Raw genomic sequence first — 128794 nt, forward strand, 5'->3', positions numbered from 1 at the left:
CCCTTTTTCTTTAATTATATGGAAGCAGCATTCCTGAGAAACTCAATATACATACAAAAAAAATAGTCTGTGTTCATGAGGAGAACAGATTTAGGCTCTAGGTTGAGGTAAATAATAAACGTTTTTCACCAAATGAATGTCTGATAGGATATTTTAAAATCATGTGGAGTGTGAAACAATTTCTGTTGTGCAGGATTGTGCTGTGCATTGTAAGATGCCTGAGAGCTCTGGTCCCACCCTCTGAACCTGGTGGTGCTCCCCACCCTAATTACCATGACATCATCCTCCACCCTCAAAGTGTTCCAGCATATTCCCAGCATTTCCTCTAGTGGGTGGATCATTGTGGTGGGAAGTGTTGGCCCATGTGATCTCCTTTGGTCCCATGGGTTTTAATGCACTGGCATCTTCCAAGTGATTCATTCAGTCTCATTCTCTGTCCTGAATACACACTTGTAGATTCAATTTCCTTTGGTGTCTCTATTTATATCACTAACAGAAATCTCTGAATTTACATGTCAAAATCAAAACCTTGAATCTACTCCCAAACATGGGCACCCCCCAACCCAACCTTTCTCCTCTTCCAGATTTACTTCAGTTTAGTAAGTGGCAATTTAATTTTTCTGGTTGTTCAGGCCAAAAATGTTAGAATCATAGCTGACACCTCTTTTTCTCGTGCTCTGCATCTGATCCATCAGTCAATTCAGTTGGCTCTACCTTCGTAATACATTCCAGTCTGATCACTTTTAACCCACCACCATCACCATCACCACCACTCTGGTCCAAGCCATTATCATCTCCCTAGACTGTTAGAACAGCTTCCAGAACAGTCTCCTGCTTCCTCCCTGGTCTCTACTTTCTATCTGCAACATAGCAGCCTAGGTGACTATTTTTTAAATTGTGGGTTAGATAGCTTACGCATCTACTCAAAACCCTGTATGGTTGTAAGTGAAATGGGGGCCTCTGGTATCTCTGTGTGTTCAAATTTCCTCTTCTTATAAGGATACCAGTCAGATTGGGTTAGAGTTCACCCTGACAGCCTCATTTTAACTTAATCATCTCTTTAAAGGCTCTGTCTCCAAAGGCAGTCACGTTCTGAGGTCCTGGGAGTTGAACTTCAACATACGAATTTTGGGGGAACCAAATTCAGCCTGTAAAAACACTTTATATTAGGGATTGTTGCGTCATGTTACAGGGAACATTAATGGGGTTTGACAGTTAAATGTAGATAGAAGAATGTATATTTCACCGATGAGCCGAAGGGGTAGACCATACCAGATTGTTGGCTTCTTAGTACCATTCTCACTTCCTTCTATGATTTTCCATAAATTTTGGGGGCTGGAAGCCTCAAAACTACATCTACCAGATTCTCTGGACAGCAAGGATTCTAGGCTGTATTCTTCAAATGAGAGGTGCTCGTGTGAGATTTGGAAGGCAGAAGGAAAAGAGAAGCCATTATTACTCCTTCTGGGGCACACAGGCTTAAGGTTTTGGTAGACAGTGGGTAGAGGCTTGGGGTGCAGCTTCAGGCATCCTCCTGGGAATCACTCACTGAGCGTCTCTGGCAGCTGAAATCATTGGTGTCGGCTCCTTGTGATTTTGGCCCTTCCTGATTTCCTAAGCAGTAGCAGCATATTTGGGGCAGCAGAATTCTTTGCAAAATACTTCTCAGAATCTTACATTATCATAACTAAGCCCTCTTCCTCTTCCTCAATTGTACAGGCATGGAAGCCTAGCCAGGCAGGCCAAGCTGGATGGCCTGCCTCACCAGCCCGCAGCAGAGGCAAGGAGCAGCTTTCTTATCAGCTTTCGTGACACCCTAAGTGCTTGGGTTCTAGCATTCTCCCCAAGGAAACTCAGCAACAGGTGGTGGAATTAAAAGTGATGGACAAACACTGGACTCAGGATTGGAAGCCTTTAGTTCTAGGCCCTGTCTTCTTTTGCAACTGCTGCGTAGCCTTGGGCACAACACTTGACTTCTTGGGTTTTAATTTCCCTGAGTATAAAATAGGAGAAAGGAGGAGGAAACAAATCTGAATAATAACAAACATTTACATACTGCTTACTATGTCCCATTCTTCTGTGGATTTTTCATATATCTACTCCTTGAAACATCACAAAAATCATATGAGAAAAATATTATTCCTGTCTTACAACTGGGGCAACCTTGCCCAAGGGTCAGCCAGGAAATCTGTGTCCTTGCTGGGGTTTTTAGCCATTAGGCCTCTTACTGTATGAAAATGTATGATAAATGGAAATTGATTTATAGCTTGGAAACGGCTGATTTGGGATATAAAGCCGTCTGTCCCAAGTTGTTTTGGGCTCCCCAAAGTAGGAATTCACTGGACCCAGAAACCAAAGACATCAGGAACCTCTTTCTCAATCTTCCACTCACATGTCATTTTTCTCTCTGCACACCATTGCTCAGCTTTCTGTTGTACATGGCAGGTAGAAGATGGCTGATCCACAGCTCTCACGCTTACTTCTCTGGTCAAGTGACCTTCCCAGATTGAATCAGATACTCCTGATTCTAATTACAGATTTCTATTTGCCCAGCTAAGATTAGGAAGCCATTGCTGGTCCAGTCAACTGGCCTCAAAGGGCAGATTTGTGTAGCACAAACTTGGTATATAGGTTGCCCACTTGGGGGTCAGGTGGGCAGATATCACAGGAGGTAGTATTTAGCTCTCTTGGCTGTAGAGATTTTTAGTTCCTACAAGGTATTTTCACCAGCTGAGGGACAGTAGTAATATCTCTCTTTCCTTACGGGAAAACCTCTTTGCATTCCAAGCCTGGCAGCAAGCCTCAAACTCCCAGGGTTCAGCTATAGTGGAAAGAGCCCTATAGCCCACCTGGAGTCCTGGGATGGGATCTACCTCCAGTTCACCACTTAGTAGCTGTGTGACTTTCGGCAAGTTATATAACCTCCCTGAGCCTCTGTGTATTCATTTCAGAAAAATCAGAAAGTGCAAACAATTGTAACTAGAAAAAGAAAACCACACTCTCTGTCCTCTTCCTCCTTTCACCAGCCATCTTTTTATGCCAGGAGCACACTGCTGGAGGAGCCTAAGGGCTTAGTTTCAAAGCTGTGGCAGGGCCTTTGTGACAGTGCAGGAGAGGGAGCCATTAAAAGGCACCTGGCTTTCCAATTGGCCTGCTCCTTATCCCCAGCAGGCCTGAGAGAACACAGTTTGGAAGGCCAAGGATCAAAGAAATAAGACTATTCTACTTTGCAAATAGAAGTCCTAACTGCATTGCAAGAGAGGCAGTTTTGCAAATAATGCAAACCTCCAGGAGAAGATAGGTGAGGAGGTGTCCTATAGGACAGGTAGAGGAGGGGTAGGTTTCCTCTTCCTGTTCCGACACAGCCAGTGTCAGCAGGGCCACCTCTATCCTACAAAGCTCCTTAGAAGAAGTTAGTCAAGGTGCCCTGTCTCTAAGCAGATGCAGCTCTGTGCCAGGGTGCTTGGTTTGGTGAGTGGAGTGCAGGCTGGGCACTTTATTTGATGCAAGATTTCCAAGGTTATGCTCAGTGACCCTGAGTACCAGCTTTTATAGTAGACTAGTGGGCTGCAAGCAATATCCACCAATGGGAACGGACCCAAATGGAGACAGAACAATGGAGATGCCCAAGATTCTCCCCCTCTCGAGACGCATCTTGACCATCCATGACTTAGCCAGAAAACAAAGCAAAAGGTCTAATTTCTAGGTAAGTTAATAAATTGGAGAGTCTCCTGTGTTCCCAAGAAGTTCAAATATATCCTACCCAGACTTCAGTAACTCTCAGCTCCTATCTTAGATGGTAGAGAGGAAGGCCAAGTGGAACTACCTGCTACAAACTGGTCTCTCACTGTTCTATGTAGAAGGGATAATCAAGCTGACATACAGTCTTGTAATTAAGATATTTAGGATCATCTTTTTCAATGATTTCACAGACATCGACACAACTGGCCATCTGCCATGATTCTTGGCAAGAACAAAAAGCAGTGATTGCTGAGTTAAGGGTGTGGATGTTGAGTGACTTGGAATGGTTAGGCAGAAGGTTTCTCAGCAAAATGGAAGGTCCCAGAACACAGCATTTGCTGCTCTTTCCTCAGCTCCACATGTTATCAACATCCTGAATCTCCTTTTCCTGGTAGCTGTTGCAAAACCTGGGAAGAGGGGTTGTCAAGTTGGCTGCAAACAGGTAGGATCCATTTTAAGAAAAAGAATACATAAATATGAATACAAAATTGGATACAGGGCCTTGGCAGGGTCTCATGCAAGGAAGGAGTCTTAAATCTTAAGCATCATTAGCTTCATGATTTCTGCCATTTTGAAAACTTTTTTCCACTCACTGTATTTCCAGCCATTGGTCCTTCTGGAAGGCATCGTGGAAAAGGATCAAAACCCACCATATTCGTTTCTGTTAAGTGATGGCATAACATCAGAGCAGCAACTCCAGGTCACCACAGGAACCAGCCTTTCACTAGCTCATCAAAGGTCAACTTTATAATGAGAGAACAAAGAGAACAGCAGGAACCTATCTGGAAAATATCAGGTTATTCTGCTGTTTTTCTAGCATTTGATGCTGCTTGCTAAGAGGTTATTTGCTCTGGCTGCACGAGGAAGTGTGGGGAAGAGCCAAGGTGATCAGGCAAAGTTCTACTATTTATCAATTCCCACAGCAGCACCTCCCTCCCTCCTTTTTTTTTTTTCAATTTGCTAGGAATGGAACATAACATAGTTTTTATGAAATGGCCCCTGGCTTCCTACGGTGTGGCCAGAAATGACACAGGAGGCTGTGTTTTCCAGTTGCCTTTTAAATTGGCCTATGACTGTATATCCAATATGATCTGATTTATATTTGGAAAAGTTCCTCTGGCCTGTTGTGTGGAGAACTGAGAGGACAAGAGTGAAAACAGGCAGATGAGTAGGAGGCCATCCCAGCAGGCTAGGCAAGAGATGATGGGAGGTTAGAAGTGGTAGGCAGGACTTCAGAGAAGAGGTTGGATTCTGGGTATCTTTTGAAAGGCGAGTTAACAGGATTGCTAAAGAATTGGATGTGGGTTGAGGGCTCAGGGATGGGAAGAAAAAGAGGATTCATGGTTGCTTCCTAGGGTTTTGGCCTGAATACTAGATAAAATTTCAGAAAAGAGGAAGATGGGGGCAAGTTCAGGTTTAGAAAAGGAATCAAGAATTCTCTTTTCAAATTTACCAAGTCACACTCCACAAACTATGGGACACCTATTCTAAACAATGCAGATTTTTAAGTCAGTCACTAAAATATCCATCCATTAAAGAACAAGCTCTATAAATATCAATGCAAATAATATATTTATATAAATAAATTTTGTTCCTTTAACCCTGACATGGAGAAGTCCATGTCCTGTCAGTGTTATAACTAGGTTAGCATAACTAAATTCCACTTCCCATGTAAACATTCAGGGTTTAAAAAAAAGTAATTATAAGCAGTAAAATTCAAATGACCACCATATTTGCATGCCAGGCAATATACCTAAAAGGCAAGTCTCCAGGTTTAATTATCAGCAATGGACAATTCTGAAAGAGGATCTTGTTGAATGGGAGAAAGTCATCCAAGTGCCTTGTATGTGATTAATTGATTAATGTTATAGTCTTCCATTCCCAAAAACAAAAATGCACTCAACTCCTTCCAAAGGGACACAACCCATGTCCAGGTATGGCATCCACTCCTTCTGTGGTTACATTCACTCATTAACAGGCATGTAATGAAGGTGTATTATAAATCAGGCACAGTGCTTGATTATGGGAACATAATTATGAACACAATATCTTCCTTATCCCCATGGGGCTTGTAGTTCAGTTGGGGAGATGGAAAAGTAAACACATGGATACTTCCAACTTCATCAATCTAGAACACTAGATCACCCCAAAACCTTCTAATGATGAACACTTATAAACGCTGGCTAAAATTTAAGGAAATGCATAACTGAAGTGGTAAAAGAAAATCCCTGGAGTCCAAAGTGAAGAAAGAGCTGTGGTAAGCAGGAGTATTCAGAGAAGAGGTATAACTTTTTGAGATAGTAAAAAAATACATATATTGGTCTCTGCTTCCAGTTCTTGGCACAAAGCTCCTAAAACCCTTGTAATTTCCTAAGTGATAAGAGCACTAGGAACATCTTTTATTCTGATATTTGGTCTTTGACCCCAGGTCCTGACACAGAGTTCTTATACCCCTTAGGATTTCCTGGGTAATAGCAATGTCTTTTGTTCTAATGAGGTGGCTCTGGGTGGGCTCCTGGAGGGGGTAGTCATCAGAGAGATGAAGCCGTGATTGGAAGCTTGGAAGTTTCAGCCTCATCCCCCATTCTTCAGAGAGAGGAGAGTGAAGTTAATAATTGATCATGTTTATAGGATGAGGCCTCCATAAAAATCCTTTAGAATGGGATTGGAGAGTCTCCAGGCTGGTGAACACATGGAGGTGCAGGGAGAATGGGGCACCCAGAAAGGGCATGGAAGCCCCATGCCCTGTCCTACATACATAGCCCTAAGCGTCTCTTCCATCTGGATGTTCATCTGTGTCCTTTATCACACCTTCTGTAATAAACTGGTGAATGATAAGTAAACGGTCTCTGAGGCTTGTGAGCTGCTCTTGCAAATTAATTGAACCTGAGGAGGGGGTTATAGGAATCTCTTGATTTGTAGCAAATTTGTCAGAAGCAAAGGCTTTTCAAATGACATCTAAAGTGTGGCGGCAGTGGGTGGGGGGAATTCTTGTAGGACTACCTACTCCAGGTAGATAGTGTCAGAATTGAGTTAAATTGTAGGACACTCAGCTAGAGTGGCAGAGAATTGCTTTTTTGTGGGAAAAGCCCCACACATCTGGTGTCAGAAGTGTGGTGCATGTGGTAGTGGTGTTGATAAGGAAAATATTCAACACAGCCGTCAAGGTCAGCAAACCGCTTTTTTCCTCCAGTTGGCAAAGCCCTCCCAGCTCCCTCCTCCCCTCCTCCAGGCTCCTCTTTTGCCCTGCACATGCTGAAATGCCACGTATCAAAATAATATAAATTGCTCCCCTTGCTTGTGCTCAGGGCTCAGACCTTGGGAGATTACTCCCCTCTGAGCCCGCCAGTGTGAAATAAACCTCAATACTCCAAGACCTCTGAGTGCTGCTTGGTTCTTCCATCAGTGATCCAGTCCAGGTTTTTTTCAGTATTTTCCATAGCATTTGGTTCCCTGACTGGGAAACCCTACCGCTGGCCCATTGTTGCCACCAGTTTGGGACAATGGCGGGGCGGTGATGGAACAGGAGATTGCAATGGAGAAGGCACGCCCTGCCTGATCTCTCAGCAGTCTCCCACCTGGTCGCCCTGGGCCAACCCAGCTCCGCTGTTCCCGCCGGACTCAAGGAGGCTTGGCAGGTGAGGATCTGGTTCCGATGTCAAATCTGGTAAGGCCCAGGGGCCCCTGACCCAGCCAGTCCCACCCATTGGGCTGGAAGGGGAGCCTGATCACCTCCCGGAGACTTCTTAGAAGTCTCACAGGTAGACATTCCCAGGGGGGGAATGTTTAAACTCTGGTCTGAGTGTGTGTGAGTGAGTGTGCAAGGCAGCTGAAGTCATTCAGTCTGCACTGAATCTGTGATTCCACGGCTTGCGCTACGGAATCTGAGTGGGTCCTCATCTGCATTTGCGGTCAGCCGCCATGACATAACGGTGATTCAGCTTTGGCTGACCTGGCCCGGGACGTATACTGGTGCACCTTAGTCAAGGCTGACAAAGTCTCCCAGAAGAGCGCGAACGGATGGGCATCTGACTGGTCTCCTCTCTAGAGGAGACACCCCTCCCTCATCTGTTGTTGCGGCACCATACATGGACATGTCATGGGGTCAGGGCACAGTAAACCCACAGTTCTTGACACTATAATCAAGAATTTCAGGAAGGGATTTTCAGAAAACTACAGAGTAAAATTAACTCCTGGCAGGTTGAAAACCCTGTGTGAATCTGTATTGCCCACCCTTTAGTGTAGTGTGGCCTCCAGAAGGAAGGCTAGATGTCCCAACAATCCACTGAGTCTGGTGGGTCATCCCTAGAGATCCAGGTCATCCTAATTAGTCCCCATACTTTAACTCCTGGTTAGTAGTTGCCCAGACTCTTCCCCCTTGGGTGCAATTCACTTGCAACAGGCAAGGACAGGGTAGGGTCTTAGTTGCCTCAACAAAGAAGCCTGCAAAGAATCAACAGAAGCCTGAGCCTCCGCAAATTCTCGCTGGTGACCCAGAGGAAGAGCCAATATTGCCCCTACCTTATGCACCCCCAAGCTTGGCAGCCCCCAGCCCCCCTGGTACCAGACACCCTGCTGCCGTCAGCCTCCCTGCCAACTCCAGAACCAGTGGACCCACTCTCCCCTGGACCAGCAGCCAGACTGTGCCCTCGGCTGGAAACAGGCACCCTTCAGATGCTGGTGCAAGAGACATGGGAGCCTGAAAGGCATAATAAAGACAGGACCATCCAGTCCCACTGGTCCCTGCTTTACTATCAACCCTTCTCCACGAAAAACCTCCTCAATTAAAAACACAACACCTTGTCATAAAAGCCACAAGCCCTGGTTGATCTCATGAAATCCCTCTTCAAACCCACTGGCCAACCTGGAAAGACTGCCAACAGCTTATCTACACCCTGTTCACAATGGAAGAGAGGAGGCAGCCAGGGTTCTTGATTGGGGTACCTAGGCTGAAATCGCTGTCCCTGAGGAACATTCCGAGTGGGACTTCACCACCCCTGAGGGACAGCACCAGATCTTCCGATATCAGGATCCCCTCCTCCAGGGGATCAAAGCCAGGTCCAAAAAGCCTATGAACATGACCAAAGTATCTTCAGTCACTCAACAACCAGGAGAGTTTCCTGAGGATTATTATGAAAGACTGTGTGAAGCTTATCGCATTGACACCCCCTTCAATCCTGAGTCACCAGGGAGCCAATAAATGGTCAACACCTCATTAGTAGCTCAAGCTGCCCCAGATATCAGACAAAAGCTCCAAAAACGAAGGCTTTGCCAGGATAAATATCACTCAACTGATTAAAATTGCCAACAAACTATATCTAAACAGAGAAGTTCAGGCCGACAGAGAGACTGAAAGAAAAATGAAGAAAAAGGCTAGCTTCCTGGCAGCTGCCCTAAAAGAAAGAGAGATGACCAAAAGGCAGAGGAAAGCCAGCCACCAAGAGGGGGGATGCCTAGGACACCCATAGCCAGGGACCAGGGTGCTTACTGTGAAGAGAAGGGGCATTGGAAGAATAAATGCCCCAACTGAGGCAAAGCCCCGAAGCCTGGTCACTGCTGGGAGGAGCCTCACGGGGAAAGGCTCACTGGCCTGGCAGGGACAGACTCAGATTGACAAGGACCGGGCTCTTTCAGGCTCGGCTCCCATGAGCCCATGGTCAAAATGAAAGTGGGGGGACAACAGATGACTTTTATGGTTGGCACAGGGGCAGAACACTCTGTGGTCACCCTCCCTGTAACTCCCTTCAGTAAAAAGACTGCAACTATTCTCGGAGCCACTGGGACATAAGCAGTCCAGCAACACCTTTGCCAAGCCCGCCAATGTGAACTTGGAAGCCACAAAGCCTGACATAAGTTTCTCTACCTGCCCAAGTGCCCGGTTCCCCTCTTCAGCCAAGAGATACTCTCAAAGCTTGGAGCCCAAATAACTTTTGAACCAACTGGATGCACCAGCCTCAAACTAAACCCAGGCCAAGAAGAGCCAGAGTCCCTTGTACCGGCAATAACCACACCTAGGGAAGAGGAGTGGAGGCTGTACTGTGCCCAGACCCTCTCAAGTAGCCCACCTGAATTCAGTATGGGCTGAAGACAACCCACCTGGACTTGCTCATAACTGAGGCCTGTCATTGTAAAATTGACTCTGGGTGCCCAGCCACAAAGACAGCAGCAGTACCCCCTCTCACAAGAGGCAAGGGCAGGCATCCAGGAACACCTGATCAGACTCAAAGAGGCAGGCATTCTAACCAAGTGTCAGTCACCCTGGAACACCCTGCTTCTACCAGTCAAAAGGCCGGGAGGAGGGCACCAGCCTGTTGAAGACCTGTGAGCCATTAACAGAGTGACTGTTTCTTTACACCCGGTGGTCCCAAATCTGTATATCCTCCTCAGCCGGATCCTAGGGTCTGCCAAATGGTTCACTTGCCTAGACTTAAAAGATGCCTTTTTCTGCCTCATACTGGACCCCCAAAGCCAGCTCTTGTTTGCCTTCGAATGGACTGAACCAGATGCAGTTAACATGGACGCGGCTTCTGCAAGAGTTCAAGAACTCAGGCGCTCTCTTTGGAGAGGCATTGGCTGCAGACCTTACCAGCCTTCCGAAAAAGCCACACACTGTGCCCTCCTGTAGTACATAGATGACCTCCTCCTTGCCAGTGACACCCAAGAAAATTGTGCAAAAGACACAACGGCCCTCCTGCAACTCCTGTCAGACTCAGGATACCGAGCCTCATAAAAAAAGGGCACAAATCTGCCAGCAGCAAGTCTGGTACTTGGGCTTCCTCCTCACCTAGAGAAAAAGGGCAGTAGGGCTGAAGAAGAAAAAGGTCATTAACTCCTTACCCCAACCCCAGATGAAGAAAGGCATACGAAAGTTCCTGGGGGCCACCGGGTTCTGCAAAATCTGGATTCCCAGATTCTCAGCAATGGCAAAACCCCTCTGCAGCCTCCTGGGGGAGTCATACCGAGAACCCCCTGTCTAGACAAAAGAGGCAAGAGCCACCTTCCTGGAAATAAAGGCTGCTTCAGAACAGGCACCAGCCCTAGGCCTGCCAGATGCAAAAAAAACCCTTCAGTCTCTTCATACATGAAAAAAAAGTAGCCCTCAAAGTTCTCACATAAACTGTTAGGCCCTGGCAGCGGCCACTTGCATACCTGTCAGAAAAAAAAAGAAAAAACTAAACCCGATTGAGGCAGGATGGTCACCCTGCCTCAGGACACTAGCAGCCACAGTTCTATTCATTAAAAAAGCAGATAAACTTACTCTGGGACAGAAAAATAAATGTCAAGGTCCCCCACACTGTTGTGTCCCTCTTAAACACACAGGGACACCGATTCCTCTCCACCTCTCACCTGGCACAATACTAAAACTCCTCAAGGCTGTCTGGCTCCCAGAAAAAGTAGCAATTCTGCATTGCAAAGAACACTAAAAAGAAAACAACCCTACAACACAGGGGAATCAGCTGGCAGATAAGGCAGCTAAAACAGCGGCCAATAAAAACAGATAAAGCTCCTTCCCTCACCATGGCCCAAATGCCCCCAGTGGAGGCCCCTCCACTCAAATACACTGAAAAGAGAAAGACTGGGCCATGGCTGAAGGAGCCACCCTAACTTAAAAAAAAAAAAAAGATAGTTGCTGCCTGACAGACACATCTTTGTCCCAACTGCAACCGGAAAGCATCTAGTCAGCAAACACCATCAGCTCACCCACCTAAGAAAAACTGCACTAGAAGCCCTCCTCAAAAAGCAATATTAACCTGCCTTTGTAGCAGATGCAGTACAGATTTTAACTAAATCTCTCAACATTACCTGGAAACTCCACACTGCATATAGGCCACAAAGTTCAGGGAAAGTGGACCGAATAAATTGCACCCTCAAAGGAACCCTAGCTAAGTTTTGCCAAGAAACTGCCTCTGGGGGCCAGACCTACTGTCCCTGGCTCTCCTGCATGCTCGCTGCACACCTGGGACTCAAGGCTTTCCCCCTTTTGAATTAGTATATGGACACCCTCCCCCGTGTCTAGGAAGCCTCCCAGGGAACCTACACCAGATAGAAAATAAGAGAGTAATAGAACAGCTCCAAGCCTCAAGAGCCATCCTAAATAAGCTGCAGCAAGAGCCCTGATCGCCTTAGGGAACCCAGTACATTCCTTCCAGGCTGGGGACTCAGTCTGAGTCAAAAATTGAAAAAGAGACACCCTCAAACCTCAGTAGACTGGGCCCCACATTGTTGTTCTAACTATTCCTACTGCCCTCAAAGTTACAGGCATGACTCCGGGGGTCTATCGTTCCAGAGTGAGAAGAGCCCATACTCCAGACAAAGAAATACATCAGTAGAAAGCCCAGCCAGACCTCCAGATCCTCTCTGCCTCCACATCCGACGATTACACTCTGACTATGAACATCTGCACGCCGTGGGTCCTGGCCCTCGCCAGAATGGAATCGCTCATCCTGGGCATTAAACTCTCTGCTGCTGCACCCTCTGACTAAACTGTTCCTCAAAAAGTTGCCCTTTCTAACATTGACTGTAATGGGGTATGTGGGGGGGACTTGATAATAGGGGGAGACTAGTAACCATAATGTTGTTCAAGTAATTGTACATTAATGATATAAAAAAAAGTTGCCCTTTCTATTGTCTATTACGTAATCATTAAGTTGTTTTGCTGTGCTTACCTGTCTCTCCTAGCTGAACTCAAGTCTCAGCCTGCATTTCTAAAGTACCTCTCTATAGTATTTAACTGTACAAAAGTTATAAAGTGCATAGTCATCACCCAAGGGAGCTGCCCTCAGTGGCCCTACACCTTTAGCACCTGTCCTCTCACACTCAAATAAGCCAGCCTGAGTGTAATGCTCACCTGCATAAAAATTAATTAAGACTGAGAAAAACTGGGTATTTTTTGTTAAGCACAGGCTTATCAAGAGTCTGAAGGACTCATTTCAACTTGTACACACAAAGCCTATACAGACAAATGCATAAAAACATAATCATTTGTGTTCTTCACAAAGTACTCAGGACTTCAACGAAAAAGTCACAAGGAAAAAATCCTAGCTCAAAGCAATTAAAAGTATAAATACAAGCCATTATAACCCTATCATAAACCAAAAAAATGATGCCCCCTAAAACGAAGTGTTTAAAGGGGAATCAGAGGGGGGAGTGATAAGGAAAATATTCAACACAGCCGTCAAGGTCAGCAAACCGCTTTTTTCCTCCAGTTGGCAAAGCACTCCCATCTCCCTCCTCCAGGCTCCTCTTGTGCCCTGCGCATGCCAAAATGCCACATATCAAAATAATATAAATTGCTCCCCTTGCTTGTGCTCAGGGCTCGGACCTTAGGAGATTACTCCCCTCTGAGCCCGCCGGTGTGAAATAAACTCCAAGACCTCCGAGTGCCACTTGGTTCTTCCATCAGGTACCCAGTCCAGGTTTTCCAGTATTTTCCGTAACTGTGAGAGTAAAGGAGAAACATGGAGGAAGATGGTTTTTTCTTCTCACACTTACATACAGTGATTCACAGAATGTCAGATATATTTAAAAAGTAATTCTTATTCTCTTTCCTTTTCGCTTCCCCAAGAATTGTGTTTGGTGTGGGTTGGTGATGGTTAAATTTGTCATTTTGTCCACAGGTTGCAAAATATGGAGGGGGATCATGATGGAACTAGGGAAGGAATGGATGCCATAACTGGACATGGGCTGTCTCCTTTTGGAAGGAGTTGAGTGTATTTTTTTTGTTTGCATGTGAGATAATCACATTATGTTGGGCAGAGGTGTTTAAAAAATTGTATATGATATGAAAAAAGGTGGGAGGATGTTGCTTGGCAACCCATGGTTGGAATATAGAGGACATCTGTCGTTTTTCTCCATCAGCATTCTATCTCTATTGGAGAATGCCTCCTCCCCCACTGCATACTGCCTTGTTGGGTTGTCAATCATGGTTCTCTGCCTTTCCCTAGGCAGAGGATGGCATCCAGTACCAGCTAGCCACTTGGAAGTGCCCTCTCTGGAAGCATATTTTAGTGGGAACCCAGAGAACAGAAAACTCTTGAAGCTGATTCATTCTGGGGCAGCATCCTGAAGAGGTTTTCTATTCATTTCTGTTATCTACATACCCAGAACTGCCCTGATTCCTAAGTATCTTGATATTTGGTTGCTCAGATTATCTTCTGATTTTGTGAATTTTCACAGTTTCTTTCAATAAATTCCTTTATGTTCTCCCTTAAGCTAACAGGTTGGTTTCTGTTGCTTTGTAACCAAAGGACTTTTATTAGTAGTTGGTCCCTTAGCATTAAACTCAATTAGGAGGGTCCCATAGCAAAAGGACCCTAAACTCAGAAAGAACTACAGATAACAAAGAGGACCTGCGTATGAGATATTTAGTGGTAACAGATTTTCATCAAATGCAGATAGCAGTTTTCTCCCCAGACATGCTTCCATAGTGCCTAGATTGGAAAGGTTTCAGGAAAGATGTCAGCAGTTGCTGATACATTGTGCTGAGAACCACTACCTAGGGTATGGCCTTACACGGTTTGCACTCCAAAAACTCCAGGGAGTGCCTTTCACATGAATTATGATGTGAATGGTGCCCTTGGTGTTGCACAGTGCAGGGACCTATTACTCCTGTCAGAGTCCCTGTTGCTGGATTTGGTTTTTTGTGCGAGCCTCATGCATCACCCCCCTTATTCTGAATTTTCCCTTAGGTGCACTGTTGAGCTACCCTGTAATCAGTCAGGACCATACCAAACCATCAGATGGGTTTGTATGTGTCTGAATCAAATAGTGGACAGAGATCAAGACTTTTCAGGACATTCCTGGGATGTCGATCCACTGGTGTTTATGTCCTCCCCACCCCCCACTCCTGCCCCCAATTCACATGTTGAAGCCCCAACCTCGCAGTGTGGCTGTATTTGGGGATGGAGTCTCTAAGGAAGTAAATAAGGTTGAATAAGGTCATGAGTATGGACCCCTCATCTAACAAGATTAGTGTCCCTATAAGAGACACCAGAGAACTCTTATCCCCTCCTCTCCCTGGCACTCCTGCCACAAACAAGCAGGCACTGAGCAAATTCTCTGTGAGGACATAGTGAGGAGGCAGCTGTGGGCAGGCCAAGAAGAGATACCCCGGCAAAAAACAAATCAGCCAGCACCTTGACCTTAGACTTTCCAGCCTCCACAACTGTGAGAAAACTGTTTTTTGAACCACCCAGTCTGTGCTATTTTGTTACGGCAGTCTGAACTAAGATTTAAATAGATATGTGGAGGTGGAGAGAAGTATATTGATGAATTTCACTCATCAGAAGCATAACTCTCAAACTGCAACCCATCTAGCCATTTTGCTACATAAGGAAGTTAAAATGAGTTCTGTGCTTTTGTTTGTTGTGGGGGAGGACAGGTGAATGAAAAATGTGGGAGACAATATAACCAACTCTTTCTGTATTTTGTTTTCTTCAACATATAATCCATAAATACCTTGTCACTATAGCAAAGTAGTTATCACACCACCACCCCCCACACATAATGTGCACATGCTCGCACAAACATTAAAACCGAAATGATATTAATTAAGAAAGTAAAAATTGAAACCACAATGAAATAGCACTTCATACCCACTAGCACTGCTATAACCAAAAAGACAGACAATAACAAGTGTTAGGATGTTGAATAATTGGAGCCCTGATACATTGGTGGTGGGAAAGTAAAATTGTGCTGCTATTGTGGAGAATAGTTTAGCAGTTACTCAAAAAGTTAAACAGTGTTGTCTTATGACCCAGCAATTTTACTCCTAAGAATAGACCCAAGAAAATTGAAAACAAATGTTTCAAACAAAAACTTGCATACAGGTGTTGATAGCAACATTATGCATAATAAGACAAAAGGTGGAAACAACCCAAATGTCCATCAACTGATAAATGAATAAACAAAATGTGGTGTATCAGTAAATGAAATAATACTTAGCCATAAAAAATTAAGTACTGATATATTCTATAACATGGGTAAACCCTGAAAAAATTCTTAGTGAAAGAAGCCAGACACAAAAGACCATGTGTAGTACAATTCCATTTATATGAAATGCACAGAAAGGGCAAGTTCATAGACAGAAAGTAGATAAGTGGTTGCCAGATGCTGGGTGGGGACATGGGAATGACTGCTAATGGGCATGGGGCTTCTTTTTCGGGTGATAGAAATGTTCTGGAATTACACAGTGGTGATGGTTGAAAGACCTCATAAATAAACTAAAAGCTACTGAATTGTATATTTAGAAGTGTGAATTTTATGGTATGTGAATTATATCTCAAAGACAGTTACAAATGATAGCAAACTGACTTCTATACTTGATATAAATCTTGGACAGTGAGTTCTTTGGTGGCACCATCCAATTTTGCATTTTCCACCAAAATGTTAAGTACGAAGGAATTACTTGGAGAACAAGGAGAGAGTTGGTTATACAGTATGAAACAGTAATTTTTAAAAAACTATATTGTGGGTCAGACCTATCTGCAAGGGAGGCTGAGAAATGTAAGCTAATGAGCACTTGCAAGGAAGAGGAAAGAGATTTGCTGAATTGTTGACCAGGCTCTGTCACGCTCACCCTGGATAATTCTGTCAACAGTTTAGAGCAAAGTCCAACTTTTTTGGTATGCACATATGTATTAATATATATTAGTACTTTTTAATTAAAATGGAATCATATTGTGCATATTGGGTACTATGCATGCATGGGTAGGCTGATTCAGATATAACCCATACTTATCTGTCATTTATGTACATTCAGAATTAAGATTACACGGATTTAAACCTTAGTAAACTCAAGCAGACATTACACAGTTATTCAGGTGTTTGTCATGCTGACTCAGCTTCTACCTAGCATACTCTATTACATGCTAGCCTGTGTGGATGGCTAGCTAATCCTAAATAAGAAGAATTTGATGGGGGTTCACAGCTCTGCAGAGGTTCATCCTCCTATAGAATTACCTTCTTTACTCCTTCAAAAGAAAAATTGATATTCTCTGGCTTTTTAATATTACCTGTTATTCTTATTTTAACCTCAGATGCAGTTAATCATTTTCCTCATTTCATGGCACATTATCATCACTGGTCCATGCAGTGTTCCTCATATATATTTATATACCCTTTCATTCCATAACCCACTTCCTTTCCCACCCTGTAGACAACCACTGTAATGTGTTTAACTCACATATTTGTGTTTGTGTCCTTGCAAAACATTTATTATTTTGTGACTATGTATTTTAAATTGGCATAAGTGGACTTGTGTGAGAATTTCATTGAGATTCAGCCTCAGAAGCAAATCTGTTGGGTCACTAGGTATACATATTGACTATTTGCTATATGCCACTGTGTTGCACTCTGGAATAGTTGCACCAGTTTTATTCCCATCATGAAGAGATCCAGTTTCCCCAACAAAGCTCACCATGATCTCTCTAATGTTTGCTATGTGATTAGATGTAAAGCAGAATCTCATTGTTAATTTATATTCTTCTGATTATAATTTAGTTTAGCATCCCTTCATATGCTTATTAACCTTCTGAGTTTCCTCTTCTGTTTATTGCCTATTCATATCCCTTAATGTTTTTTTAAACTGGAGTTGCTATATTTTTCTTGTTGATATATAGGACTTTCTTGTCTTTTCTAGATCAGGGATCAGCAAATTATGGCCCACAGACCATATATGGCCCACCTCCAGTTTTTTTAAATTAAGTTTTATTAGAACACAGTCATACCAATTCACTTACTTGCTGCCTCTGACTGCTTTCCTGCTACAACAGTGGAGCTGAACAGTTGTCCCAAAGGATATCTAGTCTACAAAGCTGGCCTAAAATATTCGCTGTTCAGTCCTTTACAGAAAGAGTTTGGCAAACTCTGCTCTAGAAAATAATCTTTTATTGGCATTAGACTTCTTTTCCTATTTTTTCATTTGTCTCTTGGTCCAGACGGTCCTTCATTGAACTAAAAATCTTGATTTTAATATAATCAAATATAATATAACAAAAAAACTTACCTCAATTAAATATTTTTGTAGTAAAAAAAATTTCTTTCCTGCCGCTAGGTTACAAAAATGTCTTTCTACTTTTTCCCTATTAAATTCATAGTTTTACTTTAATGTTTAGGTCTTTAAGCTATTTGGAGCTCACCTTTACATGTGGTTTTAGATAGAGATATAGTATTATTTTTCTCTACATAATGAGATAATAATAAAACACTATCTACTAAACAATTCGATCAGCTTTTGTGCCAGTCTTCCACGTATTGCCTCACAGTTCCAAATCTACCCTTCAAACTCAGCTAAAATTAAGATGATCTCTTTAAATAGTTCTCCCTTGCCATCTGGCATGATGTAAGTTTCGTCAGTAGAGGGCGCTACAGGGACGTTGGAAGAAAAGGAGAATTTTCCTCCTGATTCAGCCTCTCAGGCTCTGGCAGTTGCAGTTCTGTGGCTCTGGACTTGGAGCACATACCTCCGTCAGCACCTGGCTCCTATAGTGCGCAGTGGTCTGCAGTATCCAGCAGCTTCCCCTGCCACCCTCTTGGGTAGATTTCTAGCAAACTTCACTTACATGGCACCTTAGCAATTTCTCTACCATCCAGTGAAGAGGCCACTCCCACCCATTCCAGGTCTCTAGCCCAAGGGTAAATGACACTCTTCTCTGGGCATTTTATCTTGGCCTGGACGTAAGGGCTGTTCTGTACATCTGATAGTCTTGTTTTCCTTAGAGCTCTCTTTATTTCTTACCACCCAAACTCCTGTTATTTTCATCTCCTGTTACAGTTAGCAGTTTTTTATATTAAACTTTTCCTGTCAGATTACTGTGTGGTTTCTCTTGGTTGGACCCTGACTGATATGGTCATCTTCTCATATTGATTTGTGCTACCCTTTTATCATATATTAAATTCCCATATTTATAGACAGGTCTATCTCTGAGTTTGCTATTTTGTTTTTTGGCCTTTGCCTTTGGTCGACTTTAATATAAAGTGAGATAATAGGTGCAAATTACCTAGCCATTACCTAGCACATAGTAACAGTATGCTTTTATGGTCATGGAAGAATTAAATGGTAGCTATATTGGCCATGGAAGAGACTATCCATCTTTACCCTTACAGAGTATTTGCCAAAGAACAATAATATGCCTTTGGTTTAATTTTATGGGCTGGGAGAAGGAAGTTAAGGGCAAACAGGGAAAGAGGCCTTTCTTAGTTTAATAAACTTATGAATATAAAAATCCAGAAATTGCTGAATTTATCTGACTTTAAGCTCTGCTTTAGCATTATTTATCATCATAATTTACATTCAAGCAGACATTCATTTCTACAATGCTTCTGATAGGCGTATTCTATAATTTTAAAATTTTATTGGACAAAATAAATAATCATAAATATGTACAATGCAGCCTCATATAGGAATGCTAGTGAATGTTCCAATTATGAATGGTACTTTTCTTTTACATTCTTGTTCCAAAAGGGAAGTTCTCTCACCCATGAAATATAACAAAATCTAAACAAAGAGGAAAAATCTCTTATTCTTGGAAGGGAGGATTTAGAATGTCCAGTCTATCAACAGGAATACATTTAATACAATTCTAATTATAAACTTAACAACTTTTTTGAAATGGACAAAGTAATCTTTAAGTTGATTTTGTAGATAGTCTCCAGAGATGAACATGATGAATTCTTTCCCTCTGTGATGTGGACTTAGGCCTCCCCTTAAACCTAGACTGGGCTTAATGACTCACTTAATCAATAGAATGCAGAGGAAGGATAGTTCTGAGACTTCCTCTGCTCATAAGAAACACTGCAGCTTTCATCTGGATCTCTTGGAATGACTTTTCTGAAGATACTCCCTTTTAGAACCCAGGCACCACGCATGGTGTGAGAATTCCAAGCCATATGGATAGGCCACCTGTAGGTACTCTGACAGCCCCATCTAAGCTCCCAACAGAGAGCCCGTATCCACTTCCAGTTATGTGAATGATCCATCTTGGATATCCAGCCAAGCCGAGCCTTCTGATGGCTCCAGTCCCAGCCATCATTTGACAGTAATCACATGACAGACCCCAAGTGAGGATTGCCCAGCTGAGCTCAGTCAACCCACTGGAGCATGAGAAAATAATAAGACTAGAAACAGACTGAGTTCGGACATAAATCTCCACATACATGGGAATTTTAGTAATGACAAGAGGGCATTTTAATTCAGGGGAAAGGTATGGTTGATTGGAACCATTAGCCATACACCAGAAAGAAAATAAGGTTGGGCTTCGAAACTCACTACACACAGAAATAAATTCAAGATGCATTAAAGCTTAAAGGAAAGAAAATTAAAATTTTAGAATAATATTTTGGAGTCTAACCATATAATTTAAGATTTAGAAAGATCTTTTTAACAAGAAAAAGACTCAGAAGATCAAGAAAAAGTTAGGTTTACTTGACCTCATAAAAATCCATGTTTTTAATAAGGGAAAGGATTAAAAAAGCCAAAAGACAGATTGGAAAAAATGTTTGCAATGCATGGAATTGAAAAGGGATTCCTACCTGTAACATGCCATCAGAGTCTAACAATTAACTTAAAAAAAGACAACTCGACCATCTGCAATAAGTGGGGCTATAGTTCATCCATTAACCTCCCTCTTCTAAGTTTCTCCTCAGGAAGAGAGGCCTTTGAGAACATAGAACTGCTCTCCAGAGATGTGAAGATGATTGGATCTCCAAGCAGCACAAGGGATGGACTGTGTGCATGACTTCTTTGATTTACCTTCAAAAGGAGAACTTCTGTGAGAAGTGTATATAACTAACATCTTCCCACTGACATACCATTGGGATTTGCCACAGTATTCATGCCAAGGAACACTCTCCCTGGATCAGTCTCAGCCAATGACTGAGGCTAGGGGGCATACCAGAGTGGGGCTATTTCTGCCTCATGTGCCTCTAATTTTATATGTTTACCTGCATATTCAGGTAATCTCACAGGTACCCCTAACTGAACATGCCCCTAACAGAACTCATTACCTTTCCCCATCAAACTTACTCTTCCTCCAGAGTCCTCAGTCTATAAGGAGACACCATCTACTCAGCTGTTGAAGCCAGAAAACTGTTAGTCTACTTGCTACTTATCTTCTCTTACACACACACCCATAGACAATTAATCACTAGCTCTGGTAATTTCTGCCTCTTAGATCATTCACTCTCAAATCTGTCCAATTCTTTTCATCTACTGCTGCCACTACAGTCCAAGCAATCATGGGCCCTTGCCTAGACTTTCGCATCAGCCGCCCCCAACCTCTGTCCTGCTGGTCACCTTGCATCCATTTTGGCTCTCCATACTATGGCCAGCATGCTCTTGTTCAAACACAAACAGGACTGTGCACTTCCTCAGTTTAAAGCCTTTCAATGATCTCCTGTACCCTTTGGATATATTACAAAACCCTTAATATATTCATATGAGTTTGTGTGGTCTGGACCCTGCTATCTCTTTTACTTCAATATCGTATCACTTCACTTTATTTTCTTTGGCCATTCATACTGATCTTTTCTCAATCCCTTGAATTTGCCAAGATTGTCTCACCTTTGGGCCTGCACACATTTTCTCTGCTCAGTTCTCTGTTCTTTTTGTCTGGCTATTACTCATCCTTCAAATCTCAGATTAGGTCCTTGAGGCAGCGTGTCCCAATGCCTCCGGATTAAGCCAACTCACTGTTGTATGTTTCCTTAACCTTCTGAACTACTGTTTGGCAGAACTTTGCTTGTGATTCTTGTAATTACTTAGTGGATTATCTGTTTCATGACTGTCTTCCCCACAAGACTATTAGATCTAAGACAAACTGTGCCTATCTTATGAACCATTGTATCCACAATATCAGACATTTAGTTAGATACTAAATTTTTCTGTACTAGTTGACAATCAGGGAAGGCCCAGGTAACACTGGCCTTTGAGCACAGACTATAATTGCCTGAGGCTACACTTCCTTGCCCTTTCCTCCCTTAACGGAAGTTGTCAGGGCCAGGAGAAATGCAAGTACTCAATGACTTCATGCACTGTCTAGTACAATATTTAATACTATTACTTAAGATTCTTAAAAGTATTGTGTAATATATTTAACCCTTATTTTTCAAATAGAACCTGGCATGGGGCCTAATATATAAAATGCTTTAAAACAGGGCTATTCTAGTTGAATGGGAGGTGGGGCAGAGCTTACTCTCATAGCCTCCTCATTTTTCTCTTTCTCTTCCCCTCCCCATTTTTCATGTATCTCCTGCACCAAGTCTTGAAAGCTTTCCAGTTTCTGGCTCTGTTCTCTCTTTTAAGCCAGAGCATTGTTTCTTTTTAAGTTTCCTTGAGGCACTCTGTGGGTAAAATTACAATATTTCCAGAATCACACGCATCCTCTTATCAGTAGGTGTTTTCAAGAGGTGGAGAGAAGTAGTCCATCTCCATATCAATAGGTGGCTACAAGGGGGGGTAGTGGAGAGCAAGCCCATGCCTGGACCCGAGAGGTTTGGTGGGATCTTCACAGCCAGGTCACAAGAGACATGGGTGAGCAGGAGTAGACAACTGCTTGTAAGCAATAAACAGGTTTCTCTCACTGTATTTCTCCCTTTGACTGATTTTGGTTTCAAAGGCTTGTTTGCCCCAGGCTGGGAACACATTTTCTCCCCTGGAGTTACAGCTGGCATAGTTGGCAGAATCTCTAAACCCAAAATCTGTCTTCATGGGTGTGATGCTTGGGTGGGCTGCCCCTAGAAATGCTGGGGAGATACCCAGAAATCCCCCTGTGGATGGCGGGGAGGCCCTGGTGACTGCTGCGGTGGGGGGTGATGACTCACTTTTCCCTCTAGCAGCAGTGGATGGTGCAGCTTCACCATGGATTACAGGGAATTGAATAAAAGCACACCCCCTTTGCATTCTGCAGTTCCCTCTATAGCAGCCCTTATGGACACCCTCAGTTATGAACTAGGGATGTATCATTATGCTGTGGACCTTGCTAATGCTTTCTTCTCTATTGACATAGCACAGGAAAGTCAGGAACAGTTTGCCTTCAAGTGGAAAGGATGGCAGTGGACATTCTCTGTCCTTCCACTGGGATACCTCCACAGTCCCACCATTTGTCATGGACTTGTAGCCTAGGACTTGGCCACATGGAAGAAATCGCAAATGGTGTGGCTGTATTACTGTATTGATGATATTATGCTCACTTCGAATTCTCTTGCAGATTTAGAAGGGGCAGTTCCTAGACTACTGCATCATCTACGGGAGAAAGGATGTGATGTGCACAGCACCAAGGTTCAGGGACCTGGTTTGTCCACAAATTTCTTGTGGGTTGTCTGGTCAGGTAAAACTAAAGTTATCCCAGAATCAGTAGTAAATAAGGTTCAGGCTTTCTCTACCCCTACCACTGTGGCAGTATTACAAGAGTTTTGGGGGTATTTTGGGCTACTGGAGAATGTTTATCCTGCACTTGGCACAAGTTCTGAAGCCCTTATATCAGTTGGTAAGAAAGGACATCAGGTGGGACTGGGATGAAACATGTGCAGCTGCTTTAAAGTCATACCGGCCTTAAATGTAATGGACTCATCAAGGCCCTGTGATCTAGATATTCATGTAACCAAAGATGGTTATGGATGGGGCCTTTGGCAGTGGCTTGAATGGACCCACCAACCTATTGGATTCTGGTTGCAACTATGGAAAGGAGCAGAGGTTCAGTACACCTTGATAGTAAAGCAACTGTCTGCTATGTACCATGCCTTGGGGGCTATGGAGCCCATCACCAGAACAGCTCTGAACAAGGTAATAACCACCTATCCCATCATGGCGTGGGTGTGAGACTCAACCCAAAGGCTATGGAGCAGCATGGCACAGACGCCTACACTGGCCAAATGGGGCGCATATTTACAGCAGTGCAGCACCCTCTCTACTAGCACCTTCAGTGGAGAACTCCAACTCTTATTGGGGCTAGTGACATATACCAGTGGAAAGCAGGAAAAACTTGCTTTTGAGCCACTGGTAGCTGAGAGTCCTTATCAAAAGGGAATAACCTCTCTACCTGAAGATGCTTGGTATACAGATGGCTCCAGTAGTGGGCAGCCCCCAAAGTGGAGAGATGTGGCTTTCTAACCTAAGACTGAGACAATATGGATGGAGAATGGAGAGGGGAAATGCAGTCAATGGGCTGAGTTGGGGATAGTATGGCTCCTGATCACCCAGGAGCCCTCCCCTATAGTTGTTTGCACTGACAGCTGGGCTGTTTATTGGGGCCTGACCCTGTGGCTACCGACATGGTACCAGGATAACTGGATGGTTGGTCACCAGCTCCTTTGGGGGCAAGAGTTGTGGCAAGACCTACGGGCCTCATCAGGCTAAGACTGTTATCATATATCATGTGACCAGCTATTTGCCTTTGGCATCCCCAGGGAATGATGAAGCAGACACACTGGCCCAGGTGCACTGGCTAGAAGGAAAGCCTGCCTCTGATGTAGCTCCATGATTACATCAGTATTTGTTGCACGTGGGGCAAAAGACAATGTGGGCTGTAGCCCATCGGTGGGGCTTACCATTGACCTTTGAAGAAGTCAGCAGAGCCTGGAAGGAGGCCTTGTGTGTTCTAAGAGGGACTTACACCTAGTCCCGCAGCAACATGGGACAATAGTAAAGGGGCTGATAACCCTTGTCAGGTGGCAGATAGACTATATTGGGTCTCTGCCCATATCAGAAGGGTATCTGTATGCCATGACTTGTGTGGACACAGCTACTGGACTGTTGGTTGCTTTCCTGCATGTCATACAGATCAGCAAAACACCAAAAGGGGTCTAGAGCACCTCTTTGCAGTCTATGGCCAGCCACAGGTGATTGAGAGTGATTAAGGCACCCAACTTTACTGGACATGGGTAACAAGGATAGGTGCAGCAATTAGGAATAAAGTGGAAGTTTCATGTATCATATAACCCTACTGGGGCAGGCATGATAGAGAGGTACAATGGTTTGTTGAAATCTGGCCTGAAGTCAGACACCAATAGTCTGCGGGGCTGGTCAGTTCATTTATGGACAGTGCTATGGTGTTTGAATGAGAGGCCCCAAAAAGGAGCCTTGAGCCCTGTGGACATGCTAACACACATTGCTGCCTCTCCTATACAACTGCATGTGCAAACCAAAGAGGTGTTATTGAAGCCAGGACATGGCGCAGAGCAACATCCTGCTGCTAGTCCCAGTTGTGTTAAACTCTGGAGACTCTGTTGAGTGGATGTGGCCCCTGACATTTCAACACATGGGCCATCAGTAGCTGGCCCTTTTGGAACCTTGGGGAAAAGGACTGGAAGCTGGCCGCTTGTGTGTTCCTGGAGTAACCGCAGAGTGACTCCCAAAGTTCATGGTAGTGTACCCAAAACAGCTGGGAGGTAAGAGCATCTTACAGGGAAGTTTTGTTTTCTCTTTATGGCCAGTGCATATACCTCCCATAGCGCTTTATATTGACCCATCTGTAACTCCCACAGGGAGGGGAGTAAAGGTCGGGTATATTAGACCAGGAAGAAATCCTGTTCCTGCCACTGTCCTATCACAGGACCACTCTCTTGCATGCATCCTACCTGATGGACAAGATTTGCCTATGCTGGTGTCATTAAAACATGTATCTTATCACCCTTAGGGTTATTTTCTTCTACAGTCCCTGTGGCCTGGATCCAGCCCCTGGCTGCAACTGCTGCATGATGAGTACACTGAACTCCCTACCGGTTCAGCTACTGGCCTCCTGTGGAAGGGGCGAGCTATGGACTTAATGTGAATATGAATTTGATCCTAGCTGTATCCTCTGGTTTGAGAAGTATCATGATTTTATTGCTGTTGTTATTGTATATTGTTAGTCTGGTTACAGTGCTCTGTCAGAGAAAGTGACAAAAAAATGACTGATGGAGAAGTGAACTAGTTTAGTGTAACACACTCAAGGCAGGGTGGACACATAGGGTCCATCTCCATATCAGTAGGTATTTCCAAGGGATGGAGAGTAGTCCATCTCCATACCAATAGGTGATTACAAAGGGGGTGGAGAGCCAGGGCTCACCTAGACTAGAGAGGTTTGGTGGGGCCTTCACAGCTGGGTCATGAGATATGGTCAAGCAGGAGCAGATGACTGCGTGTAAGCAATAAATGGGTTTCTCTCACTTTATTTCTCCCTTTAACTGATTTCGGCTTCAAAGGTTTATTTGCCCCAGGATGGGACCACATTTCCCCCCTGGAGTTACACACTCCCAAATGCTTTGTTGTGTTGTTGTTAAGCTGGCTCAAGTTGGTTTTCTGTTACTTGTAATTTAAAAAAACAAAACCAATCTGTTCTGTAATACTGTTGTAGCTTGAGATTCACTTATGCAATGGAAAGAGAATTGGGTTTGGAGTCAGGAAACTAGTTTCAAATCTTCTTGACAGATTAACCATTTTCAACTCAATTTTCTCATTTGCAAAGGGTATTATACTTTAATTTTGCAGATATGTAAAAACAAACAAACCCAGTATTAACATATTAAGAGACCCAGTATTGAGTAAGCTCTTAACAAATGTTAAGTCTTATTAGAAGTCATTTGAGCCTCTTCAACTTGGAGTGGACAACTGTATTAAGTGCAGCCCAAATTAGCAAAGCTGCCGTCTTGTGACTTACTGACATACTATCCAATGTCATTTAGCACAGTGGAAGCAAGATATTCAAGAACCTAAAGCTACATAAAAGGATGGCAAACACCAAGAGAGACACTGGAATGCAGATAATAACTAAAGACATGAAGAAACAGTAATTTATCATCAGAAGGAACAAGGAATACAAACTTCAAACTAAACTTTTGGGTACTGCAACCGAAGTCAGAGAAAGTGACAAAAAAAATGACTGAGGGAGAAGTAAACTAGTTTAGTGTAACACACTCAAGGTAGGGTTGACACATATATGTGGGTTGATAGCTAACCTGATCTTTTTTCTCCTCCAAGATTTCTGTAGCTCCAGGGGAAGGGGTGTTCCTGGCCCCGAGCGAATGAACCAGTAGAACAGAAATCAGTCAAGGGAAAGGCAGGTTGGGAGAAACCCTTTTATTGCTCACAATGAGGCCCGGCTCCATCCGCTGTATGCTCTCTCTTTTCCTTTCTCCCTGTCCCAGCTAGCAAAAGCCTGCTTGGTGCTCTCCATCTCTGTAGCCACAGCACAAGCTCACTTCCCCACCTGCCCCTACTTGAGGAACTCTGTGGGTGGATCCCTGGCTACTGACAGAAGCCGGACCAATTATGCACCAGGAATGGAGGGGAGGAGAGAATGGCTGTCCTTTCTCCACCCCTTCCCCCACTCCCCAGGATGCAGTAAATACCTACTGATATGTAAATAGACTAAGGTAAGGTGGAAGATTCTGGAAATTCTGTGCTTTACTCGACAACTTCAAAAGCCATTAACAAAAGCCAGCTGATACCATAATCCTTATAATACCATTGCTCAGGCCATTCGAATGCTACCTCTGCCTCTGAGGTCAATGCTTCACCTTCCTTGTATACCTTATTACAATATACCACTGGTAAGAGTTGCATTAATTATGAGGTTACTGCATGTCAAGGGTTATCACCATGCAACCTCCCACCAGGAATGGGGTACTCAGTGGTGTCCTGTTCCAGTTACAGAATCCATTCTTGGGAATCTGCTTTCTAGGATCACTTCTACCAAATCTTTTAGACTTAATTTCTTCCAAAAGCAGAGCCTGAGACAAGGGCTTGCAAACAGGTAGTTCATTTTCAGAAATGATCCCAAGGAACAGGAGTCAGAGACTAGGGTGAATAAAATGGGCAAAGCAGGAACGCCAACCCAAGGACAGTGATCCAAAAGGTCACTGCTTTGGGCACATGGGGCTCATATTCCCCTTGGAGATACTCTGAGGCAGTGTAGAATGTACCTCTTAATTGTCCAACCAGAGAAAGGAAGAGGGGATTATTTATTCACCAGCTTCTGTCCTTCACTGGCAAGGGTTTCCCAACCGCTGGTTAGCTCTCCTGCACTCTCAAGTTGGTATACTTTTAGGTTGACACAAGCCAAAATGTGCAAAGTCCCACAGGCATCCCATGAGGTGAACTCTATGGGAGACACCCTGGGGGCAGAAAGCAACATACTTGGAGAAAGCAGTTGAAGCTTTGGACTGTCAGGTCACACCTGCATGCATCTGGTAGCTACAGCAATGGCTGGAGTAGAAACGTGGGCCAAGAGGCACAAAAGTTGCCCAACATATTGCCATAAGAGACAACACCTTGCCAGACTGAAGTTCTATCCCACAGGATGTACTATAAGTTCTGAACCAGCAACCAATGTGTGGTAGCATTTATTTATAGCCGCAATAGATGGATCCCAGAAGAAAAGGGTAAACGTGGAATGGCAATTCTATTATACCTAATTGACTACTTTTAAATGTTTATCTTCCATGTTTCTGTGATTATGAGCATGGCTATTCATAATTTTATTACCCAAGGGAGAAATAGATTGGATTGAATGCATTGGATTGAAAACCAAGACTGCATTAGTCAGCTTGGGTTTCTCACGCCAGTAAGTGAACAGACCAAAAAGGAAAAAAAAGAGGTTAATTCAGTGATGTGCTAGAGAGCGCATACAGGCTTACAGAAGTTGACTGTGTAGGTCTATTAGTTTTCTATTATTGCTATAACAAATTACCACAAATTTAGTGATTTAAAATAACAAGTTTATTATAGATATGGAAATCAGAAATCAGAAATTTGTCTTTTAGGGCTAAAATCACGGTGTTAGAACAGCTCTGTTCCTTCTAGAGCATCTAGGGGGAAATCTGTCCCTTGCCTTTTCCAGTTTCAAGAAAGCGCCCACATTCTTGGTTGTATCACTAAGATTTTGTTTCATTCACATCTCTCTTTCTGACTCTTGACTATCCTATTTCCTTCTTTCCCTCATAAGAATCCATGTAATTGTACTGGATTTAGCTGGATAATCCAGAATAATCTCCTGTATCAATGTCCTTCGCTTAATCACGTCTGTAAAGCCCCCTTCACCATGTAAAAATAGCACATTCACAGGTCATGGATTAGGACGTGAACATCTTTGGAGGGTCGTTATTCTACATACTGCAGTGACTTCTTCTCAACTCTACAGTCAGTGCCATAACATTGGTAGTTTAAAACTGGCCATGATGGGAGTATTTACATGGAAACTGGAAAATGCTACAAATCAGACTTGTATCCCTGGAGAGCCTATTGTTAAACTTCACCTGCATGACTCTGATAGGACGGTGGGTTGAGGTGAATGAGCCTATTATCAAGGCAAAAGAGAATTATCACTATGCAACAAGGAAGAGAGGATTAGGGACATAATCCAGAGGATACCTAGGGCACCTATTCCTGCCATGTTTCGTGCAGAAAATTATGGGAATATTATACAGGCAGGAACACCAAGGTCTCCAATCCCTCAAGAGAGAGATGTGGGTCACCTTTAGAAAACTCCTTCATAGACTCAACTACAAACTATGTGGGTAAATTCTAGCTAATGCAGTGATAGTGGGAGTGATAGATGTTTCTTTTGGATTAAGGCCTTTAAGATGGCAGCATGCTTTCCTCATGCCCTCTTTTTTTCCCCATCATTATGACTCTGATGAAGTGAGATGCTAGTTGAAGACAGAACATGGAATGGGTAGTGGACATTGGAAGTCAAAACTATCAACTAAGGCCTTGTGATGAGGTACAGCAAGGTTTCTCGCCATGTCAGTCAAGTTATACATCTAATTTTCTTCTCCTTTTTCCTCCCCTTCCCCCACCATATATATATAAGGTGTCGTATGTTGTGGCAGTTGACTATAAAGTTCAGTCTATGAGCTAAGAAACATTGAGGAAGGATGATTATGAAACTGGAGGAAGATGAATATTATTCAGAGATCCTGGACTCGATGCTGGATGAAGTAACTGATGAGACTTTGGTTGGTTCCTTTTTTGGGCTTTGGTGGGGGTGAGCAATGACAACTTAGGTTATAAAAGGAGAGTTGTTTCAGTTAGAAGTTTTGTTTCATTTTATGAAGTGTAAGTAGAGGAAGAAGGGTGTATGTTGATGTTGGGCAGTCCCAGGGGTTTATTATAGAGGATATCTATCATTATTATTGGACATTCAGCATCTGCAACCCCTTCATATATTTGGGCAATATCCTAAAGACAGAGAACACCGTACACCATCAAAGCTGATGATGCCCACTGCTGCTTTCCTAGTGTCACAGACCCAGCCAATCCCATTCTTTTTAGTTTGGGTTCCCAGAGACAAGGTGAGTTGGAAAGGGAGAAAAGCCAATAAAGGGCTCACTAATGAGGGAGTTACTGCTTTGGGCAACTGGGGCTCAGCGTCTCTGGGGACCCACAGAAACACTGTGAAATGTGTACTTCGGAAGTGTCCCTCCAGGGACCAGGAAGCTGGAATATTTGTTGACTGTTGGCTCTGGCTATGACAGAAAGCAGGTATGCTTTGTGGAGTTCCTTAGAAAACTTCAGCTTTCCAGTTACAGATGCTGCACCCTCCCCTTCCTTTCTCCTCTTTCCCTAAACATGATGTGATGACTTGGGCAACAAGAGCCAACCTGCAGCTCTAAGGGTTTAAAGTGAAACTGAAGAGCAGATGTATCAGCTCTGACGTTACTGATCCAGTACAAGGGCCGATTTCCAATCTTCTTCCTGTAAGAATATAGTAATTTATCCTCCATTTGCCCCATGGTCCCAAGCACATAAACCGGTGAGAATTATGCCTGGGCCTGCCTGGGGCTTGCTGGGCTTACCCCGCCTTATCTCTAAACATCCCGACCCTCCCCCAAAGCAACAGGCCGAGCAGATCCGCCACAATAAAAGGCACCACGCAGCTGCCCTCTCTCTCTCTCTGTGTGTGTGTCTGTCTGTCTCGCTGCCCTCTCTCTTTCTCTGTCTCTCTGCTGCTCTCTCTCTCCCTCTCTCTCTGCTCTCTTCTCTCTCTGTACCGCTGCTCTCTCTGCTGCTCCCTCTCTCTCCCCTTTCACTTCCATGTGGGAAAACATTATTTGAAAAAAAGTCACTACAGTTAAGTTTTCTGTTATTTGCAGCTCCAAACAATCATATTCCTAACCGATTTACCTAGTCTTACTTGCAGCTGTAAGGGCACAGGTCTGGACTCTGGATCCAAAGGTAGTAATATATGTATAAAGATGCACACACTGTGGAGAATCTTCTTTCTGGTGATGGGGCAGTAGTGACAGTGGTTCTGGCAGGACCATTCAGTATGTTGACATTTCAGACCTTATTTTTCTTTCTGGTGGCCTTCAATACACAGGGACATAGACAATAGACTCTCTGTATTGAATAATTGTTACTACTCATGAATATTTACTGTGAGCCAAGTGTTTAACACATTTTCTCTCATAATCCTCCTATCAACCATTTAAGATGTGTATTTACATCCTTCTTTGAAGTTAACTGACTTGATCATGATCACAGTTAATAAGTGGCAGAGTTGGTTCAGTTTATAGTGACACCAAAGCCAGATCTTAATGACTACATTATGTAGCCAATATTTCTTTTGCCAATTTATAATTTTTGGACCTGAGACGCTAACTCAGGTTGGAGCCTGGGGCCCCATCCTAGGAGGGGAAGAAAGACGGTCTCAGATAGACGTTGTCTGTCATCAGCCCCTTCTGGGAGGGGGATATAGGATCTGCCCAAATGCAGACTGGCTCTGAGCCAGGCTGGGACACAATCCAGACAAACCGCCAGACTTCTGTGTCTGAAACCCTGAGAGATAAGGAAGAATCTTGGGTGTACCCTCAGACACAAAGCAATTCTGCAGGTTTAGAAAGTGCTGAAATTCAAGCAAAATGATAAAGTGGCAAAATACACAAAGAGGGAACATGTGTGAGAATCAATCAACTCTTTGTTGGCAATTCTTGTTTGTAACATGATTAACTACATCCTTTTCTCCCTTTCTCTTTCCAGGCTGCATTTTGAAGCCCGAGGCTCAAAACCTCAAAATCCTGATCCAGCCTTCCTCCCACCTTCCATTCACTAATGCTCCAAGTCTCAGAGCCACCTTGACCCCTCTCTTTTCATATAGTCAAAATTTTCCATAATTATCTATTGAGTATCAATTTTGTGCCAGAGGCAAGGACTCTATCTAAACTTAAGGAACTTAAAACATTATTTAATTAGGATTGTGATACCTGCCAAGAAGGAAAAGTGGTAGTCAATGGGAGTGTATTACTGGGGAACTAGATCTAGTCTAACTAGTCTAAGGTTCAGATTCAAATCATCCCCTTTCGATTTGTCTTCCTTCTCCTCACGATCCCCTTTATAAGAAGGGTGTCCTCAGTGTTGTCCCGTGCCATACCCTCATACCACAGCCTGGATTCAGACCCTCACTACATCTTTGTATCTGTCTTCTAACAGGTCTCCCTGCCTCTTTTCCACCCTCCCCCCCCGACTCAAGCCCACGCTCTATGCCACAGCAAGAGTTGTATTTCTAAAATGCAATCTGACCAGCTCCTCCTTGCTTTCACATTAAAGTTTTGCCTCTCTTGTCTGGCACTGCTTGTTCAGCTTCAGCCTTATCTCCTATTCCTTTCCTGTAGAAGCCTCTCACCTTAGCAGTCAGATTCACATCTTCACTACTATTTACTCCTGTTTGCCCTGCAATGTTCTACCTATCCAACTCAACTCAGAAAATAATTCTGAATTCAAGGCACTTACTGGAGATGGGCTTGATGACAGACCACCATGGACGAGGCAGTTAGCAAGATCAGTGAGGAGGAAAAAGCTGGAAGCTGGTGATAAGCACCATTTTCTGATGACTGCCCCAGATGGCAATGCCTATTTCCACAGCAGATTGTAAGCTCCATGAGGGCAGTGACAGAGTCTGAACTTGTCCACTGCTGGTATAAAGTAGCATACTGCCTAGCACAGTGGAAGAAAATTTTTTTTGTATGTATAAATAAATAAATAAATAAATAAATAAAAGCGATACAAACTACTTTCAACCTACCTCCCACTGGAGTTACAAGTGCATGTGTTTGGATTCCTTAAAAGATCAGGAGTTCCTTAGAGGCAGGGGTTGTGACTTACTCATGTGTGTACTCTTCAAAGAATCACTTCACAAAGTGTTCCCATGTACATTATTGCTTTTGTTTCTCATTTCAACCCCATGAACTATTATTCCCATTTTATAGATGGGTAAATTTCCTTCCTTTCTTGTTTCTCCTCATCCTGTACGATGCCTGTATAGTCTAGGTATTTCCTGTCTCTAACCCAGAAAGAAATTGAGGAGGGCTAAATTGTAGAGCTGATTAATTACAAGGTGGGCCAGGGAGGCTATTTGTCCTGGGATTCACATACATAAAGCATTCAAATATAACCTTTTGATGTTACGTACGTGTGTGTGAGAGACAGCATTCTTGTTAAATGTAAACATCTAAAATATACTACAATTTTGGAACCATATTTTGTCTTTTCTTTTAAACATACTGGGAGTCACACAACTGAGAAAAGGGCCAGGTTCAGCCAAGTTAGGTAACCTGACCAGTCTTAACTCCTAGAAAATGCCTAAACCAGAACTGGAACCCAGCATGTCTCTCCACCCAGAGGCATCACTGCCTCAAAGACTGCTGCTGCTGATTCCAGTATGATCTATACAGGGGTTAAACTCATGGGATTTAGAGTCAGATGTGTTCCCTTCAAAGTTCCAACAGTTACTTTGTGACATTGGCAAGTAATGCAGCTTCTTCATTTGAAAACTGGAGGCTATAATGGTACCTACCACAGAGAGTTCCTATTAGGATTAAATGAAAATGTTCTTGAAGCAGTCAGAACAGGCCTGGCTTGTAGTCAGCGCGCAGTAAATGGTAGCTGTTATTATAAGAACTCTATTTGCTGAATGACTGACTATGGCATATAACGCCTGCATTCAACTTGAAGCTTGGAGCTGTTATAATCGTTCAGCTGAAGGGGTGGCAACTGTAGCACTCGCCCATTTTTTTCTGGAAATAAATCTTTGTGGGAGGATAATCACCAGCTGGAAAGTGTGAGCCTTGAGGGAACAAAGCTCTGATCCCCAGACCCGAGGAGCACGGAAGTCAGATCTGCGGTCAGTAGCCACCGCGCAGAACCTCCCCCGGACTGAGTGGCAGTCTGCTGGACACGCCCAGGTCCGGGCAAGATATCTCCGAACCCGGGTTTTAGGGGAGCAGAGCAAGATCTTCTAATTCGGCTAATTTTATTCTTGGGGGCCACACCCTGTGAGCCGGGAGGAAGGACTTTAAAACCGCCGCGCGGACCCAAGCCTGACCATCTATGGTCACAGAACGCACCGAACAAACAGGAAGTGGGGAGAGCTTCCACCTTCTTAGCCCGGGGGCAGAGCGGGAGGGCGCGGCGGGCACGCCCGGAAACCGAAGGCTGGGTCCACCCGCCCTCACCGACTCCCACCCCACACCCAGCCTCCGCGGTCCTCCCAGAACACTGTCCAGATGGAAGGCCTTTCCTGGTCACAAACGGGGAAACGGAGGTACGCGCGCCCAAAGAGGAGCGGAGACTGCCGCCTGGGATTCCGCCCCTCAGAAAATCCTGCCCAGAGTCCCTCCAAGACTCCTTTTGGCCTGTTGTGATTGAGACCTAACTGATAAAAAAATCAGCCACTTATCTGCCCTCCTTCCCCGGAGGTGTTTAGGCAGCATCCTGCGATTTGGCTCCCTACCCTAGGCGGAGGGGCGTGGCCTAGCGTTGAGCATGCCCCCTGGGTCGCTTTCGCCTAGGGGCGGGGCTCTTTCCCGTGTGCCCTCCGGGCTAGCGAGGATTCGCTCTCTCGAGCGTGGCGAATAGGGGGCGGGGTCATGACGGAGGGCGACCAGGCTTCCTCCCGGGTCCCTTCTCTAGCTCGGTGTTTCAACCGGTCGTTCATTTCCGGTGGGGGTGCCGCGCCCAGTAAGGGCCCGGAAGTGGGTCGCGCGAGGATTGCTGGGCTGTTCTTGCCGGAAGTGGAGAGCGGCTGATCGGAGTCCTGAGGTAAGGCTGAACTCTGAGGTGAGTGTGCACGGCCCGGTAGGGACTAGGGTCCCTTCAGCGGCCCACCGGCCCCTGGCGTTGTTAATACCCTCTCCGGCTTATGCGCGTGTGGCGAGCCCTGCTGACGGGACCGGAGCCGAGGCTCTAAGGCCGACCCGGGATCCTGGGCGCGGTCTCTTGAGGTGGGGCCGGTGTGACCAGCTGAGCTGGGGATTCTCCTGGAGAGGCCCCTTCGCTGGATCTCGCAGTCCTGGCCATAAGCCTCAGCGCAGGCCTGATTCTTAAGGTGCCCCGGCTGAAAGGAATCTCCGAGACCTTGGGGACAGCCCTACCCTTCATCTCGCCCCCATTGCGTGGATGGGTAAATTGATCCCCAGAGAGAAGAGGCTGGTCTAAGGTCATTGAGCGAGCGAGGGAAACAGTCGGAATCAAGACCCCACTTCCTTAAATTATCAGCCCTAGGTCCTTCCCACGTTCATTTCTCGGGGACCTCTTTACCTTGGAGTGGTCTTCCGGTCGGTGTAGTCTAGCCGGCGGCAGCGAGTTAAAGGCCACCCGCTGTGTGGAACTTGCTTTGAATGCAACCTGTTTGGAATGCCTGGGGAGTTTTTAAAAAGGGGAGGGGAGGTCCTTTTGTAGTCAAATAGCCTCCCCTTCCTCCTAGTCAGTTGCTCTTATTCTGAAAAGTCGTTAACTGGAAGTGTTGCGTACTTGTGGAGCTGAAATCTGATGACTCAGGTTTGGTCTGGCCCCACTGCTAAGTGTCTGTAGCCAAAGATGCCTAATTTAACTTCATTAAGGCTTACTTTTTCATCTTTCAGTGGAGGTCTCTGCTCATCCCACAGAATTCAGCGTGACAAATTCTGCGTCAGGCACTCTCCCATATCCTGTGAATGAAGTTTTGAAACGAAACAAGCTAGACCCTGCCCTCATGGTGCTAACAATGTTTGCAGGGACGTTTAAGAAGTAATTGTGTGTGTGATGAGTGTTAGGAAAGAAGAATGGAGTGCTATGGAGGTATGGAACAAGCGGCTCAGGAAAATCCCTTCTGCAGAAGCAGAGTTTAAGATGAATTTTGAAGGATAAATAGAAATTAGCTTCATGAAGAAAGGATGAGACCCTTTGAAGGCAGCAACTGTGTGGGTTGAAGCTCTTTATAGGGATCCCTGTTCAGTAGAAAAACAGGACAGCTCAGCACATTCATCATTCTCTATTGAGCCCTTAACAAATACGTAACAAACATATTCAATGAGGCACTTGACCCTGGTGTTTAAGAATACAGTTGTGGAGTGGAGGAGGAGGCAGACAAATAATTCAGGGATAGCTTACTGTGTCATCATGCGCAGTGCTAAGAGAGAATAGAGGGGGAATACCTACACCAGGTTTCCAGGCTTGGAGGAAAAAACGAGAGATTATGTCTTGCAGGATTTATTTAGCCGTATGGTGAATCTGGAAAAGGCATTTCCAGGCAGAGAGTACAAGTGCAAGAACATTGGGATCTGGTCATGTACAGGACTAGTTCAGTGTGACTGAAATTCCAGTAATGCTTGGAGAAGTGGAGGACGCGGAAGTGGTGGGGTCAAATATGAAGGACCTTGTTAAACCATGCTAAGGAATTTGGATCTTGCCCTGAAAGATATGGAGAGGCTTTGAAGGGTTTTATGTAGGAAAGTGATCAGGTCAGATTCATGTTTTAGAAAGTTTAGTCTGTCAAGTGTGAATAGACATAATGGGGAAGTAGAGCAGTATTTGGGAGCTGTGGCCATGGTCAAAGCTTGAACTAAGTGACAGTGGGGAAGGAGAGGAAGGGATCAGATTTAAGCAGTACTAGAAAGATGGAATCCACAGAATTGAAAGCTGATTGTGGGAATGAATAGTAGTAGTAAGGACAATTGCCTGATTCTGGTTTAGCGAATTGGGTGGTACCATTCACCAAGATATGTGTCATGTGAATGAGAGGAGGGTTAAGTTGGAGAAGTGGCATGCATGGAAAGAAAATGAATTTTGCATATAGTTGGAGGCATTTGCCACATATCCAGCCAGGCAAGGATGTCTAAAAAGGTATCCCAACTAGAAGAAACAGCAGGAAGATGTGGAGACATGAGGGCTTATATTGTTCGGTGAAACACTGGGGCCTAGAATTTGGCAGAATATTAGACCAGGAAAAAAAGTAGATGGCTGCCAGATTGTGAAGGACTTTTGATGCCTTATTTGAATGCATTTGGATTTTATTCTGTGGTTGACAGTTGGCTTGAGTTGCTGTGGTCCAGCATAGAGAAATTTCTGTAGGAATTTCCCACCTTTTTCTTTCCCAGAAACACTTGAACAGTCAGATGTGCATAATTTATGTCTTAGGGGAGTTTAAATAAAATGGTAGCAGTGAAAGTACTTTATTAAAATCTCAATGAGTGTAATTTTGCCTTGAGGGGGTTAGCATAGTTTGTAAAATATTTTGTTTCTAATCCGAGAGCTGATCTTTTTTCTCATCCCTTTTCTTAGTTATACCTATATTTGTTTAGTTGCAGTTATTTTTTTTAACCAGGGAGTAAGCCTTTAAAAAGTGACTTCCTCTTAGTTTTCTGTGAGCCATTGTGAGTCAAAGATTCATTTTATTTAAACCAGCAAATGTAAAATGTCATTGAAAGTTGAGCCCTCTGGTTTGAAATTTCATCTTGAGATTTGAAATCTGAGGATCTTCAAGCCATATTTTACTAAATCCTAGTGATTATTCCTTTGAATTGTCATCAGTTTCTTTACTTTCTACTAACCTGGCTTTTATACCTATAATTTCTCTGACACAAAAAGACTAATCTTTTAAAAAGAACCATCTTCATCTTGTTACCCTTCATTGGCCTTATGCTCTCAAAGAATCGTTTTAAACTTGTCCAATTTACAAAATTCTCTGTTATCAGACCATCATCTTAATTAGTTTCTATTGGATGATAATAATTGACATACTAATTTACAAAGTCCTAAACTACAACATTAACATTTTATCTGTATGTCTTGCTCTTCTCTTTTACTCCTTACTACGTTAGAACAGGGTTTCTCAACCTTGGCATAACTGGTATTTTGGGCTGGATCATTCTTTGTGGGGTTGCCCTGTGCCTTAGAGGATTTTAATAGTATCCCTGGCCTCTATCCATTAGATGTCAGTAGAATTCTCTCAGTTGTGGCAACCTAAAACGTCTCCAGATGTTGCCGGATGCTTCCTGGAGGACAGAATTGCCCGTGATTGAGAACCGCTGCATTAGACTGTACCATAGCTGTCTGTGATCGTGCATTGTCTTATCTCCCCAACTAAATTCTCTGAGGGCAGACTCCATGGCCATGCTTAATTAGCACTATGTATAGCCCTGTGATAAGCAGTGGGTACTCTGCAATGAATGAATCGTGTTTCATTGAGGCATCAAGAATTATTGTTTATTCAAGGATTTCCTGGGTGGTCCTTAAAGGATTCGCCTATTGTTTTTTTCCTCAGAGGATGTGATCTTAATAGAGGAATGCCTCTGATTAGGCAGGCACTCACTAGAAGAAAGTTTTTTGTTAATAGTGCAGGTCAGCAGATTTATGTATTGGGCCATAAAAATTCCTGTCTTGTTCATATTGCCTGTTTTTAGACAGCTTGGGTTAGTGAACAGGGATTATCATTTGTTTTAAATTGCGTCTAGTTTATGATGTTGGTACCCAACATTTTGATTGATTAAATTATTAAAGTTTCATCATTAAATTAATGCAACTACAGCATTCACCATGAAACCGTTTCTTCTTGATTTATCATGAAGTTAACTTAATAAGAATCAAAGCTCTAAAAATATTTTGCAACTACAGTGCAGCTTTGCTTGTCCTTTATTACCAGACCTGTTCTGTCAAACTTTTCCATTTGATCAGAAAATAGTTACAGTTGAAATGTTTCATGGAAGGAGTGAACTTTCCTTTTTTTGTTTTTTGTTTTTTGTTTCTTTTTTCCTCCAGACGTCATTAAAATTCTTATACTTAATTATAGTCATTCACAGATGTTTTCATATCTCTAGTTGTAGCTGAATCATGGCTAGGGACAAATGGCATCTCTCATCTACCTTTACACGTAAGAATAGGAAATGCTGTTCTGTTTAAAGTAACTGGCCAACTGAAATCAGCCAATGCAGTTTTCCTTACTGAATGCTCCTATAAAGCTAGTCTTCATAGTATTTCATGAATGTAAGAGAGGGGAGCCCATGGCCACAAAGAGTTACTGTTCACAGAATTCAAGCAGATAGTTTCCAAGTTTGACTTCAGCTTGTACATGGTACACTGTTACTGGCTTTACTCACTTCTGGAGTTTCAGATAGAGGACCACGTTTAAGGAGGGAATAGGAGACAAGTGCTGATACTGAATTGGATTTTTTTCCTCCCTAGAAGATAAGCCTTTCTTTCTCTTTTAATCTGAACCTCAGGTGGCAGTGACTCGGGCACTAAATGTCATTGGTTTCATCAGTGAAACCAAATGCTTGGGGAAGAACAGTGGCTCCTGATTTGGGTTAGATTTTAGATGGCATCTGTACTGGGGCAAAGTGGTGTATGTTCTTTGGTTTCTGGGTTAAGACAACCGATTTGTAAATATCTATTAGCATGTCAAGGTTTTGCTTTCTGGTTATGTTAGAGCCTAGTGGTGAGAATTTCTATCTTAGAAGTAGACCTAATGTCTTACAGCTTAGTGGTGGCTTAGGAGAGATGTCCAAGTGGAGCTTTTTGTTTCTGTTTTTTCATTATAAAGAAATCATATAACTATGTTAAAGTTTGGCAAAAAGAGGGGAAATTGTCCAAAACCCCATTGCTCTAATGTTACAAGTACTGTAAATTTTGTGTACTCTTGAAGTCTTTTTTTCCAATGCATTTGGCTATTCCCCTATTTTTAGAAATCTAAGCTAACATTGAAGTGAACACCTTCCTGCCTATCACTTTTCCTGCATTAGGATTACTTAGGATAACATCTCAGGAACAGAATTACAAAGTCAAGGCCAAGAGAAGCATTTTGAAGCAGATCATTTGGGCTGTCATAGTATACAGGCTGATTTGTGTAAGTGGCTTTCTTTTCCGTTTTAAGGCTTGACTTAGAGGACAACTATCAGACAAAGTAGAAAACCTTTTAAGCCTAGCTACTTCTACTCAAGTAGAAGTTCATACCGCTGACTTTTAATTGCCTGATGAGATGAGATGGGAAATATAGGTAGGAGTAACCTGGTTAGTTTATTTCTGAAGGACTTCCTTGAATAGACAGAAGGAATTGGGTTGTATGACTTGTAAGAATTATGAAAGTAGGAAGCAGCTTTAGCAGTGATCACTAGATATTTCTGATTTTTCTTAGTTTCAAACCACAAAAGAAATTGCTGGAGAATCAAGCTCATAGTTTCTTTTTGCTCTGCATGGTAACCCTCCAGGAGCCTGTCCATTCTTGTCACTTCATGAGATTTCTTTGCTGATAACTTGTGAACACTGATTCTAGCCTTGATCCTTCCCCAAGTCTTTTTTCTAACTGCTTATTGGACATTTCCACTTAGAGGCTTCGTTTTCTCTTCAAACTCTGCATATCTAAAACTGGCCTCTTCTTCTTGTCCTAACTTGAGAGTTCCAGACATGGTTTTCTGTCTGTAGTGTCATCATTCTTTTAGGCCCCTGGGTTTGCAACTCTGGAATCATCTTTGACTCTCTCTTCTGAATACTCCTGTAGTCAGTACTTGTTCTGAGTTTAATGCACACTTGTTTTATGTGACCTCCCAAGGACAGAATCAACATCAGTGGGTAGAAGTTGCAGGGAAGCCAGACTTTGCCTCCATATAAGGAAGAACTTCTAAATACTTTGAGCTGCCTGAATTAAATGAGCTGCCTCCAGAAGTCTCAGAGTCTCCACACAGAAGGTGTTTGAACAGAGGTTACTTGACAATTTACTGAGAATGTTGAAAGGGCTGACCTGGCATCAGATGGTGTTTTTTTTTAACAAGGTGATGTGTAGAATCCCTCCTAATCCTGAGCACCAGTGATTTAATGGATGGTGGCTTTGTTTCTCCTGCTCGACTCCCTTAGGCAGAAAAGCTATTTTATCATTCTTTTATATTCCCACAGAATTTAATTTAGGTGCTGGTCACTTAGTTGCCTAAAATTGATTATTTGTAGGTTAACTGATTTCATTTGGTTTCTTTATCTGTTAGACACTAAATGTGGATTTTTTTTCATTTGAAATATAAATAAATAGATCTTGCAGCAGCCCTCTTATTTTTAGCTAGATGAATAGCAGCTTCCAGCCTAATGTAAACCCTAATATCTTCCTAGTTCAGCTTAACCTAGACCCTACTACCTTCCCTTCTTTCCAAATCCCATTTTGTTTATCAAACAGTACTTGTAAAAATTTTGCTTTCATCATTTTATTCCTTCACTCAACACTCTTAAATGGCTTCACATTTATCACAACATATCAGGATCAAATACTGCTTTGCTTTCAGTGCTCTGTGTCACCTAGCCTGGCTTGCTTATGCAGCCTTATTTCCCATGATATTTCTTGCTCTATGCTGGCTAACCTATTCATACTTCTTGTACATAGCCTCCTCAGTCTCTCCTCTTTGCTTGAATGCTCTGGAATGTCTTTCCATTTTTCTTTTTCCATCAAGATGCTTCACTTGTCTCCTGAAGCCAGACTACCTCCAGTCTTCATTCGTTTCTTCTGAACTCTCAGAGCATATGGTAATTTATACTATATAATTCATAACCATACAACATTCTGCAAAGAAAAAACTCTAGTGTATAGGCTGATACTTAAACTTTCCCTAATCAAGTGAAGTTTGGTCATTTACAGAACTTTAAAAAATAGTCTTCAGTATGTATTCCTTTGATATTTCAGTTTGTTGACCTTCCAAAAAGAATGAAAGCTTCTGGAGGTCAGGGACCACACATTTTCTATTTCTTCAGTAGCTGCTACAATGCTAAAAGCAGCCACTTAGATTTTATGAGTGTCTTCTGTGGGCTAGGTTGTTCTGAGTGGTGTGAATTGGTGGGGCTGGGTTGGGGGAGTAGAATAGATAAATCCCCAATGTGGAGCCTATATTTAACACACAGTATGTAGTGATAATATTTTGCATTTGAATTGCTCTTTAAGGCTCCCAAAATGAATACTAATCTATAAAATCAGCTCCTTTGATCCTTAAATCTGTGTGCTAGATGAGGACCCACTAAATGACTGTCCTAAAGTTTATATAGTTTATTTGTGGCAGAGTTGAGACTCAAATCTTGGTCTCCTGAATCCTAGTTTTATTTAGATCTCTGTAATTAGAACTGCCTCCCTTTCTGAAGCTTTTATGATGAATGCTTAAATAGTCGGGAAATTGTTCTCATTTATGGAGGCTTACATAACGGTTCTTGGCTATTGTCAATCAGAAATGGCAAGGAACGTGATTAAACAGCTATAGTTTTTTTCTTTGGCAACTCTGTTTACTTTGCAAAAAGCCTCATTTTAAACATTTGTCTTCTAAGTAAGTGTTATCTAGCCTACGAAAAAATACTGCCTTCCATGGAGAACATTGGAGAAATTGAAAGCTGGTAATAATATAAAGACACCATAAAGAGACCTTGACCCATAGAGCTGTGCTAAGCAAACAGTGGGAGCTGTGTGCTGTGATGAACCATGTAGTCGCTTAATTGCTTACTAGCCATATGGAGTGGTGGAAGGAGCCTCAGACTAGGATTCAGAAAATTTGTGCTCAAGGCCTAGGTTCTCTATCCACTGGTTAGTTGATACCTGGCAAGCTTTGTAACCTCTGTCAGTTTCTTCATTCTAAAGATAGGGATCAATATCCATATAACATACCTCACATAATTATTTTAAATCATAAAAAAAAGCAACATATTGATGATGTAAATATTCTCCCTTATAGTATTATTTTTTAATTAATATTATATAATCTAATAAAGTTATTTTCCTTATGGTACTTGATTTGAAGATATCTGTATCACTGTAATTTGTGCCCAGGAAGGCAGCATTTATTTGAAGGATTGATCGATGGGAGTGTTTCTCAGAGCCTACAAACAGGCAAAAAAAGAAAAAGGAAAAAAAACACTCCCCAGATTTGACAGAGGAAGGAGACAGCTAGACTTGTTTTGAAGGGAGAGAGGGGTAAGAAAGGCCCTTGTTTATCTACTTTTTCAAGGACCCTTATTAACCTACTGTATTTAAGTGCCTACTGTATTTACAGTACTGTAATTCCAGAGACAAGACATGGTCTCTGTCCTAGGGGGTGGCTAATTGCTTGTGATTATTAAATAAATGATTGTAAACCAGTGTATTAAATGTGTAGTAGAGGTAAATGTATGATGATGTGGGAGCACATACTGGAAATGCTTCATGGGGAAGTGATATCTTAACTGTGTCTTAAAAGACAATAGGGGGCTCTAGAGAGGGGACAGATTGAGAAGGAAAAGCATACCAAATTGGAAAAGCTTTGAGGAGAAGGTGACACCTTAGGTGAGTCTTAAAAGGTAGTAGTTATGAAATGGGACAGATTGGGACGGAAAGCAGCCAAGCCGAATGATAGCTTTAAGGCTCAGAAGTGAGAGAAAGCATGACTCTTCTGGAAAATATAAGTGGTCCAGGATTGCTGTAGTCTGCAGAGAAAGCTGTGGCAAGAGATAAAACCTTGGTAGAAGATAAAGCAGGACCAGATTGTGGAAAACCTTGTTTGGACTTTACTCTGAATGCTCTGGGCAGTATTGAATAGTATTAAGTAAAAGACTGTCATAAGTGCGTTTGCATTTGAGGAGGATCACTGTCGTAATGTGGAGAATGTATCACTGGAATTAGGGGAGACTACCAAGGAGGTTATTGCAGTAATCTAGGTAACATCATAAAAACCTACTTTTTATCAAATTGGGATGAAGACAAGGGGCATCTACTCCTGAGATAAGCAATATGGAGCCTGTGAATTTTGGTGACTGAGGAGATTTGGTGGGGTAAGGAAGAAGATAATTTAGTTAACACTTACGGAATCCTTACTATTTTTCAGGATTGAGCCAAGCACTTCTGCATTTATTTTCCTCTTTATTCTCATTACAGCCCTTCGGATTTTTGTCCTCATTATACAGATAAGGAAGTTGGGGCTCAGAAAGTTTGATAACACTCATAGTCACAGAACCAGTGACTGCTGTTACTCAAACCTCCAAACCATCTGACTTCTCTAAAAAACATGCTCTTAACCACACTGTACTTCACTGCCTAACAGTTCAGGTTACTAGCTGGGTCAGTCAGATAATTAATGGTAATACTGGGTTACTGTAACAGTAGGAGTGGGGTGTGGGAAGATGGTGGGCTCTGTTGTACATTTCAGTGAGTTGTCTTTTGGACATTCAGGTAGTATAGTCTAGGTGGAAGCTAGATCTAAAATTTTGAATCCCAGAATAATGGACTGAACTGGATATGCTGTTTTGGGAGTCGTTAGTCTATAGGTGATGGTGGTGGTACCGCTCTGCGCAGGCTGGATGGTAGTCTAATGCATTTTGAAAGCTTGAGAGTGGACATGACCACCTAAAGAATGTGAATATATTCTTACAGAATGCGACAAGGTGTGTCTTTTGGTCCCTTAAGTTCTGGATGTTCTTTCTTATACACCTCAAATTTCACCCCATCCCCAAAACCAAAAAGCTAGGTGCTGTTCTATACTAGGTACTGTACTGTTATATGAGATTAGTCATAAATGATAGCATTCTGCTTAAATAAACAGCAGAACTCTAGCTTGTTGAGCAAGGAAAGCTTACAGATGCAAGTGAAATATGGGGAAAAAGGAACCTCAGTAATACATGAAGCTGTGCCGTTAAGCTTTTAAGATTTGTTAAGTGTTCACCAACCTTAGCAACCTTTAGAGACCCTTGTACTATGTTTTCAGTGTTAGCACTGGCCTCACAGTCTGTGGCATCCATTATGTGTGAAGGAACATATTTTGTAACAGAATGGGTAGTATTTATTAATGGAATATCGCTTGGGAGTTTATTGCAGTCCACTGCCTTTTCCTGTGGTACTTACAGAATGTGGTGGACTCTATGTGAGTCTGTTCCTGGACAGTGTCCAGAATGTGCATCAGTTCAGGTACTTAGGTGATGGTAGGATAACATAAGGGAGAGTACATTGGCTGCTTCTAGTCTGCTCATTTGTGAGTAGGGCAGAGAGAGATTTGGAGGCTTCTGTTTCTTCAGGCCAGAGAATAAAAAGATTTATTTGGTTCTCATCCTTGCTTTTTTCTTTGATTCTCTTCTAAACAACATTCTCTGGCAATCACCAGGCCCACAGAGAACAACCTGTTCACAGGAAAGAATGGGCAGGGATTATGTTATCTTCCTTACTTTATCTTGTGCACTGCTTATCTTTTCCACAGGGAGGACAGTGTGTTGAGATATTCTGGCATGTCGTCATCTTTGGGTGAATTATAATTGCTATGGTCATTGTAGGCAGTTTCAAGGGAGTTGAGCTCATTGGGCTTCAGTTATCTGAACTAATTAATGCTTTGAAATGGAATCTTTCCAAGTCAAGCCTTTGATTGCAATTTCAGTGACTAATTTTTATGAGGTCATTTATGGTCTCAAACATTTTATGTAGATGTATATAGATAACATGTAACATTTATGTGCATAGTGTGGGCAACTTTCAAACACCTGTCCCTGTGGAGTTTTGGGGTGCTAAACTTAAAAGTTCATTAACTTCGTAAATATTGAATATCTACCTGCCAGGTAGTGGTTTTAGACGGTAGAGTATAATAGGGAACAAGCTAGAGAAGGTCTCTTCTCTGGTAACCTACGTTCTTTAGGATATTAGACATTTGAATGAGACTACTTCAGATAAATTAGTACTTGTGAAAGATCTGTAAAAAGCTTTTCTCGATGTATAGGTTCTTCCCTACTGCAAATGCATATCCTGCCCCCCCTCATTTGAAGCCTGGCTCAGATGGCAGCTTCTCCATGCTCTCCTCATCTGATCCTTCCAGCCGATATGTTCTTCCCCTCTCTGAAATCCTGTGTCACTTTTTCTGCAACATTGTTATGTCACCTTAACATTTTTTTTCCTGTTTCATAGTTTTTAGTATACATGTCAAGTCCCCATTGTTACACTGTAAGTCATCGAAGGCAGGATAAATAGTCCTGTTCATCTTGGTTTGGAGCATTCTGTAAGTAGGCAGTGCATTGTTGTAGGAAAAGACCCTGAACTTAGAACCAGAAAACTTTTATTTGAGTACTGGCTTCCCTATTAACTAGCCATATGATTGTAGGCAAGTCATTTAACTTCACTGAAATTAAGAGTACAGTGATTATTCTTTCATTCTTGAATAGTTGTTGGGAAGCACAACGATTATGTGACTATACTTTGTAAATTCTGAATTCTTACACAAATATTTGATTGTATCACAGTAAATATTCAGAAAGTGTTTGAATGAGTAAACTTTTGCTTTCAGTGAACACCTTTTCCTGATTAATTCTATGGTTTATTGAGGTCTTTATGATTTTGCAAGTGTTGGACTATTTTCCAGTGTATTTTATTATTGAATGATTCCGTTCCTCAGAATTGGCATCCTATTCTGTTTTTTTTCTTCTTAGATGCTATGTAATATTAAAACAACAAATGACATTTGATCTGTTTCAGCAGGTGGTGTGGTACATATGGCTGACATGCAAAATCTGGTAGAAAGATTGGAGAGGGTGGTGGGCCGCCTGGAGGCCGTATCCCATGCCTCTGACACACACTGTGGGTATGGAGACAGTGCTCCAAAAGGTAAGCAGTATACAGATTAGCAGATTACTTTGAGCAAAAACTCAGTGTCTTGGCTTAAAATCTTTCTGTCATAGTGTATTTTCTCCTTTGGGCCTAACTTCCCAGAGTGCTTAATCTGGAAAGTTCATTGCCTGTAATTCTTACTGCTGTGAACAGATAAGGGAGGAAGTGCCTTGTGCAGGGAGGCCTGTGGTTAAGTTATTTTAATAGGAGAACTTCCTGCTTGTGTGTTATTTCCTGTTCTTTCTTTAGCAAATTGACTCCAGTGTAAATCCCAATGACAGGTGATACTAAAATCTCCTTTCTGGAAATGATTGGCAAATTGGCCATTTTGTACATGCACCAGTTGAATCATAGAATGCTAAGAACTGAGAGGAACCTTGGGGATCATTTTATTTTCATTTTATAGATAAAATTAAGCTCAGAGAGGAAAAGGAACTTAATCAAGGTCACACAACCAGTTAGTGATGGCATTGGAATTAGATAGAACCCAGGTTTCCTGACTCATGTTCTATTATTATTTTTACTATTTTACCTTGTATCTCCACTTTGAAGTGCTTTTTAACAAATCACCTTTCTGATGCATGACTGGTTCTTTTTGGTATATTTGTCTTCAGCAGGAGCTGCTCCATATGTGCAAGCATTTGACTCACTGCTCGTCGGTCCTGTGGCAGAGTACCTGAAGATCAGTAAAGAGATTGGGGGAGATGTGCAGAAGCATGTAAGGATGTTTCCCCCATTTCCCCCTCTTTAAGGACTGTGGGCTTTCTTTAAAGCCTACTCACCCTTGATTTAGGAGCCCCTTGAGAGGCTTCTGGATCCTTCTCTTCTGTTTGCACTGAGTTGCTCAGTCAATTCACTGAACAGTTCCTCAGATTTTTCCAGTCCCCCTGCTTTTATCGCATAGTCTGTGTGGGCTTCTTTTGTACAGATAGGTTGCTTGGGGCCTAAAATATGGCTCACTTCACCTTTGTAGTGAGAACGTGTTACAGGTCTGATCCTTACATGTTATATAACCAAGGCTAAGGTGGCTTATTCAAAGGAGTCATTATCATGACTTGGCATTTACAAAACTAAGCTTGATAGTTATTAGATATGCTAATACAAGTTATTTTCACACTTAGCCCACAGCAAGAATATGAAATAGGCAGTGACAGGTGCCTCTGCACCCACCTCCTTTCATGTGCTGCCACCTACATCATCACCACCACCCTCACACTCACATATGTGGTCCGTCTCTGTCTTTAAATCTTCCTGCTCATCTTCTGAGTGATCCTTTATAAGCAGTAGTCATGTTTAGGATCTTCCTGACCTTTCAGCAAGCCTGGTTGCTTGATACTTAACATCTGTTTTGAGCCTCTTAAATACCATCTGTTGGCAGTGGTGTTAGTGCTGGAGGATGAGACTGGGACTTAGGGGTATGTGGGCTTGCATTTTTACTTTACATAGTGTGTAACATTTGGAAAGATTTTAAATTTTCTGTAACTTTTGTATTTAAAAAATGCGAATCCAGAAAAAATAGATTACCTTATTTGAATTTTTGTATTTTGATAGTGCTTATAGCCTCGTGTTTCTTAAACTCTTTGGACCGTGGCCCTTATTCAGTAAGAAATAATGTATTTGCAACTGAGATACAACTTTCACAAAAGTACTTTTACTACCAATGCTGCACTCTTTGTTCACTTTGTATTTGGAAATAATTTCAAGCTGATGTACTCCCTGTTTTATTTTGTTCTATAATAAATAATAAAGTACTGGTTATGGCTAAGTTGATTTAATTAATTACCTGTGAATGGGTCATGATTCAACATTTGAGAACTAGCTTTAACCAAAAAGAGTAAATACCTTGAGAATTGGGGTATAAATTTAGGCGTTTGCCTTAACTCCTACCTCAAGTTATTGAGAAAGGTTTTTTTGGTGATGAGAGATAGGAGGGGTTTTGGTCACTTCATATCATAGTGCATGTGCAGTTGCTGACTTGACTTCATCTAAGGCTAGCCTGATGCCCTTCATTCCCTGGTTAATTCCAACAGGAAGAGTGGTATATGTAGTTCTGCCAGTTCTTGGAATCAGGAATACTGAGGAAAGCAATATGAAGTGCCTGGGTTGCTACCAGAGTACATGGAAGTGGAGGTTACAGGTCATTCTTATCAGGACTTCTCCAGTTTTAATGTGTTATCAATGGCTGATTCTTCTTTCCGACAGGCAGAGATGGTCCACGCAGGTCTGAAGTTGGAGCGAGCTCTCTTGGTTACAGCCTCTCAGTGCCAGCAGCCAGCAGGCGTAAGTTCACTTCTAGTTGGTTTTGTTTTAGTTTGATGCCCCGGACAAGTTGAGGGGTTTCTGCTAAGCTATTATAGCATGCTAAAATAGACTGACCTGGCTTGTGAACATTCACACCAAGTCCCAGAAGTAGAATCAGACTTAGGGCACCACTATGGGAATGCGCCATTGAGTATTTACTGAGCTCTGGCTTGATTCTTTCATTTTACTTAGGGCTGTAATTACGCTGGGACTTTGCTGCAACTCTCAATAGACAGCCTTTTGTAGCCTCTTGGCTGAGGCCAAATTCTTCATATTGTCCCCTAAGCCTTTTGGGTCATAGAGAGTGGTTCTCTTGCTTTAGTGTGACTGGTCTTCAGTAATGCTGCTGGGGAGATCCTGAAACTGCCCAAGTACTGCCTCTCCCCTTAGCTTTCAGTGGTTGATGACCTCTCTTTAACTTTACTCCTGTCTCAAAATTTTATGCTGCCAAGGTTTGAAAAAGAATTAGAGAAAATTTAGATTTTTCTCAGCCAGAAATTTTAGGATTTTTTGTTTCTTATTTTTGCATTTGGCTTTCCTAGGCAGAGGGGTAATAAGTCTTCCTGCTAATGCTGTATTAAAACCTTTGGACTCTCAGCATGCCTAAGTAATATAAAAATAGCATAAGATAATGTTAAATGTATTAGACTCTAATTAATAATCTGTGTTGAATGATTAAAGTGTTTTGTCAAAACCTTTTCTCCCAACCTACATGTTCTAAAAAATATCAGACATCTGAGACACCTATTACATTTCCCTTGCTTTAGACCAGGGATTGGCAAACTACAACCTGTGGGCCAAACCTTGCCAGCCACCCATTTTGTAAATGAAGTTTTTCTGGAACACAGCCATACCTGCTCTTCTAAGTATTGGACTTAGTATCTATTGCTGCTTTATGCACTACGGTGGTAGTGTTGAGAAATTGCTATGAAGACCATGTATCCTGCAAAGCCTGAAATATTTACTGTGTGGCTCTTTACAGAAACTTTGCTGACCCCTTTAAATTGTTTTCATTCCAAGATCTGGGAATTGAAGTGTTCAGGAAACTGAGCTTTGGAGGAAGGATGAAAACTCAGAAACACAAGATTCATCCATTTTGCTAAGCTGCCTATTCAAGTGCCAAGCTCCCAAATTGCCTTTGATTCAGCAGATGTCTACTCAGCAACTGCTGTATGGCTAGCAATGTGTTGAGGGCTATAAGGATTGTGAAAGAAGGCTAAGCAAAGCTTTGTCTTTGAAGAATTAATGAGAAAGAAAAACACATTCACATGGGTCCATTAACAGTTTGTGCTGATGTGTGATAAGGCACCGAAATTGGTTATGCTGGTAATAAATGCTGTATGAGGCCAGTGTGGCTAGAGTTGGAGGACTGTTCCTCTTGAAGCATGGGGAACATTTGGGTAGATGGTAAAAGAAGAGACCATCATGAGTAAAGACCCAGAAATGAACTAGTATTTCCTATTAGAGAGACAGGAAAGAGGCAAATGGCTGAAGTGGTAGAATTTTGTGGTATAACTGGAAGGTGGCTCCTGATCATGAAGAACCATAAAATTCAGCCTGAGGAGTTGGAAGTTGATGAGGAGAGGGTGATGATCAGTATTTTAGCCTTATGAATCTGTGTAGGATGAATACATCATTTATTTAGCTGCTCATAGGAGTCCATGAAGAATTCTTGCCTTCAGGATCAGAGTTGACCAACATACAAAGCTTTTGTAGAAAGACTAACATGACTCTTTCCCTGCATCTTTTCCTAGAATAAGCTTTCTGATCTCTTGGCACCCATCTCAGAGCAGATCCAAGAAGTGATAACCTTTCGGGAGAAGAACCGAGGCAGCAAGTTGTTCAATCACCTGTCAGCTGTCAGCGAAAGTATCCAGGCCTTGGGCTGGGTGGCTATGGTGAGCAGCACAGCTTCCATGGGAGGGAAGGGATAGAGTGAAAGTGGTACGGAGATGGGGCTGGAGAGGCTCTGAGTCACTGACAGCTTCTTTTTCTCTAGGCTCCCAAGCCTGGTCCCTATGTGAAAGAAATGAATGATGCTGCCATATTTTATACAAACCGAGTCCTCAAGGAGTACAAAGATGTGTAAGTTCAGCCTTTCCTTGAGGGCCAGAGAACAAAGCCAGCTTGGTCACTTGGTGGAGTAGTGCTATGGGGTCAAGGCTACCTTTGGCTGCTTTGTTGGCTCTCCTGTCACAGAGCTGCTTCCTGGGAAGTGCGATAGGTATTGGCTCATTGAGTGTCGGCTCATTGAAGCTGCATTTGCAAGCAGGAGGTGTATTTCTGCCTCTACTTCTGCTGTTTCTCCAGGGTTTGGAGAGGCCCTTTAGTCTTCTGATCCTTACCGTTCCAGGTTTAGGAGGTTTTGCTGGAAGTAAGATGGAATAATGCCTTTTAATTTACCTGTTTAGACAAGATTTTGTTTGTTTTTGAGAATTTCTAACTAGCCCAGTGGCAAAAGATTAGTAAGGTTTATTAGGAAATTACCCTATGAATATAGTTGGATAGAAGGTGAGGAAGGCTGCCTGGCCAACACAGGTTTTAAGTAAGGGGAGTCATTGTATTTCTAACCATGTATGTCCACCAGTCTTAGCTGACTTTTGAGCTGGAGTAACTGCAGGCAGCTGTTACTTACCAGGATAACTACCCAAACCCTTTCTTCTGTCCATCATCAGTCATCCAACATTTGTTATGTAATTACTCTGTGAAGGAGTAGTCCTCATGTGTGAAACATGTCCCAGAACACCAGGACCTCCTTGTTCCATCTAGCAACCTGGAGTGGAGCATCACAGTGTTTGATTATACCTCACCATTATACTCCACACTTTACAGTTGAGGAAATTAGGTCTTATGCTAAATAACCATAAAGTTTTCCTGCTAATATGTAAGAAGAGAGACTTGAACCATAGTTCAGTGATTTCTGTCATTTAATGCGGATTATTTTCCTCCTAAAGGAAAGTGCTTTCCTTTGGCAGGGGGAGGCACACTTTGACATAAACGGTGTGCCATATGGCAGTTAAGTTTCTTGGAGTCCTAGAGTTCTACAGTGATGCTTGAGAGATCTCTGTGCCATGGCTTCATGTACAGAATGTCTGCTATTATCAGTTTTATGTATTAGGTTTTGCCTAAAGTCTACTTTGAAAAGTTTTGCTACTTAAAAAAAAGTTTGAAGAATACTGCTGTAAGAGGTGGAAATATAATCCGGAGTCCCTATCCTAGTAGACTTTAGTCCCGCTAGGGTAATAGAGCTGTTTTAAAAAGAAAAGCTCATTTATGATAGAACAGCTGCCATTGAGCAGAGCCTAAGAAATGCCACAGGCAGGAGGATATGAGCTCACAGATTGGAGGGGTTCTGGAGTCACTGTTGTAATGAGTGTAATGCCTGTGCTGAGTTCTTCTTTATTTCTGTAGGGATAAGAAGCATGTGGACTGGGTCAAAGCTTACTTGAGTATATGGACAGAGCTACAGGCTTACATTAAGGAGTTCCATACCACTGGACTGGCCTGGAACAAAACGGTCAGTGAGTTCTCCCTCCTTTACTTTATCCATCCAGGACAGGGACCACAGGGTTTCTTAGACTGTCGTGCTATCCAGGTCTGAGGAGGAATGTGCTAGTCTTTTCAGTGGAGGCTATAGAAAGAACAAGGGGAGAGGGAAAGGGAGAAAAGAGTAAAGAAAGCAAGGGTCAACCCTGCCCATTGCAGAGGAACTTCCATCCTCTGTCAAAGCAGCTAAATGTGAGGCCAGAGGACCACCCAGGATAGGTTTGTAGGCTTCGGGTGGGCGACCTGGGAGCTAAGAGGCTGGGCCCCCACCAGTTGGTGGGGATCACTAGTTGGATGCCTCAGTTTTCTTATCAGTACAGTGGGCAACTGGGCTGCTCTGTGATCTGAGCCTCTCCAGCTCTGCCCTTTGGTTTGGAGCTAATCAACCCACCTAGAGAGTGCTCAAACCCCTACCCACTTCACAGTCTGGCCTAGAGCCTCCACTCCTGGAGGGAGAGCCACGGGAGCAGCAGAGAGAAAGTCACAGAGGCCAAGTAGCCTGGTGCAGTCTCCCCAAGGTCAGCTAGAGAAAAAAAAAGAAAGCAAGGGTCAGAGAGGGAATAATTCTGTTCAGTTTCAGTAAGCATGGGTCAGGGATGGGTTGTGCTGGATGCGGAGACAGATGAATGAGTTACAGTAGCCCAACTCTCAAGAAGCTTAAGAAAGATATAAAACCCCAATACAAATCACCAAGCTGAGTGCAATAATAAAGATCAAGACTGCAGCATATGAGGAAGAGAAAGAGTGTTTCTCACTGGGAGAGATTGTACTTCCAGGAGGTGTATTTTGAGCTAAGACTTTTTTCAAGTCTAGGACAGTGAGAAGTGGGAGAGAAAACGAAGGTACTAGCAAACAGTGTAGCTTAAACAAAGTGAGTGCAGAGTATTATATGGAGATGGGTCATCTCTGGCTTCATTGGATTTTTAGGAGAAAAGTTTGGAAAAGAAGGTAGGTTAAGTCCTAGACTTTATAATAGGTGATAAGTAACTGCCATTGGTGTTTGAGCAAGAAAATGATGATGATCAGATTTGTCCTTAAAAAGAGTCTCAGTTTAAAGGTTAGGGATAAGGGCTCATGCTCAGACAATGGAAGTGCTCATGGTGTAGGGGTTGGTACAAAAGAATTTGCAGGCGATAGAACCAAGGTAATAGAAATGCCTAATGAAATTGAGGGGTTTGGAAGAGTCAAAGCAGATGGAATAGTCAGCTTGTATGGTGATGTCTTTATTGAAATAGAGACGAGGGGTAGGAGGTGATGAAATCAGTGTTTGACTTGCTGAGTTGAAGGTACCAGTTAAACACTAAGAAGCTTTTTAGAACTCTAAGTTTAGAGCTGGAATTAAGGGCCAAAGGAAAAATGTGAAGGTTGAAAAATAGAGCTGAGTTGGATCCTTGGGCAAGGGTGAGAAAGAATAAAGCCTAGTTGGATGTGTGCAGGGAGCATTAATTATTAATCATGGGTACCTCAGGTACCCTGGACACATACAGGACCTTATTGGGAATGGTACAGAGGAGAGGATGGCTGCTCACTCACTTGCACTTAATGTTCCAGGGGCCTGTGGCAAAAGAACTGAGTGGATTTCCATCTGGACCCTCTGCTGGATCGGGTCCTCCTCCCCCACCACCAGGCCCACCTCCCCCCGCAGTCCCCACCAGTTTAGGTTCAGATGACTCTGCTTCACGCTCAGCACTCTTTGCGCAGATTAACCAGGGGGAGAGCATCACACATGGTAAGTGAAAACTTTGGCAAGAGTTAGTACACTAAGTTGTTTGGGCCAGACCTTACCAACTAGAGACCCAACGCTGTACACTGGAACCCTGGTTTGTTTGAGGGAGAATTCATTTGTGGTGTCACATTTCTGTTGCCCAAAGGGACTGCAAAGCTGGTTAAATGGAAATTGAAAATGCATGATCATAGTTGGGGGTAGCCCTATGACGCTATTAAGTGGCATATATAGAGGACCTTACTGTACCAAGGTATGGTGCCAGCCGTTTTCCCCAGAGCTTTTTCCCTGTTACCGTGGAACTTCAATATCCAACAGTGGGAGAACTGATTAACTGTGGTATGTCCTTTTGGTGGACTGTTAGGCAGCCATTAAGTCTTTTTTTACAGTGAACCATAACAGTGTTTAAAAAAAAAATCTAGTGTTTAAATTACAACCACAAGAGTGGTGGAGCTAAAAAGGCCAATCTTTATTGGTTATATATATAGATTGGGCCATATTCAAGAGCAAGGAATGTGTCAGTCTGCTGAGGTAATTAGGGAATCTTTTCCCCCAAAAAAATTTTTTTAGAAACTATAACATGAGAAAATTTTTATTAAGTGTTAACTGGTTAAACCAAATTTGTTAACAGTGTGTATATTATGACTAAATGAAAAACAACTATTAATGGAATAGAAGGAGAGTTTAAATGTTAACACTGACTGGGTGGTGGTAGTTCATCTGTGGTGCCATTTGTTTTTTTACCAAATTTTCTTTATCATGTGTTGCTTTTGCTTTAAAAACTGCATTCATATTTTGTAGTATGTATTTGGCATGTGTCTTTCTAGATCTTTTTCCGTACATTTATGTACCCATACATGCATTGTATGTTTTCATTTTAAGTTTTTTTTTAGTTAAAATTGACATATAACATACTGATTTCAAGTGTACAACATAATGATTCAATATTTGTAGACACTGAAATGATCACCGTAATAAATCTAGATACCACTCGTCCCCATACAAAGTTAATATTTAGGATTTACAATAGACAGCTTTCAAGTATGCACAACAATATTATTGACTGCAGTCACCATGCTGTGCATCCCATCCCCGTGACTTATTTTATAACTGGAAGTTTGAATTTCTTGACTCCCTTCACCTCTTTTGCCCACCCAATGTTTTATTTTATTTTTTTAATGAACTATATAATTTAACCTTGGGATAGAAGAGAAGTTATAAAAGCACTTCTTCAAAATTGCTTGAGAGAGAACACCTCAGAGGCTTTGGTCCAGGATTTTAGTTCTGCTTCTCACAGAGGTTAGTTGGTGCCTTGTCCAGAGCCCTGGTGTGAAAGGGTGGGTTGAGTCAGCTCTTGTTCTTACAGCCCTGAAACATGTATCTGATGACATGAAGACTCACAAGAACCCTGCCCTGAAGGCTCAGGGTGGCCCAGTACGAAGTGGCCCCAAACCATTCTCTGCACCCAGACCAGTAGTCAGCCCATCCCCCAAACCAGTCACGAAGAAGGAGCCTGCTCTACTTGAACTGGAGGGCAAGAAGTGGAGAGTGGTGAGTTAACAGTGCCAGGATTGGGGGAACAAATGGCGAAGGAGATGTAGTCGGAGCACAGCCCAGTGAGTGCAGGGTTCTGGCTTAGAGTGCAAGGATGGAAGATTGGGAGAGCGTGTTTTGGGGGTGGTTGTATACTTAGTGATGAGATTCCTGAAAGGGGTATCTTTTTTTAACAGGAAAATCAGGAGAATGTTTCCAACCTGGTCATTGATGACACGATGCTGAAACAGGTGGCTTACGTGTATAAGTGTGTCAACACGACATTACAAATCAAGGGCAAAATTAACTCCATTACAGTAGGTGAGTTCTTGTCCTAGCCAGACTCTGTCCTACGAGGGCTGGGACCATACCCACCATATTCTAAAGATTCTTAAATGTATTGCTTTTCTTTAAAGTTACACTATTGACGTGCTTCCTTTATTCTCCTAGATAACTGCAAGAAACTCGGTCTGGTGTTTGACGATGTGGTGGGCATTGTTGAGATAATCAATAGCGGGGACATCAAAGTTCAGGTAACTTGGTATCTTGGCTCCTTCCTTTGGTCCCTCAGGAATTAATTGAGAGAGAGAGAGAGAGAGAGACACACACACACACACACAGCCAACCCACAGGTGTTGCTGTGGTGGGAATCTGACTCTGCGGTCTGTAAGCGGAGCTGTGCTGCTTGGGATGTGGCAGGAGAGGAGGTGGCTCTTAGAGTGAGCCTGTGCACCACCCGTCCGTCCGCCTCTAGTGTTCAGTATCTGTTGTGCACCGGTGAACTTTCTATTTAGTTGTTCAGTCACATCAAACAGTGAAAGCTTTCCCACAGCATACTGTTACTCTCCATAACTATTATGCTGGGACTCAGTGTTCTTTTTCTTCTGTAGGTAATGGGTAAAGTGCCAACCATTTCCATCAATAAAACAGATGGCTGCCACATTTACCTGAGCAAAAACTCCCTGGATTGCGAGATAGTCAGTGCCAAATCTTCTGAGATGAATGTCCTCATTCCTACAGAAGGCGGTGACTTTGTAAGTTTCTTGATCTCTTGATAGAAAGGGGGACTGAAGATTTCTTACATTGGGGAAAGCTAATTGATGGACATTCTGTACACCTCAAGCACACAGGAGTGTGAGGTAGTCCCACTGAGTAAAGCTCCAAAAGCAGGTGGTTTCTGCTTTGTTTAGTTGGACAGATGCTCAGGGTAGTAAAATGAATGGGATTTTTAAAAAAGGAATGGGATCTAGTCACAGTGCCGTGTTGAACTGGTGCCGTGAAGCCACACACATTCTCGGGTGCCTTACGGTTTAACAGATTGCTGCTCAGCGAAGAGTAGCAAACAGATTCAAACCTATGTCTGTGGCTTTGGAGCCTTTGTTCTTGCAGTGCTCCTTCACCGTGTTGGTGGGGGAGGTAGTAGTGTAAGGCAGTGTGCTCCCCATTACGTGGACATGCCTTTTGGGGGGGTTCATTTCTCTCTATAGCTTACTTTCAGTTTAGTGGAAGCAAGCACTGGGAGAAAAGTGTTAAGATTTAACCTCAATGTACCTTTCACCTTGGATTTGAACCTGTTTCTTTATTCGCAGAATGAATTCCCAGTCCCTGAGCAGTTTAAGACCCTATGGAATGGGCAGAAGTTAGTCACCACAGTGACAGAAATTGCTGGATAAGCGAAGTGCCACTGGATTTTTTGCCCTTTCCCTCACACCGCGGGATAAATCTGTATTAAGACGGTTCTTTTCTAGATTTTTCCTCTACCTTTCTGCTCTTAACTGCTTCTCTGCTTTGAGAAGCATAGCTACCTGCCTTCACTGAAATATACCTCAGGCTGAGATTTGGGGTGGGATAGCAGGTCAGTTGATCTTCTGCAGGAAGGTGCAGCTTTTCCGTAGCAGCGCAACCAGACTGCTAGTCCATTCTTAAGGAACTGAGACCAGGACTGGCATTTTTTAGCTTTCAGCCTTTGGGGGTTATTCGATCAAGTCTTTTGGGAAGAGCAAAGTAGTCCCCCAGGAGTTAACAGATCAGAATGTTCACACAAGTTAATCTTTTCTGACAGTGAGCATGAAGGTAGCAGAAGCTAAGCTGGTGTGATAACAGCTGGTTCTTCTAACCAAACTAAATTTTCACTGTTGATAAGTGAGGCAAGGGTTGCACTGGACCAAAGGCTGAAGCATGGCCATCTAGCATTCCAAGAAATCGTTCCCCATAGGCGGTCCTCTCGTTTTGCATTCCATCGTGGGTCTGCCTGCACCCGAGGCAGCAGCTTTGGGATCAGCCACTGTGGCAGTGCCCTGCCCCCAGGCCAGTTACAGGAGGCTGCTCTGGGCTCCTTGCCCAGCCCTTCCTACAGAGATGACTTCAGGAAAAAACATCATTTCAAGGAATCTGGAAATGCTCTCCTTCCATGCTAGGGGCCTGTCATCCATCTTCACTGCCTCCTTGGCCGTCATGCACAACTGCTTTTGTCTTCTGTTCAGGCATCTGAACAGAAGACTAAAATCTCTACTGCAGGCTGGTTTTAGGTCTTACGTGAAAATCTTGCACAGCATTGCTAATGTAAATTTCAGTTTTTCCCTCTAGGACAAACACTTACCAAATATGCAACTTTTTTTGGTGGGAAGAGAGATTGTCCTGTGATTTCTACCCATTTCCTGAGGCCTGTGGAAAAAACCTTTATGTACTTAAAGTTATACAGAAAATAGAATAAAATTAATACCAAACTTGGTTACTATTTACCTGTGATACTTGTTGTACAGAAATGTAAGACAATTGAAAAGAAAAATGACACCAAGGATAAGAAACTACTCTTTATTTTAGACAGTCTCATAAAATTACTTTGGCATCTCCCTACTGCCTGCCTTAAGTCCTTTTACTTGAGAAAGGCAGCTTGAGATAAGGAAAAATCATTAAGGGTAAACTTTGCAGCCCTAACAGGATGTTTCCTCAAGAGTAGCTAATCATTTCTCCAAAATAGCATTCTCAGAATAGTCTTTTCAAAAAGTATTGATAGGTTTTCCTGGGGTGGAGGAATGGGGCATGGGCAGGATGTGACTAAAATATCCATGCTCAAGTAGTTGGGAAGTGGTAGCTTAAGGTTTTCTTTACCGTAGCAGAAATTCTCAGAGTCCTTAATATATTCTGATGTGGGTTGATCTCCAAGACGAAAAAAGGGGTATGCAGTATTTACCAAGTTTTTTGAGCAAATCCTTTTTCCACAGGAAATAATCTAAAATAGTTTGGAGTGTAGTGGCAAATAAGACTCTTGAGATGTAAGTTTGAAAGTCTGATCTCTTCACCTTTTACCCCCCATTCTCTGCTAACACCAGCAAGAGAGTGACTCTAGAACCCAGACCACTCAGTAGTCATGAGAGAGAATAGGTTAATCAAGGACAGAAGGGGAAGAATCAGTTGAGTCATCTTTCGTTTCCATTTATGTATTTTTCTTCACCCCCACCCTAGGCCCCAGGTGTAAGTTAAGCATGGTGCACACTTCCCCACCTTGAACAATCCAGTTGGGTGCTACTTTTCCTCCTTTTATGATTAACTAACTTACTGCTACTTGGGACAAAAGGAGCAGTAAGTACCGAGACAAGATGGCGAGCCAGCTGAGTATGTCTAATGCCCAGACAGCACAGAAGACAACACATTCAACGAGGGGAGGGCAGGCTCAAGAAATTAGCAGAAACTTCAAGCAATACTTCTCCAAGCACTGGTAAAATCACCAAAACTGGGAGTATTTATGTGAATGCCTCAGGCCTGGGTACTGGCCTCTTGGCTTGAAATGTGGAGAGGCTTTCCTGAGAAAGTGTTTGCCCTTAGAGTCTATTTCATTGCTCTATAGAGTTTGTTCAGTCTTTGTGAGCCAGGCCACAGTTGTGGCACTGGAATGTAGCAGACTCCATTTCTTAAGACAGGTTGACCACATCAAAGGATTGTAAAGCAGTCTCCATTGTTATTAACTAATTAAATTTGCATTCAACACCATGTGGTGACAGGATGAGGCAAAAGATAAGATTCATATCTTAGATCTGAGCAGGGCATATTAGATGATGACTAGAGAGTAGATTAGTTGCAAACTGGATCTGAGCTCAGGCTTGGGTGTGAAGGAAATCATCTCCCCTACTAGTATGGAAGCATGAGGGACTCCCTGAGCTCTCTGCTGCAAACTACAAGGGTTTCACTCAAGGAAGGGTATGATGTGGGCATAAAACCATTCTTCGGACAGTTGAAGATGGTCCCCTAATGCTGCCAGGAACACTAGCTGTCCTGCATTGTCCATTTCCTTCAGCCCCAGGCGGTCCTGCAGAGAAAGGCCATAATTAATCAACAGGTTTAATGAAAAGCTTTACAGTAAAATAAAATAAGCAGAATGTTGAGATCTATTCCCAAAGTGCAGTCTTTTACCTGCGTATTAAATTTTAGGTATATTGTCAATGCCAAAAATACCTTTCACCAATTTTTTTTCCTAAGCATTAAAAAAGTATGTGCAATTGAAATTGTTACTTTACTTTCTGAAAAGTTCCAAAGCTAGAGGACCACCTATGGGTGGGCAAGCCATAGACAAAACTGCCTTAAAATGTCAGTTCACTAGCATGAGCCAAAGATAGGAGAACCTTAGCTAGATAACTCAAAAACATATCCAACCCTTAGGTAACCAGCTCAGACACTTTCATATCCTGCAGTTGAAAATGTTATTACTGGTAGTCAGGGTGCTACAGAACAAGTATGGTTGGGAAGGTGAGCCGTTACGATGACACCAGAATGTTGCTTCTGTAGCTACCATCGTTTGAATTTCATGATAGGGAAGTTCTTAAGTTGTAATTCTGAAACTTAACAGACCCTAGCTTCCCTTTTATGTCACCCAAGCTGGGGCACCAAATGCAGGAGAAAAGCCAAGAGGGGAGTTTGCTAGTTTCTGGTGGTCTGACCTAATGTGATGGTGGCACTAATAGAGGCTGATGAGTCTATGAAAGAGAGAGCAAATTCTGCTTGGAACAGGGATGGTGTCCTGGGTGGAAGAAGTGACATTTGAGTTTGGTCTTAATGGATGAGAGGAGCTAGTCAAGTGGCCTCTGAAATTACTAGGAAGAATTCTAGTAGAAGGAAAGTATTTTAGGTGTAGCCCTTACGCCTTTTTGGGAAAGTCTACCTCCAACATAAAATTCTTTATAGAGTATGGAAGGCCCCAGAGCTGGAGGTGATGAAATGCTGCAACCCTTGCTTGAGAAACAACCTACTGCTCAGCAAGATGCACTGCTCTGTTCCTCTTCAGTCCGCTGCAAGAGGAGCTCCCCTGGCCAGTGTGAACTCAAAAATGCCTTACACATCAAATGGTTTCAGATAACAGCCCTCCCCTCTTCTGTGTTTTCATTATGCATGGGGGCTTCTTGGGTTTGCAGCAGACTGCACACCAGAAAGGAAGCCAGTTCTAAACCTTTTTATCGAAGGAAAGAGTTAGGGATGATGTGTCCCTTGTACTTGCTTGAAAACACTGAGGTACAGGTCCTTCAACCTTCAGGACGTAGATTTCTCTAAACCAGTGCCTGATATATTAGTCCAACAGTCGGCAACCTAACAAGCCTTGCCCTTAGCAGGCATGAGTCAGATGCCTCGTGAATACCTACTGCTCCAAGATGTGCAGGACAGGGTTTATCACCAAAGAACCTAGGAGCTTCAAGAACCAGGAGCTGAAAAGGGCAGCACCTCTCTCCTCCCCATTTACCTGTGTGTACAGAGTGGTCTCCTGTAAGGGAATGGTTTCCTTGGCTTGGCCGCTTCTGTAAAATCCAAACCACTGCCGAAGAGGAAGAAATACAGTCAAGTCAGACACAGGGTACATACTGTCAAACTAACTCAAGACCAGCTGGTAGCTGAGATGACCAACAAACTGAACACAAAGCTGTAGCAAGGAGTAAAAATAGAGTATGTCTTGAGTCACCTCTTTTAAGGGTGGATCCTGAGGAATCTTCCCAAAGAGCTCTAATTCCTCAGAATTTCTGCTTCCTACAATTGAATTCAGCACCAGCCCTCTGAAAATCCTTATGCTAAACTCTATAGCAAAGGGGTCAACAAACTTCTGTAAAGGTCAGATACAAAATATTTTAGGCTTTAAAGGCCACATGGTTGCAACTACTCAAGGTGCCACTGTAATGCAAAAACAGCCAGGCAATGTTTAAAAAATGAATATGGCTATATTCCAAGGACACATTTGTGGACACTGAAATTTTAATTTCATATTAATTTTCACATCAAATATTCTTTTGATCTTATTTCAACTTAAAAAATGTAAAAACCATTTTTAGTTCATGGGTCATACAAAAAGCAGATGTCATGCTGGATTTGCCTGCAGCCTGGAGTTTGCTAGTTCCTGGTGGTCTGACCTAATGTGATGGTGGCACTAATAGAGGCTGATGAGTCTATGAAAGAGGGAGCAAATTCTGCTTGGAACAGGGATGGTGTCCTGGGTGGAAGAAGTGACATTTGAGTTTGGTCTTAATGGATGAGAGGAGCTAGTCAAGTGGAGAAGCCCATGGAAGGGCGTTCTAGAGACTGAGAAGCATGAACACTGGCATGTAAAAGTAAAAGTACGTGGCAACTCTGGGTCATTCTAGTAGTACAACATGCTTGAGAGAATGTACGAGGTGGGTAATAAATGGAGGTTAGGTTGGAAATCCAGGTCAAAGCCAGGTCAAGGCAGACCTTGAATACCAACCTTAGGGATCTATAGGCTTTGGGCTGGTGGTTCCTAACCTCTTCTGGGCTGTAGGTCTTGGATAAAATATCTGATAAAAGTTACTATCTTTCTTAAGGCAACTGCATAATTTTGCACACAATTGCAGGTGATGGGGGTTAAAACCCTCAGTGTCCCATTAATAGACCCCAGGTAAAGAACCCTGCTCTCCACAACTGTTGGTGGAAGGGACTGAAGCTTTTTCCCCACAGGCAGCTGTATTTTAATGCCATTTACTCCTTTGGTCTCCTGGCATGATGTGCCCTACCTGAGCAGCGTCTCACCTCAGAATCCACAGGGTCCACAATGGAATCATTGAGGAACTTCACCATCACAAACTTCTTCAGGGCCATCAGGTTTTTCTTATAGGACTCGTTGACACTCTGGAGGAAAGGCCAGCGGTACCTCAGGGACATCACCGTCAAGTCCCAACGGGGATTAAAGCCTTTCAGGGCTCTGGTCTCTCTGACCCTGCGCCACCACATTTCTCCCTGTGGTATGGGTGGCCTTTCCAGCTTCCTCCCCAGAATGTACTTGTCCAGCCTTTTCTTACAATCCTATCTGACTGACACACAGTCCTCTGCAGTCTTTCATCTAAGTAAATCAATCTTCTGAGAAAATCTGGCCACAAAAGGACCCACTAGGAAGGCTTCTCTCAAGACAGCAGGGAAGGACCTAAGGGAAGAAGGTCAAATGAATCCCAGCCTTCCTAAAAGGAACTGAATCTCATAAGCACTGCCTTCACAAAACACAGCTGTTTCTCAGGTTCTGCCAGGTATTTTTGGTAAACAGTCAATGCTGATCTGTTCACAATGCCCTGAGGAGAAAAGTGAATGCACAGCTAGGGCAGCCTGGGGTGGGGGCTTACTCTCTCCTGATTAACATCTGCCAAGAAGATGCTGTGGTTGCGGTACACGTCCTCCTTTATGGGGTCATGCCAATATTCTGCTTGCACCAGGCTGCAGGAAGGAAAAAGAACTGAGTGACCAAGCTGCATGTCTGATGTCAGTCACAGGCCTGTGCACAGGCCACCAAGAGACCTCAAAAGGACAAAAGACCGGAACCCTCAAACCCAGGGCTTGCCCTCTAATACAGAAGACAGGACTTCACTTGCAAAAATAATTCAGCAAGATTACCGAGGCAAGGATATGCTAGTTAACATGGTACAGAAAGTCCTAAGATTTAGGAAAAGGACTCATCAATATTGGTTCCCCTGTGGCATTGAGCTTCATCCCACTCACGCCTCCAGGTCACAGTGGCACATGCTGCCCCCTCCCCTAACCCCTCCTCCTTCACCCTCCTTTGCTTCATATTCATCCTGCAAGACTCAACTCAAATTATCACCTCTGCCTTGCCTTCATCCAACCATCTCTCTTCATTTTGCCATGCTCAGACTGGGATGCTGGTCTAACCTCTTAATCACAGAGCACTTACCATATTTTTGTGATGGCACTCATTTTCAGGATTCTGGTATGTCATGCAGTTTTTAAAGACAAAAGGCAGGTATCGTGGCTATACTGCTGTTAGGCCAGACACCTATTTACATCTTTTTACTTTCTCTCCAGTCTCTCTGTCCCCTTACTTTCCTCCTCCCTGCCCCCAAACTGACCCCTTCCCCAGATGTCCCCAGTAGCTGGTTTCCACTTAGTTCCTGCACCTACACAGCAGCATTTGCACCAAACAACAGCTATGCTTGGACCTAATGGGAGCAGTCCTCTGGGAAAGGGAGGAATTAGAACACGGGTGGGACTCTCTATCCCAGGTTGGCAGGGAAAGGAATAAAAATTTCTGCAGCAGGAGCTCCCAGCCAGAGTGGAAGAGCTACCCAGAGGCAAGGCCCTGAATGCTCCATTCGGCCAAGTAGGAGGCACTAAAGCCTAATGGAAGCAGCTACATCAGAGATGATGGCAGTTCCTCACACCCAGGAGCAGACAGGACTGAGGGGAAGGGAAGCGGCAGCTGGACTCAGCAGTCGGAGGGACAGTCTATAAGCTGTTTATTAAGTACCTGAAAGCTTTTCAGTGTTACTTTCATGGATTTTTAAAAATGTGATGAACTCTGAACATTCGTAAGATGCTCCTATTAGTACTGGTCTTGTCACTGTTCTAGCATGCTACCATGTGAGCGTGGTGGCTCCCTGTCTCTCCCCGATGGGACTCTAGGCCCCTTCAGCAGTGACCCTTTGGCATATAGCAGATGCTCAGTACTAAGGAGTTCCTAAATGAAAGAGATCGATGCAGGGATGTCAACAGTCTAAGAAAGCAGGCTTGGCACTGAAGGTGAGGTAGGATTTACAGATGTGAGGAGAGGGAAGGTACAGTTAGAAGAACAAGGGAGGAAAAAGCTCCAGGAGTGGGTGGTCAACAGTGTCAAATGCTGAGAACTGGGCACTGAGCACACAAACTTTTCACAAAGGTGACCAACCAGAGGTTCTTCAAAACTGTAAGTGAATGCACAAAAAGGTATTTGGATCTTGCCAGACCAGGTTCCTATGAATTGCAGTGGGGATGCCTAATGGCTGAGGATGAAAAAAACCATTGAGGCCGCAGTCACTGGTCACCTTTTTGTGTGAAAAGGAAACAGAGCTAAGAAGACAACAGGAAGAAGCGAAGGGCACTGGGTTTTGTAAGATGCCTGCCGCACAGGGGAAGGCTAACGGGAAGGGCCTGCGGGGCAGCGGGAGCCAGAAGTGTTGCAGAAGGCGGGGACTGGGGGGGGTGGCGAAGGTTTTCAGGGGGCAGAGAAGAAGCATGGATTCTTTTTATCTCCTTTGTACCACTGAAGGGCCAGATTCCGAGGTTAAGTCTCTCTCAAAATTACACGGTGAGCTGTAGAAAAGGTAAGATATGAGCCTAAACCTGTCGGAGTCCATATTCTTTCCAATGCAGTGTGCTGAAGAGGCGATCAGCTCCCCAGAAAGTTCTTGCCCTCATCCCCTTTCCCCCGTCCCCTCAGGCCTGCTCTAGCCACTGTGTCTTACAGAAAATAACAGCAACACCTGTACAGTGCTTACCTTTACAAGGTCTATTCTAAGCACTTTGCTTACATGAACCTAATTAATCCTTGCAAGAATTCCATAGGGTAGGTACGATTTTCCTCATGTTGACAAATGAGGCAGCCATACCCAGACGAAGTGCTTGCTCAAGGTCATACTGCTAGTAAGTAAGAGTCAGAACAGCCTGGCAAGCAATCGAGCTCCAGCAGCCTGTTCTTAACCACTGTACACTGTCTCTGTGGACGGCAGGATATAGACAGCACCAGCTTTAAGCCAGACAGGCCTAGTTGGGATCACAGGTATTTTGCCTCTGAATCTGTTTCTTTACAGGGTTATGTGAAAATTAGACAAGGTTATGTGAAGCTCTAGTACTGTGTCCAGTCATAGCTTAGGTTCAGTAAGAGACAGGGCTATCAGACCTACTCTCCCCCTACTGGCACACCTCATTTTTCTGTGCTTTGCTGTATTGAGTTTCTCACAAATTGAGGATTTGTGGCAACCTTATGTTAAGCAAGTTTATCAGCACCATTTTTCCAACAGCATTTTGCTCACTTCACGTCTCTACATCACCTTTTGGTAATTCTCACAATATTTCAAATGTTTTCATCATTATATATGTTCTGATGACCTCTGATCAGATGATGGTTAGCATTTATTAGCAATAAAGCACTTTTAAATTAAGGTATGTACATTACTATTTCAGACATAGTGATACTACAGTCCAATAGCCTACAGTATAGTGCAAACATAACTTTTATATGCACTGGGAAACCAAAAAATTAATTTGACTTGCTTTATTCCACTCTTCACTTTACTGCAGTGGTCTGGAGCTGAATGAACCCACAATACTGTGAGGTATGCCTGGAGGTCGTTCCTCCTTTCTCTTGCTCTGAATCCAGCTACCAATGTAGCTTACATAGGAAATGCTGTCTGATGGCCTAGCGTGAGAGAAACATGAGGCTGGAGGGGAGGAAATGAAATGTAAAGAGGATGTGTTGAGATGATCCCTAACTCTCTAAGGAATTCCAGTTTAAATCACAAGATATTTGGCAGAATTTGATGAACTAATTCTAAAATCCAGATGAAATGATAGAAGTCCAAAAACAGCCAAGACTTGAAAGAAGAATTAGGTAAAAGTTGTCATAGTAACTGAAACAGCATGGTAATGGGGTAGAAACAGACAAATAAATGAATAGAACAAACAGCCCAGAAACAGACTCAAGCACAGAAAGAAGAAAAAAAAAAGTTAAGGAAAATATGGGCTAGGAGAATAGTTTTATGCGTCGATCATAAAGATTGGTAAATTTGACTGAATCCAAATTATAAACTGCTGTACCTGATCCTAGCTGTACAACAATGTGAATGTAATTAATGCCACTGAATTGTACACTTAAAAATGGTTAAAACGGCAAATTGTATGTTTTTTACATTTTACAATAAAAAATAATGCAATACATCAAAAGCCAAAGAATTATACTCTTTAAGTGGGTGAATGTGCAGTATGTGAATCATATCTCAATAAAGCCTGCTGTACCAAGAAAGACACCATAAATAAAATTAAAAGATAAGCCACAGCCCAGGAGAAATTAAGTGTAACATACCTTTTCTCCAACAACAAAAGGCTTAATATTAAAAACAGAGTTAACCCTGAAGAACATGGAGGTTAGGGGTGCTAACCCCTATGTCGTAAAAAAATCCCTGAATAACTTTACATTCCCCAAAAACTTCTAACAGGCTACTAACAGAAGCCTTACTGATAACATAAACAGTCGATTAACACTTACTCTGATGGTATGTATTATATACTGCATTCTTACAATAAAGTAAGCTAGAGGACAGAAATGTTTCTAAGAAAATTATAAGGAAGAGAAAATACATTTTATAGTACTGTACAATATTGACTGAAAAAATACTGTGTATAAGTGGACCTGCTCGGTTCAAACCTGTATTGTTCAAGGGTCGACTGTGTATGTGTATGTGCACATAATCTGTACAAATCAGTAAGAAAAAGACAAAACACCCAACAGAAAAACAGGCCAAGGCTACATATAGGCGATTCACAGAAAGGGAAACCTGAGTAGCCAATAAACATGAAGAGATGCTCAACCTAATAATCAAGTACCAGCAGATTAGAGTGAGAAACCAACACATACATCTGCCTGGCAGAAATTTAACAGATATAGGATCAAAAGTTAGTTAAGAATAGAGAAAACAGGAACTCCCATGTTCTGTCGGTGGGAACAGAAATCGATACAACCACCTTGGCAATACTGAGTCAAGTTTAAAACGCATACCCTAATAATCATTAACAGCAGCTAACATGCATTGAGTGTTTCTTAAGTACTGTTCTAAGCACTCTACATCTATGAACTCACTTAATTTTCTCTACAACCCATGCTCCATTTCACAGATAAGAAACTCAGGCAGAGCGGTTACATAACTTTCTTCAAAACTCATACAGTCTACCCATGAATTCCACTAGGAGGTAAGTTCTTGTTCAAGGGTTGTGAGATAATAGAAGATACATATATTCATCTCTGCCACCAGTTCCTGGCAGAGAGCTCCTAAAACCCTTATAATTTTTTAAGTGATAAGTGCACTAGGAACATTTTTTGTTTTTATGAGGCGATGCTGGGTGGGGTCCTAAATGGGGGCTGGTCACCAGAAAGACCAAACCATGATTAGGAGCTTGGAATTTTCAGCTCTGCCCCCATTCTCTAGAGGGGAAGGGAGTGGAAATGGAGTTAATTGATCATGCCTATGTGAGGCAGCCTCCATAAAATCCCAACAGTACAGGGTCTGGAGAGCTTCCAGGTTGGCAAACACACCCACACCAGGAGGGTGATGCACCCCAACTCTGCAGGGACAGAAGCTCCTGTGCTCCAGATCCTTTCAGACCTCGCCCAAGGCATCTCTTCATCAGGCTGTTCACTTGTATCCTCCATCATACCTCTTAATAAGCTGGTAAACATGTTTCTCTGAATTGCTCTAGCAAATTAACAGTACCTGAGGAGACAGCCGTGGGAACCTCCAATCTGTAGCCAAGCCAAACAGAAACTATGGGTAACCTGAGGATGTACTACTGCATCTGCAGTGAGGTGGGAGCAGCTTATGAGACTGAGCTCTGAACCTGAGGGATCTAACACTATCTCCAGGTGGACAGTGTTAGAAGTGAGTTAAACTGTAGGACATCCAGTTGGCACCAGAGAAAATTGCTTGGTGTGTAAAAACCTCCACACATTTAGTGACCAGATGTGAAGTATGCTGTGTGACCATGGCAGTCGTGGAAAAGGAAAAGAGACACACAGGAGACTCACAGGAGAGGAAGACTGGGCTTTTCAACACAAGCATGTTCTCTAAAAGGTGTCCATTATAATGGAAATGGTAAATGTTTGCGGTATGGGAATTAAACCATGGGATGGTCATATAAAATGCCATGTAGCAGTTAAGACGAACAAGTTAGATGTATATATAACAACATGTTCAGATCTCAAAACCATAATATTGAGTAAAAGGAAATCATTTGCAGACTGAAATGCCCAATAAGATTTCCAACAAAGTTCTGAATATACAGACTAACACTGTATGTTGATTATGGATATGTATGTATACATGAAAAATGTTTTTAAGAGACAGAAAGGATATACTCTGATTTCTTGACAGTGGTTGTCACTGTAGAGGGAGGGCAGAGAATGGGACCTGGGAGACATAGGTAGAAGATTTAAATTTTATCAGAAACATTTCAGTTCTTTAAGAAATGGAGGTAAATGTGACAAAAGATTAATTTTAGGTCTAGGTGCTTAATAGTTCTCACATTACTCTCTTTACTTTTTCTGAATGTCTGAAAAGTATCTAAGGGAACTTGGGGATGCCTCAATATTTCCAGAAAAAGGAGAGGCAAGTTGAGGGCAAAGACGTGGGGAAAGCCAGACGACCGAGGGGAAGCACCCTGTGAGAGGCACAGGTGGCGCAGCCCTGCCAGCACCGGGGCGCGGAGGGCTGGGGGCCTCGGACCAAGAGGCGGGCAAGCTGGCAGAGCACAGCTGGAGCGGGGGAAGAGGAGAGGCCAAGGCCAAGGGCGGGGCCACACAGGGGTGCTCACTGTGGCAGGGAGGTGGGGAGCCGGGAGGGAGAGCAGAGAGAAAACAGGAGGAAGGAGACATCCAGGAAGGGCTGCCAGCATCTCCAAGGGAAACTAGAGGTCAGATTTCACATCCAGAAGGTTGAGAGAGACTTGTTATCCTCACATTCCTTACTGTCCCACTGAGCCTGGCCAGGGGCTAGTGCTTGAAAAACACTTCCTCACTGGTTACTCAGGGTATTCGGAGAGCAGATCTGCTTTGCTAAGGTTAAATTCTCTGAGTAGTAAATAAGACATCTTTTGGGGTCTCTGCCTAAGTCAAAACCATCCTCCCTTGTCTGAGTACTGCATCCTTCCTGCTCCCACCTACAGGTTAGAGGTGAATATGGCTGGTGCCATGTGGTCCTATGTCTCTGGCCACAGCTAATGACAGGCCAAAGAGCTAAAGGTGGTGACCTGACCTGAGCTGGTCAGGGTCCCTTCCCTAAGAATCTGCATTGAGATGGAGAGGTTCTAGCCTCAGACTGAGATAATCTCCTAAACAGAGAGGACTAAAAACTTGGAAGCTCTGCAATGCCCCCTTTCACCATATGCAGCAGGTGAAGCTGGCCTGCATGGAGAGAAAAAAGCAGCAGTAACACAGCAGCAGCAGTGACAGCTGGAGAGAGGCTGCCTTGGCTCTGGCTGGCTCCCACTTCGTCAGGCCAGTCCCTCTAGGCCTTGGGCACCAAAATACGATGATTTCCTAAAATTTTATTTTGGTTTGATTTGGGTTATTTCTTGCATCTATAATCCTCCCTAATACAGGGCACCCAGAACAATACTTCAAAGGGAAAACCTCCTGCTAATGTCACTTTACGCTCTCACCATCCTCCTTCCTACCACACTACTTGGGCTATTTGCTTCTTTAAATCTCCATACCGGCCATCTGTTAAAATGAATTTTTACCCATATAAGTAAACTTTAAAAAGAAAAGGCAAACAATCTACAAACTTAAAAAACACTCCTAAAAATTAATCTGTAAATGTGCTGTTGAGAACTAAGACTGCATTTCCCAAGGAGACTGTGTCATAAATGGTGGGCTGTATCCTGGCCCACAAGTCAGCTACAACGTTATGAAATGCATCTCAAGTGATTCCATTTCTCTCCAGCTCACTGTGGCCACTCTAGTCTAGTGTCCAAGCCACCATCACCTCTTACCGGGAGCACTGTGACAGCCATCTAACTGGTCTCCCTGCTTTTCCTCCACTGCTTTATAATCCGCTCCCCACAAGGCAGAGGAGTGCTTCCAAAAACATAAATCAGGCCATGTTATTCCCTTGCTTAAAATCTCCCAATATGTTCAGAAGAAAATCCAAATTCCGTATGTGGTCTACAAGTCCTTGCATGTTGTAGCCTCTGCTTTTCTGTCCAACTCTCCCATCTATCACTAAATTGTAGTCATTGAGGCTTAGCACAAGCTGAACTTGTCCCAGGCTCGGGGCCTTGTCCCCACTCTTCCCTCTGCCTGATCCCTCTCTCCTTAGCTCCTCCCATGCTTCTTGCTTCTGATCCTTCAGAATCCAGCTTAAATCTCTCTTCTTCAGAGATCATTCTATCCAAAGCAGGTGTACCTCCTCTGCTATACTGCATCCTCTTTATTTTTGCCATGGTCTTTGCACTAGTAGAGGTTATTAAGTGAACCTGTTTACTTGGGGACCCCTTTTTCCCACTAGCATGCTACTTCCTGAGAGCAGGGACCCTGTCTTATCTCCACTGTATCTGTGAGACCTACAGTAGGGCCTGGCACATAGCAAGAGTTCCTACCTGATGAAATACTTCGTAACTGCAATGAAAAGAGAGAAAACAAAACCATTGCATGACTTGCAAATAAAGGCAACGGAAAGCTACAGCTGAATGACTATTGTAGGGAGCAGCGTCCTAGTGGTGCGAGCCCAAACCTGCCTACGTCATCTAAACCTAGCACTGCACTGAATGCTTTATACTCAGCAAGTCTAATCCCCACATGAACCCTGAAGGAAGTGCCGTGATTAAGCTCTTGCTAGCGATGAGGCTGAAGTGCAGACACCCCAGGCAGCACAGCGAGGCAGGGCAGCACCGAGTCTCTCCGACAACCCCCCAGAGGGAGGGCACAAAAGATCCTGTTTTTCTTCTTACATGTCTGAGGATGTCTTTATTTCCCTTCATATTTGATTACTGGTTTGAGATTTAGCAAAACATTCTAGGCTGGAAACTATTTTCCCCCAGAATACAAAGTGTGACACAACACTGCTTGCTAGCTGGTGGCATTGCTGTCCAGGGATCTCCTGCCATTAAGACTCTTGACTTTAGGACACAGCACTGGGATCTACTCTTTATCCCCCGTGTTCCAAAATTTCGCAGGAATATACCTGGTGTGGGTCTTTTTTCATTCCTTGTCCTACTACAAGGTGAGCCCTTTTAATCTCAAAAGTCATGTCCTATAGTTCTGAGAACTGTTAATGTGTTTGATAACTCCAACTCACCCTTTGCTGTTTCTTTCTGAAACTCCTCAGGCAGATAGTGGACTTCCTAAATAGCCTCTCTAATTTTACCTCTTCTCCCTTTGCTACCTCCTTGGGTGTTTGTTCTATTTCTAGGAGATTTCCTCAACTTTGTATTCCCATACCTCCAATACTTTTATTTTGGGTACCTTACTTTTAACTTCCAGGAGCTCTCTGACTGCTGGTTTGAGTCACCTTCTTTTCTAGCATCTTGGATGCAATCTCTTATCTCTGAAGACAATAATCATAGGCTTTTTAAAAAGGTTTTTTCCAGCTCCCTGAATTGCTATCTGTTTCTTTCAAGTTCCTTTTTACTTTTTGTTTGTTTTGATCTGCCTTTCATGTTGGAAGATATCTGACTGGGAGTCCTTGGGTCACTTTTCATATTTAAACAAGGTCCTACAAAGTCCACTGGAAGCTCTGCAGACGAGAGCAGAGCTTATCTCCTGGTGGCTTCACTAGCGGGTAGTCAGGAGTCCCCCACTATCTGTTGGAAGGTTCCAAAACATCAACCTGTAGGTCTTTTCTTTTGGGCCAGCCAGTTTTTCCAGAGAGGGGTGTGTCAGACTTCTGCCAAACAGATCAGGAGCCTGGCTGCTATCATTCAGGGGAAATGGGTGGAATGAAAGGGGAGCGGGAGGAGATGGCTTTTCAATATCGCGTCTTATCACCACTCCCTGTTTGTTATCTGCATGTCTGGCTCTTTAGTTAAACTGCTCCAGAGAGTAAGGCTTGTTTCTCTTGTCACAGGTGGGAAGGAGCAGTACTTGGATGTGCACTTATGGAAATTGGGGAGTCTGACCATTCCTCATGTAGATTTGCAACAAAAAACCTGTTTTTGGCCCGATGTACTTACCTCTACTTTCTGAAGTATCTTATATGTCTTATACCTGAGCCTTTCAGGAGCTGTAAGAAACCTGCTCCTTTCTTGCCAGTGTATCCCTCTTCAGGCACAAAGGTTTCAGCTTTTTCTTAGCTTACAGTTATCACTCATTCACCTGCTGTCTTTCAAAAATATGTCTTTTATTATCTCTTATCACCTCTCCACATTCTCTTTGCCCAGTGGGTTTATTACTTCTTATTCTTTTGCTATGGGTTTATTAAAGTTTAAGGAGGAAGTGAAGTTAAGCACATCAATTTACCACTTTTAATCAGTACTTAAGTGTCCCTGCTCCCCCAACCAATGGCTCATTTATAGTTACTGGTAATTCTGATTGCCAAGGACTGTTTGATTCACAACAGAAAAAAAAAGGATGAATTTTCCGAGCTATATGGGCAAGAGTTAGAAGACTAAAGAATAATAAAGTATAAAGATGACATACATATCCATGGGAACAGAGAATATGTAAGGTAAAAATAAACAAGCTGGGACCAGTCAAACCAGCAGTAGTTCAGGTTGCCCGAGGGGGAAGGAGGTGGAGATAAGGAGTATCTTAGTTTCCTTCACTGATCATCAGGTGGTACAAACCCAAGAGAGCTCTGGGACTATGCTATACATGCAGCCAAAAGGTAGGAAAGGAAAAGAGAGGTAGAGGAGTTATTTCTATTTGTGAGTCATTTATAAGGCTGTATCTTGGAAAATGACTTCAAGAAAGTATTGTATTGAAGAGTTGTTACTAGACAGGATGATATATTTGGAAAACCCACAGGATAGATACCATAACCACACAAGTTGATCCCACATCTCAATGATCACCTAGAATACTTCCAGATCTACTGAATCAGAATTTCTAAAGATGGATTCCTGGGATCCATTTATAATGAATTTCCCAGGGGTTCTGATGTATAATTTCCATTTGGAAACAAGTAAACAAGAACATACTCCAAAAGTGATTCTCTGTATTTTAAATGCCCAAAAACACTTGAGTAGTTGGGGACAGTGGGGTGAAGGCTAACCCCTTGCTGCTGACAACATAAAGAATCTGTCCTCTAAATATTAACAGTAATTCTTTGGGTGTGCTACTCTCTAAAGACTGTTTGTTTCTTAAATATGGAAATTTATTCTGACATAATTACATTCTTCCTACATAGAAAAATACCCTATCTGAGCAGCTTTAGGTTTACAACAAAATTGAGCAGACAGCACAGAGAAATTTACAAAAACTATCTCATTTGAAGATCACTAGCAACTATTCCTAGAATCATGGTTAGCATGAAAGTCAGCGTATTTCCACACAGTGACAGTTCTATTTCCACCTAACCATACGTACTGTTCTTGAACAGCTTTGGTGTAAGCTCCAGCATTCAGTGTTTTTCTGATCAAGTCACAGATGTGAGAGCTCTCCCCTGGGCACCGAGGGAGTCCAAAAATACCTACAGTAGTGGAAGACAAATATGTATTTCTTCAATAATTATGTATTCAACACCTATGTGCAGGACACTGTAAGAACCAAAAACAAACCAGAGCTACACCCTCAGCTCATTCATTTATTCCTCAAGAAAATACCATATTGAGAATTAATACTATAACCAGTTTCTTTCTGGTGCTCCCACACTCTTTGCTCCCCAAGGACCTTTGCACCTGCTCCTCCCTGGAGAATGTACTTCTTTTACTGCTTCACTACCTGCTATGTGGCTGCAACCATCTCCCCTCCAGGAAATCATGTCAATTAAATTGGATAAAGATTGATGGCAACCTAAAGATTCATCTGTGTTCCAGGCCTCTGGAATCCTAAGTCTCTTCCTATTTCTTCATCAATGCTGGCTAGTTTGTTATAAGCTGGAAAAACAGGATTTTGTGAAATTGGCTGACTTTTTATATAAGTGGCACTGCTAGAATTTTTACAAATCAAGCAGTCAGGTGAATTAGAGCAGAGGAAAAAGGAGGTAAAGAGGCCAAAATTACCTTGATGCTGTCCCCCAATTGAGATCAGATTGATCATGGGAGGTGATGGGCATCTCTGAGCCACTGCCCTCCTGGGGATAAAAAAGGATTATCAGCTCCAACTGTCAGATATAAATGTATTATCCATAATCAACTTCCCAGATTAAGCTACTTAATCCTCTGTGGTTTCCCCAAGCCACAGAGTTTCAGGATTTTCTTCTGATATGGCCAAACACAAATCTTTATTCATCTATAGAAAATAAAACTTCATAAAACTTCTCACATGGGAACATTTTAGAATAGTTTCCCATCCAAGCTAGGTGAAGATTTTAACAGAATTTGAGGAGTGGACCTATCTGAATAAAAGAAAAAGTATCAATTCCATGTAAGTGGTCCAATGTAACAGAAAAGGACTTACAGAAACTGGCCTCCCTGGGAAAATCCCATAGCATTGTAGCCCTGCTGCAGTTTAGGATCCTTAGCGAGAATCTGACACACTGTTGTTACTTGGGAATTAACATTCAAGAAGAAGCTGTTCTCCACATCCTAAAAGAAGTGCCACAGAGAAGTAAAAGGATGGTGTGAAGACAACCACTGGCATCTTCTCTACACAAACTCGTTTAGGTTGGTACCCTCGCATAAATCACTCAAAAGTTAAAGTACCACTGTATGATTTGCGGCTAAAAATACAAAGTAAAGCATTTTAATAGTACATCCTACAAAATCAGTCAGCAAACCTTCAAAGGAACAGAGCTGTGCAGAGCCTTACCTCTGCCTGGTCCTTCCCAATCTCCAAAGATAAGACGTAAATTCCAGGTATTTTCTTCTCCACCATTTTTTTCACAGCCCCCATGCTTAAGGGATTACAACAGCTGTCTCCTAAATAACAGACAATAATGGGAACTCATGAATCAAAACAACATTATTTATTTTTTGAAAACTTCGGTGCTTCAAAGGGTATTATCAAGAATGTAAAAAGACAACATAGAAAATGGGAGAAAATATTTGCAAAACATCTATCTGCTAAGGGTTTAATATCCAACATACACAAAGAACTCTTACAACTCAACAAGAAGATAACATAATTAAAAAGTGGGAAAAGGACTTGAACAGGCACATCTCCAAAGACGATATACAAGTAGCCAAAAGCATATGAAAAGATGTTCAACGTCACGGGTCATTAAGGAAATGTAAATCAAAACCACAATGAGATACCACTTCACAACTACTAGAATGATTTTTTTTATTATTATTATTTTTTATTTTGGTATCATTAATCTACAATTACATGAAGAACATTGTTTACTAGACTCGCCCCATCACCAAGCCCCCCCGACAAATCCCATTAGAGTCACTGTCCATCAGTGTAGTAAGATGCTGTAGAATCACTACTTGTCTTCTCTGTGTTGCACAGACCTCCCTGTGCCCCGCCACATTATACATGCTAATCGTAAGGCCCCCTTTCTTTTTCCCTGTCCTTATTCCTCCCTTCCCACCCATCCTCTCCCATCCCTTTCCCTTTGGTAACTGTTAGTCCATTCTTGGGTTCTGTGAGTCTGCTGCTGTTTTGTTCCTTCAGTTTTTCTTTGTTCTTATACTCCACATATGAGTGAAATCATTTGGTACTTGTCTTTCTCTGCCTGGCTTATCTCACTGAGAATAATATCCTCTAGCTCCATCCATGTTGTTGCAAATGGTAGGATTTGTTTTCTTCTTATGGCTGAATAATATTCCATTGTGTATATGTACCACATCTTCTTTATCCATTCATCTATTGATGGACACTTAGGTTGCTTCCATTTCTTGGCTATTGTAAATAGTGCTGCAATAAACATAGGGGTGCATCTGTCTTTTTCAAACTGGGCTGCTGCATTCTTAGGGTAAATTCCTAAGAGTGGAATTCCTGGGTCAAATGGTATTTCTATTTTGAGTTTTTTTGAGGAACCTCCATACCGCTTTCCACAATGGTTGAACTAATTTACATTCCCACCAGCAGTGTAGGAGGGTTCCCCTTTCTCCACAACCTCGCCAACATTTGTTGTTGTTTGTCTTTTCGATGGTGGCAATCCTTACTGGTGTGAGGTGATATCTCATTGTGGTTTTAATTTGCATTTCCCTGATGACTAGCAATGCGGAGCATTTTTTCATGTGTCTGTTGACCATCTGAATTTCTTCTTTGGAGAAGTGTCTGTTCAGCTCCTCTGCCCATTTTTTAATTGGATTATTTGCTTTTTGTTTGTTGAGGTGTGTGAGCTCTTTATATATTTTGGATGTCAACCCTTTATCGGATCTGTCCAATATATTTATGAATATATTCTCCCAAACTGTAGGATATCTTTTTGTTCTATTGATGGTGTCCTTTGCTGTACAGAAGCTTTTCAGCTTGATGTAGTCCCACTTGTTCATTTTTGCTTTTGTTTTCCTTGCCCGGGGAGATATGTTCATGAAGAAGTCGCTCATGTTTATGTCCAAGATATTTTTGCCTATGTTTTTTTCTAAGAGTTTTATGGTTTCATGACTTACATTCAGGTCTTTGATCCATTTCAAATTTATTTTTGTGTATGGGGTTAGACAGTGATCCAGTTTCATTCTCTTACATGTAGCTGTCCAGTTTTAGCAGCACCATCTGTTGAAGAGACTGTCATTTCTCCATTGTATCTCCATGGCTCCTTTATTGTGTATTAATTGACCATATATGTTTGGGTTAATGTTTGGAGTCTCTATTCTGTTCCACTGGTCTGTGGCTCTGTTCTTGTGCCAGTACCAAATTGTCTTGATTACTGTGACTTTGTAGTAGAGCTTGAAGTTGGGGAGCGAGATCCCCCCCACTTTATTCCTCCTTCTCAGGATTGCTTTGGCTATTCAGGGTCTTTAGTGGTTCCATATGAATTTTTGAAATTTGTTACAGTTCGTTGAAGAATGCTGTTGGTAATTTGATAGGGATTGCATCGAATCTGTATATTGCTTTGGGCAGGATGGCCATTTTGACGATATTAATTCTTCCTAGCCAGGAGCATGGGATGAGTTTCCATTTGTTAGTGTCCTCTTTAATTTCTCTTAAGAGTGTCTTATGGTTTTCAGGGTATAGGTCTTTCACTTCCTTGGTTAGGTTTATTCCTAGGTATTTTATTCTAGAATGATTTTGATAAAAAATAATAATTTTAAAAACAGCAAATGATAAGTGTTGGTTAGGATATGGAGAAATAGGAACTCTTGTATATTGCTGGTGGAAATGTAATATGATGCAGCCACTATGAAAACAGTTTGAGGGTTCCTCAAAAAGTTAAACATAACAATTACCATAGAACCCAGCAATTTCACTTCTAGATATATACCTAAGAGAAATGGGAACATATGTCCATACAGCATGAATGTTTATAAGCAGCATTATTCATACTAGCCAAAAGGTCAGAATAACCCAAATATCCATCAATGTATGAATAGATAAACAAATTGTGGTGTGTACATATAATGGAATATTATTCAGCCATAGAAAGGAAACAAGTACTGACACATGATACAAAATGGATAGTGTAAGTGAAATAAGCCAGACACAAAAGGTAACATATTGTATGATTCCATTTTTGTATGATATACCCAGAATAGGCAAATCGAGACAGAAAGCAGACTGGACATTTCCAGAGGGTCATGGGAGCGGGGAATGAGGAAAGATAATTGGTATAGGTGTTTCCTGGCATGATGGAAAAGTTTTGAAACTAGAGAGAAGTGGTGGCTGGCCAACACTGAATTCACTAAGTGCTACTGAATTGTATACTTTCTTATGGTTGATCGTATAGGAATTTCGCCTCAGTAAAAAAAAGGGGAAAAAGCATTTCTTGCTTAGCTCTGTTTATCCAATAATAACAAACTTCAAAAGCCCATACAATATAATTGGGACACCAAATTTAAAGCTGAAAAATAAGCAGAGGTGCACATTCCTCTTCCTTATCCAGAACATTTGGGGTTAAGAGACTCAAAGGCGCTAGTTTCTCTTCAGGGCCAGGACTAGGCTAATACCAGAGCAGAGCCTAGGACACAGAATCTAAGGGGCACTTGCTCTCAGGTTTGTGCAAGTGCTGACCCTCAACCTGTACAAACGAGAGAGTGAGTGCCGTCTTACATTCTGTGCTCTCGGGTCCTCCCTGCTTCACCCTAGCACTAACCCTGTTCTTTCTCTGTTGCAAGGATCCAAAATGAAGAACTGGAAGCAAAGTGACTAGCCAGAGGGGAGAAGTGGGCTGAGATCATTTTCCATTATGAACTTCATCAGCCATTTTCAGCCTGAGAGGAAGCTTAAGAATTTGTTTTTAAAAGAAGGAAAAGCTAAGGCCTAGAGCATCTTCTATTTTCTTTCATAATAGCATTCACCGCACTGAACTGTAACAGTCAGTTACTTAACTGCCTCCAACGTGGTGTGGATAGACTGTGCTCTGGGAAGGAATGGATTTTCCTACATTTTCTCCACTGTAGTAGCCCCATGGCCTGGCACACAGGCTTAAAAGAACTGTCTATATTTGCTAACTCTAGTTCCTCTCTGAAAAATCTCCCTTTAACTCATTTGAATAAGTCTCTCACCACTCCCCAAAATTGCTTTTGTCACGGTCATTAGCAATCTTCATTTTGCTAAATCCAATAACCAATTCTCAGTCCTTATCTTACTGTCAACAAAATTCTATTAAGTTGATTACTCCCTCCTCTTGAAACATTTTCACTTGGCTTGAGCACACTGCATTCTCCTGGCTTTCCTCCATCTCTCTGTTGTTCCATCACTGCTTCCCTAGTTAATTTCTCCTCATTTCCTCAACCTCCCAATGTTGAGAGTGCCTCAGGGCTCAATTTTTAGACCTCTTTCCTCCACTGTGTTCACTCCCTCCCTAGGTGATCCTGGCCAGTCTCATGGCTTTAAACACCAGCCATATGCTGAATGCTCCCAACTTAAATCTCCAGCCTGCCATAGATTCTGCACTCCAAATGCCTCTCCAACATCTCCTGGATGTCTAACAAGCATCTCAAATTTAGTTAAGTCCAAAAACAGGCTCTTGATTTCTCCCCACCCCAAATATGCTTACCCTACAGGCTTCCCTATTCTGGTAAACTGACAACTCCATCCTTCTAATTGTCCAGACCAAACCCATGGCATCATCCTTGACTCAACATCATTCTCTCTTTCTCCTCCTACATCTAATCTGTTGGCAAATCCCATTGGTTCCACCTTCAAAATGTATCGAAACTTTGAGCACGTCTCAACATCACCCCTATAACTATACTGTCTCAAGTCACAATCTCTGCTTAAATTATTGTAATAGCTTCCTAACTTGCCTCCCTGCAAATGTCCATGACCCCCTACAATCTATTCTCAATACAGCAACTACAGTGGTCCTTTTAAAATGTCAGATCACATGACTCATCTACTCAACCCTTCCCCTGCATCCCCCACCAATGGCCTCCCATCTCAGTCTAGCCAAACTCCCTAGAATAGCCTTAGTAGGTACAACATCTGCTCCCTGGCCTCAACCTAAACCTCTATTTTCTTCTCCTTGCTGACTCAGTTCCAGCCACACTGGCCAGAATGTTGTTCCTTAATGTAAGACATACTTTTGCCTCAGGACCTTTGCACTTGCTATTCCTTCTGCCAGATATCCACATTATCTCTTCCCTCATTCACACTGGGTCCTTGCTCAGATGTCACACTTTGAGTGAACCTTTCCTGACCTTGCTCTATAAAATTGCAAGCCCCCACCTCCAGTCTCTGTTCCCCTCCGTGCTTTTTCTCCACTTCACTTGTCACTATTTGATATATGTTTTATTTATTTATTTAGTTAGTTAGTTATAGTCTGTCTCTCCTACTGGAAAGTAAATTACAAAAGAGCAAAGAATTTAGTCTCTTTAGCTCACTGCTGTATCCTCACCTAATGAATGCTCAATGTGTTAAATGTATAAATGAACTATAGATGCCTAACAAATCTATGTTCAATGTGTGACTAAATAAAATGGACTAAATAAAAGTCATGTAGCCACAGACTAGCTCGCCTTACCAAGGGCCAGATACTGCACCCTGACGCCAATGCCGTGAGGATTAAACAAGAACAGCACGAAAAACCCTAACGCAGTGCACAGCCCTTTACAAGCGCTCTCCAAAAGACAGCTCTTCCCACTTCTCCCTTTCCAATGCAGACCAGCCCCCAAATCCTAAAACGGCCGGCCCGGTGGCGTGTTACCGTGGTCCTCGCCCCCAACCCTTGCACTTTGCATACGCGAACCCAAGCTGGGAGAGGCAAGGAGCCGCCGAACCCTGTCGACCGTCTTCTCCCTCCCTCCCTCACTCACCCATCCCATGCCAGATCACCAGTGGCAGCGGCTTCGCCGGAGGGTCGAGATGCTCCAGCGCCCATGCAGCGCAGGACCCCGGCAAGAAGGTGAGGGCCAGGAGCCACAGGCAGTTCGGCGACGCCATCTTGGCTCGGTCATGTGACTGCGCTCCGGCCGCGGCGTGGCGCCGGCTCGGGCGGACCGGGTGCTCCGCACGCCCACCACGTGGAATCCAAACGACCGCCAGCGTTTATTCAGCGCTGACTACACCCCAGACGCTGTCGTAAGTGCTTTACACCTGTTAACTGATTTACTCCTCTGAACAACGCTGTGTCCACTTCTCCCCATTTTACAGGGCAGAGCACTGAGGCACTGAGAATTTGGGTAAAGGAGCCAAGGTCACAGAAGTAGCGAATTTCTGAGTCCAAATTCATGTCTGGTAACCACTTCCCTGTACTGCCTTTGGAAGCAAAATGCTTTGTGGAAGGAAGAAAGAAGGACTCAGCTTTCTATTAGAAAAGCAAGGGGAGGGATTGTTAGCGGCAGACCCTAGAATAGGGTCCTAGGTCCTTGTCCTCGCGTATTAAAAGTATTTAACGCCAAGACTGAGGAGTATGCAAGTAAGCAGTGCACTTTATTAGAAAAGTGAGGAAACAGAAACACCTTGATAGACCAAGGCGGGCTGCTCAAGAGATTCAGCCTTGAGATGAACCGGGATGGCCCCTATTAATTGGGAATGAAAATGTTTATTCATTAGTTATTAGGTTACCCAGCATGAATAGGGAGGGCTTCAATTAGCGCAGGCTCAGTTGGGTTACATATGTACATGTATGTTGCAACTGTGATCTTATGTATCATTAGCATTTAAAACCTCCGCCTAGGGGTGGAAAATTCAGTATTATGATGAAAACGCAACTATTGGACACAAAATTTTCCTTATTGCTCATGTCACAAGTTGTCTTGGTCCATTGATTACCTGACCAAGGGGTCTCTAAACGTAGGACATAGCGGCTATAAAACTTGTTAAAACAATAGGCTAACATGCATGAAAAGCAAGATGTATTGGAGCCTTACAGACCCAGTGGTGAAAGTCACATGGCATTTTGTCGGGACTTAGGTATGTGAGGTTGGACTGATCTCTCCGTTTTTTTCCTACCTATCTCAGGATGATTTCCGACAGAGGCTAATCATGCAGGGTGTGGTCTTTTTTCCGGATCTTGAAGGAAAGATAGGATTTCAAAATGCAAAATGATATGCGGAAGGACCAGTATGAGTTAAGGTAGAAAGAAGGAAATTATGCTGTGCGTTCTAGAAATGGAAGGATTTCTAGGCTGATAAGAGAGAGCACTTGTTGGATAAGTAAGAGTAATGGAAAAAGCCACTGCCACTTCCTGATCTAATCTCAGGGCTCAATTATTGCAGGAGCTTCTTATCCACCATTTCGCCCCTTTCCACCCCTGATTCTAATCCTTTTTATGCTCTGGTGCCAGATTCATTATCTCAATCTACTTTCTTCCTCTCAATTCCCTGCTCAAAAATTTTTTTTCAGAAGAACAGAACATTATAATAGTTTAAATGGAGAATTTGTTTAAGTAAATTAGGGTGTAGTGCTATACAATGGAATATTATAAAGTAAGTTTTATAAAAGATAAGGTTGATTTATAGATCATGACACAAAAAATGCCCTCAATATATTGTGAAGAAAAAGCCGATTACACACCCACCTGAAGCCCTCTTATTTGATGCTTTGGGACTGGTTAGTTGTTACTTGAAAAAGACCATTAAAATGGAGAATCATAAAGCATTTTTCAATATACAGTGTTGTTTGTTTTTGAAACATTTTTAAAGAAAAATATGTTTATTGCATATTTTAAGCATTTCTTTTAAATGAAGACTAATAAATATAAATTCCTTCACCCATCTTTTGAGGTGTAGCCTCAGGGTTTTCCTGTGATTATAGGACCTCTGATTGAAGTGTTTTTTGGGAGTGATTTGTGCTTCTTGCCTTTAAAAAATCATCTGTGATTTTTTAAAATGTTTCTTTAAAGTGGAGAAGACACTTGTGAAGTAATCTGAATGCAAAATCTAGGTATGTATAATTTTCCCAATCACCCATTTCTCAGCTGTACATCATTTAATAAATTTTTTTTAGCAACTTGATTTTAACAAGCCTGTCCAAAGCATTTGACTTAATTTTCTTAAAAATATCTCTTTACACTAATATTTCTTAAGTTTTCAAAAATTTAATTAAATTAACAATAGCAAATATCACTGATATAAATGAGGAGAATAAATCCAACTGACATTTGGTAGTCAGCTCAACTGACAGGAACAGGACTACGCAGAAGTTCTCAAATAAGGCCTCCTAGCCATGTTTAGTGTGCTGTGGGCATCAGTAAGTACATTTTAGAATTGGGAGAGTAGGTTAAATAGGGATTTAGAAAGTAACTATGTATTTTTGCAAAAAGTATATATGTTGTGGTGATGGTTGCCTTTCGATATTAACTAAAAATGATTGGATTGTACACATGAAATGGATGAATTTTATGGTATGCAAAATGTGCCTTGTTAATGCTCTTTTTAAAAAATCTATGTATTTACATATTTCTAGTGATTTCACTGAAAGGCTGAAGCATTGACAAGAAACAAATACATAAAAACATGAGGGAACTATTAAGAGTGATATTTTGGAGGGCTGTGCTATAAGGAATTTTCACATTTTACTTTATATACTTCTGTATGGCTTGAATTTTTACAGCAAGGATATATAACTTATTTTTTCCCAGGTTTTGTCAGTTTTATTGAGATATAATTGACATACAATATTGTATTAGTTTAAGATGTACAATATAATGATTTGGTATATGTATAAATACATAACCTTTATAATCAGAAAAAATATATATATAGTAAAAATTGCTGTATATGGAATATACAATAATTTTAGATTGAGATAATGGAATAGACCTTCTCATAGACTGTTACCACCAGTACCTAGGAAAGTTTAGAAGGTTAAAATTTCATCCATAGCAAACAAATAATAACACTCAATATCTTAAGTGTCAACAAGTAGCAGTCAAGGAAAGAAATAGAAGATTCTGGTCTGGAGCATATCAAAGCTACTGATCCTGCCTTCATTCCATCAGAACTTATACTGTTAGGTCCACATATGCACATATGTTCCAAGAGAAAAGAAAATTAAGTGTTTTCCTTATATTTCATCTTTTTTCTCTGGAAAAGTGAGAATGATTACTGGGAAAAGAAGGTGAAGAGAAGTGAAGAATAGGCTGACTCTTTGGAGAGCAATAAAGACTCCAGGAAAGCATACTGAATTGAGGGAGGTTCTAACGATTGAGGCTCTTTCCCATGGAATGGGATATACCAACCTCTAGTAGAGTAAACTTCAGGGAAGACACTTAAAACCTCAGAAGGTATTGCAGAATTTAGGTATTCTAAGAAAGGCTGCACAACACCTCCCCTGAATTCTACCCCCTTCCCTCATTTAAACTTATAAATCATAGAAAAAGTGCATACAGCATAAAATAACAGTCCTCAAACTACAGTTCATTAGGAAAACCAAAGTAATTTCAGATACAGTGGGGAAGAGTTCAGGAGGAAGGTAGAGAAACCAAAAAAATTCCTCCCAAGTGTTTAGAGTTATAGAATAACCTAAAAAGAAAATGAGCTCAGTGGACTAAGAACTAAAAAATTAGATAATAAAACAACTGAAATAAATGAATAGGGAAATTGCACATCTAATAAAGCAAAGACCAAACTATATTATAGAACTAATAAGTATATCAAAACAACAAGAAGTATCAATGGGGAGATTCAAGATGGCGGCATGAGAGGTGAGATGGAGAATTCTTCCCAAAACCACAAATAGTATGAAAATATAGTTAATTGCTACAACTAGCCCTAAAACAGCAACAAGAAAGAAGGCTGAACCAGACTGCATGCAGACCTCACGAACAGAGCAGACCTCATGAACACAGGGTAACGTATGAAAGCCTTTATCAGGTGGGACCCAAGCCCTTCCCCACCCCAGCTCACTGGCGGGAGGAAGAGAAATGGAGTGGGGGAGGGGGTGGAAGCCTAGAACTGCTGAACACCGAGCCCTGGAGGTCTGCTTTGGGGGCAGAAACCTACACTGTGTGGTGCTCTGAATGTTGGGGAGCTCAGATAGGTGGAGTGCTTGAGAGACAGATTGCTGCCATTTGTGGAGGAGGGATCCACACCCAGCCGCTCTGGGACAAAGGAAAGGCAGGTGGTTTGAGAGGCTTCCTAGCAGCAACAGGGCTGCTGAAGGAGTGGGGTTTGCATGGAGCTTGCTGTGTGGGGGAGGGGAGAGCTGGACAAGGTTGTCTGGGCAGGCTCTGCCCAGCTGGTTGGGAACTTTGAGGAGCTTCAGGCACCCCATTCCCCTGGCTGCCTACTCAGCTCTGAGGCCCACCACTGTGACACGCACCCTGCTGCGCCTTCCTCCTGGCCTGCCGGCACCGGTTCGCAAACCAGCAGTCACTGCACTGGCATCAGGCCAGCCAGAAGGAGGCTCAGCCTGCAACAGCTATAGAGGCAAAGCACAGAGGCTTACACCTGTGTGCTTGGCCCACTGGCTCTGACACTCGAGACAGGTACTGCAGAAGGGAATCAGGAAACAGATCTTTCCTCCCCCTAGGCACCAGCTCCACTCCTCTACGATCCCCAGCCTCACTCTAGGGGCTGAGCAGCTCCAGAGACTGGAGCTTCTGGGCACTAGTGGGCACCACATAGAATTATGTAACATCAAAAGAACATGGTTCAGACCCAAATCTCACAAACCCCAGAAAAAGGGCCTGTAAGGAAACTGAACTCACCAATCTGCCTGAAAGAGAGTTTAAAATAAAAATCATAAGCATGCTTATGGAGGTATAGAAAAATATTCAAGAACTCAGGAATGACTTTAAGTCAGAGATTCAATCATTAAGAGATTCCATATCTGAAATGAAACATACAATGGAGGGATTTGAAAGCAGATTAGATGTAGTAGAAGAGACAGTAAATGGAATAGAAATTAGAGAAGAGGAATACAAAGAAGCTGAGGCACAAAAAGAAAAAAGAATCTCTAAGAATGAAAGAATATTGAGAGAACTGTGTGACCAATCCAAATGGAACAATATTCATATTATAGGGATACCAGATGAAGAAGAGAAAGAAAAAGGGATAGAAAGTGTCATTGAGGAGGTAATTACTGAAAACTTCCCCAATCTGGGGAAGGAGATATTCTCTCAGGCCATAGAGGTACACAGATCTCCCAACACAAGGGACACAAGGAAGACAACACCAAGACATACAATAATTAAAATGGCAAAGATCAAGGATAAGGACAGACTTTTAAAAACAACTAGAGAGAGAAAAAAGATCACATACAAAGGAAAACCCATCAGGCTATCCTCAGACTTCTCAACAGAAACCTTACAGGCCAGAAGGGAGTGGCAAGATATATTTAATGCAATGAAGCAGAAGGGCCTTGAACCAAGAATACTATACTTGGCAAAGTTATCATTTACATTTGAAGGAGGGATTAAACAATTTTCAGATAAGAAAAAGTTGAGAGAATTTACCTCCCACAAACCACCTCTACAGTACATTTTGGAGGGACTCCTATAGATGTAAGTATTCCTAAGGCTAAATAGATGTCACCCAAGGGATAGACAAAGGGCACAGAATATGATTCATAATATACAAAGAAAGGAGGAGGAAGAAAAAGGAGGAAAAAAAAAGAAGAACCTTTAGGCTGTGTTTATAATAGCACATGAAGTGAGTTAAATTAGACTGTTAGATAGTAAGGGAATTACCCTTGAACCTTTGGTAACCAGGAATCTAAAGCCTGCAATGGCAGTAAGTACATACCTGTCAATAACCACCCTAAATGTAAATGGTCTGAATGCATCAATCAAAAAACATAGAGTCACTGAATGGATTAAAAAACAAGAACCGTCTATATACTGCCTACAACAGATTCACTTCAAACCCAAAGACAAACACAGACTGAAAGTAAAGGGATGGAAAAAGATATTTCTTGCAACTAGTAGGGAGAAAAAGCAGGAGTTGCAGTACTTGTATGAGACTAAATAGACTTCAAAACAAAGAAAGTCACAAGAGACAAAGAGGGACATTACATAATGATAAAGGAGTCAGTCCAACAAGAGGATATAACTATTATAAATGTCTATGCATCCAAAAATGTATCACCTACATATATGAAACAAATACTAACAGAATTAAAGGGGGAAATAGAATGCAATGCATTCATTCTAGGAGACTTCAGCATCCAGTAACTCTGAAGGACAGATCAACCAGACAGAAAATAAGTAAGGAGACAGGCACTGAACAACATATTAGAACAGATGGACCTAATGGACATCTACAGAACACTCCATCCAAAAGCAACAGGACACACATTCTTCTCAAGTGCACATGGAACATTTTCAAGAATAGATCATATACTAGGCCACAAAAAGAGCTTCAGTAAATTCAAGAAGATTGAAATTCTACCAACCAGCTTCTCAGATCACAAAGGTATGAAACTAGAAATAATTTACACAAAATGAAAAAGCCCACAAACACATGGAGGCTTAATAACATTCTCCTAAATAATCAATGGATCAATGACCAAATAAAAGCAGAGATCAAGCAATATATGGAGAGAAATGACAACAATAATTCAACAACATAAAATCTGGGACACAGCGAAGGCAGTGCTAAGAGGGAAATATATTGCAATAGAGGTGTACCTCAGGAAAGAAGAACAATCCCAAATGAACAGTCTAAACTCACAATTAATGAAACTAGAAAAGGAAGAACAAATGAGGGCCAAAGTCAGTAGAAGGAGGGACATAATAAAGATTAAAGCAGAAATAAATAAAATTAAGAAGAAGAAAGCAATAGAAAGAATCAATGAAAGCAAGAGGTGGTTCTTTGAGAAAATAAACAAAATAGATAACCCCCTAGCCAGACTAATCAAGAAAAAAAGAGAGTCTGCACACATAAACAGAATCAGAAATGAGAAAGGAAAAATCACCACAGAAGTACAAAGAATTATGAGAGAATACTATGGAAAATTATATGGTAACAAACTGGATAACCTAGAAGAAATGGACAACCTTCTAGAAAAATACAACCTTCCAAAGCTGACCCAGGAAGAAACAGAAAATCTGAATAGACCAATTACCAGTAAAGAAATTGAATCGGTAATCAAAAAACTACCTAAGAACAAAATGCCTGGACCAGATGGTTTCACTGCTGAATTTTATCACACATTTAGTGAAGACCTAATACCCATCCTCCTTAAAGTTTTACAAAAAGTAGAAGAGGAGGGAATACTCCCAAACTCATTGTATGAGGCCAACATCACCCTAGTACCAAAACCAGGCAAAGACACCAACAAAAAAGAAAACTACAGACCAATATCCCTGATGTAAGTAGATGCAAAAATACTCAACAAAATATTAGCAAACCGAATTAAAAAATACATTAAAAAGATCATACATCATGATCAAGTGGGATTCATCCTAGGGATACAAGGATGGTACAACATTTGAAAATCCATCATCATCATCCACCACATCAACAAAAAGAAGGACAAAAACCACATGATCATCTCCATAGATGCTGAAAAAGCATTTGACAAAATTTGACATCCATTCATGATAAAAACTCTCAACAAAATGTGTATAAAGGGCAATACCTCAACATAATAAAGGGCATATATGACAAACCCACAGTCTACATTATACTTAACAACGAGAACCTGAAAGCTTTTCCTTTAAGATCGGGAACAAGACAAGGATGCCCACTCTCCCCACTTTTATTCAACATAGTTCTGGAGGTCCTAGCCACGACAATCAGACAACAAAAAGAAATAAAAGGCATCCAGATTGGCAAGGAAGAAGTCAAACTGTCACTGTTTGCAGATGACATGATATTGTACATAAAAAACCCTAAAGAATTCACTCCAAAACTACTAGATCTAATACCTGAATTCAGCAAAGTTGCGGGATACAAAATTAATACACAGAAATCTGTGGCATCCCTATACACTAACGATGAACTAGCAGAAGGAGATATCAGGAAAACAATTCCATTCACAATTGCATCAAAAAGAATAAAATACCTAGGAATAAACCTAACCAAGGAAGTGAAAGACCTATACCCTGAAAATTATGGGACACTCTTAAAAGAAATTAAAGAGGACACTAATAAATGGAAATTCATCCCATGCTTTTGGCTAGGAAGAATTAATATTGTCAAAATGGCCATCCTGCCAAAAGCAATCTACAGATTTAATGCAATCCCTATCAAAATACCTACAGCATTCAATGAACTAGAGCAAAAAGACCTGAATGTAAGTCATGAAACCATAAAACTCTTGGAAAAAATATAGGCAAAAATCTCTTGGACATAAACATGAGCAACTTCTTTAAGAACATATCTCCTTGGGCAAGGAAAACAAAAGCAAAAATGAAACTACATCAAACTAAAAAGCTTCTGTAAAGCAACGGATACCATCAGTAGAACAAAAAGACATCCTACAGTATGGGAGAATATATTCATAAATGACATATCTGATAAAGGGTTGACATCCAAAATACATAAAGAGCTCACACACCTCAACAAACAAAAAGCAAATAATCCAATAAAAAAGTGGGCACAGGATCTGAACAGACACTTCTCCAAAGAAGAAATTCAGATGGCCAACAGACACATGAAAAGATGTCCACATCGCTAGTCATCAGAGAAATGCAAATTAAAACCACAATGAGATACCACCTCACACCAGTTAGGATGGCCAGCATCCAAAAGACAAACAACAACAAATGTTGGCGAGGTTGTGGAGAAAGGGGAACCCTCCTACACTGCTCGTGGAAATGTAAACTAGTTCAATCATTGTGGAAAGCAGTATGGAGGTTCCTCAAAAAACTCAAAATAGAAATACCATTTGACCCAGGAATTCCACTCTTAGGAATTTACCCTAAGAATGCAGCAGCCCAGTTTGAAAAAGACATACGCACATCTATGTTTATCGCAGCACTATTTACAATAGCCAAGAAATGGAAGCAACCTAAGTGTCCATCAGTAGATGACTGAATAAAGAAGATGTGGTACATGTACACAATGGAATATTATTCAGCCATAAGAAGAAAACAAATCCTACCATTTGCAACAACATGGACGGAGCTAGAGGGTATTATGCTCAGTGAAATAAGCCAGGCATAGAAAGACAAGTATCAAATGATTTCACTCATCTGTGGAGTATAACAACAAAGAAAAAACTGAAGGAACAAAACAGCAGCAGACTCACAGAACCCAAAAATGAACTAACAGTTACCAAAGGGAAAGGGACTGGGGAAGATGGGTAGGAAGGGAGGGATAATGGGGAAAATGGGACATTACAATTAGCATCCATAATGTAGGTTGGTGGAGACATGGGGAACGCAATATATACAGAGAAGATAAGTAATGATTCTATAGCATCTTACTATGCTGATGGACAGTGAATGTAATGGGGTGTGTAGGGGGGACTTGATAATAGGGGGAGTCTAGTAACCATAATGTTCAAGTAACTGTACATTAACGATATAAAAAAATGTTCAACAAAAAAAACCCCAGCAAGGAATAGAATAGACATGGCTCTAAATGTAATTATTGATGTGGAAAACAGGCTTGAAGCAATCACCATAAAGCCAAAGTGAATAAAACAGAGAGAAGCTAATAGATTTGAAAGACAGAGGTAATTAGTGTCCCTGGAGATGAAAACTTGTTAAGTGGGATAGAAGAAGCATTCAAAAATGTAAAAAGAGAAGTTTCTTCTAATATGATTAATTAATTAGTAGTAGTAGCTTGAAAAAGTTAAAACAAGGTATTTTGATAAAAAACTCAATCCTGAGACATATTTTAATTAATTTATTGAAATTCAGGCATCCAGAAAGAAAAAGCAAATCACATACAAGAAAAAAATCAGGCTGTTCTCAGATTTATCAACCGCAACATCCAGAGACAGAAGACAGTGGAGGACTGTCTGCAGAGTTCTGAAGAACAAAAATGTGATCCAGAGATATTATACCCAGCTAAGATGTCATTAAAAAATAAAGGTAGTAGAGAGATTCCCACAAATATAATAAAAAATTAATAGGAAAGAAAAGTACTTGAAAGTGAAATTCAGCCAATTAAGAAATAGGACAAAATTAAGAAGTCTTGGTAAAGGATATGTGATGATTATTGATTCCATCTAAATATAGAATTAATACTAAACATTTGTGTGAATTGTTGTTTTAGAGCATATACTTGTTATATAAAATAACAATGTAAAATAATATGACTAAGAAATATTGGCCTCTGTGGGAAGGGGTTGTGGAAGATAATCGTGTGAGTGTGCTGATGTCTTGATCTTCCACAGCAGGGTGAGCTGATTCTAATTTAAAACATCTTTTTTGAAAAAACAAAACAAAGCAACATGATATCAAAATTGCTTTTCCTAACCTTAAGTCAGTATTTTGAGAAATAACAGCTCTTGTAGTGAATAAACCCTTATTTGATATCTAACTTTTCTTTCAGGTTCTTTTTATTCTGTTAATTTCAAGTTAGCTTGAATTAAACTTAAAAAAATTTTAATATAGTATGATACCATTTAAAAAGTAAATATATCTTTTAAAAAGTGGATCTAGCTGTACACCACTTATCATTCTACTTGTATAAAAAAATGAAAAGATATTTAGAATGATGTTAACCAAATGTTAATTTTTTTTTAGATGGGATTTAGGAGTTTAAAATCCATCTAAATATAGAATTATATTTTCTTTTTCTTTTTTTCTCATTGCTTAAATTCTTTATAATGAAAATGTATTATTTTTAAAGAACAATAGCTGTTTCTTATTAAAACAAAACAAAATGAGAAACAAATCGTCAACACTTCTCCCTAGTCTTCAGGATACAGTTGAAGCTTTTGTATTCAAAATAAAAACCCAAACTATCTTTCTAAATCTATCTCCCTTTACTCCCGCATTAACAGCACCTATCTGTAAGAGGTATTCCCTGAAAATCCCTGTTTCTGCTCTTTTTCCCACATTATTTTTTCCATCTTGAGTGGGCTTGCCATCCTTATTCTACCAAGACAAGTGCAGCACATCCCACAAAGCTCAACCTCTGGTCTGTCTCTTCCATTGACCTCTTCAGAGTTCACCCACCATCCTAGCATTTTTAAATCAAATAGTCAAAAGTATCCAGCTAGAGATGTACCGACAGAGTTCTTACTTCCTCTGGATCTGGTTTTAAGAGGAACCATTTAGTGAGAGACAAGTGAAGTTCTCTCAATTTAAGTCAATTCCAGGTTGTTATTTTAGTAAGTACCCCTGAAGCTTATTAATATTATAATAGGAATTGAGAACTTGCAAAGCCTGAATTTCAATGTAACTTCAGAGTACTGGAAGTTAATAACGTACATATCCTTTCCCTGAATAGAGAAAGAACAATGGGAACACACAGAAGTATCTGAATGCTCGTAAGTTTTGGTTTTCCTTTTGCACATGTGACAAAAACGTTTTTTTATAGATTGAAATTTTTTAATAAAGCTGCTTGCTGTTTAAAAAATGCTTAATCAGTAATCAAGATCTAGATATATACTGGCTTTTCAAAAAAATGAATGGAGATTTTGTCAACTGACCACATACAGTATATACTCTTGGACTGAGAAACAACCTATATCCTTCATTTGGGCCATATCATTACCTGGTGGCAGCAATGGATAAAAGTAATACTCAAGATTTCTTGGTTTGTTAACTATTGGGAGCTACAAAAATGATTTTGAAAGAGAAAAAGTTATATTAGATGTGCCATCTACATTGAAAACTTTTGAGAAAATGCTTGTATCTTCTTACCCAATGGAAAATAATATCATTACATATATATATTTTATAACGTTGAGACAATTTTAAAGCTTTTGAATATATATATATATATATATATATATATTTACCATTGTGAGAATTAATAAAGGAAAACCTCACTGAAGTGGAGTCTGGAGGCTGGAAGGGGGAGCCATACCACTTCATGTCAATTACAGGACCCCCAACAGAAGAATCCTCACCATGAAGGAATCACCAATTACAGGTCCCAAAGGAGAAAGCTATACATTGCATCTCCTACAAGAAATTGATACCCCTGCAACTCAGCCAGTGAGAAACCATCATCACCCTGAATGAACTTCTGCTTTTCTCTAACTTTTATTCAAAACAACCTCTCCCAACTTCCTCCTTCTTCTCCATAAAATAAAATTCCTCTCCTTTCTTTGTTGGCTTTGTCTATGTTTTCGCCGTAATTTGCATGTCCTGAATTGCAATTCTCTGCTATTCCCCAAAAATCCATTATTGTTGGTAAAATAACTGACTTTTATTTTTAAGGTTAACACCATATATAGACACATACATACAATGTTTAAATTTTAAAAAGAGCATAAAAGATAAAGTCTCACTTCCTCCCCATTTCTTATTAAGTCTCACTTCCTAGAGGCAATTCTGTTAATAATTTCTACTGTTGCTATATCCTGATTTATCACGATTTCTTTAATCAGAATAATTATTGGCTTACCACTTTTCAACTGTATCTCTCCACAGGAAAACATATTAACAAATTTTCCTTTCCACTTCTCTGCCTGTAGATCTTTAATTATTGTAAGTATGTATAACATTTATATTATTTTGTGACTAAATACAAAATTAATTTGTATACTAAATGACTAAAAATTAAAACCAAAACCCAGCATTTACCATATTATAATTCTATAAATATTAACAGTAAAACTGAGTAATGTAACTGGACCCTAAGTGATGAAAATACATTGCTATGTCATTTAAACTTTGTAACTCAAAAGGGAGACTTCTGTGTATCTGTATCTTTTGGCTTTTTTCACTTTGTCTGGTCTTATATCTCTATTATGTGATCCTCTTTGTTAGATTCCATTTTCATTTTGCTGAAGTGTATCTAAGAGTAATTTTTTCACATGGAGCATGAGGTGTTAAAGATTTTGAGTTCTTACATGTTTCTTACTTTGTCCTCACATTTGGTTAGGTATAGACTTCTGACAGACTTTCTCCTTGACCAAGTTTAGACAGGCTCTTCTGAGCTCTCTTTTTTACTATGTCTCATCCTTGGGTTCTGTCCTCATCCTGCTTAGCCCTGTCTTAGCAAGAATCCTGCTAAGTCAGTTTAACAAGAATCTCCCCATCCTTGATATCTGATCACCATGGACATCTGATCAAATTCCTCATTTCCCATCTTTGATGTCAAAGTCCTTCACCTGCTTTTAGCAAGAATCCTGTTTATCAGGATTTAGACAAGTTTATGAAGAATACCCCTACCCTTGATGTTTCCTAGTAATTTTCCATCCACCGACACCCTCACTCTGCTTTTTTCCTATGAATTCCCAGCTGTCTTTGCAGTTGAGTTCAGTTTTATTGATGTCTCTCTCCCGTATTACCATAGTACTGAATAAACTCTGTCATTACAGCTTTTGCTAGTGTCTGCCTCTGTTTCTCTTTAACAATTCAAAGTTAAAATACTTCTTCCCTTGCAACTTCAAAGACATTCATTGCTAATGATTACAAGTCTCATTCCTTTATAGAGAACTCATTTTGTTTGTTTGCTTTTTTTCTCTCTGGATGCCTCGTTGCCCACTCATATTCCTATAGAGAGAGCTAACCTGAGTTTCCTCTGCATGTGTGTTTTCCCAGTAGGTCTATCCCTTAACCTTGGGCTCTATGTGAGCAGGAGGTGCATATCATATCATCAGAGAGATTCTTTGTAGGGTTCATGGGGAGTGGTCTGGCAGTCTGTGGACCTCCATAGGCAGGCAGTCTGCTGACTCATGAGGGTAGAGTACACTACATGAATCTTGAATGAAGCTTCTTTTCCCCACCTCACTTACTTTTATTTAAGTCTGATTTTCTTTTTCTCAGGCTAAATATTCTCTCTAGAAGCTTGCTCCAGGCAAACTCTCACTGTCTTCAGAAAGCATCAATGCTTAGTAGACAAGCCCTTGAAAGAGAAGCAGTTGGATTCTTCCTTTGGTGGATAGCTGTGCCAGATTGTCTGTTGGAAATTCACATCATTTATCCCCTTCTGTGCTCTCCCATATTATGAGCACTGGAAATTGGGGATATACATTTTGCAAAATCCCTTAGCAGTGGAGTCCAGGTTAGTGGCAGCCAATGAAAGGCAGTCAAATGAGATTTGGAAAGCAATCAAGAAGCAGAAGCCGTATTATATTATTTCTCCTCAGGCGGCAGCAGAAGGACGGGAGATTTTGCAGTGGCCTCCAAGTATTTTCTGACAAATCACCCACCTTCATGCTGCATGCAGTAGTAATCATTACAATTCCCAGAACTGCTGACTCTGAAAGCTAGTTGCAAGTCTGGGAGCAAAGGATGAATTTCCCTGACCTTCAGTCCTCTAGTTGTCCTAATTGTTTGGTAAAATAGCTATATTCCTGAAACAAGTTCCTTCCTGCTTGAAATATCTAGAGTAGTTTCTGTTTCCTTGATTGATCCCCAGCTGACATAGTGACAAAAACAAGGAGAGCTGGAAGATAAACATGCTTTGAAACAAATGGCTAGACGAGGCCACACATGGTGAAGGCAGGAGGTGGCAGTTCCAAGAAAGAAAAAAGGGTTGAATTGCTGGGGCCCACAGCAAAGAACAAAGGGCCTAATAGCTCTTCAAGGAGAAGGTGCATAGGAAATTGCTTTTAGACTGTGAAGATACAATCTTCTTGTTTACTACTCTACCCCTATTGCATAGCACATGCTTAACACAGTTGGTGTAAACTATATATAATAGATGTATAACCCAGTAGAGAAAATTGTGTCTTTCTTTGTGCTTCAGTTAAGATGCTGTTGGTTGTAAGTAATAGAAAAATCCAGCTTAAACTGGCTTAGGCAATAGAATGAATTTCTTATTACACATAACTGAAAAATGTTCAGAGCTATGCTGAAACTTGATGTTAGAACTTCAGACAAGGCTTTATCCAACAGCTCAACAAGGATCTAATTTCTTTTCATCCCTTAGGTCTGCCTTCTAAAATGTTGGCTTCATTATAGGACTGAGTTCTTTTGTTGTCCCAAAATTGATGCCCGTATCTCTAGGGTTACACACTTTCTCTTTCTCATCTTGTAGAAAATGGAGTCTTTAGACTAGCATTCCTAAAAAGGATATGACTGGATTGGATTAGATCACTGCCTACTCCTGGACCTATTACTGTGGCCAAGTGTGCACTGATATGTTCCACCACTGAGTTAGAGTCAACTTCCCTGGAAAAAATGAATGCTATAAGAGGAGACAAAAATAATGTTTTCTATTCTTAATATCTGGTCTACTCAACTTTATTGCTAATTCCTTCGGGGTTCCACATATCTACATAGCTTGGGCTGAACACAGGAACTACTTGCAGTAGGAACTACCGGATAAATGTAGACTGCACGGTGGATAAGACAGATCTAAACGACTCCACTTAGTGAGAGAGGATCCCATCTATCTCAATGACAAGACCCAGCCACTCTCTGGACAAACATATTCACTCCCTGGAACTAGTGTTGATGAGGAAGAGGATATGCCTCTGCTCTAGGACCTGACCCACAGAAGTTAAGGCCTGGTTCTTCAGATTTTCCTGTAGCTACTGAAATGCAGTAAGACTCTAGATCCCACTTCCTCTTACCTGGTCCAGGACTTAGTTTATTAATTTATTCCCTCTCACTTCTACATCATCACAATTTCCCTCTCTACTTATTTCCAAGAGTGTACAAACATGACTGTAATTTCTATCTTAAAAATGTGCCTCCCGTGAACTCCACAACTTCCTCTGCTTATTATCCTATTTTCCAGAGTCTCTTTGCAGAAAAAAGATCCGTTATACAGTTGTATGTACTGGAAGTCTCTGTGGCTTCTCCTCCCGTTTTCTCCTGACCCCATTTAATCAGGCTCTCATAATTCCCCCAAGCTGCTCTCATCAAGGTCACTGTTAAACCACTTGCTGAATCCGAAGGGTAGTTTTCAGTCATCTTTCTCAGCTTCTCAACAGCATTTTGCACAACTAATCATTCCCTCCTTCTTCAAACCCATTTTTCACTTGGCTTCCAAGGCTTAGCACCTCCACACTTTTCCTCCTCTCTCACTTTGGCTCCTTCTCAGTCCCCTTAGCCGTTGCTCCTCATGTTCCCAGCCTCTACTTATGCACATTCCCTGGGTAATAACAACTGGCCCCATGACTTTAAAAACAAGCTATTACACGCTGAAGTATTTACAAGGGAAACAATAAATACACAGAATTTACTTTAAAATACCCAACACAGGAAGGAGTGGAGGAGGACGGGACAAGACTAACAAAATATTAATAACTGATAAAGTGAGGTGATGGGTACATGATATTCATTATATTATTTTCTCTACTTCTGTATATGCTTACATTTTTTTCTGCAATAAAAATAAAATAAATACAAAAGCATAAAATAAAAGTACATAAAATAAATACAATCTGTATACTGAACACTTCAATATTTATCTTTCCAGTCATGGCCTTTTTTCCTCAACTCCAGACGTGTGCTTTCAACTGCCTACTCAACATTTCTACTTGATTGTATAACAGTCATGTCAAACTTAACATGTCTAAAATGAACTCCGGATCATCCCCCTCTCCACCTCAACCCCTCCCATCCCCCCAAGAACACTATTGTTCTGCAGGGTTTCCTGTCTCTGTAAATGACATTACATTCACCCAGTTGCTCAGAACAAAAACTTCGGAGTCACCCTTCACCCCTCTTTTTCCCTTGTAATCCACATCCAATCCCATCAGCAAAATACATTCAGAATCTGACAGCTCACCGCCTCCACTGCCACTATTCTTGTCTGTCATTTCTCCTCTGAGCTACTGCAAAAGCCTTCTAACAAGTCCTTGCTTCCACTTTGGCACCTACAATTTGTATTCCACAGGCAGCCAGAGTCTTTGAAAATGTTAATCAGATCATGTTACTCCTTCCCTCAATTTTCCAGTAAGATCCCCCCACACTACAATAAAAGCCAATATCCTTAAAACAGCCTACAAGGCATTACATTATCTGCCCCCAGCCTTCAGTCTCACATCCCTGGAGGCAGGGATCTGTCATCACTGTTGTCACTGAGCTCCAGCGCACGGGCCTCCTGCTGTTCCGTGAGCCCTCCAAGAGGACTCCCACTTCAAGATACCTGCTGTCCCTCTGTCTGGAGTGTTCTTCCCTTTTGTATTTGTATGGCTTACACCCTCACTTCACTGCATTCTCTGTTCAGTTGTCACCTATGTAAAGCTTTCCTCCAACAATATATGTAAAATAAATGCTCCTGTCGCTCTCTATCCCCTTTCTTGTTTAATTTTCTGCCTATTCTATTATATATCTATTTGTTTATTACCTGTTTTGTGAACTACATAAGAGCGAGAACTTTGTCTTGTTTACTACTTCATCCCTAACACCTAAAATAATCCATAGCATAAGTAAACAACCAATATTTGTTGAAGGATAAATGAATGAATTGGTCTTAGATAAGAGTGGAAGATAGCTCTGCTTTGAACACTCCAGGCTGAGGGAATGTGACTTCTCCCTTCCCCACTCCTGCTTCTCCTTTGCTCACCTGAACCTTGCTGTGTTCCCTTCATAGCCAAAGGGTTTGTTCTTAGGATGGAACCAACTAAGTGGGTACAACCTTAAAACTGTGATCCTCTTAAGGGATAGGCAAGGAGGAGTTCTCTGCAGCCCTGTGAAAGCACCAACTTGCCCGAGTGAGTCTAGTGCCTCATCCAATGATGGGATTGTGAATGCCGCTAGCTGGCCCCCCAACTCTTCCTATGTGTCTTTGGCAAGTCCAACTTTTCTGACACCATGTTTTGCTCAGTTCTAGAACTGTTGTCAGACTCTGCAACTCTCTTCTGCCCCAGGGTCTCAGGTGCCTGAATATATAACTCATTGCCTCAAAACCCTGACTAAATGTCTAAGCTTCTCTGTAGACCTCAAGATTGGCCACCCTCTGAAGACAGGCAGAGGGTAAATCCAGGCTCCTCCTCGTGACCTTGGAAGCCCTTCAGATTCTGCCCCCACCTATCTCTCTAAACTCATCTTGAACCACTCTCCTCCTTGCTCACAAAGTTCTAGCCAAAACGACCTTTCTGTTTTTCAAATACCACAAGCTCATTGTACTTGCCTTTCCCTCCTCCTGGATGAGGAAGAGGATATGCCTCTTTCTTTTCTTTAGTTTTTCAGCCCAAGTGTCAGCTCTTCAGAGATGCTTTCCCGAAGACTGTCCATCTATATGACATCCTTGTCTTTTTACTTTTTTTCAAAGAAATTTCTACTCTTGTCCATTGGTTATTGTCAATCTCCTCTCTCAAAAAGAGTGCAGACCAATAGAACTTTCTTCTATGATGGAAATCTTTTTGTATCTCACCTGTCCAGTACAGTAATCACCAGTTACCATATGACTCTTACTTGAAATTTGGCTGATGCAAATGAGCAAATGAATTTTAAATATTACTTCATTTTAATTAATTTAAATCTAAGTATCCATATGTAGCCAGTGGCTGCTGTACTAGGCAATGCAGTTCTAGAATGTAAGCTTTAAGAGAACAGGGATTTAGTTTATCTTATGCTTTACCATACGCCAGATCCTAGAACAATTAAATACTCCTAACTAAGACATTCTCTAGAGGATGAATTCTGGCTGTGGCCTAAGGTTTGGGCAGGATGCAGCCAGCACTACACCCTCAGTTAATTTGACTTTTGTCTTAGGAACATCGAGATTGAGGTTAAGACCCTTTTTCTTAACAAGATGTTGCTGAAAAGTCATTTAACAGCATTGAAGAAAAATTGTTTAAACAAGTAACTTCAGCATTCTTCCAGCAAACACTGCAGCAATTGTTATTTTTGCACACCACCTTCCAAATTTTGTCCAAATGCAGATGCCTTTTCAACCTTTTGTAACCACAGAGGATACCATCAAAATTTTGTCCATTGGGAACATCTCCAAGGCCAAGGTCTGCAGTTCAGATGCAGCCTGACTCCAGAGTCATTTGCCTGTGCCTCACCCAGGGAGGAACCGTCACTTCCCATAGGCACTTGGAAAGCCCCACACGTGGAGACATGGGGCTCAGCCCTGGGTGTGCAGCAGTTGATCATTTGGGGCAGCTGGAAATTGAGGAAGGCAAGGGCTCTGCTGGTTTTCTCACTCATCCTACAACCATTTTATTCTGATGTAGAATTTCACAAATGTTTTCCTTGATCCTACAGGCTCTACTTTTTTCCCTTTTTTATGGCTGGGTAGTAGATATACTATAAGTTATTGAACCTATTATGTATTAGATTTTTGAGCATATAAGTTATGCCCATTTTTTAGTCTTACAGAATTCTGCAATTAACTTTTCCTGCATGGAGAGTTTTACTTGCATTATATTATTTCCTTGTAGTAGTTAAGAGTGCAGGTTCTGGAAAGAGAATGTCTGCTTATTAACAGTAGTTTGACAAATATCTGTGGTAATTTGGGCAAATTCCTTCTCTGTGCCATCTCTGTATTTCATTTGTAAAATACAGTCACTAATACCACCTTCCTTACAGGATTGCTGAGAGAATATAGAAAAATTAATTATGTGTAAAATGCCTGATCCTGAATTAGTATTCAACAGGGATAACTACCATTATTGTTAAGTATTGACCCAGGAGTGATTTTAAGGATATTAATATTTTTAAGACTGTTTCTAGATTGTGGTAATGGTTGTACAACTCTGTAAATAACTAAAATTTATTGAATTCTATATTAAATCGAAGACTGTAGCTAGCTAAGGCTCTTTTGTTTTTCCAAATGGTATTCCTATTTCCATTCTTATTCTCACATCAGTTTTATCAGGCTCTCATCAGCAAGGGAGCTATTGTTTTCAATATAGTTTTCTTTATTTGTGAAGGGTCAGATGGAATTTTAAACGTGCTTTCTTTTGAATTTTTCCCTCATTACTAGCAAGGAAGAATTTTGTTGCATGTCATGTTTACTGTTTGTTCCTTTCCTTCAAACCCTTTGCCATTAAATTTCTGCAGTTGGAGCCCCTTCTTTTACAATCTATTCCTTCATACATTTAATTCAGTCACAATAGTGAGTTGGTCTCTAACAGGGAGCATTTCAAAGAGGCCAATTGTTTGTCCTCAAAGGACTCCTCAGTGTTCCACTAAACCCATTTTCTTCATTAGCCCAGGATCTTCCCATTAATTAGAACTTCTCCCAGCATAGTCTTTCCATCCTAAAATATCTGCAGCATTTTGTCTAGGGTATGTACTTTAAAGACAGAACAACAACAACAAAATGCTTTGAACACACACTCATTTCCTCTTGATTTTTTGTAACTGCAGATTGGGGCTGGGAATTCTGCCAAGGTAAATGTATGCTCTGCTCTTTAGGAAAGTGCAAGGTTCCCATCTTTGAGGGGCCTGCTCCAGGTTACAATTCCATGGCATCCTCACAGGTTAACTTTGAATTGAGAAGAGCCCCCAGTTTGGAAATAGTAATGCACCAACTGGAAAGAAACCATCAATTACCTTTTCCTAATAGGGCAGTGTTTACTGAAATGCACAGAGTTGTGATTCATGGTTCCATTTACATAAACTGAGGGTGACATGAAGAGAGGTTGGTAAGCTGCCCAAACGGGGTCCTCCTAGCCTAGAGTCTACTCTGTCAGTGTGCTCAAACAGGATCTGGCTCAGAGTTGACTCACAATAACCAAATTCACAGGAGTCTAAGCTTTCATAATGGCATTCTGAAAGTTCTGCTTGTGATAGTCATGTCCTGAGAGATGAGAAAAAGAGGGCAGGTGTTTGTTTACATGGGACTGAGTAGTAGTTCAGTGGCAGAGAGAGTTGGAAACCCTCTAAGGGAACTGAGTGCATCCTGCTAGTTCAGAGAGTATCCCAAGACCACAGGTGACTCAATGGCAGTTTCCTTCTGAATACACAAGTTAAGATGTTAGCCCAGGAATAGTGTGTGGTTCAGGAAGGGCCATGAGCAGCACTTCCAGTCACTCCACTCTGAGGGAGAACATTGCTGGGAAGGCTGTGTTTTAGGGAAAATGAGACTGTTGTGCCATTTCTTATTCCTTTGTCTACTGCTACCCAAGAAATAAGCACCCTTTCCCCCTCTTATTAATAGCTTCATGTTAAGAGGGATCCATTCAATTGTCTCTTGTGGGTGTATTAAGAATTGGAATTTCTTCTGTCCTTAATTCTCCCGGCTCACTTGGGAGCATTCAGAACAAAACAGATGGCAATTTATTGATAAATGTTCTCTTTGCTGAGATGCTCTTGTCTGTTGAGAAGCAAAGTAAAAGTCTAGCCATTTAGCCCTGAAAAGCACTGAGGTGCTTGAAGCTCAGTTTTATTGGGTATTAGCCAGAAACACTATGCCATCAGAGTAAACACAGACTATTCAAGGGGACACACTTATTTACTTAGAACAAATAAAAGCTCTCATTTCTAAGTGACATAGAAAATGTACACAAGATTATTTCACAAGAGCAGTTATAAAGTTTGCCAGCTATCCAAGGTAATTAAGCTATATAGAGATCAGCAATTCCAGATTGCTTGCTCTTGCCTTGTTATTTTATTTATTTTTTTATACAATTTTTAAATTAAGGTATTATTGATATACACTCTTATGAAGGTTTCACATAAAAAACAATGTGGTTATTACTATATTCACCCATATTATCAAGTCCCCCCCATACCCCATTGCAGTCACTGTCCATCAGTGTAGTAAGATGCCATAGAGTCACTACTTGTCTTCTCTGTGCTACACTGTCTTCCCCATGATCCCCCATGTGTATTAATCATAATACCCCTCAAGCCCCTTCTCCCTCCTCAGCACCTGCCCTCCCCCACCCCTCCACTTTGGTAACTGCTTGTCCCTTCTTGAAGTTTGTGAGTCTGCTGCTGCTTTGTTCCTTCAGTTATGCTTCATTGTTTTACTCCACAAATGAGGGAAATCATTTGGTACTTGTCTACACTCATTCTTTAAAACATATTTTTTGGCGGAGCCAAGATGGCGGCGTGAGTAGGACAGTGGGAATCTCTTCCCAAAAACATAAATATTTTTGAAAATACAACAAATACAACTGATCCTAAAAGAGAGACCAGAAGACACGGGACAACAGCCAGACTACATCCACACCTGCGAGAACCCAGCGCCTGGTGAAAGGGGTAAGATACAAGCCGCAGCCCGGCGGGACCAGAGGCCCCTCACCCCAGTTCCCGGCAGGAGGAGAGGAGTCGGAGCGGGGAGGGAGAGGGAGCCCAGGACTGCTAAACACCCAGCCCTAGCCATCCGCACCAGAGCACAGACACAGTGCATGCGTGGGGTGCTGGAAACTAGGGAAGCAGGACAGTAAGACCTGTGAGCGGGACCCGCAGCCTGCGCACCCGGGATAAAGAAAAGCTAGTGCTTTTTGAAAGTCTTAAAGGGACAGGGACCCCACAGCTAGACGGAAGCATCCCGGGTCACAGTTCAGCAGCTGGAAATTCCAGGGAACTCCAGGCACACTAACCCCCTGGGCAACAGCTCTGAGACCCCTCACAGAGGTAAACAGCCAAATAGCCCCCCGTTCATTAACCTTCTGGGGCCCCGCCGTAGCAGAGTAGCGGCCTGAGGCTGGCCACGCCCACAGCAAGGGAGCTTCCTCCATACCGCCGGGCAAGATACAGAGACCCAGTCTACACGCAATTGCCCAACACAAGCCACTAGGGGTCACAGTTGTCCCAGTAAAGAAAGGCCAGGAGCAAGTGGAAAGACTTGGCTCTCTCAGCTGACAAGACGAGTCAATAGCTCACCACTGCACCTATCAACATGAAAAGGCAAAAAAATATGATCCAGACAAGACTAACCCAGACAGCTTCGACATCTTCTACATCTTCCCCTGAGAAGGAACCTGGGGAGATAGATTTAACTAGTCTTCCTGAAAAAAAATTCAAAACAAAAGTCATAACCATGCTGATGGACTTGCAGAGAAATATGCAAGAACTAAGGAGGGAGAATACAGAAATAAAACAAGCTCTGGAAGGACTTCAAAACAGAATGGACGAGATGCAAGAGACCATTAATGGACTAGAAAACAGAACAGGAACGCAGAGAAGCTGAAGCAGAGAGAGATAAAAGGATCTCCAGGAATGAAAGAATTTTAAGAGAACTGTGTGACCAATCGAAACGGAACAATATCCGCATTATAGGGGTACCAGAAGAAGAAGAGAGAAAAAGGGATAGAAAGTGTCTTTGAAGAAATAATTGCTGAAAACTTCCCCAAACTAGGGGAGGAAATGGCCTCTCAGACCACAGAGGTACACAGAACTCCCATGACAAGGGATCCAAGGAGGGCAACACCAAGACACATAATAATTAAAATGGCAAAGATCAAAGACAAGGACAAAGTATTAAAGGCAGCCAGAGAGAAAAAAAAGGTCACCTACAAAGGAAAACCCATCAGGCTATCATCAGACTTCTCAACAGAAACCCTACAGGCCAGAAGAGAATGGCATGATATACTTAATGCAATGAAACAGAAGGGCCTCGAACCAAGAATACTGTATCCAGCACGATTATCATTTAAATATGAAGGAGGGATTAAACAATTCCCAGACAAGCAAAAGTTGAGGGAATTTGCCTCCCACAAACCACCTCTACAGGGCATCTTACAGGGACTGCTCTAGATGGGAGCACTCCTAAAAAGAGCACAGAACAAAACACCCAACATATGAAGAAGGGAGGAGGAGAAATAAGAAGGGAGAGAAATAAAGAATCATCAGAGTGTGTTTTTAATAGCTCAATAAGCGAGTTAAGTAAGACAGTAAGATAGTAAAGAAGCTAACCTTGAACCTTTGGTAACCACAAACTTAAAGCCTGCAATGGCAGTAAGCACATACCTTTCAATAATCACCCTAAATGTAAATGGACTGAATGCACCAATCAAAAGACACAGAGTAATAGAATGGATAAAAAAGCAAGACCCATCCATATGCTGCTTACAAGAGACTCACCTCAAACCCAAAGACATGCACAGACTTAAAGTCAAGGGATGGAAAAATATATTTCATGCAAATAACAGAGAGAAAAAAGCAGGTGTTGCAATACTAGTATCAGACAAAATAGACTTCAAAATAAATAAAGTAACAAAAGATAAAGAAGGACATTACATAATGATAAAGGGCTCAGTCCAACAAGAGGATGTAACCATTATAAATATATATGCACCCAATACAGGAGCACCAACATATGTGAAAACAAATACTAACAGAATTAAAGGAGGAAATAGAATGCAATGCGTTCATTCTGGGAGACTTCAACACACCACTCACTCCAAAGGACAGATTCACCAGACAGAAAATAAGTAAGGACACAGAGGCACTGAACAACACACTAGAACAGATGGACCTAATAGACATCTACAGAACTCTACATCCAAAAGCAGCAGGATACACATTCTTCTCAAGTGCACATGGAACATTCTCCAGAATAGACCACATACTAGGCCACAAAAAGAGCCTCAGAAAATTCCAAAAGATTGAAATCCTACCAACCAACTTTTCAGACCACAAAGGCATAAAACTAGAAATAAACTGTACAAAGAAAGCAAAAAGGCTCACAAACACATGGAGGCTTAACAACACGCTCCTAAATAATCAATGGATCAATGACCAAATCAAAATGGAGATCCAGCAATATATGAAAACAAATGACAACAACAACACAAAGCCCCAACTACTGTGGGATACAGCAAAAGTAGTCTTAAGAGGAAAGTATATAGCAATCCAGGTATATTTAAAGAAGGAAGAACAATCCCAAATGAATGGTCTAATGTCACAATTACCAAAATTGGAAAAAGAAGAACAAATGAGGCCTAAGGTCAGCAGAAGGAGGGACATAATAAAGATCAGAGAAGAAATAAATAAAATTGAGAAGAATGAAACAATAGCAAAAATCAATGAAACCAAGAGCTGGTTCTTCGAGAAAATAAACAAAATAGATAAGCCTCTAGCCAGATTTATTAAGAGGAAAAGAGAGTCAACACAAATCAACAGAATCAGAAACGAGAAAGGAAAAATCACGATGGACCCCACAGAAATACAAAGAATTATTAGAGAGTACTATGAAAATCTATATGCTAACAAGCTGGGAAACCTAGAAGAAATGGACAACTTCCTAGAAAAATACAACCTTCCAAGACTGACCCAGAAAGAAACAGAAAATCTAAACAGACCAATTACCAGCAACGAGATTGAAGCGGTAATCAAAAAACTACCAAAGAACAAAACCCCTGGGCCAGATGGATTTACCTCAGAATTTTATCAGACATACAGAGAAGACATAATACCCATTCTCTTTAAAGTTTTCCAAGAAATAAAAGAGGAGGGAATACTCCCAAACTCATTCTATGAAGCCAACATCACCCTAATACCAAAACCAGGCAAAGACCCCACCAAAAAAGAAAACTACAGACCAATATTCCTGATGAACGTAGATGCAAAAATACTCAACAAAATATTAGCAAACCGAATTTAAAAATACATCAAAAGGATCATACACCATGACCAAGTGGGATTCATCCCAGGGATGCAAGGATGGTACAACATTAAAAAATCCATCATCATCATCCACCACATCAACAAAAAGAAAGACAAAAACCACACGATCATCTCCATAGATGCTGAAAAAGCATTTGACAAGGTTCAACATCCATTCATGATAAAAACTCTCAACAAAATGGGTATAGAGGGCAAGTACCTCAACATAATAAAGGCCATATATGATAAACCCACAGCCAACATCATACTGAACAGTGAGAAGCTGAAAGCTTTTCCTCTAAGATCGGGGACAAGACAGGGATGCCCACTCTCCCCACTGTTATTCAACATAGTACTGGAGGTCCTAGCCACAGCAATTAGACAAAACAAAGAAATACAAGGAATCCAGATTGGTAAAGAAGCAGTTAAACTGTCACTATTTGCAGATGACATGATATTGTACATAAAAAACCCTAAAGACTCCACTCCGAAACTACTAGAGCTAATATCGGAATTCAGCAAAGTTGCAGGATACAAAATTAACACACAGAAATCTGTGGCTTTCCTATACACTAACAATAAACTAATAGAAAGAGAAATCAGGAAGACAATTCCATTCACAATTGCATCAAAAAGAATAAAATACCTAGGAATAAACCTAACCAAGGAAGTGAAAGACTATACCCTGAAAACTATAAGACACTCTTAAGAGAAATTAAAGAGGTCACTAACAAATGGAGACTCATCCCATGCTCCTGGCTACGAAGGATTAATATCGTCAAAATGGCCATCCTGCCCAAAGCAATATACAGATTCGATGCAATCCCTATCAAACTACCAACAGCATTCTTCAATGAACTGGAACAAATAGTTCAAAAATTCATATGGAAACACCAAAGATCCCGAATAGCTAAAGCAATCCTGAGAAGGAAGAATAAAGTGGGGGGGGGGATCTCACTCCCCAACTTCAAGCTCTACTACAAAGCCACAGTAATCAAGACAATTTGGTACTGGCACAAGAACAGAGCCACAGACCAGTGGAACAGAATAGAGACTCCAAACATTAACCCAAACATATATGGTCAACTAATATTCGATAAAGGGGCCATGGACATACAATGGGGAAATGACAGTCTCTTCAACAGATGGTGCTGGCAAAACTGGACAGCTACATGTAAGAGAATGAAACTGGATCACTGTCTAACCCCATACACAAAAGTAAATTTGAAATGGATCAAAGACTTGAATGTAAGTCATGAAACCATAAAACTCTTAGAAAAAAACATAGGCAAAAATCTCTTAGACATAAACATGAGTGACCTCTTCTTGAACATATCTCCCCGGGCAAGGGAAACAAACGCAAAAATGAACAAATGGGACTATATCAAGCTGAAAAGCTTCTGTACAGCAAAGGACACCATCAATAGAACAAAAAGGAAGCCTACAGTATGGGAGAATATATTCATAAATGACAGATCCGATAAAGGGTTGACATCCGAAATATATAAAGAGCTCACACACCTCAAGAAACAAAAAGCAAATAATCCAATTAAAAAATGGGCAGAGGAGCTGAATAGAGAGTTCTCTAAAGAATAAATTCAGATGGCCAACAGACACATGAAAAGATGCTCCACATCACTTGTCATCAGAGAAATGCAAATTAAAACCACAATGAGATATCATCTCACACCAGTAAGGATGGCTACCATCCAAAAGACAAACAACAACAAATGTTGGCGAGGTGTGGAGAAAGGGGAACCCTCCTACACTGCTGGTTGGAATGTAAATTAGTTCAACCATTGTGGAAAGCAGTATGGAGGTTCCTCAAAATGCTCAAAATAGAAATAACATTTGACCCAGTAATTCCACTTCTAGGAATTTACCCCAAGAATGCAGCAGCCCAGTTTGAAAAAGACAGATGCACCCTTATGTTTATCACTGCACTATTTACAATAGCCAAGATGTGGAAGCAACCTAAATGTCCATCAGTAGATGAATGGATAAAGAAGATGTGGTACATATACACAATGGAATATTACTCAGCCATAAGAAAAAAACAAATCCTGCCATTTGCAACAACATGGATGGAGCTAGAGGGTATTATGCTCAGTGAAGTAAGCCAGGCGGAGAAAGACAAGTACCAAATGATTTCACTCATATGTGGAGTATAAGAACAAAAGAAAACTGAAGGAACAAAACAGCAGCAGAAGCACAGAACCCAAGAATGGACTAATAGTTACCAAAGGGAAAGGGACTGGGGAGGACGGGTGGGAAGGGAGGGATAAGGGCGGGAAAAAAAGAAAGGGGGCATTATGATTAGCATGTATAGTGTGTGGGGGAACACGGGGAGGGCTGTATAACACAGAGAAGACAAGTAGTGATTTTACAGCATCTTTCTATGTTGATGGACAGTGACTGTGAATGGGGATGTGGGGGGGACTTGGTGAACGGGGAAGCCTAGTAAACATAATGTCCTTCATGTAATTGTAGATTAATGATACCAAAATAAAATTAACAAAAAAAACATTTTTTGAATGCCTTCTTTATCCCAGGCAGTATGCCAGGGGCTGGTGATATACCGGTGAGCAGAAAGCAGTAGACCTTACCCTTGTGGGACCTGCGATTGAGTGGGCAGGCAGATACAAATGGAATAATTATGTAAAAATTTTACAGAAGTACACTTCAGACCAGTTCTATACAGAAAACTTAGAGAAAGGGGATTTGACCTAGTCTGGGAGGTCAGTGATAGTTTTCATACAGAAGTCAAGCTTGAGCTGTGATCTGACAGATACATTTATTTTGCAAAACCGGAGTTGGAGACTAACAGGAGCATTTTAGGCAGAAGGAGGCCATGTGGAAGGGATTAGTGTAGAATCTGCCCTCATGTTGTGACTTTTTTATTGAAGTATCATTGACATACAGTCTTACATTGGTTTCAAGTATACAACACAGTGGTTCATCAGTTATCCACATATTAAATCCTCACCCCCAGTGGGGACTTGATAATGGGGGAAATCTAGTAACCATAATGTTGCTCATGTAATTGTACATTAATGATACAAAACCAAAAAAATCCTCACCCCCAGTAGTGCAGTTACTATCTGTCAACATAGGAAGATGTTACAGAATCATTGGCTATATTCTCCATGCTGTACTACCATCCTTGTGACCAACTTATATTATGATTGAGAATTTGTGTGCCCTTTTATCCCCTTCCCGTCCCCACCCATCCACCCCATCCCTCTTCCATAGTTGCCACCAATCACTTCTCAGTGTCTCTGAGTCAGTTGCTCTTTTGTTCATTTTGGTTTATTTTTATATTCCACAAATAAGTGAAATCATATGGTACTTGTCTTTCTTTCCCTGGCTTATTTCACTGAGCATAATACCTTCTGGGTCCATCCATATTGCTGCAAATAGCAGGATTTCTTTCTTTTTTATGGCTGAATAATATTCCAATGTATGTATGTACCACCTCTTCTTTAGCCATTCATCTACTGATGGACACTTGGGTTGCTTCCATATCTTGGCTATTGTAAATAACACGGCAATAAACATAGGGGTGCAAATCTTTTCAAATCAGGGATTTTGTTTTCTTTAGGTAAGTTCCTAGAAGTAGAATTACTGGGTCTTATGGTATTTCTATTTTTAGTTTTTTGAAGAGCCTCCTTACTGCTTTACACAGTGGCTGCACCAACTTACATTACCACCAACAGTGTAGGAGGGTTCTCTTTTCTCCACATCCTTGCCACCATGTTAGTACCCTTAACACCATCTATAGGTCAGATAAAAACCACCCAAAGACTGTATATTTGTTAGTAGCTACAGCCTCCCTGGAGGCCCAGGGAGAAGATAAAAACCAGTAATTATCACTAACATTTATTGAGCGCTTACTATGAGCCATGAAATTTGTAGTGGTTGTAAAAGAAAATCTATACTCTTCCTGTGTCCTTCTCCTTTACTCTTATACTACTGCCACACTTCTTCACATCTGACACCAGACATGTGGGTTTTCCACATATCAAGCAATTTTCTGACACCATCTGGATGTCCTGCAATTTAACTGAAATTGGACAATGTAACATCAGATCCCACAAGTTAAGTGCTCAGTTCTACCAGTCTCCATGCCGCCTTCAGATACCAATCACAAATCTCAGATTGTCATCTGTTCTTCTGACCAACCAGTTATATTTCTGGGTTTTTATAATTTTCTAGGTTTAATAATTTGCTAGAATGGCTCACATTCTGTTTATTTTAAAGATTTATTATAAAGGTTATAATAAAGGAAATGAATGAACAGCCAGATAAAGAGATAGATACATTGGGTGAGGTCCATGAAGTTGGAGTGCATCCTGCAGCCTGTAGATGTGTTCACTAACCCAAAATATCTCTGAACCCCACACTTTGGGGATTTTTATGGAGGCATTGTTGCATAGACATGATTGATCACTAACTCAGTCTCCAGCTGCTGTCAACCTTCTCAGAGGCTGCGGGGTGGGGCTGACAATTCCAAGCTTCTAATAATGGCCTGGGTTGTCTGGTGATCAGCCCCGTCCTGAAGCTGTCCAGGAGCCCACTCAGAGTCACCTCATTAGAACAAAACACCCCTATTGCCCAGGAAATTCCAAAGGATTTAGGAGCTCTGTGTCAGGAACCAGGGCCAAATATTAGAACAAAAGATGCATCTAGTGCTCCTATCACTTAGGAAGTTACAAAGGTTTTAGGAGCTCTGCCAGGAACTGGGGGCAGAGACCAGTAAACATATTTTCTATTATTTCACAGAAGTTTATGGAGATTATCTAATTTAAACAACAACAACCTTGTGAATTGAGCTCAATCATTCTCAATTTTCAATTAAAGAAAATGGAGACATGATGTTAAGGCCAAGGTGAGACAGCAAGTAAGAATTTGAAACCAGCAGTACTGACTCGAAAGCCCAGGTACTTAACTTCACTGCTACCTATGATTTGCAAGTTCTCATGAGATGTATGAACTCACAAAGCACAATGGCATTCTGAAGTCACAATTCTAAGGAATCAAATACTTTTACAAAGGATTTTATATGGTCTAATCCTGCATATGCAATACTATTCCCTCCCAGTTCAGCCCCCTCCATCTCAACCAAGTGCTATATACCAGTAGAGTATGAGCAACGGTGGGTGGAAGAGATTTTTGACCAGGAGAGTTAAGAGGAAGTCATTTGTCCCAGATTTAAAGATTTTTTCCTAAGAAAGTGTGTGGGCTTCTGGTTTCCTTATCTTCTTGTGGCATCTTGGAATGTTGCACCATATAGCACCTTCCCATAAGCTTTGTTAAAGCCCCCCAAAATGCCCTATAGCTTTGCAGCAAGACTATCCCTTCCCCAGTATCTAGCAGTACAACAAGAGAAGGTAAATTCTGAGAACATTTTTCCAGCCATTCCCCATACTCCAAAGGAGACTGTGAAATATACTACTGAAGGAGAAACAAAGAAACAAAAGGAAGAGAAATCAGGTCAGAGGGTCCAAGGACTGTAGGCCTCTCCACCCAGAGCTGGGTGCCTGGTTTTCTCAATGAATACGATGCTCCATTTAAGTTTTTAGACTAATGCTTTTGTTCTTGCTGTAAACTGCTGTGTTATTTTTTTAATGAGTTTGCACACAAATCTGTTTAACAAGCCATACATTGTTGATACAGAAACTTTTCTACTTAGGAGGGATGGAGGGGGTACCAACACACCAAGAAAAAGAGCCAGACCATTCTACATCTCACACCAAAGTGTTTTTATTTATAAAACTGGGAGTGGAGAGTGAAGGACAAAATTATTTTTTAATTTTTTTCAGCTTCAAGATTTTGTGCTTTTATGGTGTCAGATTTGTCAGTAGAATTCAGTTGAATAGTTTCCTACTTCATTTTTTTAAAAGAAATATAAATAAAGAGGATAACAAAGAAAACTATAGCCTAAGAATTTAAATAAAAAGTTGTGGGCAATAGCTCTGTATTTAGATGCTGAAATAAAATACTCTTAAATTTCAGGTGAAGGCAATACAAATATATATAGATGGGTTATTAACTAAGCTATGTACTGAGCAAAGCAGTAGAATAAAATAATTTTAAATATTTAAATTATAGTCATGCTAGAGATCAACATTTACCACACTTTTTTGGTATTTTTTGAACTTCTTTTATGGTACCCTGTACTCTTGTGAGCTCTCTGAGTAATCAGTTGATCAACTTTGCACATATGATAACAAAATAGATTTTGGTAAAACATTTTGTGTTTTAGGCTAGCATATTTCTAAATATGTTATTGCAAAGTTCTTTTTTTTTCATTGAAGTATCATTGATATACAATCTTACATTAGTTTCAGTTACTAATTGTGTTGAACACAATGGTTCAACATTTACCCACATTATTAAATCCTCACCCCCACTAGGGCAGTTACTATCTGTCCACATAGGAGATGGTACCAAATCATTCATTATATTCTAAAGGTAATTTTAATGCAATCCATGATTACATTTATAATATGGAAAGATAAATTTAGACTTTTTCCAATTTGGCAGTCGGCACATGCTACTTAATTTACTTAAACTTAATTGTTTAAGAAAATTCATTACTTATCAATATATGTTTAAAAATGATGTATTACATTTGTGGACCAAATCTATTACAAAGTGAAAAATAAACAAAAGCTGTCTCCTGACCAGTTAAGAATGATTTCATTTCATGTTCTGGAGTTGTTGATTGCTAAGTAAGAGCTGCCCAACTCATGGAAATAATTTGAAGTTTTCCAAATTTTTATGAGGCAATGTAAACTGTTTCTTTGAAAGAAAAATTATTGCTGAAGTTTGTGTGCATGTAAGTGTATGTTTATATGGGTGGGGGTGTTTTCTGTGCCTGTAGTTATTTGGAAAATCTGAGGGCAAAACCAAAAATGGACAGAGATTGAATTAATTAATTTTGTTAATACTTAAATGCAATGTGTTTCTTGAAATGCAATGGACAGACTTGGGGTAAGTAGACTGGCCCGGTGCTTAGTAGAATGCAATTTTATCTTGAATCCTCAATATGGAAGTAATGAGATTCTGGGAACCCAGTTAAAAGTTAACTATCTGTGCAGTTTATCTCCTGGAGACCAGCACAGCGGAGTAAGAGAATAATCTATGGACTTTCAAAAAGCCTTGGCTAAGGTGAGAGTGTACTGTTAGGTATAATTTGTAATATATAATTTGGATTTTTAAACTCTTTTTTTATTTTTAAAAGTCTTTTGGAAATTTGGGATTGGTAATGAATAGAGAATATCTACATGTTTTGAAAGGCTTTGAAAATTATCAATTTCATTCATTTCATCAATATTCCTGACAGCTCCAATATGCTAGGCATTGTTCCAGGAACTTGGGATTTGTCTGTGAACAAACTGGACAAAGATCCTTATGGTGTGTATAGTAGGGAAAACAAACAATAGTAATAAATGCAGTAAGTAAGCAAAGTAAATAATATGTTAGAAGGTGATAAATAAAATGGAATAAAAAAAATAGAACAAGGCAAGAGGATTGCTAGTGCCTGTGGGGTGTTGTCATTTTAAATAGGATAGTCAGGGCAGGTCTCCTTGAGAAGGGACATTTGTTTAATGACTTGTAAGAGGGGAATTTGGCTACATAGTTACTGGGGGAAGAGGCTCTAAGCAAAGAAATGAACACAGTGAGTTTGAGAACCAGCAAACGGGCCAGTGTGACTGAAGGACAGAGAAGGGAGCTGACAATAGAGTCAGGCAGCACCCGAGCAAGTAGAGCTTTATAGGCCTTCACGAGGACCTTGCTTTTTATTCTGGATCAAGGTGGCTCAATCCGTGTGCTGTTGACATTTTGGACTGACAGTTCTTTGTTGTGGAGGACTGTCCTGTGCACTGTAAGATATTAAGCAGCATCCTTGGCTCCTCCCCACTAGATGCCAGCAGCTCCCTGCCAAATGTCTCCAATGTCAAATGTCCCTTGGAACAAAATCCTCCTCCCCTCTGACCCTGGTCAAGAACCTAGATGATAGGGGAAGACACTGGAGGGTTGGAAACAAAGGAGTGACATCTGACATATTTTTAAATGGCTTTATTGACATATAATAATTGTATGTCATAAAATTCACCCATTTAAAATGTACAATTCCATGGGTTTTAGTGTATAAATTTATGCAGCCAAACCATTTGTTGAAAAGACTATTCTTTCTGGTTTGATACCCTTATCAAAAATCAATTGACTGTAAATATAGGGCTTTTTTCTGAGCTCTCAAGTCTTTTCCATTGATCTATATGTCCACCCTCATGCCAGTACCACAGTTTTCATTACTGTAGCTTTGTAGTACATTTTGAAATTAGGAAGTGTGAGTTTTCCAACTTTGTTCTTCCTTTTCAAGATTGTTTTGGCTATTGTAGGTCCCTTGCATTTCCAAATGAATTGTAGGATCAGCTCATCAATTTCTGCAAAAACTCAGCTGGGATTTTGACAGGAATTGCATTGAGTATTTAGATCCATTTGGGGGATATTTCCATCTTAGCAATATTAAGTGTTCTGATCTACAAACATGGCATGCCTTTCTATCTATTTAGATCTTTAATTTCTTTCAACAAGATTTTGTACTTTTCGTTGTATAAGTCTTATACTTCTTTTGCTGAATTTATTTGTAAGTATTTTATCCTTTTTGATGCTGTTGTAAATGGACTTGTTTTCTTCATTCTATCTTGGGATTCTGCATTGTAGAAATACACTTGATTTTTGTATGTTAATCTTGTTATCCCGAAATCTTGCTGAACCCATTTATTAATTCTAATAGTGTTATGTTTTTCCTTAATAATTTTTTTCAAGGAAATACTTTCACTTTATCACAAACAGTACAAGAGGATTTAAACTGAAAAACAAGTTTTTCTATTCTACCCCTCTTTACCTCCTACTGCATTCCCCAGATGGGAGCTTCTTTTTTTAACCATTAAAATATTTTTTTCTCTCCTTATGCTTATCTTCATATTTCTAAATAATATACTGTGCCATTATTTTTTGATTTATCTAGTTTTTGGTTTCCTGCTATGATAGATAAAGATCTAGCTTACTTGAATACAGCCCATCTCCTCTCAGTACAATTAAGTGCTATTTTAGATGCTCTTTCTCCATTTAGTAATTCTAATCAATGTTTTGCATATTTGTTTTATGTCTACTCAACAATGCAAACATCCGTACACTCCTCAGATTATAAAATGTTGATATCTGCAACTTTACCTTCCCTTCAGCGTTCTTCTTTACTTCCTCCCACAACTTCTGCCACTGTTATTTCTACTTCTACATAACCAAGATGGAAAATGTTTACATTCATTTGTCTATGCTTTGTCTACAAGTTGATTCCAAAAATTGAAATAAATGACATATTTCTATTGGTCTGGCCGTGCCATTATTATTCATAGCAAAGTTGAGTAATAAATTGTGATTTATATAAATTAGTTATATTTCCTTTCTTGCTTATTTTTTTATTGTGTTTTTAAATGAATTATTGACAAAGCTATTTATGACAAAAAGATGAGCAAAGCAACCCATTTTTCCCCTATTGACGGAAATAGCCGAAGTAGGTTTCTTTTGGCAAGAACTCCATGGATATAAAAATTTGAAGTGGAGATGAAAATAAATGAAAGTTTTATTCACATAGTGAAAATAACATAAATATGAGATACCTGGCACATTATGGGACATGTCAATTCAGTGAACTAGTACAATTTATTGGCAGCCATTTGGTGTGATACAGATTTTATGAAATGTTTCAATTCTTGTTCCATGTATTTTTTAATTGAATGTATATGGTTCGTCAAATGATTCTATATGTTAGTTCAAATGTCTAAAAATTTATTCTGTTGAATCTTTATGTACTTGCCCCTGAATGTTTATTTATAATATCCTTAGAAAAGATCAATTTTGGTGAATTTGACATTACTCCCAGTATCTTGAATCCATTAGCTATGAATATATATTAATATTGAGTAAACTAGGAAAGTTAAATTCAGAAGTCTTGCAAGGGTAGGCTTTCTGGCCGAAGGAAATTAATGGACACAGGGAAAATTTAATGGGAACAAGTTGTCATACATTGCAAATTGAATATAAGTGTTTCTAAAGCTCTGAGTTACGTTGTAATTTCAGTGTATGGTTTGGTGTGGCCATATGTGGCATGTGTCACTGTGGGTCATAGACAGAAAGAACACACCTATAGTCAATCAAAGTGGGATTTACTGGCTCATTGTGATGAGAGAGACTGTAAACCATGGGGTCAGTGGGGCATCTCAGTAAAAGGATATCATAAAACATTTATTACAGAGTTTGAGCTTGAGCTAGATGATTTGGGGGAGAGCTTATGTAAGCAGGGCTTGGCTCTGCACTGGATACTTCTGGAAGCTAGAGTAATTCTGTGATTGACTATCTTAATACTTTTTATCTGGAAGACAGGAAGAACAAAGAGTTAAAGCTGAACTTGGTGAAGAAGCAGTAGTTGCTCATATTGTCCAGGAAAAGGGCATGTGCATGGTCATTTTTGTGGTTTATATCTTACTGTTTTTGCTTACTCAGATGTGATTTCAGATGGTCTTGTTTTGTCTGCTTCTATCATAACCAGAGTAGTCTTATCTGAAGTTTGTGTTCAACAGGAGAACATGAGTGCTGAGCTATGAGTACCAAGCCAGCTCCCAGCTGTGCTAAGGCCCAGGTGTGAGTGCCAGGGGAGCTCTTGGTGTCAGGGCCTGCTTTTCTCTTTCTCATGATACTGAGAATGTGTATGGTATGAATATATTATGTATTCGAAACTTTAAAGCTAACAATTCAGGTAAGAAAATAAATGAAAATTGAGAGAAGTTTGTTGGAAAAAAAAAGTACCAAATATTAGCAAACCAAATCCAAAAATACATCAAAAAGATCATCCATCATGACCAAGTAGGATTTATTCCAGGGATGCAAGGATGATACAACATTTGAAAATCCATCAACATCATCCACCACATCAACAAAAAGAAGGACAGAAATCACACGATTATTTCCATAGATGCTGAAAAAGCATTTGACAAAATTCAACAGCCATTCATGATAAAAACTCTCAACAAAATGGGTCCCCGTGCAATAAAGCCACGGGCCCTGAAAAAAAAAAAAAAGTACCACGGTAAAAACAGAGTAGGAATGTTGGAGAGGGGAAATTACACTGTTAAACAATTAGAAGTTTTTATGCAGAATTTTAATTTTAATTTAGAAATATTATTTATATTAGACTAAGAGAGAAATAATCAGGTTAGGGTTAAACTGAACTCATGACTCTAAAAGGCTCCCCACTCAGCCAGTGAAATGGTTAATGTTTGCTTTGTTTTTGGCCAACTGACACTCAACAGTCACAGCAGCACTGGGGCCTAAATCTTTCACATTACCCTTCATTAAAAGGAATCCGGGTTTCTTGGAGGGCAGCCAGTGCCGAATTTCCAGGCAGAGAAATCTCTGGTGCATCTTGTCCTCCTGGGAAGCAGCAATTCTTTGGGGATTTCATGTTTAGCGTTAGAGCAGGCAAGTAAGCCAGTTTGAGAAGAAAGTTTTCACACCCAGGGCCACTCAACCTGTAGAAAGATATATATTGAAGTCAATGACTGTAATCATTTGGAACAAGTTGAATCTATAAACACATCTTGAATCCAGGATAATATGAAAAAAATGAGATATTAAAATAAAGTATGGTTTAAATATAATTGCAATGTATATATAAATTATCAATATGTATTTATAAGCATTTAGAAATATTATTTATGGATTAAGCCAAAATGTCAGAAGTGCACCATACAGCTGTGGTGGTGACTTGAGTAAATAATCACAAAATATTAGCCTGCAAGGCAGCACTGTCCAGTAGAAATAAAATGTGAGCCATGCATATAACTTTAAATTTTCTAGTGGCCATATTAAGAAAGTAAAAAGAAATAGGTAAAATTCATTTTAATAATGTATTCATATAATCTATTTGAAATATATAATTTCAATATATGATCAATACAAAATTATTAATGAAAAATTTTTTCATACTAACTCTTTGAAATCTGGTGTGTATTTTACAATCATAGTTCATCTCAACTTGTATGAGCCACATTTCAAGTACTCAATAGCCATATGGGTCATGGGCTACTATATTGGACAATGCAGCCATAAGGCCTCAAAAATGAGTTGCTTGGTTGAAGAATAACTATGAAAAAAACCCAATGCTTATTATGATAAATTCCTTATACGTCCAAGTTGTTAAGAAAGGTAAGATGTACATAATAATGGGGTGGGCTTCATAGGAAATCATAGAAATATCTGTTTATCATGATAATCAACATTTATTCAGTATTTTCTATGTGCCAAGCACTGTACCAAGAGCTTCACAAGGGTTATCTCATTTACTTTAATCCTCACAACACCTGATAAGATAATAATAATGGCTGACATTTATATAACATTGTTTTCAACATTTGCATATATTAATACACTTGGTCCTCAGGCAACCCCATGGTAGAGTTTCTGTTAATATCCTATTTTAAAGACCTGAGACACAAAGAGATTAAGAGCCTTTCCTAGTTAGTGCAGAGCCAGAATCTGTGCACATATATATTTTTTTAAGGTACCACTGATATACAATCCTATAAAGGTTTCACACGAGCAACGTTGTGGTTACTACATTCACCCATATTATCAAGTCCCCCCCACACCCCATTGCAGTCACTATCCATCAGCGTGGTAAGATGCTATAGAGTCACTACTTGTCTTCTCTGTGCTACACTGTCTTCCACGTGACCCCCCTACATTATGTGTGCTAATCATAATGCCCCTTAATCCCCTTCTCCCTCCCTCACCAACCCCTTCCCTTTGGTAATCGCTAGTCCCTTCTTGGAGCCTGTGCGCTTGCTGTTGTTTTGTTTCTTCAGTTTTGCTTCATTGTTATACTCCACAAATGAGTGAAATCATTTGTTACTTGTTTTTCTCCACCTGTCTTATTTCACTGAGCATAATACCCTCTAGCTCCATCCATGTTATTACAAATGGTAGGATTTATTTTCTTCTTATGGCTGAATAATATTCCATTGTGCATATGTACCACATCTTCTTTATCCATTCATCTACTGATGGACACTTAGGTTGCTTCCATTTCTTGGCTATTGTAAATACTGCTGTGATAAACATAGGGGTGCATCTGTCTTTTTGAATCTGAGAAGTTGTTTTCTTTGGGTAAATTCCTAAGAGTGGAATTCCTGGGTCAAATGGTATTTCTATTTTTAGTTTTTTGAGGAACCTCCATACTGCTTTCCACAATGGTTGAACTAATTACATTCCCACCAGCAGTGTAGGAGGGTTCCCCTTTCTCTACAACCTCGCCAACATTTGTTGTTGTTCGTCTTTTGGATGGTGGCAATCCTTACTGGTGTGAGGTGATATCTCATTGTGGTTTTAATTTGCATTTCTCTGACAGTTAGCGATGTGGAGCATCTTCTCATGTGCCTGTTGGCCATCTGAATTTCTTCTTTGGAGAAGTGTCTGTTCAGCTCCTCTGCCCATTTTTTAATTGGATTGTTTGCTTTTTCTTTGTTGAGGTGTATGAGCTCTTTATATATTTTGGATGTCAACCCTTTATCGGATATGTCATTTATGAATTTATTCTCCCATACTGTAGGATGCCTTTTTGTTCTATTGATGGTGTCCTTTGCTGTACAGAAGGTTTTCAGCTTGATATAGTCCCACTCGTTCATTTTTGCTTTTGTTTCCCTTGCCTGGGGAGATATGTTCATGAAGAAGTTGCTCATGTTTTTGTCCAAGATATTTTTGCCTATGTTTTTTTCTAAGAGTTTTATGGTTTCATGACTTACATTCAGGTCTTTGATCCATTTCGAATTTACTTTTATATATGGGGTTAGACAGTGATTCAGTTTCATTCTCTTACATGTAGCTGTCCAGTTTTGCCAACACCAGCTATTGAAGAGGCTGTCATTTCCCTATTGTATGTCCATGGCTCCTTTATCATACATTAATTGACCATATATGTTTGGGTTAATGTCTGGAGTCTCTATTCTGTTCCACTGGTCTGTGGCTCTATTCTTGTGCCAGTACCAAATTGTCTTGATTACTGTGGCTTTGTAGTAGAGCTTGAAGTTGGGGAGTGTAATTCCCCCATTCCTTCTCAGGATTCTTTGGCTTCCTTCTCAGGATTGCTTTGGCTATTCAGGGTCTTTGGTGTTTCCATATGAATTTTTGAACTGTTTGTTCCAGTTCATTGAAGAATGTTGTTGGTAATTTGATAGGGATTGCATTGAATCTGTAGATTACTTTCAGCAGGATGGCCATTTTGACAATATTAATTCTTCCTAGCCAAAGCATGGGATGAGTTTCCATTTGTTAGTGTCCTCTTTAATTTCTCTTAAGAGTGTCTTGTAATTTTCAGGGTATAGGTCTTTCACTTCCTTGGTTAGGTTTATTCCAAGGTATTTTCTTCTTTTTATGCAATTGTGAATGGAATTGTTTTCCTGATTTCTCTTTCTATTAGTTCATTGTTAGTGTATAGGAAAGCCACAGATTTCTGTGTATTAATTTTGTATGCTGCAACTTTGCTGAATTCCGATATTAGTTCTAATAGTTTTGGAGTGGAGTCTTTAGGGTTTTTTATGTACAGTATCATGTAATCTGCAAATAGTGACAGTTTGACTTCTTCTTTACCAATCTGGATTCCTTGTATTTCTTTGTTTTGTCTAATTGCTGTGGCTAGAACGTCCAGTACTATGTTGAATAACAGTGGGAAGAGTGGGCATCCCTGTATTGTTCCTGATCTTAGAGGAAAAGCTTTCAGCTTTTTGTTGTTAATTATGATGTTGGCTGTGTGTTTATGATATATGGCCTTTATTATGTTGAGGTACTTGCCCTCTATACCCATTTTGCTGAGAGTTTTTATCATGAATGGATGTTGAATTTTGTCGAATGCTTTTTCTGCATCTATGGCGATAATCATGTGGTTTTTGTCCTTCTTTTTGTTGATGTGGTCGATGATGTTAATGAATTTTTGAATGTTGTACCATCCTTGCATCCATGAGATGAATTCCACTTGATCATGGTATGATCCTCTTTATGTATTTTTGAATTCGGTTTGCTAATATTTTGTTGAGTATATTTGCATCTACGTTCATCAGGGATATTGGTCTGTAATTTTCTTTTTTTGTTGGGGTCTTTGCCTGGTTTTGGTATTAGGGTGAAGCTGTCTTCATAGAATTAGTTTGGGAGTATTCCCTCCTCTTCTATTTTTTGGGAAACTTTAAGGAGAATGGGTATTATGTCTTCTCTGTGTGTCTGATAAAATTCCAAGTTAAATCCATCTGGCCCGGGGGTTTTGTTCTTGGGTAGTTTTTTGATTACCACTTCAATATCGTTGCTGGTAATCGATCTGTTTAGATTTTGTGTTTCTGCCTTGGTCAGTCTTGGCAGGTTGTATTTTTCTAGGAAGTTGTCCATTTCTTCTAGGTTTTCCAGCTTGTTAGCATATAGGTTTTCATAGTATTCTCTAATAATTCTTTGTATTTCTGTGGGGTCCGTCGTGATTTTTCCTTTCTCATTTCTGATTCTGTTGATGTGTGTTGATTCTCTTTTTCTCTTAATAAGTCTGGCTAGAGGCTTATCTGTTTTGTTTATTTTTTCAAAGAACCAGCTCTTGGTTTCATTGATTTTTGCTATTGTTTCATTCTTCTCAATTTTATTTATTTCTTCTCTGATCTTTATTATGTCCCTCCTTCTGTTAACTTTAGGCCTCATTTGTTCTTTGTTTTCCAATTTCAATATCTGTGACTTTAGACTATTCATTTGGGATTGTTCTTCCTTCTTTAAATATGCCTGGATTGCTATATACTTTCCTCTTTAAAACTGCTTTTGCTGAGTCCCACAGAAGTTGGGGCTTTGTGTTGTTGTCATTTGTCTCCATATATTGCTTGATCTCTATTTTAATTTGGTCATTGATCCATTGATTATTTAGGAGCATGTTGTTCATTAAGCCTCCATGTGTTTGTGAGCCTTTTTGCTTTCTTTGTACAATTTATTTCTAGTTTTATACCTTTGTGGTGTGAGAAGTTGGTTGGTAGAATTTCAATCTTCTTGAATTTACTGAGGCTCTTTTTGTGGCCTAGTATGTGGTCTATTCTGGAGAATGTTCCATGTGCACTTGAGAAGAATGTGTATCCTGCTGCTTTTGGGTGTAGAGTTCTGTAGATGTCTATTAGGTCCATCTGTTCTAGTGTGTTGTTCAGTGCCTCTGTGTCCTTACTTATTTTCTGTCTGGTGAATCTGTCCTTTGGAGTAAGTGGTGTGTTGAAGTCTCCTAAAATGAATGCATTGCATTCTATTTCTTTCTTTAATTCTGTTAGTATTTGTTTCACGTATGTTGGTACTCCTGTATTGGGTGCATATATATTTATAATGGTTATATCCTCTTGTTGGACTGCCCCTTTTATCATTATGTAATGTCCTTCTTTATCTCTTGTTACTTTCTTTGTTTTGAAGTCTATTTTGTCTGATACTAGTACTGCAACACCTGCTTTTTTCTCCCTGTTGTTTGCATGAAATATCTTTTTCCATCCCTTGACTGTTAGTCTGAGTGTGTCTTTAAGTTTGAGGTGAGTCCCTTGTAGGCAGCATATAGATGGGTCTTGCCTTTTTATCGATTCTATTACTCTGTGTCTTTTGATTGGTGCATTCAGTCCATTTACATTTAGGATGATTATTGAAAGATATGTACTTATTGCAATTGTAGGCTTTAGATTCATGGTTACCAAAGGTTCAAGGTTAGCTTCTTTACTATCTTACTGTGTAAGTTAACTCACTTATTGAGCTGTTATAAACACAGTCTGATGATTCTTTATTTCTGTCCCTTCTTATTCCTCCTCCTCCATTCTTTATATGTTGGGTGTTTTATTCTGGGCTCTTTTTGTTTCCTTTGACTTCTTTTGTGAGTAGTTGATTTTATTTTTTGCTTTTAGTTAGTATTTGGTTTGTCTGCTTTCTTTGCTGTGATTTTATTTTCTCTGGTGACATGTATTTAGCCTTTGGAGTGTTTCCATCTAGAGCAGTCCCTATAAAATACCCTGTAGAGGTGGTTTGTGGGAGGCAAATTCCCTCAACTTTTGCTTGTCTGGGAATTGTTTAATCCCTCCTTCATATTTAAATGATAATCATGCTGGATATAGTATCCTTGGTTCAAGGCCCTTCTGTTTCATTGCATTAAATATATCATGCCATTCTCTTCTGGCCTGTAAGGTTTCTGTTGAGAAGTCTCATGATAGCCTGATAGGTCTTCCTTTGTAGGTGACCTTTTTTCTCTCTCTGGCTGCCTTTAATATTCTGTCCTTGTCCTTGATCTTTGCCATTTTAATTATTATGTGTCTTGGCGTTGTCGTCCTTGGGTCCCTTCTTTTGGGAGTTCTGTGGGCTTCCGTGGTTTGAGAGACTATTTCCTTCCCCAGTTTGGGGAAGTTTTCAGCAATTATTTCTTCAAATACACTTTCTATCCCTTTTTCTCTCTTCTTCTTCTTCTTCTGGTACCCCTGTAATGCGGATATTGTTCTGTTTGGATTGGTCACACAGTTCTCTGAATATTCTTTCATTCCTGGAGATTCTTTTATCTCTCTCTGCCTCAGCTTCTCTGTGTTCCTGTTCTCTGATTTCTATTCCATTAGTGGCCTCTTGCAGCTCATCCAGTCTGCTCTTAAATCCTCCCAGAGATTGTTTTATTTCTGTATTCTCCCTCCCAACTTTATCCATTAGCTCTTGCATATTTCTCTGCAGCTCCATCAGCATGTGTATGACCTTTATTTTGAATTCTTTTCCAGGAAGATTGGTTAAATCTCTCACCCCAGGATTCTTCTCAGGGTTTGTCTGGGTTATTCTTGTCTGGATCAAGTTATTCTGCCTTTTCATGGTGATAGAGGTAGTCGTGGGTAGTTGTCGCGTGTGTTAACTGGGAGAACAAAGTCCCTTCCCACTTGCTGGTCGCCTTCCTCTCTTGCGAGAATGGCATCCCTGTAGCGGCTTGTGCTGGAAAGCTGCACACCAGCAGGGCCTCAGAGTCTGGCCCAGGTGGCTGCAGAGGAGGCTCTCAGCGGTTGCTGTGGGTGTGGCCACTCTCTGGCTGCTCCCCTTCTTTGGCGGGCTGCGCCAGAAGGGGAATGGATGGGAGGCTGTTTATCGCTGTGAGGGGCCTCAGAGCTGCGCTGCCTCCCAGAGTCTTAGGGCGACTGGATTTCCCTGAGATTCCTGGCTGCTATGCTGAGTGTGCTGGGACAATTTCATCCAGCTGTGAGGCCCCTGTCCCTTTAAGACTTTCAAAAAACACTTGCTTTTCTTTTGTCACAGGGGCGCTGGCTGCAGGGACCCGCTCGCAGGTTTTACTCTTCTGTTTCCCTAATATCCAGCACCCCACGCACTGTGTGTCTGTGCTCCCGGTGTGGATGGCTAGGGCTGTGTATTTAGCAGTCCTGGGCTCCCACTCCCTCCCCACTCCAACTCCTTTCCTCCCACTGGGGAGCTGGGGTGGGGGGGTGCGCTTGGTTCCCGCTGGGCCGCCGCTTGTATCTTACCCTCTTCGTGAGGTGCTGGGTTCTCACAGGTGTAGATGTAGCCTGGCTGTTGTACTGAATCTTCTGGTCTCTCTTTTACTTATTGTATTTTCGAAAATATATATGGTTTTGGGGGGAGATTTCCACTGCTCTACTCACACCACCATCTTGGCTCCTCCCCCCTCTATAAATGGATTTTTAAATATATCTAACTACACACATTTAACTTGCTAACAGAATGTATGTTATTATTAAAACAAAAAGCAAAGAACTACCTTCAAAAAAGTTCATAGTTTGTTCATATTCTTGTTTCAATAATTTTTTTCTGATTCTCTATTATTAGAGAATAAATTTGTCACATGGCATAAGAAAGAAAAATGGAAAGAATGCCTTATTTTCAAGAACAATAGTACTGGTTGCCATTATTGAGCATCTGTTATGTACAAGGCACCATATTCACACTTCACATGAATCCATTTTCTCATCTGATCCTCACAACAATCCTGAAAGCTAAGTGTTTATTATTATCTTCATTTTATGTGTGGCTGAGAAATATCCCTGACCTCACCTAAGGAAGGTTAACACAAAGGATTCATGCATGGGAGCAATATCCCAAATCTCTAAGCTCTAAGCAACCTATGAAATACTTAAGTAGCAGTAAATCCAGTCTTTCAACTATGTCTCCTTCCCAATTTTCAAAAATAACTGGAACTACCAATGTCACTCTGTTCCGGGAGGATTGCTGACCTTGGCCTTGTTGAAGTCTGTGCTGCCCCCTCCCAAACCAATGAACTTTTCATCTGTGGCCCAAAAAGGCAAGGCTGTCCTGAGCCCTCCTCTCTCTCTGAGGGGTTAGAGTAGCTCATGAAGATAGATCATCAAACATTCCTGGGATCCCGGGTCCGCTCTCCCAGAAAAAAATGTCCTCTAGGGGGCAGTGTAGATTAACTCCTTGGGCCAACCTAGCAATGTCCCTTTGCCCACGTGAAGATACTGTTACATGTCAAGGTTGAATCTTGAGGCTCAGAGAAGTTTAAAAACTTGATCAAGATCACCAGCTGAGGGTAGTGGTACAGCTAGGGTTAGGATTAGGATTCAATTGCAATGTGATTTCAGAACGTCAGCATTTGTTACTCTGTTGAGCTGCCTTTCCTGACTATCAGACTGAATGGAAAAGGCTATAGCAAGTGAAAAGTAATTAAATAAGTATATATATATGGAGCAACTAACTACTCTGTGTCATCCCCCAATCTATGAAGTGAGCAAAAGATCACAGTTGGGAGAAAAAATGCTTTGGGGGAGAGCCAGGTCTAAGTTAAAGTGGAGAAGAGATTGAGAGCATAGATGATTTTGCTGATGATAGATCATGAGTTCCATGCGCTATAGAACTCATTCAATCATTCACGCATTCAGGAAATATTCATGTGTACTATGGCCTGGCACTGTGTTAGGCACTGAAATGGAGTGGGGAACAAAGCGACATGAACACTACCTACAAGTTTACAATCTAGTGGGGAGGGGGTTTAAACAAATAAATGAATACTTAAATATATAATTAGAGATTGTGGTAAGTGTTATGAAGGAAAAAAAAAAGGACAGGATGCTAGGAGAGGGCAAAGCAAGGGAAGAACTCTGAAGATTGAGAAGGAGCTGGACTAGTGAAGAATGTTCCAGAGAGAAAGCAGCAAGTGCAAAAGTTCTGAGGTAAGAAGATTAGGGTTTGAGGGACTGGAGGAAGACCAGTGTAACCAGAGGCCTCTCTTCCATGATTGAATGATACTGTTTCTTAATTCCATTTAGTACAAATAGCAGGAAGTTCCCGGAGGAGGGGACTATTGAGCAAAGACACAGAGGTAGGAAAACTCTGTATAATGGGTGGGGTGGGGGTGACATGTTGGGGAGCTAGCAAGGAGCTCTGTACTCTTAGGAATAGCAAGTAGTAAGTAGTTGAACTTAAAAGCCAGTCTGAGGATATTGATTTTACCTGAAGCAAGAAGGGGCTGAATATTTTTAAACAATGGAGGTAAATTTAGAAAAATGAATCTCGGAGTAACTGGGATGACCTAGAAGCAGGGATACCTCTTAGAACCCTCTTGCAATAGCCCAAGCAAAAGAAAGGTAGGACTTGTCTGAGGGTAGTGGTACAGTGAAGGAATTGTCCCTTCTGCAAGTCCAGCAAGTATAAAATACCCCAAAACGAAGAGCAAAGAACAATTCTCTGGGGGAATCTCTGGCTGGAAGAAAAAGGCTGAAACAGTATCTGTGAGGTTTTTGAGTTTCATCTCCTTTGATGGCTCTCTGCCTTTGGGCCCCCAGACCTGCTTCAAAATAGAGCAACAAAGCCTCCCAGAAAAGAACACTATGCTCTTGGGGGCCCAATGAGGTGCTGGCAGCAAGCCAAAGGGAGAGGGCCTGGGAGCGTGTGGTGACAGTCGTGGAAGATGGTCATTCAGAAGGAGGTTCTGGAGTATAAACACTGCTCCCTCACCTGGCAGTGCTGTCACCCTTCCTGTTCCTCTCAGACCTCAAGAACACAGCGTGCTTTGCATGTGGATGTTCTCATTCCCCAGGCATGGGTATGTGGAAATGGGTCAGAGAAAAAATGGATGTTAGAAAATTTCCTGACAACAAATTGGTAGGATTTGGAATCTAACCTGATTAGATTTTAAGGAAAGGAACGAGAGACAATAGAAAATAATTATGAGAGAAGGCTGGGTGTTGGAATGGGGGTTATCTAAGATCTTCTAGGTCCCTTTACACTGATCCTACTCTCCCCGGGCAACCTTCCAGTGCTAATTTTGTTTCCCAAGCTGACTTTTCTATAGGGATGCCATTATATTTCTTAGGGTAAATTAGTAAATTGGGCTCTTGTGACTTAATCGCCATCTAGGTAAAATGACAGAGTCAAGTTCTTGAACTTGCAAATCAGCAATTCTAACCTAATAAGCTCCTTTACTGATCCACAATATGGGTCTGTCCTCTGATCATTTTCTCACTCACAGGGCACTTATGAAAACAGATCGTTTCCACAGTCAATGTGTGTGTGGGTGTATAATAAGAGAAGCTAAAGTTATTTGTTGAGACTGAGCCTCATAGAAGCAATGGTAATAATATTCATTGAGCACTTACTATGTGTCTGGCACTTTAGATGTATTTCATTAGACTTCACAACATTCTTATGAAGTGTATGCTATTATTATGCCCATCTTAAGATGAAGAATCTGAGGCTCAGAGAAATTACATTACCTAAAGGCATACAATGGAGCTGGAACTCAAACCCAGCATACTTGACCCCAGAACCCTCTTCCTTTTACCTGTATTGAGAAGAAAAACTACCCTGACCATAATAGGCATCCACAGTGCTTTTTGAACCTGAATAGATGAATTTGCAAAATGAAATACTCTAAGTCATCACTTGTAAATGTGTTACTAATGGCATATTGAGAAATACCCAGCTTCAATCAA

The 128794-nt window shown here is 41.2% G+C and overlaps 2 protein-coding genes and 1 long non-coding RNA gene across 8 annotated transcripts; 2 read left to right on the forward strand and 1 right to left on the reverse strand.

The window, feature by feature from the left end:
• The first annotated feature begins 34608 nt into the window (after window positions 1-34608).
• On the forward strand, window positions 34609-58375 carry CAP1 (cyclase associated actin cytoskeleton regulatory protein 1). 5 transcript variants are annotated; one of them, XM_036876631.2, is made up of 13 exons: window positions 34609-34753; window positions 46407-46532; window positions 47150-47253; window positions 48738-48815; window positions 50591-50734; window positions 50836-50921; window positions 52248-52353; window positions 53934-54111; window positions 55472-55656; window positions 55836-55959; window positions 56089-56171; window positions 56529-56672; window positions 57228-58375. In XM_036876631.2, exons 2-13 carry the CDS (start codon window positions 46421-46423, stop codon window positions 57309-57311), a joined length of 1428 nt encoding a protein of 475 aa, XP_036732526.1. In that variant the 5' UTR covers window positions 34609-34753; window positions 46407-46420; the 3' UTR covers window positions 57312-58375. The 5 variants fall into 5 exon arrangements, with proteins under 5 accessions (XP_036732526.1, XP_036732529.1, XP_036732525.1 ...); XM_036876634.2 differs by having other exon boundaries at window positions 47153-47253; XM_036876630.2 differs by having other exon boundaries at window positions 34612-34753; window positions 46404-46532.
• A 63-nt stretch (window positions 58376-58438) lies between these two features.
• Window positions 58439-81286, reverse strand: PPT1 (palmitoyl-protein thioesterase 1). Of its 2 annotated transcripts, XM_036876637.2 has the most exons (9): window positions 81124-81284; window positions 75566-75675; window positions 75215-75342; window positions 74818-74888; window positions 74183-74285; window positions 63243-63333; window positions 62659-62757; window positions 61367-61438; window positions 58439-59944 (listed from the first exon to the last, which is right to left on the reverse strand). In XM_036876637.2, exons 1-9 carry the CDS (start codon window positions 81248-81250, stop codon window positions 59822-59824), a joined length of 924 nt encoding a protein of 307 aa, XP_036732532.1. In that variant the 5' UTR covers window positions 81251-81284; the 3' UTR covers window positions 58439-59821. The 2 variants fall into 2 exon arrangements, with proteins under 2 accessions (XP_036732532.1, XP_057356043.1); XM_057500060.1 differs by lacking the exons at window positions 58439-59944; window positions 61367-61438 and adding an exon at window positions 61455-61720 and having other exon boundaries at window positions 81124-81286.
• LOC118907717 (uncharacterized) lies at window positions 81251-93207 on the forward strand. The gene is made up of 3 exons (XR_005022926.2): window positions 81251-81388; window positions 92605-92644; window positions 93128-93207. It is a non-coding gene; the product is annotated as an uncharacterized LOC118907717 (long non-coding RNA).
• Window positions 93208-128794: the final 35587 nt, after the last annotated feature.

Source organism: Manis pentadactyla, chromosome 4 (assembly GCF_030020395.1).
Source record: "Manis pentadactyla isolate mManPen7 chromosome 4, mManPen7.hap1, whole genome shotgun sequence".
Lineage (NCBI taxonomy): Eukaryota > Metazoa > Chordata > Mammalia > Pholidota > Manidae > Manis > Manis pentadactyla.

Excerpts from the sequence above, each read along its gene's own strand:
- CAP1 (XM_036876631.2), top strand. The coding sequence starts at position 46,421 with ATGGCTGACATGCAAAATCTGGTAGAAAGATTGGAGAGGGTGGTGGGC. Across the intron at positions 47,254-48,737 it reads GGGGAGATGTGCAGAAGCAT|GCAGAGATGGTCCACGCAGG; the intron begins GTAAGGATGTTT and ends TCTTTCCGACAG. Across the intron at positions 56,673-57,227 it reads CTACAGAAGGCGGTGACTTT|AATGAATTCCCAGTCCCTGA; the intron begins GTAAGTTTCTTG and ends CTTTATTCGCAG.
- PPT1 (XM_057500060.1), bottom strand. The coding sequence starts at position 81,250 with ATGGCGTCGCCGAACTGCCTGTGGCTCCTGGCCCTCACCTTCTTGCCG. Across the intron at positions 74,889-75,214 it reads TCCCAGGGAGGCCAGTTTCT|GAGGGCAGTGGCTCAGAGAT; the intron begins GTAAGTCCTTTT and ends TTTTATCCCCAG. Across the intron at positions 63,334-74,182 it reads ACCAAAGCTGTTCAAGAACA|CCTGGTGCAAGCAGAATATT; the intron begins GTACGTATGGTT and ends TCCTTCCTGCAG.